At 44.5% G+C, this 117,500-nt stretch overlaps 8 protein-coding genes, 2 long non-coding RNA genes, 3 other non-coding genes and 1 pseudogene across 17 annotated transcripts in view; 6 read left to right on the plus strand and 8 right to left on the minus strand.

Annotated features, from left to right (window-relative positions):
• Window positions 1-2,196: 2,196 nt before the first annotated feature.
• Window positions 2,197-4,445, plus strand: LOC120681760. Its single transcript, XR_005678065.1, has 3 exons — window positions 2,197-2,515; window positions 3,866-4,022; window positions 4,116-4,445. It is a non-coding gene; the product is annotated as an uncharacterized LOC120681760 (long non-coding RNA).
• A 5,263-nt stretch (window positions 4,446-9,708) lies between these two features.
• Window positions 9,709-9,864, plus strand: LOC120684076. The gene has a single exon (XR_005679062.1). It is a non-coding gene; the product is annotated as a 5.8S ribosomal RNA (ribosomal RNA).
• Window positions 9,865-13,234: 3,370 nt separating this feature from the next.
• LOC120681702 (probable RNA-dependent RNA polymerase 3) lies at window positions 13,235-36,863 on the plus strand. Its single transcript, XM_039963323.1, has 11 exons — window positions 13,235-13,251; window positions 13,516-13,557; window positions 18,290-18,373; window positions 19,301-19,490; window positions 20,697-20,913; window positions 32,882-33,107; window positions 34,511-34,656; window positions 35,359-35,518; window positions 35,737-35,875; window positions 35,977-36,146; window positions 36,239-36,863. The coding sequence occupies exons 5-11, from the start codon at window positions 20,795-20,797 to the stop codon at window positions 36,413-36,415; spliced, it is 1,137 nt and encodes a 378-aa protein (XP_039819257.1). The 5' UTR covers window positions 13,235-13,251; window positions 13,516-13,557; window positions 18,290-18,373; window positions 19,301-19,490; window positions 20,697-20,794; the 3' UTR covers window positions 36,416-36,863.
• LOC120681720 lies at window positions 22,999-27,990 on the plus strand. 2 transcript variants are annotated; one of them, XM_039963342.1, is made up of 5 exons: window positions 22,999-23,192; window positions 24,955-25,017; window positions 27,000-27,040; window positions 27,142-27,196; window positions 27,433-27,990. In XM_039963342.1, exons 1-5 carry the CDS (start codon window positions 23,000-23,002, stop codon window positions 27,447-27,449), a joined length of 369 nt encoding a protein of 122 aa, XP_039819276.1. In that variant the 5' UTR covers window position 22,999; the 3' UTR covers window positions 27,450-27,990. The 2 variants fall into 2 exon arrangements, with proteins under 2 accessions (XP_039819276.1, XP_039819277.1); XM_039963343.1 differs by lacking the exons at window positions 27,000-27,040; window positions 27,142-27,196; window positions 27,433-27,990 and adding an exon at window positions 25,663-26,301.
• Window positions 36,864-42,511: 5,648 nt separating the features above from the next.
• On the minus strand, window positions 42,512-43,833 carry LOC120682916 (shikimate kinase 2, chloroplastic-like). The gene is made up of 6 exons (XM_039964932.1): window positions 43,678-43,833; window positions 43,446-43,528; window positions 43,282-43,343; window positions 42,794-42,858; window positions 42,639-42,703; window positions 42,512-42,533 (listed from the first exon to the last, which is right to left on the minus strand). The coding sequence occupies exons 1-6, from the start codon at window positions 43,831-43,833 to the stop codon at window positions 42,512-42,514; spliced, it is 453 nt and encodes a 150-aa protein (XP_039820866.1).
• On the minus strand, window positions 43,784-55,919 carry LOC120681731 (annotated as a pseudogene).
• A 7,259-nt stretch (window positions 55,920-63,178) lies between these two features.
• On the minus strand, window positions 63,179-64,244 carry LOC120681715 (RING-H2 finger protein ATL74-like). Its single transcript, XM_039963337.1, has one exon. It carries the CDS (start codon window positions 63,972-63,974, stop codon window positions 63,411-63,413), a length of 564 nt encoding a protein of 187 aa, XP_039819271.1. The 5' UTR covers window positions 63,975-64,244; the 3' UTR covers window positions 63,179-63,410.
• A 4,519-nt stretch (window positions 64,245-68,763) lies between these two features.
• On the plus strand, window positions 68,764-71,723 carry LOC120681696. The gene is made up of 6 exons (XM_039963308.1): window positions 68,764-69,058; window positions 69,261-69,535; window positions 69,610-69,876; window positions 70,067-70,144; window positions 71,119-71,337; window positions 71,426-71,723. Exons 1-6 carry the CDS (start codon window positions 68,908-68,910, stop codon window positions 71,543-71,545), a joined length of 1,110 nt encoding a protein of 369 aa, XP_039819242.1. The 5' UTR covers window positions 68,764-68,907; the 3' UTR covers window positions 71,546-71,723.
• A 13,117-nt stretch (window positions 71,724-84,840) lies between these two features.
• Window positions 84,841-101,143, minus strand: LOC120682917 (probable RNA-dependent RNA polymerase 3). Its single transcript, XM_039964933.1, has 15 exons — window positions 100,638-101,143; window positions 99,241-99,766; window positions 98,846-98,978; window positions 98,015-98,095; window positions 96,990-97,082; window positions 94,109-94,234; window positions 91,114-91,384; window positions 90,728-90,953; window positions 88,612-88,837; window positions 87,069-87,214; window positions 86,206-86,365; window positions 85,849-85,987; window positions 85,577-85,746; window positions 85,160-85,484; window positions 84,841-85,074 (listed from the first exon to the last, which is right to left on the minus strand). The coding sequence occupies exons 1-15, from the start codon at window positions 100,942-100,944 to the stop codon at window positions 84,860-84,862; spliced, it is 3,144 nt and encodes a 1,047-aa protein (XP_039820867.1). The 5' UTR covers window positions 100,945-101,143; the 3' UTR covers window positions 84,841-84,859.
• LOC120681724 (probable RNA-dependent RNA polymerase 3) lies at window positions 93,167-97,992 on the minus strand. 4 transcript variants are annotated; one of them, XR_005678014.1, is made up of 6 exons: window positions 97,435-97,992; window positions 96,929-97,082; window positions 94,300-94,401; window positions 93,968-94,234; window positions 93,801-93,871; window positions 93,167-93,422 (listed from the first exon to the last, which is right to left on the minus strand). XR_005678014.1 is itself a non-coding variant. In XM_039963346.1 (6 exons), the coding sequence occupies exons 2-6, from the start codon at window positions 96,932-96,934 to the stop codon at window positions 93,862-93,864; spliced, it is 288 nt and encodes a 95-aa protein (XP_039819280.1). In that variant the 5' UTR covers window positions 96,935-97,082; window positions 97,435-97,992; the 3' UTR covers window positions 93,696-93,861. The 4 variants fall into 4 exon arrangements, 1 of the variants encoding a protein (XP_039819280.1); XM_039963346.1 differs by lacking the exon at window positions 93,167-93,422 and having other exon boundaries at window positions 93,696-93,871; window positions 93,968-94,011; window positions 94,109-94,234; XR_005678015.1 differs by lacking the exons at window positions 93,167-93,422; window positions 94,300-94,401; window positions 96,929-97,082; window positions 97,435-97,992 and adding an exon at window positions 95,468-95,664 and having other exon boundaries at window positions 93,696-93,871.
• Window positions 101,144-103,100: 1,957 nt separating the features above from the next.
• On the minus strand, window positions 103,101-103,256 carry LOC120684080. Its single transcript, XR_005679066.1, has one exon. It is a non-coding gene; the product is annotated as a 5.8S ribosomal RNA (ribosomal RNA).
• Window positions 103,257-105,968: 2,712 nt separating this feature from the next.
• LOC120681750 lies at window positions 105,969-106,846 on the minus strand. Its single transcript, XR_005678055.1, has 2 exons — window positions 106,499-106,846; window positions 105,969-106,421 (listed from the first exon to the last, which is right to left on the minus strand). It is a non-coding gene; the product is annotated as an uncharacterized LOC120681750 (long non-coding RNA).
• Window positions 106,847-109,775: 2,929 nt separating this feature from the next.
• LOC120682919 (vacuolar protein sorting-associated protein 54, chloroplastic-like) lies at window positions 109,776-112,602 on the minus strand. Its single transcript, XM_039964934.1, has 4 exons — window positions 112,486-112,602; window positions 110,600-110,756; window positions 110,418-110,506; window positions 109,776-110,054 (listed from the first exon to the last, which is right to left on the minus strand). Exons 1-4 carry the CDS (start codon window positions 112,600-112,602, stop codon window positions 109,941-109,943), a joined length of 477 nt encoding a protein of 158 aa, XP_039820868.1. The 3' UTR covers window positions 109,776-109,940.
• A 3,984-nt stretch (window positions 112,603-116,586) lies between these two features.
• Window positions 116,587-117,500, plus strand: part of LOC120684231 — a 3,401-nt gene continuing 2,487 nt past the window's right edge. The window contains exon 1 of the ribosomal RNA XR_005679206.1: window positions 116,587-117,500. This exon is cut by the window's right edge and continues 2,487 nt beyond it. This is a non-coding gene — a ribosomal RNA (28S ribosomal RNA).

A 117,500-nucleotide genomic window follows, 5' to 3' on the forward strand; every position in this document is an offset into this window, starting at 1 on the left:
GGTCAGAAGACGGCTGCTCCGGGTACTGTTACTGGGGCTCCTCCGGTAGCTCAACATCTACTCACGAACACATGGCCAAAAACAATGCACAACATAAACATACAAGCAAACATTAACAAAAGCTAGGAAACAGTACATTAGTATATAAAAACAGCACACTAAACTAGTCTAAAACTATTATACACGTTACAACGATCGCGTGGACATAAAGAACGCCTAAAACGGAGCTAAAACGCAAAATCTAGGCAAAAAACAAGTTCCAGGGACCTATTTGTAAGAAAACTAGAGTTCTAGGGGGTTTCTGGGCAAAATCGAGGACTAAAACGTAATTAAACCTTAGTTCCAGGGTCTAATGTGCAAAAAAGGCAAGGGCTGGACGGCGGGTTTGATTTCTGGAAAGATCGGGGGGGTCTGTGCAAGATTTGGGGCCCATCTGTAAATAGTTTTGAACCAAGCTGGACCACGGGTTGATTTCCCTAAAACCTAAGGGCTCTTTAGCAAAACTACCAGGGCGAAGCGATACGGGTGGATCTCAGCCGTTGGATCACAATCTGGTGGCTCAGATCTGATCAGCTCACGTTCTAATCCTGAGCGTTACTTCCAGATCGGGCGGCCACAGGCAGTTGGGGGCGCGGGCGGCGGCGGGACTCGCCGGAGAGGCGCACCCGCGGCGGAGGATCACCGGAATTGGCCAAAATTGGCGTTCCCGGGCTTGATTTGGCACGAGATCTGGTCTAGGATGGACTACGCGCCATGCGTAGTCCACCTGGGGTCTTTTTGGACCTCGGGAAGGCCCGGAGTAGGGAGGGCAAGGGCGGCAGCGGCCCTGCGCGGCGGCGCAGCGCCGGCGTGCGGCGCCCGGATAGCTAGGGTGCATCCCGTGCTAGGGGAATGTGCGCAGAGGAAGGAGGGGGTTGGGGTGCAGCTCACCTAGGCTCGGATGCGAGCTGTGACGGCGTGCAGAGGCACCGGCGTCGGGGACCGGCGGCGTGTCGCGGGTGTCGCTCGGGGAGAAGATGCTGCAGTGGCGTTCCGGGCGTCTGGATCACACGAGGGGCTTCGACGTCGGACTGTGAGGCCAGTGCTCGGGTCAGTGAGGTCAACGCACCGGCGGTGGTGCGGAATTGCTGTGGCGGATCCACTTACCGGCGGCGGGCCTTGGCGAGAAATCCCACGCGTGCAGGGGTTGGGGTCGGCGACTGCGAGCTCGGAGGCACTCCTGGAGCCGATGTGAGGCTTCTGCGCGGCTCCGGTGTGCTGGGGAGCGGCGGAGCGTCGTGCCCGCGGCGGCGCAGAGTTCTAGCGCGGCGGAGCGGGGTGGTGGCGGTGTGCTAGGGTTAGTGGCGGCGCGCGGCTGGATGGGAGAGGCGCAGGGGATCGTGGGGGTTTAAAGGAGGCGCCGAGGATCTCGGGGAGGCGTGCCCGTCGTGATCCCGGCGGGGATTGCGGCGCGGCCGTTGCAGCGCGGTGAAGGCGGAGGTGGGGGATGACAGGCGGGCCATGGCTGTCAGCGACTGGGTGTGGGCGAGAGCGGCCCGAGCGGGGTGCCGCTGGCAGGCGGGGCCGGGTTGCAGCGGCTCGTGGGGGACGCGGGGTGCGGCTCGCGGTGAGCTGGCTGTTGGGAGAAGGCCGGCGCGGGGGGGGGGAAGATGGGCCGCGCGAGCTAGGCCGTGGTGAAAGAAGAGAGGGGAGAGGAGGCCGGGCCCGAGAGAAAGGAAAGAGTGGGCTGAGGGGAGAGGGGCTTGGGCTGGTTTGGGTCCGGGTGGGTTTTATTTTTTCCATCTCTTTTCTATTTCTAAACAATTCAAATCTATTTGAATTCAAATGAAATTTGAATTCAAACTCCTATGCAAACCAACAAATAAAACCATGCACCAGCATGAATGCAACAACAAGTTTTAAACTTAGACAAATTTTAATTTCTTGTGAAACAAAAATTAGATTAAATGCAAGACTAAGCAAATTAAATCCTTAGAAAATTAAATAAAACAATTAAATTTATTATAAAATGCTGAAATTTAAATTAGGGTGTTACAGGTAGCCTCACTACCCGAATTATAGTCTGGAGAGGCGTCCTCAGAGACGGACCGGGCCCAAGTTCCCTGGAAAGGGACGCCTGGGAGGGTGAGAGCCCCGTCCGGCCCGGACCCTGTCTCACCACGATTAACCAAAATTGAATGAAAGGCAGTAATGATGCTGCCAAATTAGAAACTGGGTGAACAAAAATTTATTTTTTTCTTGCAAGTACTTTTGATCTTCCAAATTTGCAGTGAACTCTAAATAATGTTTTTTAATTAAAAATAATGGTCTGGATTGCTTCATCACTTCACTATTATATGCTTTAAATTGGTAACGTTGCGTTTAATCTTTCGCACTATTTAAGTAATAGATTTTCAGCACCTTTTGTTCTCTTTTTTCAACGTTTACCATCTTACTGCAGGGTAACATAGATGAGGAAGGAAGTTTTACTCTCAGAGATCGTCTCCTCCCCCTCATTATTTGCCTGCTGAGAACAGTTATCTTTATCTTAAACTAAATAACCTTCTGTCATCAGCTGGTCTTGGCTGCACTTACAAATGAATTCTTGTCTAGTGTTTTTATAATACTTCAATGCTCCTTTTCTTGTTAAGTGGCATATTGCTATTTTTTTAGAATTTGCTCTGTTTACAGAATTTCCTTTCCTTATCTTTTTTTCCAAAAGCTAACAACATATTGTTTGACAAAAGAATATCTATTCTACGATTAGGAAAGTTATGCCAATACTTTTGTAAGTTACATTATAGAAGCAGTTGCAATCAGGTTTTAACTGCTCATTCCAGTTAAAAGTAAGGTGCTGATTGAGAAAAAAGTATGAATGTTGTGGAAATTATTTAGGAAGTAAATTATTGAAATCTGTTAATTTGGAGAAACTTTTGTATCGATTTAGAGATTCAGTTGGAGGTTTGGTGTGAACAAAGTGGGTGTTTATACACCTCCATTTGGTTCAATACTTCAAAACCTAACAAGGTGGGTTGTAGGCTCACAATACCAGCAGGGAAAAGACCGCCCTCACAGCATTACTGAGAAGGAACACCCTGTAGGGCTGCATTGTAACCTGGGCCGACCACGGCCCAATGGTCTGGCGACCAATGCAACTATTTTTGGATTGTCGGCGAGTTTTTTTTTGTGCCACCAGGATTTGAACCCTGGCCGATGTCTACCTAAATTGGGGAGCTTACCGCAACACTGCAAGAGTGGTGGTGTTACAGCACAACATGGAAATTTCACACTTTGCCAATCAATGTTGGAAATGATTCATTGACAGCTAGAGCCTAGTGAAGAACACGTTTAGCATGCAAGAAGTGTGGTCGCAAACCAAACACTTACCACAACTGTTGAGATTTTCTTGCCAGACTGCGGTGACAAACGGAACATGCCTCATTTTGTTATTTGTAACTTGTGAGAGACTAAAGTCCTTCCATGTAAAATGTAAATAGGAGTCGTCCCAATAATACACCCACTAAAAGAATACTTGGATAGAAAGTGGAACTTAATAGTTTATGTTTTGCATTATGTCAATATTGTAATTAGCAGAAAATAATTATTGGCTTATTGCATGGCTACCCCTCCTTTTAGTGTTACTGTAGTTTACATCACTTAATGTGATTTATCATGCAAGCCACATGAATTTTTTCCCCTGGCTAAGTGGCTAGCTTTAGAGCATTGCAATGCGTATTAAATTTGCTTGCTAAACCTTGAATCTAACTGCTACTAACGTATGTCAAGGTAGACCTACTGCTAAATCTGTGAGAGCTGTTATCAAGGCCACGAAGACTACTATAGTCAATATTTATGTAGAAAGGACATGATTTTTTTGTATTTTCAGGACAAACTTCCTGCGTTTCTCAGAATCTACCGGGATACACTTATTACTGTTATGAAAGCTTCAATCAAGGCCACAGTTGCAGAGTTGCTTCCAGTTTTAACTGCCAGACCAATAGATTTTGATTCAGTAACTGGAGACAGGGCTGCTGATGCTGACGGTATTATTTCCCACCCATTCACTATCTCTTTTCAGAGTTCTATTTCTTATGTCAAAACTTTCCTATCCTTTTGACATTAACATTTAACTGCAGCTGGAGGCCAGTCCTTAGCAAATAAGTTGCGAACTCTGTCATCTGAAGGGTTTGTTCAACTTTTGTCCGCCATTTTTAGGATAGTACAGGTAAAATAATCCATAACAAGAATTCCATTTTCATATTTTTGGGAAAGAAGATCCTGGGCAAAATTTAGTTTTATTGACTTTACCATCTTCTTGTGGCCGGTTGTAAAATCTACTTGTAGCCTTACACTGTTTTAGCATTTATCAATGCTTATTTGGTTCCTGAAAACAATCTATTTTGGCCTCTATGCCTGATGTACTGATTATTTAATTTGCTTTTATGAAATGTGAGCAATTTGTTCTAGACAGTTATTATATTCTTATATAATGAAGGGGGAAGGAAAGGAGTGGGGGCATATCCAGTGCAAACGTCCTGCTATGAGAAAATATATAAATAATCATGGGATAACATCTTTATAATTTCAAGTACATTTACAGCAAGCAGCTGATGTGAAAAGAATAGTTGAGTGGATCATGGGGAACCTTGATGGAACCTTAAGTGTTGATGCTAGCAATCCTACAGCACAACATGGTGGTTAAGTTGTTTCTGCTATTTCCCAAGAGAATGGCTACAATGTTTCTTCACGGATCTCTAGTACTCTTACACGGAGTACTTCCAAAGTCCTATTTGTCCAAGGAAAAGCAAATGATTTGTCCATCATAAATTCAATAAAGAATGTCCGATAAGTTTTTCTTATTTTGCAATGTGCCCTCTTATCTATTCCATACAAAGATGCAAACTAAGTTTATTTCTGGTGTCATGGTACGCATGTGGTCATTTCTCATAACATAATAGCACAGAGTCACTGTCAATTTTTTGCTCATTGTATATGCGAACTATTTATATCATACCATACAAAAGAAGGTGCATGACCATTTGATTAGTAAAACAAGTGGCTGATTAGTAAACAATAGTGGTTGAGTATATTGAATAATTCTGAATATACTTTTCTTACTTTATTACTGTTTTAGAGTGTCAAATAAAAGCACCATCAAACTCGTTTTAAGGTTGAGCAGCGGATGGTCTGCACAGCTTTGACAAAGAGGCACTTAAGTCACCACGATAACAGAAGACCAACCCACCACATAATTTTAATTTTACATTATCCTACAACCTCAATAACAGTTACACAATACAAACCAAATACAAACCAAATAACTAATACCAAATAGAGGTCCAAACAACACAACAACATAAAACAACATAGACATCAATTCAACTAATCATTACATAATACTAATACGATGTCCAAACACAAGTCAACATAAAACAACATAGACATCAATTCAACTAATCATTACAGTAATCCTTAAAATATTATTTTGATTGATGACATGATCTAGATCGAGGTTCAAAAGGCGAACAGCATCCCGACATATGGCTACTGCAGTAATCATTATTATTAATCCTCTATACGAATGTGTGTGTCAAATATAAATTATGCATTTTCAACTGTCATATACGCCGAATTAGACACAGACATGCCAAAAATTTTCATTTTCCACACATGAAATAACATTTTCTGGTCACAACGAACATTTACTGGTTTTTTCTTCGATTTCCCGCCAATAATCTTGCGGTTTTCGCTGAGAAAAACAGGATCCCGCCCGGCTCAAATTTGAATCCCCTTTCCGTTCGAAAAATTCGAAAAAGGGTAAACCGGCCATTTTCCCGTTCTCAGTCACTAGCGGGAAATTGATTCCCGGTGAGAAACTGACGTGTCCCGCATGGAGGTGGAGCGGGCAGTGAGGTTCTTGGTAAAACTCAGCACCACCACTTTAAATATAAAACCGGTTGTGATAGCACAAAAGTTTCGCAAACCAAACCGGTCGTATGCCTCTCTAATCATCGGCTGGGCTCCAGCTAGATTAGTCTTTCGACGAACCATGTATCCCTTCGAGGCTTTGCCCGCTTTCAGACTATGTCCAACGGCGTTCTCTAAATTGCATTCCCTAAAGAGGAATATTCTTCTCCCCAAAACCAATTTTATCCTCTAAACAAACATCTTCTCCAACAACATTTCCCATACCACACACCCCTCACATATTTTGGGGTGTTCCCCACATTTGGGGTATTCTGACGTGTTCCCTTAATATAGAGGCTCTTGTAGGAACACCGTTGGAGCAGATCGGTTCCCTAAAATGCTTTAGGGTCTCTTTTAGGATATGCCGTTGGACATAGTATCATGTTCCCATGCACTGTTAGCTCCCGAGGGACGCGCCCCGACAATGGCGTGTTCTGTCACGCCCGCCTCGTTGAGCGCGCCTCAACCAGTTAGGTCGAAGATTCTGCATGTGAAAAAGAAGTAAAGATTATGCATGTGACATGTGAAAAAGAAGTAAAGATTCTACGTGTGAAAAAGAAGTAAGAGCGTGTTTAGTTCCCAAACCAAAAATTTTTGATTGTCAAATCAACAGTTTGACCAGATGTCGAGAGGACTTTTCGGACACTAATTAAAAAACTAATTTCAGGACTCACCTGGAAACCGCGAGACGAATCTTTTGAGGCCTTTGACCGCATCATTAGCACAATTGGGTTACTGTAGCACTTATGGCTAATCATGCACTAATTAGGCTCAAAAGATTCATCTCGTCGTGTACATCCAAACTGTGCAATTAGTTTTATTGTTTAACTACATTTAGTACCCCATACACATGTCCAAAGAGAGTTGGCACAAATTTCGAGGTGAAAATTTTTGGGAAGCCCTAAAGATTCGGCATGTGACAGGACTCGTCGCAGCAGCAGCGTGTGCCTAGGACGCTGCGTTAGTCCACGACCAGGCGCGACGCCCCTCTTTTAAAATCTGAATGCTGAATGCTGCTTGTATAGATGTGCACCCTTCACTGTTATGCATGCCTCGATCTCCAGTCTCCAGTTGTGACTGATACCAACAAAGCAGGCCAGCGACCCGGACCAAATGTGAAGATCCTAGTATCCATCTGGGCTGTGCTGCAAGCAGCAACGCAGGAAGTAGCGCAACACATTAAAAGAGCAGACAAAAATGTAAACCTCAAGGGAGCGTAAACTGGTAGTCTTGCTTCTCCATATCTTTCCACGACTAGCATTAGGGGTGAATAACGAGCCATCTCAACTAAGTGGCATCTCCATTTGGGGACAATCACACAGCGGCAATGGAACTGTAGGAGAGGACCATTGAATTGTATATTTTATTGATCCCTGTATTTCTACCATTATGTTTTTCGGTACACTCAACAGATCTTTACATGTTTGCTTGTAGAAAGTCTGTCTGAATTTCATGATGTACCTTAGTAATTTTAACTGATGAGATATCCTGTTGCTAGAAATATTGATCATTAACTTAATAAACCTTAAATGTTCAAATGTTCGTCAATTTGTCATCTAATGTTCAATTGTCCAAATATTGATCATTAACTGAACAATTTGCATGCCATGTAATCAGATGCCTGCTTGTACAATTTGTCATCGCTATTTTTCTTGACCGGACCCACGCGCACAGCCTGGGCACCAGCGCGCAGCACGCCACGGCTAGAGGATGCATTTAGTGTGAGGTTGGCTCGCAATGGGACGTGCCGTCATTAACCCACCACGTTGAGACCACGATGTGATCTGTCACGCCCACCACAGGCCCAGTCAATTCAAGTCGAACAAGTGAAAAAGAACTAAAGAAGTCAAGTATGATCACCAAAACTGCATGCACCCTCTCATTTCTCGGTCTAGTGCCAATTAAGACAGAGCATGGACTTGCTGACTGTTCATGGTACTTCTTTATGCGAAGAAAGTATTGATGTGTCTCCGTGCCAGCTTGCGTGCCCTGCTGTGTTTGTCGATTGGAGGCTTGCTTTTACTGTCATGGTAGCAGGCAACTGAATGCAGCCTCCGACTGCTGTCGAGGACGGCAACACCTCTCCTCCATATGGCATGTCAACAGTCAACTCTCGCGCATGCATTTATTCATTTCCCGTCCTCCACTTTTTTATGATGTGAAGACGGAGACCCTACGAAATTAAAGTTTGCTGCTGCAGCTGCAGGCAGGGGGAAGCAGCGAAGTGCCGGTCTGGCCAGTCAAAGGCTGTGTTTGGTTATTTTGCAAATTTTTTGCGCACGTTTTTCGAGAAGAGAATTTCGTATGTATGAAGTACTAAATGAAGTGTATTTGCAAAACTTTTTCAAGGATGGGTGTAACTTTTCGAGACGAATCTAATGACGGTAATTAATTGATGATTTGCTACAGTGATGCTACAGTAACCATCATCTAATCGCGCGGTCAAAGGTCTCATTAGATTCGTCTCGCGATTTACACGGGGGGTTGTGGAGGTGATTTTGTAATTAGACTTCATTTGATACTCCAAATTAGTGGTCAAAGTTGCTACAGTAATTCTATGGAAAGCAACCAACCACGGTCAAAAGATGGATGCAGCTCCTTTCCTGCAGCAGCTGAGTGGCGCGCACCCTATTGAACAAGAGGAAGAGAGCAGGCAAGACCAAGGCCTCTGCCAGCGGACTTTTTACAAATTAGACAAACAATACCAAATTAGACAAATTTATGATTGTTCACAGGGGCACCTGTTTACCCCTCTCCCCCCGGCTAGATATTGGAATCTCTCAAGTTAAGCAAGGTTACAATACGATATAGTTGTGTTTTCATGTTACAAGCTAAGTACAACGGCCTCATAAGATTTATGATTGTTCACAGGGGGCGAACGCGCTAAGCCGTAAGGACATCATCGCTAGATTATGTCTGGGGTATCAGACATCATATAGGAGCACCATATGAGCTTGCTACTAGACACTATTGTGCCAACACGCTAAGCCACAAGGGTATCGTAGCTAGATCAGATCTATGGTCTCAGACATCCAGACTCCAGGGGTTTTGTGTAAGTTCTCTAAGACCCAGTGAATACTGCATAAGTACCGTGAATTTGATGATTTATATTGGATACTGGTTTTAGAAATGAATATTTTTCCCAGGTAGCTATGTATAAGAGAGAGTACAGAAACATCTACACTAATTGGGGATCTCAGGGATTTGCTACAATTTATCAGCTAATTTTCAACTTAAAGAAAAAGAATAATAAACCAGAATAGTCTTTCGGGCCTCAGGCTGAGCTTCCCTCTACAGGAACGAGTCGACCCCACTAAAAATGAGCGGCTGATTCCAGGAAAGAACGAGCAGACCGACCGACCCCTACGGAGCCGATCAGCTATAGGAAGAGAGAGGGCCCACCTTCACGCCCGCCCCCAACACACACCCGTTCGGAAGAGAGAGGGCCCACCTTCACGCCCGCCCCCCACACACACCCGTTCGTTCCCACTGACCAACACGTCACCGCGTCCTGCCCTCCTGTGTCACCTCCAGTCAAATCAAAAGCACAGTTCTCCACCGCCATGCGTGGTCAGCCACTGGCCATTGGCCACTGCCGCATGCCCTGACCCGTCCCGTCGCGCGTCGGATGCTCGACGCTGTACCGCCAAAGAACCCACGGCGGGCGTCGAAGACATCAAGGAACACTGATAATATCTTACTTTGGGTCATGTCCAGCTTGCCGGTTATGCCTCTCGCAATGTTGCTATCTTAATACAACACGACTTCCGGCAACGGATATCTCAGTTCTCGCATCGATGAAGAACATAGCAAAATGCGATACCTAGTATGAATTGCAGAATCCCGTGAACCATCAAGTTTTTGAACGCAAATTGCATCCGAGGCCTTTTGGCTGAGGGCACATCTGCCTGGGCGTTACGCCAAAGACACTCCTAACCCATACTTAGGTACGGACGTGGTGTTTCGCTCCCCGTGTCTCGTGGCGTGGTGGGTTGAAGTTGGGGCTGCTGGCATACCGACACTACGCTCAAATTCTACATCTAAACTGACACTCCAGCCGACTTTCACTTGTGTTTGTGGTAGATATAGATACCATTAATATATATATATTATTTGAAAATTAAAAAAATAATCGTGCCGTGTTGGGGCCAACAACATTGAGCGGGCAGATAGTTATTTGGTTGATGATGACTTTCACTTGTCTAATTGGAACGGTAAGTTTTAAAATATTTTCTTATTTGTTTTCTACAGCGTGTAAATCATGTAGAGGATCCTATTGGTATGAGTAGCCATCTCGTTTGCTCGTACACTTTGTCTCCATTTCATCTTTGATCATCGATATGTGATTATGTTAGAGCACTTCTATTTCATCTTTGATCAATAATTTATTTATTGCATGTAAAATTATGTTTGAGCAGATATAGTTATCTCGATCGTTGATGTGTACATTTATAAGAAAATAAAGTTTTTTCCATAGCAACGCATGGGCATACACCTAGTTAAATATAGGCGAAAAAAATCAATTTTCACATATTGCCGGTAAATTGCGAGTTGAATCTTTTGAGTCTGTCCATGATTAGACAATAAATTGCTACAGTAAACATGTACTAATAACGGATTAATTAGCTTTTATAAATTCATCTCGTAGTCTACAGACGAGTTCTGTAATTAGTTTTATGATTAGTCTATGTTTAATATTTTAAATGTGAAAAGATTCCATTTGAAAATTGAGCAATAATTGTTGGCATTTTTACCTTTTCCGAAAAGATTGGCTTTTTTTACTGGGTAGAGTAATCCAGTATGAGGGAGTAATATAGTACTGCAAACCAATATATAGTGTAAAATTATAAAAATACTTCTTATTTTTTGTGAGAAATCTGGATACTATCTTGTCTTTTTTGAAAAACTCCGGATACACTTATTTTTTATAGTAGTGAGATCAAAGTAGTAATTTTTTATGGGACAATTTTCAAATTTAAGATGTGCAATTATTCTGAGACGAGTAAAAAAAATAGCTGAGTCCCAGTGTACACTACTAGATGGAATCGACGGTACCGCAAAGCTGAGTGCAGTGCAGCGGCGAATCCTGGCCCAGTCTCCCTCCCTCCCTGGCCTACCCACTGGCAAGCTTCGAATCAGGCCATCTCCAAGGGGATCCCCGTATAGCTCCCCCCTCGATTCAGGGTGAACTTGCTCCCCCTCCCTTCTCCAACCGTTCTCCGTATGCGGCTTCCCCTCAGCCGGTGCGGCCTCTTCTCCCCCTCGATGTGCGGTGGCGCTGTTCACCCCCTCCCCTCGACGGCAGTTGAGCTCGCGGGCGAAGAAGGGAGTTGGAGAGGAGGAATGGTCGGAGATGGCCTACCTCCCGCCACGCGGCCTCCCTGCAGCTCGGCTCTGCTCTGCGCCTCTGCCGTGTCGCGCGCACTTGTACTTGTACCCCTCCTCGCGCGGTCGCGCCGCGCCCGTCGCGCTTGACCAAAGAAGCCACGCCGCGCCGCGCCCGCAGCCGCTCCCCGACAACAGGAGGCTTCCCTCGCGAGCTACCTCGCTCCTCCTCCGTCTCCCGCTCTGCCGCGACACGGCCAGCCCCCGCCGCGAAAGCCGGCCGCCCTACCCTAAACCCTAAACCCTCCCGGCGGCCGCGTCGGTGTCGGCGGAGCTCACGCGCCTCGAGGCGCAGCTGGACCAGTCCGCCGACCAGTGGGCGCGCGGCCAGCTCGCGGAGCTCGGCGACGCCGCGGCGGCCAGGGTGCTCCGGAAGGTCGCGGAGACCGGCGCCCGGGTGCGGAACCTGTCCGCCTTCATCAAGTGGCTCGCCAAGCAGGAGGCCATGCAGCGCAACGCCGAGGGGGTCCCCACCGCCGAGAGCGCCGCGTGCAGCTCCGGCCCCTTCCGCGCCTCCCCGCAGGGTGCTTTTCTAATTCCATTCTCCCTCCCTCGACACTGCCGGTGTTTTGTTTTCCCCACTGCGTTTGTTGGACGGTTTCGTTTTCCTTCTATTTTCGAATTTCTCTGGACATACACTTCTAATTTTAGACAAATCCCGTTGCTAGTTTTCTCTGCATTTTCCCCTGATAACTTCACAATGTTTTCGACATGTCTCCACTAGTTTGGGAAAGTCTCAATTTTTTCCTCTGTTCCCATTAGCTTCGAGTTCCCTTTCGGAATATCTGATAGCCTACATTATTCTGATGTTCGATCACTTGTAGAAATTGCATTTCTTCATATACCTAACCTTTCAGTATCTGAGTTCGTCGGATAGAATGGATTCGGAAAAAATCGTACTTTTCTTTTTTATAGGTTTAGTTCTTTCTTTTAGGTAAAGGAAATATAATGCTATAAGTAACAAATTACCTTAAGTTCACTTTCTTGAAAAAAAATCTTTTTTTTGTTATTCAAATCTGACGTGAAGGAGAGAATTTCATAACTACCCCCAAAACTACCAATCTTTTCATTGGCATAGCTTATTTGGTTAAAGGTTAATTATTTTTGTTAGAATAAAAGATAATTAGTTAAATTAATTCAACTGGAGGTTGGTAGTTTATTTTTTGGTCAGACTCAATCCTTCTCATTTCACGATTGATTATCTTGAGTTCTGTTGAGTATGGAAGTTCAGTAATAAAAAAAGTCTTAATCAAACTATTTTACTCATATTTTTCAAACTATGTTACATTCATATGATAGTATCTGATTTTGAGACATAATTTTGGTCGTGTTTGCTCTTGTTGCTTAACGGCACATTTTGCATCATATTGCTTATCTTCTTCCTAACCATGAAGCCATTTATCAAACGGAGGATTCCATATCAGGACCATTCTACCAAGATGACATCCAAATGGAGGTTCAGAGCCCTGATGGTGTGATGGCCTTTGGTCTTTCGAACCAGGCAAGGATCGTGCCTATGAGCTCTGTCCGCCAGAGCCCCGCCAGGACAAATGCTTGTACTGTTCCAGAAATAGTCGAAATGGAGGTTGAGAGCCCACCGGGTTCGAACTCTCCTTGCTTGCAGAATCAGTACCCTTTTTCAGCAGTGGCTTCTCCAATAGCAAATCCTGGAGGAATGGGGGCTGGGTGTATTGAGTATCAGATGCCTGATAGTCCTTCCCGGGTTCTCACCCCAAGCCCTGTTTGGGATATTACAACGCGTATTCAGCAAATGGATGGCCTATCAGGAAGGATAGGGATCAGGACACCACCTTCTGTTGCCTCTTGGAATTCTTTGAGGGCAATAGCAAGCCCTCAAATGTTTGCACTGGGGGAGTTAGAGTTTGATCGATTTTTCCTCATACGCGTGTACCTAGCAGAGTAAGTCTTATTGGATTTATGTTTTTCCTCACCTGCATATTAGAACAATTAGCTTACTGGTTTTAACTTCAGGAAAAAAGGGTCCTATGACTAATCCGTTATCTAATGGAGTAATGGACCCCCAAAAGACCAATTGAGCATAATTGCTACCATAACTTACTTTTTTTTTTACAGAGTATCCGTTTCTTAACGGTGTCACCTTTTACTCTATTATTTTACTATCTGTGTTTGTCTCTAATCAATGTTGCCTCCTTACTCTTATAGCAAGAAGATAGAAGAAGTACTAGAGGATGTAAATTATATAAGATATTTGAAGTCACTGCCCATGGATTGCTTCGAATCAGAAATCTGGAACAAATTTGGAAAGAACTATGTACTAGCTTCAGATAGATGAAAGGTCACATCACACTTGAACTTATTGTTGCATTAATCATTATTTTCGATCATGCTAGTTGATATTTTCAATCATGCTAGTTGATTGCTGCAACTGTACACATACATATCCATTTTTTCAATTTCTTAGAGATGCTCAAGTGCCGCGATCTTAATTATCTGTAAATGGATTGACATATGCAGCCATGCTGGACCTGTTTTCAACAAGAAACTGTTGCATGCACATTTTTTGCATAGTTATTATTAGGAAATGTATAGAACCTGACATATATAGCTTATTGTAGTTGCTATGTATAGCTGATTGATTTGTACGAGGATAGTTTCCTTGTAACACAAGCCACATTGGCTATATATATGAAGGCTCACCCCTCTGATTGGGTGTGGTGTTTCTCCCATTCTACCTTTCTACATGGTATCAAGAGTCCGGGCCCTTCCTGGCTCCTCTCCCTTCCGCTAAACCCCCGTCGCCGCCACCAGGCCGCGACCCAACCACCATCGCGCCGAGCCCTTACCTCGGCGCCTACCCACGCCGCCGCCTCCTCTGGCCGCCGCGTCTCCCTCTCTGCTGCCGCCTTCTCTTCCAGGCCGTAGCATTTTTTTTTCCTGGTCCAATCTGCTATTGACGGCCGCCGCCATGACGTCCGCCAATTCCGGATCAACCATCCTCTCGTCTGGTTCCTCCTCTCCAGGGACACAGGGCGACTCCGTCGGCCCTCTGTTCGTCCACCCCTTCTCTGTCAACGTGAAGCATCACGTGCCGATGACGCTGGAACTCCAGGGCGGCAATTTCGCCCGGTGGTCGGCGAGCTTCCTTGCCATGTGCGGCAAGTTCGGCGTCATCTCCCACATCGACGGCACTGCTCCACCCTCCCCCGCTGACTCCTCCTGGCAGCAGGCGGATTGCTGTGTCCGGAGTTGGATCTTCGGCTCCGTTGCCGAGGCCGTCCTCGACATGGCCACGACTGGCACCACCCAGACCGCTCGTCGGCTCTGGGTCGCCATCGACGGTCTCTTCCAGGCGAACAAGGCGCAGAGGGCCATCTTCCTGAGCCACGAGTTCCACTCGATGACTCAAGGGGATTCCTCCATCGACGACTACTGCCTCCGCATCAAGACCACCGCCAACAAGCTCCGCGACGTCGGCCATCCCGTCGACGAGCCGCAACTCGTCCTCAATCTCCTCCGCGGGTTGAACGAAGAGTTTGCCGGCACCGCCGACCACGTCGCCGCCACCAGCCTCACCCTCACCTACGCGCGCGACCAACTCTCTCTCAAGGAGCTGCGCCTCGCGAATGGGAAGAAGGTCGCCGCCGCCACGGCGCTCATCGCCGGCTCTGCTTCCTCCTGCGGCGGCGCTGGCTGCCGCGGTCAGCAGCAGGCGCCGCAGCAGCAGCCCCGCGGCGACGGCCAGAGGCGCAACTCCGGCAAGAAGGGCGGGCGCAAGAACGGCGGCGGATCTGGCGGAGGGTCCGGCGCGCACGGCGGCGGCTTCGGCGCTTCGCAGCGCCCATCGCCTGCTGGGCCCTGGTTCTGTATGAACCCGGGCGGCCAGTACTGGGCCGGCGCTGGTGGGCCGCCTGCTGGGCAGCTGTGGCGCCCTTCGCCAGGCTTGCTGGGTTCTGGGCCGCCACAGGCCCACGCGGCCTTCGCTCCACTTGGGCCGCAGCAGGCCCACGCGGCCTTCGCTCCTCTCCAGTACTCGCCAGGCCCGTTCGCTGCTCCTCCGGCCCAAGCTTCGACGTGGGATCAAGCTGGGCTGATTGCAGCCCTCCAGCAGATGTCTGTCCAGGGGTCCTCCCCCTGGGTGATGGATTCCGGCGCCTCCTCCCACATGACATCCTCGGATGGTATACTCCTCAAACGTCTGCCCACTTCCATCTCTTCAATTTTAGTAGGCAATGGTACTAGTATCCCAGTCACGTCTCACGGTCACTCCGTTCTCCCCACCACAGCGTCCACTTTTGCACTCAATAATGTTCTTGTCGTTCCCTCGATTGTTCAGAATTTACTTTCTGTTCGTCAGTTTACCCGCGACAACCACTGTTCCATTGAGTTTGACGCTTTCGGGTTTTCTGTTAAGGACATCCCGACGGGGCGCGTGATTCTTCGCTGCAATAGCGACGGGGATCTATACACCTTGCAGCCTTCCACCGCGTCTGCACTTGTCGCCGCCTCCAGCACTTTGTGGCACCAGCGCCTCGGCCACCCCGCTCCAGCAGCAGTAGCTAGATTGAATAAAAACAATTTATTATCTTGTAATAATTCAGGCCATTCACTTTGCCACTCTTGTCAGCTTGGCAAACACGCTCGCCTGCCATTTACTTCATCTACTTCGCATACTGCTGCACCCTTTGAGCTTGTTCATTGTGATGTTTGGACGTCACCAGTATCTAGCATTTCTGGCTATTCTTATTACTTGGTGATTTTGGACGATTTTTCTCATTTCTGCTGGACACTCCCCCTCAGACGCAAGTCTGATGTCCACCAGACCATAGTTGATTTCATTGCTTATGTTCGCACTCAGTTTGGTTTGCCCGTTAAGTGCTTTCAGGCCGACAATGGCACAGAGTTTGTCAACACTGCCACGTCCACTTTCCTGGCGGCCCATGGCACCCTGCTACGTCTCTCGTGTCCGTACACCTCCGCACAGAACGGCAAGGCTGAGCGTGTTCTTCGCACGCTCAATAACTCCGTGCGCACTCTCCTGCTTCATGCGTCCATGCCAGCATCCTACTGGGCTGAGGCACTTGCAGCCGCCTGCTATTTGCTTAATAGGCGCCCCTCGTCCTCCATTCACAGCGAGATCCCCTACACACGCCTCTACAGTGCGCCGCCTAGCTATGATCACCTGCGAGTATTTGGGTGCCTGTGCTATCCCAATCTCCAGGCGACCTCCGCACACAAGCTAGCCCCGCGCTCCGCAGCCTGTGTGTTCCTCGGGTATCCTACAGCTCATAAGGGGTACCGCTGTCTCGACTTGTCCACCAGGCGCATCATCTCGCGTCATGTTGTCTTCGACGAGTCACACTTCCCTTTTGCAGACGTCTCCCCTGTTGCACCCCCATCGTCCCTTGATTTTTTGGCCAACGATACTGTGGATACTATGCCTTGCTCTACTAACCGTGCAGCTCGTCCTCCGCCTTCGGCGCCCGCGGTCGCTCCGTTCTCCTCGAACGTTGAGCAGCCGCCTCCCTCCTCCGAGCTTGCAGGTCCCGGCGGGCGTGGTCCAGTGCCCCCGTCAGGACCTGCACTTCCGGGCGGGTCTGGCCCTGCGCTCCGACTACAGGAGTCTCGTGGGTGCTCTTCAGTACCTCACCTTGACTCGGCCTGACCTGGCGTACGCTGTCCAGCAAGTGTGCCTCTTCATGCACGACCCTCGCGAGCCTCATCTCGCTTTGGTCAAGCGCATCCTGCGCTACGTGAAGGGCACGCTCTCCTACGGCCTCCACATCGGCACCGGCCCCGTCGACAGTCTGATTGCCTACTCCGACGCCGATTGGGCTAGCTGTCCGGACTCCCGACGCTCGACTTCAGGCTTCTGCGTGTTCCTCGGCGACAACCTGATTTCGTGGTCTTCGAAGCGTCAGACCACGGTGTCCAGGTCCAGCGCCGAGGCCGAGTACCGTGCGGTCGCCCATGCCGTTGCTGAGTGCTGCTGGATCCGCCAGTTGCTTCAGGAGCTCCATGTTCCCCTCGCTTCCGCCACCGTTGTCTATTGTGACAACGTGAGTGCCGTCTACATGACGGCCAACCCTGTTCACCACCAGCGCACGAAGCACATCGAGATCGACATTCACTTCGTCCGCGAGAAGGTGGCGCTTGGACAGGTCCGGGTTCTTCATGTTCCCTCCGCTCATCAGTTCGCTGACATCATGACCAAGGGCCTCCCTGTACAGCTCTTCACAGAGTTTCGGTCCAGTCTTTGCGTCCGTACTCCTCCCGTTGCGACTGCAGGCGGGTATTAGGAAATGTATAGAACCTGACATATATAGCTTATTGTAGTTGCTATGTATAGCTGATTGATTTGTACCAGGATAGTTTCCTTGTAACACAAGCCACATTGGCTATATATATGAAGGCTCACCCCCCTGATTGGGTGTGGTGTTTCTCCCATTCTACCTTTCTACAGTTATCCAATATTTTTAAATGAAAACAAAAGTTCTTTTATTTTTTTGTATTTAATTAATTAAATTAAATTAAATTCCAGTATACAAGAAATTATTAATATGGCAGTTTGTACGATCATGCCACACTATTTCTGCCTATTAATCCTGCGGGTTCGAGAAAAAAAATTTCTGCCTATTAATTAAAAAAATGCTACCTTAGTATCTTCTAGAAAGTTTACATCACGTTTTTTGGCATTCATGGCTAACAAAAGAATTCAGTAATTGTTTATTTATTTTGAGTAGAATCAATAACGTTTTTGCAATATTAGTAGCGCCAAACTCGAAAGTAGTATGGCAGTTTGTAAGTCTCCAAGAATTCTTTAAAGACTCATGCAGTGTTAGCATTGATGCCTAGCAAAGAAAGCTAGTCTAGTCATCATTTGGATAAATTCAGTATATTTCTTATACTTGCTGTTAGTTTGTTATTCCCTTAACATACTAGCAGATAACTCAAGAAACTTTTTCAACTGGTACTGCAGAATCTTGATTGGGACCCGAACAAGACAAGACTGTACCACTGTAATGTCGAGAAACGGGATGATACCATAGCTTATATCTTTAAGGTTTGTGAGTTTCTTATTCTTTTCTACTAATGCTTCCCTGTGGAAGTCCTTTATCCTGAATGTATTTCAGTTTTTCCCTCCTATCCTCAGTTTGTAGATTTCTTTTGGCTTCTATGCATGCCTTCCCTAAGCAAGGTTAAGACTGCAAAAATTTCCCTTCCCCTGGCCGCATCTTGTATCATAGCTTTCAGCACTGCGCGTGCCCTTTTTAATGCATACCTGACCTGCAGCCCTGTTAGCAATCCTGTTTCTCTATCCAATACATGTTGTACTTCTAAAAAAATGCCTAAATATCATCGACTTCATACATCTAACTTTGCAGGCACACAGAAAATTTCATTGTAGCATCGTTGACACCAAAAAAGAGTAGTAGTTTATCATGGTCTATTCATGTGCTTGTCATGTATGCCTTTTCTTTTTGGCTTGTCATGCAGCTCATGAATTTGATAATGATTTTCTGCAGGTTATTTTTCTAATTTTTTTTCTTGAACAATACACCATACACCTTTCACAAAAGGGAAACCTGGCTTGAAACTGCATCCATATCTCCCTATGGAGCTGTACACAATATTGACGTATGTGTGATTTGAGTTAGTGAGATAAATTTCTACTGTCATAACATCTCTTTGCTCATCCCAATAGTGCACTGTAAGGAACATTGGAGGGGTTACATTTGTGTATCCTATCTTGTCTGATGTCTGAATATTGTGGTATACTCCTGATCTAACATTTCTGTTGAAAAATGTCATAATGTCAAGTGCACTTTCTCTGCGTACTGTTTGGAAAAGGCTTAATCCTTGGTTATTGCAATCAGATACAACTGGCAATATCATTTTTCTTCTTTAGGCTTTCTTTCATGTTTTCTACAATGCATTGAGGAGATGTATCCAAATCTGCTTATAATTTACATTATTTTATTGGATTCAGGGTCCATATGTGGAGAATACAAGGACTCATCTGCAGAAAATTGTTGGTGATGACAATGTTCTTCTTGTGAAGTTTGCAGATATACCTGATCTTGTAAATAAAATCGACAAGTTCGGTATCTACTGCACATTTTACAGCCAGCTCGCTAATGATGGTATCCTTTTGGGCTTGCGTCGATATCACTATTTCAGTTAGTTTTGTTTTTCTTGTACTGCAATACTGGTATAGAACTATAGATCAATTTACAAGGCAAAGATCAATTGCTACTGATAGTTTTAATCTCCACAATTGCGTGCACAGTGAAGTCAATTCACAGCTTTGCTAAATGAGCTATTCCAGAAACACACTATGCTTGAGGGAAAAATTAGCTAGAACTATTGCATTTAAAACTTGTCTAGACCACTGTTCACTGATTACATTTGTTGGGAATATCTAGATATCATGTTAGATGGTTTATGCTGGTGGGGAACTAGGGATTATGAATCCTGTCAGCATGTAGAAACTAGTCAACCTTGAGTCTGTTATAGCTCTTCCGTTTAGTCTATACTGGAGCCTTGCCAGGAGTTATATTTTGATCTGCTAATAAAGACCTAGGAACACAGAGGATTCAATATAGCTATATGCACTAAGCTACTAATGGTAAACAAAATCATATCATGTAACATCCATCTCATGGCGAGGTTCTTTTTCTATGACTTCGATCATGTCACCTAAATTGCAGCCTTCTGATATACTCCCTCTGATCCTGATTATAAGTCCATTTGGCTTTGTCCTCAGTCAAACTTTCTTAGCTTTGACTATTAGTTGCTAAAATGTATAGATTTATAACATGAGGATAATATTAGTAGATTCATTATGGAACATACTTTCATAACATGTACGCCGTATCTGTTTCTATTTAAAATAATATATTCTTATAGACATTTGTTGGTCAAAGTACAATATTGAAGACTGTGTCGTTGTCCTAATGGACTTAAATTTGGGATCAGAGGGAGTATACATTATCCTCATCTTCTTTGGAATTCTCACCTGACCTAGGTGTTTTGATGTGTTTCTCACCTGACCTTAACTGAAACAAGATTAAAGTGTGGCTTAGCCTGTGTAGCCTATCCATTTTCGTGTGCAGGATAGTAAGGAAATAGAATTACAAGTTTTATTTTAAAAAGATATTGTACTGTTTTCAAGGAATAAGTATTTCTCGGTGATGGTCCTTAGTTTTGGATAAACTCTTGGCTGTTAGATAACAAGATGACAATGCACTAGTTTGCTAGCATTGACTGCTTTGTGTACGTGAGCGCTAAGCATTTTCCCATCTTCTAAAAGGGGCGTCTCATGTTACGTACCCACATGTTGACTTATGGTTTGTCTTGACTGAGCTGATCTGCCATTTTACCAGTTCACAAAGATGGAGGGAAGGAGGAGAAGCTAAAAGAGGAAAAGAAGAAAGAGAAGAACAAAAAGTGCAGCTCTTCTGTTAGGTGCTATTTTGTTCGGATGGAGTCTGGGTGGGAAAGGGATCACCCATACCATCTCTCTGGCCACACAATTGAGCAGGCCCGCAGACTCTTTATGCACATACACAATGCTCCTACTGTGGCGAAATATGTATCAAGGTCAACCATCTTATGTACTTTTATTGCATGGTATTTAAGTAATCAATGAATACCTTTAGGCATCTATTCCAATTTATAGCCGATGCCTTGTTGGTACTTGATTTTTTTACATAAAGTTGGCGCATGATATTAAATCTGCTACTTTTGCTATATCCATAGGGAGAGATTTCAGAATTTGGGTCTCAATTCGTGAGCCTTTCAGAATTTGACACCCCTATCACAATGACATGTGGGTTCAATCTGAGAGGTGATATGTTATGAGAACACAAAGTTTGATTAGACTTGGTGATGCTTATAAAATTTGTGCACATTGATGACCTTTTCTGTTTCCATATTTCTCTAATGTGTAGTCTCATGTGCAAACCAAACCAAATCTTTTTCCCCCTGTTAGGAGGGTAGAGAATGTCGTAGGACCTTGACACCTGGCACCCTCATCATTTTTTTCGACACAAGGCAACCCCCATTTCCATTACTTAGAATGGAAATTCTGAGAGTTTGGCATACACCCAGAAAGAGAAAAAGGGGAGAGCCTAAGGTAGATCTAACCTGATACAAGCTAGACCACCTAAGTAGGAATACCCAGGTTCCTGAGCATAAAGCAGAACTGAGTTCAAAAGTCTCAAGCATCCACAACAAAAGGATTACAAAAGCAGATTTCCCTCAATGTTTGCCATGTGGGATCCAGCCTCCATCATGACGGCCACCTCCACCTCCTAGTCACTCTCTCAAGCTTGTCCGTGTCAGTCTGATCGTTGCCCGGTGCTAGCAGCGCCCTCGCCCTGGGGTCTGGTTGTTGGACCATCAGCTTACAAGAGATCCATCATCACCTTGATCCCTTCCAGCAGCTTTCTTGGAATCCTGACCAGTAAGACAAACCCAATCAGCTGGCACCTTCATCATGTAGCTTAGTCTTATTTTGCTTGTTTCACATCCATTACAATGCGGTACCTTCTCGTGAGTTGTGACCTTGTTACTATCATGTGCCTCCTTTTGTTCTAGTTTAAGGCTGCAACTACCACCGAACTGTCCCATTCTTTTGAGTAAAATTTTACTTATCGTTCTAGAGGGCATATTGCATGTTTGGTTTGGTATTATCCAAAACTATCAAATTGGACGTGAACTTATCAGAAGTTCATGTTCAAATAATCGACGACGAACCTTGCAGGGTAAATATTCTTTCTTCTCATGTTTTTGCCAGATACTGGATGCCATTTATATTTGGTTGAATGTTTCAGTATGAATCTGGAGAAATCGCTGTTCAAGATGGGGAAAGTTTGATTCAGACTGACGGGACTGGCTTAATATCAGTAGATTTAGCTAGAGAATGCCCCACCAGCATCTTCAAGGGAAACTTCCTTAAGGCATGTGACCTGTAGCTGACACTAGTCTTTTCAGTTAACCATTATAATTCCTTAAATACTCTTTGCTTAATGTTTTATCTTTTATGCCTTGCACAAGACGCTGTGGATTCAAAGGGATACCAATATCTCACCTCTGAACATGTATTCCCTGGACTATATGATACTATAGTCTGCTCTATTATTTCTCAGATGCTCTTTGGCTTATCTAATCAACCCGTACTTCTTTTTGTATTCTAGCCTCTTCTAATGCAGTTCCATATGTTCCATAATGATATGCTGTGAAGGGAACCCTTCTAGTTGATAAAAGGGTATGTGTTTGTCACTTTGCATGACTTGAACTCTAATTTAGTAGGCTTCTTGTTGTTTAGTGAATTCATCTTGATTAGTTGCTCTGAACTCTAATTTAGTAGGCTTGTTGTTGTTAAGTGAATTCATCATGATTAGTTGCTCTGGACATTACCTTTTATCTTAAATCTTGCTCGTACGTAAAGCCTATTTTTCATATCTGTTAGTAACTTGAAGAATGCAATGCTTCTGTCTCTATAATATATCATGGCAACGTGTTATTGACCATATTTGGAAATTAAATATCCCAACTAAAATAATTTTCAGTTTTCTAGCATACTTCTGTGTTACTGCCAATTTTCTCAATTTTCCTTTGCTCACCTATACAGCCTCCCCCTCAGACAATTCATATAAGACCATCAATGATAAAAATATATGTTATGAACGCTGATGGGATCGAGAGGAGAGAGTGCACAGGGAAGCGGCGGCGGTGCTACAGTACCCGCGACGCTACAGTACCGCGGGTACTGTTCACGAGATGGGAGGGCTGCGAGGGCGAGAGAGTGGCGGCTAGGGTTGGGGGCGCTGGGAACGCCGGCCGCGGGGCTTCGCCCACGGTCGGCAAGAGAGAAGGTATTTCCTTCTAATCTCTTGCTTGATTAGATTGATATATCTCCTCTCCTTATATAGAGAGGTTTACTTGACCCCTAAGCAAGCGACTAATTTCTATGTATTATTCCCCCACGCCTCCGTGAGCTCTGGGAGCATCCACGTCAGCGAAAATTCTACCGTTCCTCCGATTTCAAACCAACGGTGATAACCAATTCCCAGCATGCCAATCACAGCGTCCTCTTTCAGGTCGAAGCGTTCACACATGTCTAAACGCGTTCGCTGTATTTTTCGTGTGTTGTGCCTCAGCTTCTTCCCCGGGTAGTCTCCCAAGTCAACAAAAGCCGCTGCCATCGCTTCCTCCTAGAAATTTCCGTGAGCACTCGGCTTTCCTCTCCTGGTCGCTCCGATGCTGTGCCCCAACCGGCGCCGGCGCGCACGGGCTTCCCGAGCCCGCCGACGGCACTAGGCGAGGAGCAGCGCCCTCCTCCCACCCAACACCGCGCCCTCCTCCCACCGAACGCCTCGCCGCTTCCGCCGGTCGCCGCCGCCTGCGATCCTGGCCCTACGCACCTTGCCGCAGCCAACCCCTCCACGGGCTAGCCTCACCAGCCGCACCACCCCCGGCCAGCCCTCCATCTGAGGCGCCATGGGCTCGTCCCACCACCCCCGCCACCATCCAAGCGCAAGGCGCGGGAAACTACCCCCGCCAGGACGCGGCTCTTGGTGCGGGGCGGGGCAATGGGTCGCGGCACGGCGGCACGGCGCGAGCGGCGCCTGGAGATGCGTTGCACGACGGCCGTGGCGAGAGCGGCGCACAGGCAGCCCGCTACCGCCCACGAGTTGCAGCCGTCCACGGCGGTGCGGCGCTCAGGGGCGCGCGCGGCACAGGTGGCAGATGAGGCGTCGGCTACCGAGGAGCCGCGTGGGGTGAGACGGCGCGCTGCATCGCCGGGCGGACCGGCCGAGGCCCTCGCATGAGGCGGAGGCGATGTGTGCGGGACCCTCGCACGGCGGCGATGGTGGAGCGGCGATCATCGCGACCAGCGGCGCCGACGGAGCGCCGGCCCTCGGCCACAAGCAATGATGACGGTGGCACCACGCAGTGCCAGTGTCCCGTAGGCGGCGGCAGCTCCTCTCCGACCACGCGCGGTGGGTCCTCCTACCTCCTCTTCGGCGAGTGCGCCCCATCCTCGGCCAAGTAGGTGGTGCAGACTGTTGATGCCGTGGCCCTTTGCGCGGCAGCTTGCTTGGCGCGGCCTTTGGCCGAGCTTCCGGGCGCCGCCTGCAGAGCTCGCTTTCGACCTCCCCGCCGCTACAGGGTTGGCTGCGGAGCTCCTCCCCCCTCCCTCCTCTCTCGTCTGACCTGCATCTGCATTTTCTTCCCCCCTTGTCTAGATCTGTTCCTTTTAGCCTGCACAAAATTTGATTTTCCCCCCCTCCAGGAGGCGCAGTCTGTTGACGAGTGTTGGTGGGAGATAGGAGATGAGCACCACGAGCTTGGTCCCTTCCAGCAGTGAGTGCTGGTCCAGCTTCATACCCAACAAGCTTATGCTTCTGCCTTCATAGATTTCACTCGCTCTTTTCCTCTCTTTTTTTTTCCTTTCTTTTTTGCTAAATTTGGCAGCTGGAGTTGAGTGATTATAGCACTCACTGTATCTGGATCTTCCTCTTGGTGATCTTCCTTCTTTGTCACGTAGGATCAAGCTGACATTAGAATTATAAGTATTAATCAGTATTTATCATTTTGCATTAAGTTAAGAATATGGTCTTTGTATTTTTACAGGTCATGCAAAAGCACCTTTAGAAGTAATTGTGTGTCCTTCCATGCTGCTCAAGACATTGGCAGGTACTATGAGCTACTTTTCTTCAATCTTATTAATTATTATGTGAGTTCTAGGGCCATATTTGGTTGATGCGGGTATTTTGTACTTGAAAAATAAAATAAAGTACCATATAAGATACATCTATTCTTTTTCATATATGTCCATGGTTATTGTTTAGTTTAGAAAATGCCCCGTCAGCTCAGCATTTCTATTGACATAGTCTGATCTGACGGATATTCCTATTCATATATGTGAATTATTGTCTATAGTACAAACACAAGTCCAGTTGTATTAATATTTCCCAATATGTTTGGGCATTTATTTAGTGTTAAGAACACTGCATAGGCCTCCAAGCATACTCTGCATTTTTAAAGGAAACACAAACTTCAATTATTCTGTGCCATTTGCATTTCCAGATTTAGAGCTGAGAGAATGGGCAATCACATAAATGTTTGTAGTTTGCTTTGTCAGACATACAATTCTAGTGTTGTTGACGTTTAGTTGTTCCACTAAATACATTCTGGCATGCAATTTAAAGTGAACTTAGGAAAAAGAACAATGTGCCAGACCTCATTGTATTTCCTCAGGTCATCAGTAGTTTAGGAAAAAGAACCCTGGATGTATTTTCTCAAGTCATTAGAAGTTTTTTCACGCTTTCATATGTGCAGCATGGACTGCCAAAAGTATGGAGCGGCCTGGGTTGTAGGTGGGCAGAGGAAAGGATAGATTTTCCACGCTTTCATACTTGGAAAGAGGCTGCTGAAGGTCAGCGGTCTTCCATTTTGTAGACTATCATGCACTGTTTTGTCAGTGGTCCAAATTGTGTGAAGTATAGGAAAAAGGTCAGCCTTGAGCAATACCGTTCACATGGGATAGTTTTGCGCAATATGTTAAGCGATATGGCAATCCCACTTGAACCCAGGAAATCTTGATCTCCTAAGCAAAACTCTAATGTGGTTTCAATTCGATTGGTGGACAACACAAAGGTGTCATTATATTTGGTTTCAGCTGCAATTTGAGCAGCTTCTTCCCTAATGGTATTCCTTTTTGTTAATTGGACTTTCATTTCTGTTTAAGGCACATGGATTGAGGGTTATTTTCCAATTGAAATTGAAAAGAGATAAAACAGAATACATTGTGTATTTAAACAACTGTGATTTCAAGGACATTTCTTGCTCAAATTTGAAGCTGTTGTATTAAATACAAAATAAAAATTGACTAATGCTCCGAACCAATACTTTTTTATATTAATTGTTTAGTGGTATGATGAAAATGAAATATTATGGACTTATGGTTCAAATACCCTTTGATAGGTATGATCAAACAGCAGTGAACAGGATAACTGTGGGAACAATTTCATCTTTGTCGCAAACAACATTGATGCTGAGTTGTGTTGCCTTATGGCCCCGTAGAGAAACTTTCATTTCCATATTACTGTTAAATAACAATAAATGTTAGCAAATTATATAATCAAACATTTATAGTATAGTTTCTAGAGAATTAGGAAGAAAAATATGTAATTAAACCTGACATCTTGTTTTCATATACTTCTCATTTTTTTAAGATTATATTTTCTGCAAATATTTGATTTGTTTTGATTAGAAAAATGCACCCATCCAGGTTCAGCAACCCCCCATAATAGTGCCAATAACATCTGTTCATAATTTAAAAAAATTATGAATATAGGTAGCTTGACATGGAAGTTTTTCTTATCACCTACGTAATCCAAAAGATCTTCAAAAGGTTCTGCGGATATAATCTGGAAATGTAGCACAAATTCTTCCAATATTGTTCCTGTGGGGACTTTCTTGTTCTCTTTGTGCCTTTACCCACGATTGGATTCATTATGCCATGTATTTTAAAAAGATGTTGCGACTGATTTACTATTTAATTTGGGCAATGATTTCTCCCAGTACAGAAATGGATTTGATTCAACTCAATTTACTGTTCCGCAAGGTGCGAGCCCAAAATTGATGGACCTTTTCCTTTTTCTTTTCGTACATAGTTGGAAAAAAAAGGATTCTACTGCTACTTTACGGCTTTAAGGTTTTAAGTTCAACTTCAACTATTCTTCCATTTTGTATTGAATTTACTTATACACCACTGACTTGGCTGGTCTTCCCTTATTTAATTTTGATTACCTGTAGGTGGGAACAGCATGCTGCGTGGCCATTTACCCCCCCCCCCCCCCCCCCGAACCTGGTATGAACGCGATTACTCCTGCTCCTTTTGCCCAAAGTCCTATGCGGCCACATGTAAATAGGTGCTTCTGTACCGTTTTTGCTTAATTAATGCTCTTCTTCATCCCCAAAATTCAAACGTGATCTCCTTTAGTATGTTCTTTCACTAACCTAATTCAACATGCTTGCCACGGTAGTTAAACGGTGTACTTATCCAACTTCCTTGTTGCTTACCTACATGCATGTGAACATATGCAGAAGCAAAGCAAAGGTAAAAAAACTGCCATTCTACTGTATTTGGGGGGACTTCACGGTGACCTGCGCATCCTGCACCTACAACTCTGAAACTGTACCTGGCAGCCTCCGATTTTGACTGCCTTGCCTTCTTTTCCCATCAAGGCTGGTATGAACACAAGAAACTCGATCAGGAAGCTATCAACCTTAACGGACAGGGCTATATCCTACATCCTCCAGATTCCTACACCCACCGGCATTTTTCCTTCCATTGACAATGTTTTGAGCATCATGCACACAGAAATCTGCCATTGAATACAAGTCTCCATATTTTCCTTCTCCCATCTCCGTACCAGAACAGGATAGCCAACATTGGTTAAGGTATTTTAGAGTGTGAGGCCAAAAATATTGATTTATTGTTTAAATCCTTTTTTGGAATAAAATAGGGGAATTTATTGATCGCTGTATTTCCTGCTTTAAATCCATTAGAGATCCAAAGGGATAGCACAGTTTCTTTGATCTTTGTCCATTCAAACATAAACACATTGAGTAAAAATGCATTTCTTCTAATTTGCATCTCTAGATTATATTTGTTGACTCAATCCTATAAGGACTTGCTCTAAGTTATGATTTACAGTCTTTCAGGATGGAAAAAAAATTGCAGAGCCTCTTTCTTCTCTGCCTGCAGCTTCATCTTTCAATGATGTGCCATCCCAACATTTAAGCAGCCTAACCCTATCTGCACAACATTCTCCGACTGGCAGTGCGGAGGAAAAAAGGAGCTGTTAAAAAGATGACACAACAAATTTTTCCCAGGCCAAGGCCAATAGCAAAAAGAATTAGCCGATAAATCAAACTTCCTTCTTCAAAAACAGCACGTCCCCTGGGAATAAAAACACCTTTTCTTACCATGAAAATTACCACCAAGAATACAAAGAGGTTGTGGGCACGCAATGTGTTTAAATTAGGTTACACTGGGGAAAAAAATAGAATTTTCTAAACTTTAACTCCGATCTTCCTATTTCCCTTTTCCCTTTCAGATCTTATAAAATGTACATACTATTTTTACATTTCTTGTAAACATCTTCTACTACCATGATAATTAACTCTAGGATTACAAAGGAATTATGTGCGCGCAATGCGCGCGCAATCCACTAGTAAACCCTAATGGGCTAAGGCCCAATAAACCCTTGACTCCTCTAACACTACACCCCACCTGGACATGCAGCTCGTCCTCGAGCTGTAACCTAACAATGACGCTAACGATGACTCCACTAGACGCAAACCGAAAACCTAAGAACAAGCCTTTTACATCTCGGCTTATTTTAAATAAACTGCAATTCTTTATTTTTGACTCTTGAAGATACGGCGGACACCCTCCTTGTGCTGGACCTGCACGTAAGTAGCCGCCTGGATCCCATGGAGACCATCGGAACGAGATGGGAGGACAGGTATCGCCACCAGAAATTAGTCGCAATAGCGACCCGCGGAGACGTCCTCGTGGCGGCCGGTGACGGAACGTGATGGCGCTAGGCGATGTGCCTCCGCCGATGACAAAGAGGAAAGCGCATCCCCTATCACTGATGTAGAATTGGAGTTCGCTACCCAGCGCGCGCTTGAAGACAGCGGAACATCGGCGTGATTGCTGGTGGCCGTATGACGGGGCGAGGATGTGCTCCCCTTTGCCAAGGTCGACCGCCATCAAGGCTGCCTCGTACATCTTCCGGCGCAGCTCCTGTAGCCGTCTCCGCGCCAGGAGACGGCGTGCTGCAGCCTGCAGCCGCACTGCCGCCTGGATGAATGAAGCCGCTTGGTCCTGTTGCTCCTTGCGCATCACGCGGACGAGCCGTCGCGCCAATAACTTGCGCGTTGCCGCTTGTAGGTGCACGACCGCCTCTCTCTTTCGCTCAAGTTGTATCATCTCCTGGAGAGCAGCTTGTATCTAGACTATTGTAACCCTTATGTCGGTGCACAGATCCTTGGTGATCGGCAGGGTCGGCGAAGACGTTGGGGGTGCCGTGGACAGCGTGGCGGCGGCCGTCGATGAACTCGCCAGGGTTGTAGATCCGTACCCTGTCATCCCATAGGGCATGGACGCCGCAGGGTTCGACGTCGGCGGCGGTTGAAGGCGCGACTCCATAGAGGTGATGCGTGCCTCCATGCGCGTCTCCATGTCGCCCATGCTGCTCAGCAGCTTCGCCTCCATGCGCATCTCCATGTCGCTCATGCTGCTCAGCAGCTTGGTCATCTGGGCGGCCAGACCCTCCATGGTTGGCGGCGGCGGTGGTGGCTCAGGCTTGTCGTCGCCTGGCATAGCTGATACTAGATTGTTATGAATGTTGATGGGATCGAGAGGAGAGAGTGCTGAGGGAAGCGGCGGCGGCGCTACAATACCCGTGGGTACTGTTCACGAGATGGGAGGGCTGCGAGGACGAGAGAGCGGCTGCTAGGGTTGGGGGCGCTGGGAACGCCGGCCGCGGGGCTTTGCCCACGGCCGGCAAGAGAGAAGATATTTCTTTCTAATCTCTTGCTTGATTAGATTGATATATCTCCTCTCCTTATATAGAGAGGTTTACTTGACCCCTAAGCAAGCGACTAATAAACCCTAATGGGCTAAGGCCCAATAAGCCATTGACTCCTCTAACAATATACGGTGATGAAAATTCATTTGGCGATAAGTCATTTAACTCTTTGGAAATAATTACTACAAGGTAACCCGCGTAACTTATACATCCATTTTCTTGCGATTCATTTTCCTTATCTTGTTACTTGTTTTGTATTATGATATACTTATATCTGAGTCCAAAATTGAACTAAAATGCAAAATGCCCTCTTGCAAACTCACCTTTATAGTTTTTTTTCCTTTATTGTTATTTGTTTGTACATTTGGTATTGTTTGGTATTATGATATACTTATATCGAGTCCAAATTTGAAATAAATTCAATATGCCCTGCAAACTCACCTTTATTGTTTTCTATAGCTGTTGGAGTCCTTTCCTTTTGGTTAACATTTCACTGTCAGTTTGTTTTGTTGCATCGTTTCAGCAATCGGCCTAAAAGGGCCTTGACATCAAGGTTCTTAATTTCACTACTTAACTATTGCCGGGTTCCAACAGAGTATTTTGTGGAGCTTCTAAGGAAGGCACTGGAAGATGTCAATAAAGCTCGTCATAAACCTAGAGATTCGCTGGAAGGTAGATTCATAACCACGTGCTTATACTACAAAGATAGAAGTTATACTGTTTGAGTGTCTGGTCAAATGGGCACGTTCCAACTATTCTGCCATTGAATAATTTAACTAGTAATACTTGGGCCTTGGTTATTGCTTTCTACTTACATGGTCCCTTTTTACAGTTGCATTTAACCATGCGGACCTGGATGATTCAATGTCAGCACGAATGATTCTTTCTGGAATTCAATCAGAAGATGAAGCGCATTTGCAATACCAGCTAGCTCTAATGACCAAGGAGGAAAGAAAAGGACTCAAACAAGGAAGGATCCCTATAGATGAATGCTATTATCTGATGGGCACAACAGACCCAACGGGGACTTTGAAACGGGACCAAGTTTGCGTTATACTGTATGCCAGCAATATCCACCACATGCTTTGAATTGAGTGGTCCTCCATTCATATCTTTCTAATGCCCCCTTGATTTTGTTTAGGCATTCGAATTCTAGAGATAAAATCTTTATGTGACAATCCTTTCTTACTTTATTTGGAGCTGCTTGCACGTTTCACAATTTGTTTTAGTAGGAACATGACAATGTGAAAAATCCTTAACTTTTTTTACCCAAAATTGAACTATGATACTAACTTTGGAATATATTTTCTAGTTTGGAGATTTTAAGGCTTAAGGAATAGGGAATCAGGGTGAGTTGTATGTACTGTGCATACACGCTCTCTGTATTAGCAAGTTCCCTAGTAGGTCCATGCAACACATGCACAAACAATAAGCAATGCACTATTTTGCTTTAGATATTTTTCTTACATTCCTGATTTTTAGCAGTGTGATATTCCTCTGCCTTGAAACTTGAAAGAGGATAGCATCTGTTCAAGAGAAAAAAAAGGAAATGGCCAAGATCCAGTAACCCCATAAACTATTTTGTGGGTTCAATTTACTCCCACAACTATATCAATTGGTCCAATTTACCGCTTAATAATATTTGCCATTTTTGTTTCTCCATGCACAAGTTGAGTTTAAAGCTAAAATTTTGTATGGTGATAGTGGACACAATAACTTATGCTAAAAAAATATATTATGTATTTTTCGTCAAAATGTTTCATACAATTATATCCCCAAGGGTTAATATATTATTAGATGTCCTAACTCTACTTGTGCGTGGAGAAATAAAAAGGACAGCTATGTGAGTAACTTAAACTGAAAAATTGTTAGGAGGTTATACGGAGTTTTTTCAATACTTGAGGGAAGTAATTTGGACTTTTCCCAGAAAAAAAAAGAGAGGATGACATCTGACAAGAGAAGCAGATGCTTTGTAAATATAATATGTTTTTATTAGATTGATCTGAAGTTATTTAATATGGGCTCATGATGATTTGCTATACCAGGCTAACATCTGCAACTAACTTGGTTAACAAAATATGATTTCGTGTGTGGTTTCATCCTGTTTTTGTAATAGTTTTTTTTTTCTCGAACACGCAGGAGAGCTGCGTATCTTTGTATTAAGAAGAAGAAATAGTCCAATTACAGGAAACCAAAACTACCTTGGACCAGAATGGGATTGGTAAAACTAAGTTAACATCACGAACTATTACAAAAAGAGAAACCGAAGGGCCTGACCAACAAACATAAAGGGCTGCACATTACTGAAGCCCTCGGCCAACACCGAGTTCAGTAAGGCCCTTCGCACCTGCAGCCTGCCATAGATGTAATTCATCGTTAAAGGCTTGTAGTGCAGACTGTAGGTTGGGAGCAGAATCATCAAATACGCAAGCATTTCTGTGCTTCCAGAGAATCCATGTTTTTGTAATAGTGGCATAGTGCTACTAGGTTTTCTGCAGCCCTCACTCTGGTCCAAGGTGAGGTGCTGCTCTTTGTAATTGGATCAACCCCTTTCTTCTCTTAATACAAAGATACGCAGCTCTCCTGCGTGTTCGAGAGAAAAAAAAATATGATTTCGTGTGACTTATGTTGTGATAGGATAATGGTAACATAAAAACATATGGTTCTTCTAGGCGTCTACTATTGCTATATGCCTATATCTAATACCTTCTTTACATTTTATCCTTTATTTTTGTCTCATTATGGGTTTACAGCCTACCCAAACTTGCTTGGGACTAAACAGCTTTGTTGTTAGTCTTTCATAAATATTTGGAGCTTCTTGATCCCTAGTGTTTCATAGAATATGTGGGTAACTTTTATGAACTTTAGTTGAGTTTCCTTCCAACATTTTGACCCAGTCTTGAAGGCTAATTGTGACCTCTTTTTATTAATCATTTTGTCTCATTAAACAGTGACAACGGCCAGCTTTCTGGAAAGGTTCTTGTCTATAAACATCCTGGATTACTTTTTGGCGATATACACGAATTGACTGCAACATATATTGATGGTTTAGAGAATATCGTGGGAAATTCCAAATATGCCATATTTTTCCCCACTTGTGGACCACGATCTTTGGCTGATGAAATGGCAAATAGCGATTTTGATGGCGACATGTACTGGGTCTCAAGAAACCCACTGGTTGGTTATTTTTTCTCTAACATTTGAATTGTTCATGCATAGTTACCTTGCTTGTCATTAGAAACCACAGAGCACATTGCTTTCTACTATATTATATTTTATTCTGATCCTTGGTCATGAAAGATTCTCCTTATTCGTTATTGAAGTCACAGTACTATTTACCACTGATTGTTTATTTTGCAGCAGAGTTTACTTTAGGCTTGATTTTTTTTACTGTGCTTTTGGAAACCGCATGCCTGATGAGTAGCCTAATATGATACCAATTAAAGAAAATCATATAACTGATGGTTGTGATTAGTCTCTCACATAGGACCTTGCAAAATCTAATGAAACCTTGACTTGGACACTATGCTTCAGTGTAACAATCAAAGCCCACGTCACTTTCCTTAATTTTCCTTTCACCAAACAATTCACAATTTCATGATGGATTTCCAAATCACAATGATGTTCACTAGATTTTTGTCTAAATGTTGCACGGGTATATAATATAAAGTCAACTTTAAATGCTACCGAGTTTTAGAGGGTTGTTGCGTCCTTTATTCTGATATTGTATTTATATAAGATTCAGGAAAACATCTCTTAGACACAAGGGGCCCACCAACGCAAAGAGAGTTTTCTCCGGTTTATTGTTAGGAGCCTTGCGATCCTGATATTTTGTTTGTGATGGATTTATATTTTTTTCTCTGCTGAAATTATTTTATTTATTATTTTTCTCTAGTTTTGTTACAATAGTGCTGGTTCATAAAAACTCATTGTTGTTTTGAATTTTTGTAATGCTATCTGGATGAACTCAATATGGAAAAATTGAGGGGCTCGATATTGCCGAAACTAATTTGGTCACTGACGTGGCAAAACCAATAGCCACAGCCCACAGATTCAACTCTTAGGAGCGTGGTTTTCTTCAACAAGTTTTTCTTAAACTTAAGGTTATGGGGAAATTTCATTTTTTGAAACTCAGGTTTGAAGGAACATGTTATATTTGTGTGCTTGGCACTACATCGGTGTTTCCTTTTGGAAAGAATCACATCATTTTGGAGTTAGCTTGTATAACCTTTAATTCTTTTCTAACCGTTTGTATAATGATTATTTTAAGAAAGGAATTTTCTATAATGATTTAACTTTGTAACCAAATATGCATCTGCTGCATATGTTGTGTCACTTTAACACACTACAAATAGTGAGTGGGGTTAGCCTTGTTGGGGAGTACTCATGTTTCATTTTCTTCTACTTTTTGGTTGGGTTTGCCATTGTTTTAATTGGACTAAAACTGTAGAGTATTTTCTTGGATTATTTGATAGTGCTCATTTAGCACCGATGTAGAAGAACAGCACAAAATATTCTGCTCTTCCTTTTTGTTTCCTCTGAGAAGAACTGTCACTTCAATTGCAAATTGACCTTTTCAGTTATTGGAGTGCTTCAAACCACGTAAACCATGGGTTCGAAGAATATCACCGAGAAAGACTGATCAGAAGAAGCCTCAGGATTATCTTGGATCCAAGTTGGAATGCATGTTATTCCGCGAATATTTGAGAGCTAGATTTACACCCAGGTACTAACTAGCGAGGCTGGATTTCTCTTTATCCCTATAGTTCCATTGATGTGCTTATTTGCTGCTAAGAAGGCTGGAGAATGTATTGACCTTAAAAATAGTACCATGCATCATAATATGCAAGAAATAAGAAGTCATGATTTAAAAAAAAACTTGGCCTGCTGGGGGAAGAAACCACCGATCATTGAATAAGAGAAGACCTCTCACGCAGGCCAAGAAAACCCCTGAACCCCTGCCCCATCTTTACACAGGGCACCATTACCCGTGTGAATGCGGGCCAGGACCTTCCTTTTGTGCTTTGGCGTGGCGGCAGGCGAGGGGATTTTTTTAACCCCAGCCATCCACTGGACAGGAATAATCTCTGTATTAGTCAAAAAATGTTGATGACCGTGAGGTTTGGTAGGATTAACACATTGGGTGCGAATTTTATTCTCATCTTGGTGAGGAAATCATGCACAAATTGCTGTGAAGTGCTCTAAGCTTATGTTGGGTTTATATTTGAGTGTACCATGTTTTTTCTTACTTTTTTTTGTGGTAATTCCCTTCACTAAAAATTTGAGGACATTTGGGAAATTTAACTCAATGTCCTGCTGACATGTGGATCCTTACCTCCTTGGACCACATGCTAATGAGAATGAAGTGGTAATCATTAGTTAGCATCACTGTAGAAGTCATGCAATTAAATTAATGTATTCCCTTCAGTTATGTCCTGGGTGCAGCTGTAAATTGTTGGCTGGCATATATGGATCGGCTCTTGACAGGCGGCATTCCTAAGAGCGAGCGGAAAGAAATAAAGAAGAAGATGCTTGACTTGGTTGACATTTACTATTTGGCTTTGGATGCAGCGAAGTCAGGGAACAAGGTTATTTCCAATCCTCGGCTCATATGTTTTGTTTTGATGTGAGAATTATTTGACTGAAGAATGAGAGAGATGTATGAGTCTGGCGGAGATGAAATAATACAGGAACACATAGAAGAAACAGATGAACATTAAGTCTGAATATGTTTAAATATTTCCTATGTCACACTTTTAACCTTAAGATTTTTTTAATCTTCTTTTGCCCATCTGGCTTAAAATAGATCACTGTTCCTGAAGAGCTGATGGTCAAGCAGTACCCACACTTCATGGAACGATATCCTGACTACCATTCGGCATCTGTGCTGGGCAAAATCTATGATGAAGTAAAATCACAAGAGTCTGAAGCTGATCCTTCAATCAGTAAGTGGCTGATAAGTCTCATATCCCTCTTTCCCTTGACAACAGAGATGGTAACTAATTTTCTCCTTTTTTCTACGTTGTTCTTTTTTTATTATTATCAGAGATAGTGCCCCTGCAATGCTTCACCGAGGTAGCAGTATCTGAAGATTACAAGCGCTGTTGGACATCTCTTTATCAGGAGTACTTGAGGGAGAGCTCTAAACTTTGTAAGCTGGAGGACAAAGCGGAGAGGAACATCAATTTCCACGAACTCTACCAAGAGTACAAGTGGGTAAGTATCCTTTTGCCGAATGGAAGACATTTAAAGTTCAAAGGCTGCCCTAAGAGCAGGCATGTTTTTTTTTTTCTTGCGGGATTCTGCAGATGCTGTACAAGGCCGAGGAGTTTGAGTACAGCCCGAGGGAGCGCTTCGATCTCTTCAACGAGGCCTGCGCGGTGTACCAGTGGTGTACGAGCACGCGACGTCCTGCAACCAGGTCAGCAAGTGCGGCTTCGCTTGGGAGGTGGCCAGCCGCGCGCTGTGCCAGCTGTACACGCTGAAGCACAGCGGTGACACCGTGCTCTGCTCCTTCTCCGTTCTTGAGGGTGCTTTCAAGAAGAACCACCGCACATAGCGCCTAGCGCTTTGCGTAGTTGGAATGCCTTTTGTGTGTCAATCTGATGGTGGAGCAGCACTTTGTAGTGATGCTATTAGGCGATGCACAAGGTTGCGAAGAAGCAAACCTTTTGGCTACAATTCACCTGCATCTGATACAGAGGACTGTGTGCATTGTATGTATCGCTCCTGGAAGATCTTAATGGTGTACGTATGTGCTAGTATACGGTATGTGCATCGACTGGGTTCATTCAGAACTAGAATCTGGAACATGTCCAAGTCCTCTGTTCTTGGTCGTCCCGGAATTAACCGAGTAAAGTTGTAGCCTCACCTTCTGTAATCTGAATGAAATGGAGCCCTTTGACACTTAATAACGGCATGCATCTTTAAACTTTTATATGTGCCACTTGGACATCTCACTGGTGTGATAGCCCAGGTTTTTAAAACACTAATTAAGACTAAATCCTTCAAATTAGCAAATTGAATTGGGTTTACTTTGGTCACCTACACGTGAATACGCGGGGCAACAAAATTTATACCTTAATTCGTAACTTTCAAACCAATAAGAGAACACGCACAAATTTTAATGACAACTCACCCATGATATGATGAATAAAAACCTAGTTAAAACTAAGGGAGAAAATAATGTTTCACACATGAAATGACAAGTCGCTCGAATTTCAAATTCGAACTCCTCTTTTATTCACTAAAAGAAAAAGCCTCAAAAAGGAAATTTCAAACCGTAGTTCAAATGAACTTTTGCCCAAAACAAAAGTTGTAGAATTTAATATGACAAACAATGTTCGTGTTAAAATTTTTTCAAGTTGCCACACAAAATTTTGAGAAAAATTTGGATTTTGAAACGTATAGGGTGAATTCAAACTATACGCGAATTTGAATTTTTAACTTTCAAACGGAGCCTCAAATGAAAAAGTGCCTGAAATAAAAGTTGTAGAGTTTTGAATTTTAAACAACTTTTGTATTCAAAATTTTTCGAGTTTGAATACAAAATTTGGAGAAAAATTGAGTCAAACGTCGGTTGACCACTTTACCCTTCTCTCTTCTCTCCTCCCCCATACAAAGCATGCTTCCTCATTACCCACGTGTATTACACAAATCATCACCGTCATTAGATAACCATCATTAGATTTCTGGTTTCAATTTTGATGCACAATGGTTTTTCTTGCCCGGATGCACGTCGGTGTATGGATTGAAACCATTCGTTCTCGCATTCTGTGATCCTTCGGCTGCCGCCCTCACAGGGAGCTAGACTCGCCGTGCATAGCGCAGTGGGATGCTTTGGATGGCTTGATCGTTGCGCTTCGTTGGTGCATGAGATGTGATGGACATGTGACTATCAGAAGGCCCCCGCTCTAGTGCGGCCAACTCTTGGCGCCAGTATCCCTTCAGTTCGTGCGGGCCTCGAGCTCGCGCTTTTGACGAGTGCTTGCATGGTTCTACCTGTGCATTGGGAAGCTGCTTTCGTTACATGTTGGCTACGTTGTGTACACCTCACGGGTGTGACACATCGGCTCTAGAGCACATGCGGCATCGCCTCGTGGTAAGACCAATACGGCTTCCACCATCGAGGCCACCTCGCTTCTGCTCTTGGTCTCGGATGGAGCTCACGCTATATAGGATGAGGCTGCCTCGGCACCCCATTCCTCTCAAAGACGGAACCTTCGGAACAAAGACAGACTGACAAATTTATGGACTATTATAATCTCTGGGCTTGTCTTCATACGAATATGTTCGCCTCGATCCTGAATACGTGGTCGTATCGGGAGAAACCCGACACACTGACAATTGACCCGATTTAGGTGTGTGATCGCTTCAGAGGTGAGGGATTGTCGTGCCGAAATCGGATTAATTGGACAGTTCTACCACATGATAGTGGGATTATTGCATAATATTTAATCACCTAAAGATTTTGTCCACCCTAGCACTTACTGTCTGAACATGGATCTGCCCCTAACATTGATTTTATTTATTTTTCTTTGAGTGAAAAATGATACAATATAAAAATTGCTCAGAAAAATCTATAAAAACAATGGTGGCATGGTTATGGAAAGAACACCTTAGATAGATAATTTCATGCACAGTAATTACTTTTTCTTGGTGTTTTGAAAATGACAATTGTAAAAAATATATAAAATAGATAATAGAAAAGTGGTATGAATCTTGCTCCAAAAATTCCATCAATTTGCTTGTGGTAATATTACTGTCTAAATGGACTTGTAGAATTTTTCCATGATTTTTTGTCGCTGTTTCAATGGAGAGCCAAAAATGGAATAAATGGTTAAATAATAATGAGGCAAAATAAGGGATGGATGAAATGTGTTTTATATTGCTCAATAAGATCTGTCAAAATTCCAGGGAGCAAATAATGCTCTAAGCAGGCTCCAGTAAAACTTTTAACCGCAGAAGTGCCATATATTTCTTGTAGTGAAAATGACAAGTATGCCACTTTAAATATTGTTATTTTCATAACTACCATAAATTAGTTCCTCTGCATGTATGCTGAGAAGTATTTGGCTTACCAAATACTTCTCAGCATCATGATTCCATTTGGGTCATCGTCGACAGGCTCACAAAGACCGCTCATTTTATTCCAGTGCATACTGAATATCGAGCCAAGAAATATGCTGAAATCTATATTGATCGGATTGTCTGTCTACACGGTATACCCAAAACGATTATCTCGGATCGTGGTCCTCAGTTTGTGGCAAGGTTTTGGGAGCAGCTCCAAGAGGCTCTCGGAACTAAATTAATTTGCAGCTCAGCTTACCATCCACAGACAGACCGAAATGTTGAATCAAATTCTCGAGGATATGCTTCGAGTATGTGTCATCCATTATGACAAGAACTGGGACAAATGTTTATCCTTGGCTGAGTTTTCTTATAACAACAGCTATCAGGCCAGTCTGAAAATGGCACCATTCGAGGCCTTATATGGTCGACGGTGTCGAACTCCTTTGAGTTGGTCCCAGACTGGAGAACGTCAAATATTTGGACCCGAGTTAGTGGTCGAGGCTGAGGAAAAAGTAAAAATAGTACAAGCAAATCTCCGAGCAGCCCAATCTCGACAAAAGAGTTATTTTGATAAAAGAAGAGATCCTTTGAAGTTCATGGTTGGTGACCACGTTTATTTACGAGTATCACCAACTCGAGGCGTTCAACGTTTCAGAGTCAAGGGTAAGCTAGCACCTCGCTATGTCGGGCCATATGAAATCACTGAAGAATGTGGACCTGTGGCTTATCGTTTGCGACTTCCTTCACGACTCACAGCCATCCATAATGTTTTCCACATATCCCAACTCAAGAAATGTGTTCGAGTTCCTACTGAAATCATCGATCAACAAGAAATTTTAGTGGAGCCCGATCTCTCATATACAGAATATCCACTTAGAATTTTGGATCAAAAAGAGAGAGGTACTCGTCAAAAGGTGGTAAAAATGTATAAAATTCAGTGGTCTCATCACACTGAAGAAGAAGCCACCTGGGAGACGGAAGATTATCTTAATCGACATTATCCGGGTTTTCTTAGCTCCACCTCAGGTATATCACTTTCCCTACTTAAATTCAATCATCCAATCTCGGGGCGAGATTCTTTTTAAGGGGGGTAGGTTGTGACACCTCAGGTGTCAGTACACTTAAATACAGATCACTGTACCTCATTTAAACTTAAAAGAAAAATGTGGGCAATTAATTCAAAGAGAAGGGTCCAATAAAAGTCAAAATATACAAAAGAAATTAAAGGAGAAAGAAAAAGGAGTGAAAAGCTACTCAAATTTCAATTCAAAAATGTGCACAAATTTTTAGTTGGCTCATGAGAGGTACTTCAATTGACATGTGCTCAATTGAACTTCAGCCAAAAATCAATCAAAAACAGAATAAAACCAAATCTCTTTTGTGAAAGTTTGAAAATTTACAAATAGTTCAAAATTTGAGCTTCAAATGAAAATTTGCATAACACAAAAGTTGTATATCTTGAAAAGTTATGCAAAATTGATATTCAACACTTTTTCATTTGAGCCCTCTAAGTAGGAGATATTTTTAGTTTACCGATAGGTCCCTGAACTTTTAGAAATCGCAGTTATGCCCTCATCTCCATCTCTCTCCTCCCGGTGCTCTGTTTCGCCCGCCGCCCGCCGTACGCCGCCAGTGAACCTCGTCCACGGCGCGTCCGCGGCCAAATGGACCCGGGGAACCCCTCCAGCACCACCCGGCCTGCCCCTTGGCACCTCCCCACGCTAACACGCGTCCCAGACGCCCTCCCGAGCTGCCACGCCGCCCCGCCATGCGCAGCTCCGCCTGCTCGCTCCGCCCGCTCGCCGTCGAATCACCGCGGACCAAACCAGCCTCCCCCAGACGCCACTCCCCTCGCCCAGGTGCTCTCTGGCCTATAAGTACCCCCAGAGCCCCGCCGTCGCGCGGCTTCCCCTCCTTCTTCCTCCTCCCGCCGTCCGCCATGGCCGGCGAGATCTAGCTCGCGCGGACCGGCCACCACAGCCCTGCATTGCTCCATTCAACCACCCCAGAAGCTTCTCCACCTTCCAGTTGAGCTCCACGCGCGCGGAATCGAACCCAAACCCTTTCCCGACGCCGTTCCCCTTCTACGCCGCCGCCGGCGAGCTCGGGCTCACCGCGGACCGGCCAGCCCAGAGGGAGACCGAGCACGACAGCTACCCCAGGAGCATCCTCACGCTCTCGCGGTGCTCGTGCGCACCACGTTCCCCTACCCCGAGCCCTCCTTCGCCTACAACGCCGGCGAACGGAACATCTCTTCCGCCATGCCACCGAACTGGCGCGGTATACTTGCTGTGCCACTCGGGCTTCTCACACACCACCTCCGCCGCGTGCTGACTTCCCCTCCGAGCCTAGCAACGCCTTCCGCATCGGCGCCAGGAGCTTCCTTGATGTGGGTGAGGCCAGTCTTCTTTGCTCTTCTTTTCCAACGAAGCATCACAGCACATACGAGTCGCCATCATTGTGACTGTCCATCATTGTGATAGTACTCAAGGCCCACAAGCGTCGCCACTTTCGCGACGGAGGGCGCGGCCTCGATGCTTCCGTATCCGTTGGAGGTATGAAGTAAAACATCAATTCAAGCTTCTGCCTCCCTACTTGCCTCACGTGACCCTCCCTAAAGAAAGCAATCAAGCAACGACCAATCGATTAGCACAAAAATTAAAATCAATCCTCCAACCATGACACGGAGCCGGGAGGAGGCTGCCCTCAAGCACGTGCATGTGCTACAGTATGCCTCCCTGCAGAGCGAGAAGTTGGCATCTTCTACACGCACTTCGTCGGCCTGGCTTCATGGCTTGCCCGCTCTCATCACGGCGGGGGGAGTCACCGAGGCGCCTTGGCAGCTGTAGTGGACGGGCGCTTATCGACAGGGGACCTGAGGCTTCCCTGAGCCATCGGGAGGGGGAGGAGAGAGGTGGGGACGGTAGCAGCGGCGCACAGCTGTGCAGGAGGTAGGGGCGGTGGCCGAGGTCGCAGGGGGGCGCGCATGCGCGATTGAACAATGACGTGATGGGTATAGCATGCGGGTAGGTGGGTAGCCAGAACATCACGGCGATAAAAACTTTTGTGAATTGGCAGAAACTATCTCCTAACTCATAATTTCTATAGGTGTATCTTTCCTCCCACCTTGCTCGATCCCGACAAATAGGTGCAGCGTGAGAGGTACGTCGAACCCGATTCAGATCAGAATTGTTTTTAAAAGTTTTTGATCAATATAGTATATTATTGTGCTTGTAAATATAGCTGGTTGACATAAGAGAGATTTTAATGATCTCCTTACAGATTGCTTTCTTACTCGGATTTAAAGGAAAAAAACAACCCATTTACCATGAATTTTGTGGGAACTTTGTACAAATTCATCATGTCTCTAAAACAAGCTCCTCGGAGCAAAGAAAGCTTGTCGAACCAACTTGTAAAAACCTCTTTCATCCGTGGAGCTTCTCTCGTTAGCTCCATCCATCAGTTGCTCTATGGTCTACCCTTTTGCAGGTAGGGTATCTTTCATTCTATCATCCCTTTTCAGATTTCAAACTGAAGAAGAACAAACAAACACTTTAGAGTGGTTGTACTCTACTGCTACACATGGGGTCGAAATTCTACAAGGTCTGGATCCTACGGCTCTGAGAATCAACTTACAAGTCACTAACTTGGCCATGCATTGTGGGATGTTCATTGACAAAGTTTCCAATCTGAAGTAGCGCCTGAAATGCATAATGGTTGCAGATTAGGGCCAAAATACTTGAACTGTGACCACACTGTAATGTGTCAATTGAAAAATGATGGTACAATACCTCGATGGCGATATCAGTCGGTGTCAGCTTAGAAACATCTTGGTGGCCCTGCTTAGCTGCGATCTCTGCACAGATAAATGCAGTGAGATAGTATATGTCATAGAACGGGATCATGAAGGGGGCAGAAATTGATAGAACGAGATTAGTACCTTCAAGAGACTCTTGCATCGGCGTTCGCACAAGCCTCAACTCTTTGCTCCGCAAGCATGCTCAGTTTCGTGAAAGCCTGAAGCAAACTTAGTTTAGCTCTTCGTGCATTTTAACCATAGCAGACAATAGGACAAGATACGAGTAGTGGAAAGCTAAGGGTATTTTCATTGCAAGTCTTTGCTGGAAGCCTGAGTGCCTGACTAACTGACGAATGTTATAGTTGGGATGGAAAAATTAAAACATAACAGTTTTAAGGATGAAAATAAATACCGCTGTGTACGGATCGTCAGATGGCTGGTCTAGGAGAGGACGAGAAGCAGTCCCCACTTGAGCAATACGTTTCGCAAGTGCATCCAAAGGCACATCCAACCAAACAGATAGACCTTTCTTCATGTAATTCCTGTTTTTTATTTAAAAAAGGAAAGCAATCATAATTACTATTTTTCTGAGAACAAACAGCAAGTTCAAATCACAAGACGGGAAACCAAAGTTATTCTAGTACCAGTTGATTGGCCTAATAACAGCACCACCTCCGGTTGCAACAACTAATCGCCGCATTGAGGACAAATCCCTCAAGACATTACTCTGCAACACAGGAAAGCAGAGGAACATGAAAGTGTCATTCCATAAGGCTTTCTATTTTCATTACTAAAATGACAATAACAATTCAACGAATTACATAAGAAGATATATAAAAGTTGTCAAAGAGCAAATAAAATTCAGCAAGCATTTACCTCATTCTCTCTGAAAAACGCTTCACTATGAATCTTAAATATTTGAGCAACGGAAGACATGCCAACTGCTTGTTCTACCAAATTATCACTGTCGAAGAATGAATAGCCCAAAACTTCAGCCAATATCTTTCCCACCGTGCTCTTTCCAGAGCCCATCATTCCTGCAGTAAGAACTCACGCATTAATTTCTGATGAGGCGATACGACAGATCAATATATAACTTGGTCAACAGAGAAGTATCGGAAGTTCAGAACTAACCAACTAGGTAAATGCACCGCCCATTCAAGTGGAACATAACTTCTTCTGATTTCCTCTGCAGTTACGATGGAAATATATCACAAACAATGGCCTAAACGCAAGGAAATTATGATGGCACATGCGATTTAATTCATATTAGAACTTTAGCGTACTATTTGTTTACCTTTAACAAGAGGGCCTCGTCAACTGAGTTATGCAAGCTCCCACTGCCTATTATTCAAGGTAGGAGAGCATGCGGTGAGCAAGTTATTGGACACCAACAGATATTGATGTAACAACAAATAGGAGACATCATCAACAGATGTCAGCAGGTGAGTGAAGTCAACATGTTTCACATATCAACACTTCGGAAATAAAGAACTGATAGGATGTCAGCTTACCTTTGGAAGAGGAATAAATGATCTATTTTTGAAAAGCTTCGTTATGTCACTGGACCTTGAAGGCTTCCGTCCTTTCAGGTCCCCTACCAGCCACTTCAAGGATGATGACTGAATACATTTCATAGTAATAGGGAGTTTAGGCACTGCTGTTGCAATCCACCATGCCAATGAACTATGATATGGTGCTAAGAAAGAGAAAAGCTACTCAGAACAGTTTAAAATTTAAAAGAAGCAGGCTTTAAAGTTGCACAACAATGCAGGGAAGTGACACAAAGTTGGTGTATCCTTCTTTTCTTCCTTTACACCTAGTTTGTTTTACTGGCTAAACTACAGTTCAGCAATTGCCAAGGAGGCCATCTAGAAGCCCTCGTTGCTCTCTATCGCTACACTTGGCATTGCAGTGGCTTTTGGTAGCACGTCTGCTTTGCTCCTGACAAAATACTCTCCAGTCACAAAAAGGTCACTTTGGAAACCGATAGTCACCAACATGCTACTTTGACTACTAAGTACGAGTATAAAGTATATGCAAAATGTAGCAAAGACTACTAATTATGAGTATTAAGTATATGCAAAATGTAGCAAAGCTATAATATTAATAAATTATATGTCAACCAATCTAGGATATCGATGGTCAGAGTAAACATGCTGATTGAAAACAACCCAAAATGGCACAAACACTCTTCTTTTACTGGAGAGAGCATAAATCAATTAGTAGCCCCTTTCAATAGCTGTAGTGGTAATTTTTACTAGAATAAGTAAATTTCTTTGTACTAATCACACCTCAAAGCAATGCAGTACAACACTGAAAAAGGGTGGATGAAGGAATCTTGTCAGGCCTGACTGTGCAGCCTTATGCACCTATAGAACTAGAAAGGCCAGAAAGTAGTGTCAACTTGCACAATTCATTTTCAAACCAGGCAGAATAAGGCCATGCTTTGCAGGAATATAATGATAAAAGCCCAGCTTGTACTCACGAAGGATAAACATAAATAGGCATTGCTTTTGCAACTTTTTTCTCTCTAAAACAAGCATGCCATTAGGCCAAGCATAATGATATCTAGTTTAGATACAATCCTGAACTAGTAAATTATCCAACGGGCAACGGCAACCAACTATAAAAAAAATATGGCTTCGTGCCAATGATATGGCCGCCACATCAACCACAATAAAGAGCGCTTACAGGAATATTCGGCAGAATGGGCTAAGCAACATCAGCATGATAAATTGTTACTAATTTGGTTCTCATCACGAGTCACTATCATTGCAACTATTACGACCAGAAGCATTAGATGGAAAAACTAAAAGTTAGTTAGGCACCTTGCGTGGTAAAAAAAAAATGTGCAGAAACAAATACATGAATAACTGGGAGAATAAATGTTTTCTGGACCAGTTGCAACAGGGGAGGATCAGAAAACAAGCATATCTTCTTTAGCAGGTTGGCAAGAAAATTACCAGTGGAGACAGACGAGCCAGATTACGGAACAGCAGAGTCCTCTATATTTAAGCAGAACCCACATAAGAACCAACAACAAAATATATAATTGAGTGCAAGCAGGTAGGGCTAATGGAGCTTATACGGCTTACAGGTTCTTTATCCTTAGGTGCTGCTGTTGATGCCTCTGTTATGTTCTGCCCACATATCAAAACTAGAGGTCCAGTAAGTTGATCAAACATTTCCTCTAACTTTTCAACAAATTCTCTGCCATTTGATCTTGGAACTGCCCTAGACAGCCACTGGGAACTGTCTGGAAAGTAAACAATGGCTGGTTGTAGAGATGACAGTACCTATTTTGTAAGCATAACATTATAGATAAGTTTATTAAGCAAATCATAAGGACTCAAACACTCGTGAATATTGTCACTTGTACAGCAGACTGAGTGGTGAACCTATGCAAGCAGATGCATGTACACGAGAAAGGAATATATCAAGATAATACAAGTTATATACAAACAGTTATATTCAGATAAAATACCTCGCAAAGTGCTTCCAGTGCAATATGCCAATCTTCCGCCTGAGTATCATGGTCATGCTCAATATCCTGAGCTAGAAGTACAAAAAGAAAAGAACGCTAAATTGCAGGCATGTCCAAACTGAATATAGCAATATGGACGCTTGGGACTAGAAGCATACTGTCAACCCAGTAAACTGCTGGTTTAGCATTTTGCACTTTGTCTACTTCATCTTTGTTACCATCAGCCACCCTCTCCTCAGGAGGGTCAAATATAACAGCCACTTGATCACCATTGATCTCATACACCTCTCCACGCTGTCCATTTGATAAAGTTCTGCAATTATAATAGATAGAAGAATGTTCAATTATAAAGGATTTGTACTTACAAATGTTGAGAGATAATAATGCATCCCCCATTGGCAAAGGCTCGAGCATGCAATATAAGGAAATACAACCATGAAACCAAGTCATCCATCAAAACCAATGTTGGGAATAAGGCTAAGCAAGTGTATGTAACTATATAAGATTCTGCATCTATGTCTCATTTATAAAACTAAGCAGTATAAGAATACAAGCGTTTCCAAAGAAGTGGTGACATGTACAATTTACATGTACCAAGCAATGTTAAAATAAACTCCGCCAGGCCCGTATCCGGGCACGTGCGGACCGTGCGACCGCACAGGGCCCCCGAATTCGAAGGGCCCCCAAAATATTAGGTATACATCAGATATAGTCATGTAAAGACTTTAATTTAGTTGATTGTTTGACCCAATTTGTGGTAAAACATGGCCCAAATTGCTCCTAAAAGATAAATCGTCGTAAACATATCACTTGTCACTTCTTTTTACATGGGTGCTGCTCGGGGTCACGTGTGTGATCTCGAGTGGACCTGTCACAGCATCCCAACCTCTCCAAGATTCCGTCTTTTGGACTTAAAATCGGCCTAATAAACCAGACCCTTCAATGCTTTGTTGCTAGAACAAACTTTTTTTCGGAAATTTTTTTTGTTGCTCAAACAATAAATATTGTTCTAGCAACAAAAAAAATTGTTTCGGAACAAAAAAACAGTTATTGGGCCTTTTGTGATGATTTAACTGGCAGTCACACGTGTGACTTGTAACATTTGTGCTTTCACACAGCACATCGTGCTTGCCGGCTGCTATTGCTTAGTATTCATGATCCTGTACTAGGCCACTAGGGCCCCGGTCCATTGTTTCGCACAGGGCCCCCGAATTTGCTGGTACGGCCCTGACTCCGCTTATGTTGTCTCAACATAGTAGGTCCCAAGCCCTGGTAAAGGAGGAGGGTGCGATAGGCTTGGCGAGCCAGCAGTGAACCTAGCCATTCTAATGGAGATGAAACCCAAGAGAAATCCGTTGGGACGTAATCCTCTTAGCAACGCGTCATATCGGAATCCGGGTATGGTGTTAAATGGGCAAGGGCCGGGTCGTCTCCCTCTTGGTGACGCGTCGTGTCGTGATCTGGGCACGTTGTTAAGTAAGCAAGGATCGGGTCGTCATTTTCTGAGTGGTGCGCTACATCGGCACCTGAGTGTAGTGAAAAATGAGCAAGGGTCTTCACATCTCTCTCGACAGGTGCGAAGGGCAAGGAAGTTAGTCGAACCAACTAGGATTCGTGTAGGTAGTTGGAATGTAGGGTCCCTTACAGGTAAATTAAGAGAGTTAGTTGACGTAGCAACTAGGAGGCGTGTAAACATCTTATGTGTTCAAGAGACTAAATGGAAGGGCCAGAAGGCGAAGAAGGTGGATAATACTAGTTTCAAGCTATGGTACACAGGGACAGCTGCAAATAAAAATGGAGTAGGAGTTTTAATTGACAAGAGCCTAAAGGATGGAGTGGTGGACGTGAGAAGGCTAGGGGATAGGATTATCTTAGTTAGGCTTGTCGTTAGTGATACGGTCATGAACGTAATTAGTGCGTATGCTCCCCAAATAGGTCACGATGAGAGTGCTAAGAGGCAATTCTGGAAAGATTTAGATAGCGTGGTTAGAACTGTACTTTCTAGCGAAAAGCAAAGTTCAGCTAGGCGCTAGGCGGAATCTAGGCGCTGACCCATTGCCTAGCGCCTAGTCGGGAGTACTCGGTCCTAGGCGCTCCTAGGCGTTTTATATATATATACTAATATACATATATTATCTTCTAAAAGAAAAAAAATAAACAGCTGAATAGTGGGCTCAGATAGGTAAAAAGGCTGATTTAGGGAGATAGAAAGGCCCAAGAGACAACCTGTCCAGTCCATAGAAAGGCCCAAGAGAGAGGCAACCTGTCCAAACCCTATCCATCTCCCAACTCCCGCATCCTTCGTGAGGCTCGTCTCCAGCCTCAGCCGCCGCCACCGCCGATTCCTCTCCTCTCCCTCTCCGACATCTCTCTCTCCTCTGCTGGGCGCCCGCGCCCGCGCCAGCAGCTGCCCGTGCAAGCCCCTGCCACCGCCCGCAGCTCCCCCCCCCCCCGGCGACCTCCGCCAGGCGCTCCTCCACCCCCACTGGCTCTGCCGACGAGCCGCCGCCGCCTAGAAGAGCGACTATGGCCAAATCGACGCGGCAGGGCTTCGACTAGCGCCTAATCGCGCCTAGGCGCCGCGGAATCGCCGCCTAGCCGAACCATGGCGAAAAGCTTTTCATAGGAGGAGATCTTAATGGCCATGTAGGTACAACAAGGGCAGGTTTCGAGGGGATTCATGGAGGCTTTGGGTATGGTAGTAGAAATCAAGAGGGAGAGGAAGTCTTGGAATTTGCAGTAGCTTTTGACTTGATGATAGCGAACAATTTCTTTAGGAAAAGGCAATCCCATTTAGTGACTTTTAGTAGTGGTAACACTGTAGTCAGATTGACTTTATCCTCACAAGAAGAGAGGATAGACGAGCAATGCTTGAATTGCAAGGTGATACGAGGGGAATGTGTTGTTTCTCAACATAAACTTGTGGTGGCGGATTTTCGTTTACAGATGCACGCACGTAGGGATAAACAAACTAAGATTGCAAGAATAAAGTGGTGGAAAATGAAAGAGAAGACGTCAGAGACCTTCAAGAAAAGGGTAATCAAAGAGGGCTCTTGGACGGAAGGAGATGATACAAACAACATGTGGGAGAAGATGGCAAACTGCATTCGGAAGGTGGTCTCAGAAGTGCTTGGAGTGACCAAAGGAGGTAGATGCGTAGATAAAGATACTTGGTGGTGGAATGAGGAAGTCCAAAGAAATATTAAGGAAAAGAAAAAACGTTATAGGCGCTTATTCCATGATAGAAGTGTAGACAACATAGAGAAGTACAAGAGGCAAAAAAGATCGCAAAGCGAGCAGTAAGTGTGGCAAAGGGTAGGGCGTATGAGGATCTTTACCAACAATTAGGTATGAAGGAAGGAGAGAAGGACATATATAAGATGGCTAAGGTTCGTGAGAGAAAGACGAGGGACTTCAACCAAGTTAAGTGCATTAAAGATGAAATGGAGAACATCTTGATAAAAGAGGATGACATCAAACATAGATGGCAAGAGTATTTTAACAAATTATTCAATGGTGACAATGAGAACACAACCTTTCACTTGGATGACTCTTTTGATGACACCAAAAAGCACTTTGTACGGAAAATCCAAGAATCTGAGGTCAGAGAGGCATTGAAAATAATGAAGAGGGGTAAAGCGATCGTCCCGGATGGTATCCCAATTGAGGTGTGGAGATGCCTCAGGGATACAGCCGTAATATGGCTAACCAAGTTGTTCAACCATATTTTTCAGTCAAACAAGATGTCTGAAGAGTGGAGAAGAAGTATATTGGTACCAATATACAAGAATAAGGGAGATATTCAAAGTTGCACCAATTACCGAGAAATTAAATTGATGAGCCATACTATGAAGCTATGTGAGAGAGTTATCGAGCACCGTTTGAGAGGGATAACACGAGTCTCTATGAACCAATTTAGCTTCATGCCTGGAAGGTCAACAATGGAAGCCATTTTCTGAATAAGACAAGTTATGGAGCGGTATAGAGAGAAGAAGAAGGACCTACACATGGTTTTCATTGACTTGGAGAAGACTTATGACAAAATACCAAGGAATGTTATGTGGTGGGCTTTGGACAAACATAAAGTCCCAACAAAGTACGTTGGACTTATTAAGGACATGTACAACAATAAGTCCAACAATATTGTTACTAGTGTTCAGACACGCGATGGCGACACAAATGCTTTTCCTATTAAGATAGGACTACATCAAGAGTCAGCTTTGAGGCCTTATCTATTCGTATTGGTGATGGATGAGGTCACAAGGGACATACAAAGGGATATTTCTTAGTGTATGCTCTTCGCGGATGATGTAGTGTTAGTTGATGAAAGTCGAGCAGGAGTAAATAGGAAACTAGAGGTGTGGCGGGAGACCCTAGAGTCAAAAGGTTTTAGACTTAGTAGAACTAAAACTGAGTATATAAGATGTGACTTTGGTACTACTACACATGAGGAGGGAGATGTCAATTTAGAAGGCCAAATAGTGCCAAAAAAGGATATTTTTCGGTATTTGAGATCAGTGCTACAGAGAGATGGGGATATTGATGAGGATGTTAGTCATAGAATCAAAGCGGGGTGGATGAAGTAGCGCCAAGCATCTGGTATTTTATATGACAAGAGAGTACCATTGAAAATAAAAGGCAAGTTTTATAGGACGGCAATTAGACCTGCAATGTTGTATGGTGCAGAATGTTGGCCTATAAAAAGATGACATGTTCAGCAGATAAGTGTTGCAGAAATGCGTATGCTGCGTTGGATTTGTGGTAATACAAGAAGGGATCGAGTCCGGAATGAGGATATACGTGATAGGTTAGGGGTAGCACCAATTGAAGAAAAGCTTATCTAACACCGGCTGAGATGGTTTGGACATGTCCAACGGAGGCCTCTGGAGGCACCATTGTGTAGTAAAATTCTAAGGTATAACAGTAATGTGAAGAGAGGCAGAGGAAGGCCGAAATTAACATGGGAAGAGGCAATAAAAGGAGATTTGAAAGGATGAAATATACCCAAAGATTTAGCTCTAAATAGGAGCACTTGAAAAACAGCTATTTATGTGCTTGAATCCTGATTTTAAAACTTGTTGGGTTTCAACTCTAGTCTACTCCAACTTGCTTGGGACTGAAAGACTATGTTGTTGTTGTTGTGTAAGCAATGTTAAAATGCAAAGTCCCTCAGCCCTCGCAACCACCCCAAAGGACAGCAATATTGCCAACTAATGCCATGACAATGTGCAAAAATACGCTGCATAGTTCTAATCTTAACTACTTCGTCCTTATTTCCATTTTTGTTGAGAAAGCTAGAAAAGTAAAAAAACGAATTGACTTGTGATGGTTATGTAAAAAGATGATGCATCAAGGCACATTCAGCTGAAATGCGGTGGCAATAACATGCAACAAAGAATGCCCGCAAAAGAAAGTCAAAATCTTCTTGCACTATTTTCTATACAAATACAAGAAAGACTTATCCACCCACCTGCCACTAATAAAGGTATAGGCATTCTTTGAGCCATCTTGAGTAGGTATTTTCCCCAAAATGATCCTGTGATTTGACATATATGATATGCATTATGATCAGTGTAAAAATACTAGATCAGTATGACAGCCCATAAGACCATAACCATGCTAAGAAAAAGGGTCGAGGGAAAAAGGTTGGGTAGCTAATATGCAGTACAAACATGTGGAAACATGCCCTCCTGACACTCATCACAAGCCAAGTTATAGGTTTGGAAGTTAGAACTAGGAAAGGTTGTCTTGTGACTACCTTTAAAGTCTTTGGGTAGGATCAATTTAACCACAACCACTGAACATTCATACACAAATAACAGAGAATGTAGACAGCCATGGGCACATGTAGACACATAAGGTCACAAATGTGTGTGTGCCTCACCCTACAAAACCAATAAGGGTGCACCCATGTTTCTACTTGAGCCTTCTGCTTATTGTGTATCCAAATGCATAAACAGACATCTCAAATAAACAAAGCCCACACATTGAAATTCCTATCAGATGGAAATTTTTTATATCATACAAGCTCACATTATTATAGCATACAAAATTTATTTCAAGTGCCGTAGATCAGATACTTGAATCATTGTGATCAGCTTTACAACAACAACAACAACAAGATAGCCTTTTTTCCCAAGCAAGTTAAGGTAGGCTAGAGATGAAACCCAAAAGAAATAAGTTCAAGGTTCAGGCACATTGATAGCTAGTTTCCAAGCGCTCCTATCCAAAGCTATCTCTTTAGAGATATTCCAATCCTTAAGGTCTCTCTTAACCAACTCATCCCACGTCAGTTTAGGTCTACCTCTATCCCTCTTTACATTATCGACCCGCTCAAAGAACACCATTACGCACCGGCGCCTCAGGAGGCCTTTGTTGGACATGTCCAAACCATCTCAGCCGATGCTGGGTAAGTTTCTCCTCAATTGGTGCCACCCCGACCCTATCCCGAATAACTTCGTTCCGGACTCTATCCCTCCTTGTGTGCCCGCAAAACCACCGCAACATCCGCATCTCTGCTACACTCAATTGCTGGACATGTCGCCTTTTTGTAAGCCAACATTCAGCACCGTATAACATCGCCGGACGAATTGTTGTCCTATAGAATTTGACTTTTAGCTTTTGTGGCACCCTCTTGTCACAAAGGATGACAAAAGCTTGCCGCCATTTCAACCAGCCAGCTGAAATTCTATGCCTAATATATTCATCAATGTCGCCATCCTTTTGTAGCACCGATCCTAAATACCGAAAAGTATCCTTCTGGACCACCACTTGCCCATCTAGACTAACGTCTCCCCCCTCATGCCTAGTCGCGCTGAAATCGCACATCATGTACTCGGTCTTGGTCCTACTAAGTCTGAACCCTTTCGACTCTAACGTGCGTCTCCACAGCTCTAACTTCCTATTAACCCCTGCCCTACTCTCTTCAACTAGCACCACATCATCAGCAAAGAGCATACACCAAGGGATCTCACCTTGTAAATGGGGTAGCTAGTAAAATGAAATGCCAATAATATGCGGTATAGACAGATCCAAAGAGTAGCAATGAAAAGGATTTCAAAACAAATGTGGCCCACAAACCAAAATGAGGATAGCATAGCTTTTAACAAGTACCTATTATCTGCTTCAACAACCAGTGATGCTCCAACGTATTTGACCCTATCTCCTGAAAACAATAATGAGAACGATTTAATTTGGCTATGCCTTCATTTAGTGTTCTACAACTTTTGTATAAGTGATAAAAGAGTCTAGCCTGAATTCCATGTTGTACAAGAGCGATGTATGTACAGTTAACAGTACAGCTGTACTTTGTAGCTAGCTCATAAAATAAGCTTCAACTTAAAGAGTGGCTACATGGTATAACTGCACTACTGCAATATAGTGAAGTGTTGTTATGGTAAGGTGGTGCTTGGGTTCACCCTAACAGTGTAACTGTAGAGTGTGATTGGGTGCGTGCCTGATTTAGGCCAACAGGTGTTATCCAAAGCACACAACAATGGTAACACATAAAACAAAGGCCAACTTATTCTTGTGAAATGACATATTAGCTCAAAGCACAACAGAAAAACTTAGACTACCAAATGCACTGAGAAGGCTCAACAAGGGAATAGCTATTTGCCAAATATGATCAAAGGAATCAAAGTTTATCCCATAACAAAGGACACTGTGCCAATCTAGAAGGCTCAACGAGGGAATAGCTACTCGCCAAATATGATCAAAGGAATCAAAGTTTATCCCATAACAAAGCACAGATTGGGCGTAAACAGATAATTGTTATATAGTTTAGAGCCAGCTTGGAAAAAACACTCAGTGCTGAGAACGAAAAAGATGAAGTCATTTTACCCTTTTGAAGAGATCTCTTCTCTTCTTCGGATGACTCAGCAGTGCTAGAGGATTCTGCTGCTGAAGAACTTTCCTGTATACCAACAACTCTCTGCAAGCACAAGCAGTGAAGGTATAAATTGTAAGGCAGAAAGAAAACAAACCAAAAGATTTAAATAATCAAGAAACAGCAGCTCAGCAAGGATTAGCGTTTGTAGTAGAAAGAAAGAAAACAGCATCACATGTGGCAGGTTTAAATAGGATTCAATGTTATGCAGTACTACTGGTGTTAGTTTTAACAAGTATATTGTTGGTAGTCTAGAGGTCTACCAATCAGACACAAACTAGTTGTGTAGATACATGGTTTAGGTAAAGGTAAAAGAAAACACATTATTTTCTAAATCTAAATAGAATAGAAGGAACCAGATATATTGAAACAAGACATAGGTAAGAATCTGATAATAAAAAGTCATAGGTAAGAATTGTCAGGTGTCATTATATTTTTATAGTTTTTGCAGCTTAATAGAAATAGAAACCTTGGCAAACTCCTCAAGAGTGCATGGAACTAGCTTCTTTAGGTCTGCCACGGATTTAATAGAATCGTCATCATCGCTTTGACCAGATTCCTCATCACCCTCGCCATCCTCCTCTGATTCGGAACCTTCATCCTCTGACTCTGCATGATTATCCTCTTCCTCACTCTCTGAACAGTCTTCACCACAATCCTACAAGGTCGGACATTAGATACCAACAGACCAACACAAACTGAGATATTAAGATATTTAACAGATGGGGCAGATTATCTTACATATGGAGCTAGAACACTGCTGTCCAGAACTAATAATGACGCGCGCAACTCACTGGCAAGTGCCCTCGCAAATCTCTCTCGGTAAAGTTCAGTCCCTGCATTTTAGCAACAAAAAAAGTTCTCAACATCCATATAGGCACATGGAAGCATATATTGACGAAAACATTAGCTCCATTACTGATCAGTACCTGGCAAGCTCTGGAGCAGTATCCCCCCCACTGGAGGACTGCAGCCCGGAACCGTACTCCAGAGCTACATCCTTGTGCCGTAGGTGCGACGCCACGCACTCGCTCAGCAGCTGCCTCACATTCTGGCTGGCAATCGAAAAGACACGATGCGACTGTGAGCCTCGTCGTACACAAAACAGCAAACAGGTGGCGTGCATGCCCGGTGTTCGCCATTCTTACTCGACGTAGTACGGGAAGCTGTTCCACGAGACGCCGGTCTTGTCCCACGGCACGACGCGGCTAAGGAACTCGTTGCGGAAGCGATCCCGCCTGGTGAGGAACGGCGACTCCCGCCGCTTACAGCCGATGAGGAACCGCTCACCGTTGAGCCACTCCTGCTGGTCCCTCTCCCCGAGCAGCGCGTGCTCCTGCTCGCTGCTGCTGCTGCTTCCGCTGCCGCTGCCGCCTCCACTCCCCGCCGCCGCTGCCTCCGCGCTGCCGACGCCCTCCTTCGAGCTGTAGAACCGGCAAAGCCGACGATTCACGCCGCACGGCCGCGGCGGCGCGCCGAGCCTCCGCACCAGAGCGCCACAGCCTCCGCTGGAGGCCGCCGCGGGGTTGGCGGCGGGCTCGCGCCAGGGCGGCGGGCGCAAGAGGCAGCGCAGCCGCATCGCACGATGCATCGCGGGGCGAGGCGAGAGATCCGCGGCCGTGAGCGAGCTAGGCCTCGGATACGCGCATGCGGCGGCTGGTGGATTGAGAACTCCGGGCTGAGGCGTCACCGGCGGCGCAATCGCAATGGCGGGGAGGAAAGCGTCAGGGCCTCAGGGGTGGTCGTGTTGCGCTACTGGCTGCTGCGAGCGCCTGCGACGAAGAGGACGCCCGAATGCCCGGCTCACCGCCGGTTTGGTAGGGGGGTGCGTCCTTGCGTTGGAAGGTTGTGGGCTGGTGCGTTGGGCCGTAATTGCGGGGAGAATGGAAGATGGACCCGTGCACATGTGCACATTGGATTGAGTTGGGCCGTGGCTGTGGCTGAGGAGGAGAATGAAAGATGGGCCGTGCATGCCTTCCCCTAGAAATCAACTTGGGCTCTCCGCGAGTCCATGCTTTTGATGAGTCTATGCAGGAACAGCTACGGGGCATTGACGTGGACCTCGTTGATGAACGAAGGTGGCGAGCAGCAATCCGAAACACACATTACAACCAGGAGCTCCGGCGCTATCATCAACGGTTTGTGCATAGTAGGGAGCTCCGGGCTGAGGACCTTGTCCTGAGACGAATCCTAAATCGAGAAGGGCTCCACAAACTCTCCCTGTTGCCTATATACCACTGCGCACCGCAGTATACCGATGCAACCAAGCTGCACGGAGACACGTCATGATAGTGGCCCCACCTGCGGGTTCGTACCTCCCCCGAGGTGGGCTCGGGGGCCACTGTCGATACCCCGCGACCGGGGTACCCCCTCCTACTGTGTCTAGGAAGAAGACATGGGAGGTTAACCATAACCACACCTAAAAGGCTGAGCAGTGGGGCCCAATGGTCCAGATCCAACTAGCGGGACAATGGCCACGGACCCGCTCGGGGAAGGGTCCGGCGTCGCCACGTGTCCCTGGAAGGAGCACTTAGCGCTAGCAGCCGGAGGCCCAGACCCCGCGGGCGGGTCCGGGACCTCCACATGCCCATCCAGACCCCTGGATGCGCGGAGCCAGCTCCCCGCCAGGGGAGGTCCGGGGCCGCCACGTGTCCCGCATCGCGGGCGTGGGCGCGAGTCATCCACTAGAAGCTCGCCCACCTACTGCGTTAAATGCAAGTGGTTGAAGCGTGCCCTAGCGCCGCTGCGCGCGGGGCAGCCTTTGTCAGACAACACTGTCGCTCGCCTGTTGCCGAGGTAAGCTCGAATGACCGCACAGCGGGTCACGAGTTACCGAGGCACACAGTGAAGCCGCAGGTGCCGCGCGCGCGGCTGTCCACCGCATTAAATGGAGGCGACGGCATGGCATGCCCCATCATGTCGTCTACGCTGCAAGCTTCGCGGCCGGTTTGGTATGCGCGCCGCAGCCTGCTCCGCTAGCAACAGGCGCCACGCCGACAAGACGGGACGAGCACGCCGGTCTGAAGATCTGCCCGGTCAGAGAATCCACGACAGCAGCACGAGGAATCCCGGATGAGATCTTCGTCGACCATAGCATCATAATGCTCTTTGTGTTATGTTATTTAATACATCCACACTGGGCCCACCTGTCGGGGTCCCAACGGCTATGTACATGCCTCTTTTGGACTATAAAAGGGAGAGCACACGCTAAGATTAGGACATCTACTCCCTTCGGACACTCTCTCGCTCGCTCCCCGGACAACGCTCATACACAGACTTCTTTCCAACTCAAGCAATACAACACACAAGTGGACGTAGGGTATTATGCTCCGGCAGTGTGGCGGAACCGCTCAAAAAGAAGCGATTAAATGCGCTAATCTTAGTTGCATGGCAACTTCGATCCAACTCGCATAAAAATATCACGGTCCCTCGAGTGATATATTTGGAATTTTAAATTTATAACTAAACAAGGGGTAGGATGGAAAGCTTATTGCAGCAGCACAAATACAACAGGACTTCCTGTACTTGTTCAGTTCAGAGTTCAGAATTCAGACTGGATGGAAAGCTTATGCACTTTGGGCAGGGAAAAAATTCCAGCTAGAAAGAAAAATTAGGCCTCGTTCGGTTACCGTTCCAGCCCAGGAACTGTTCAGGGCCAGGATTGGGTGGTTCCGGCTGTTCAACTCAATCCTGGTCTGGTTTGGCTCTTGGCCCAGGAACCATTCCTTGCATCAAAAAATATGTTCGGTTGTTTAGGCAAGGATTCAAACCAACACATGAAACAAACTCAGTCATATACTAGTGTCTTTAACCTTTTAGCCTGTGCATGATTCCATTTTTTTTAAAAAAAAAGAACAAAAGCACCCAATTAAACTCTTTGATACTCCACTGAACAGAAAGCAAACGCAAGATTCTGTCAATGATGACCATCCACACATTAATCCACCATATGAAGAACAGCATGACACAGTGGCTGTTAGGCAGAAATTACAAGAGCTGTTTGTTTTAGGACAGCAGGAGGTCCAATCCTCCACGGACACTGTTGATTCTGCTTCAAATAAATCAATGCCTCAAGAAGCACAGTTTGGTGCTGCTCTCCCAACAGACCCACCTGATTCCACCTCAAAGGATGATGCACCTATTTAAGACCTGACATCATTGGGAAAATGTCACGGAAATACTGAGGGTGCTTTAATACTCTTTGACTGCAGATCAAAATGCTAACCCATAACAAAGCAGCAGGCTCTGATCATCATCAAGTAAGTTCACAATAAGTAGCATCCAAACTTGAGCGCAATTGCCCTAGCTTTCATATATTGGTTTCTTTACCAATAACTGCTGCATCTGTATCCTAACCCCTAGCAGTTGCAGGTGATTCATAAGCCATGCTGAAACCAAATTGCATTTGTAACGAAACTAACAGTTGTGGATAAGTCCATGAAACAAAACTAAAAGTTGCACAAACATTCCTGCAAAACAGAAAAAAAAAGAGAGTAGGAAATGGAAACATCCAACATTGAAAAGAGAGACCCGGAAGTCTAATCTGAAAGGCCCATGCAACAAAATAGTCAAAAATAATACTCCTTACGTCCTATGAAAAGTGCAATTCTAAGATTCAAAAAAAAAATACTACAGAGTGCAATCCTAGCAATAACTACCTGCCTTTTTTCTTTCAAATATATATTTTAGGAATTAATTTAACCAACTCTGGAAATTGAATACCTTCTATGCCTAAATCAATGGGATTAAAAGAACTACTTGGTACTATGGTCATTTGCCAATAACACTAATCTATCTGGAAAATTTTAGCATTGCACCCTTCATGGGACAAAGGGAGTAACTCCTATTGCGTATCAAATAGTCTCAGCACCTGTCTACCTTGGGATCAATCATCAGAGACCGAAAATCATCTGTATGCATTGTATTTGATAAATAGAAATAATCTAACTAACAAACACATATTCAAACTGCACACAGCGTATCTAGAGCTGCCTCCTCTGATTTCAGTTAACAAATTATAGCACACAATATATCAGAGTTTACCTAACAATCCTCCAGCGCTCTTTTAATCTGAATTATGTTCAAAAGGATAAACCTGGGATCAGCAGTTCTGCACTAATACTTCAAGTTGGTCTGATTGAAAAATAAAAATAAAAAACTAATGTCAGCATGCATCCACTAACAAAAAAGAGCATGTAATTTACAGGATAAATTATCCAATGAGTAATGATAACTGAAACCTGGAGGTCTGATTCAAAAATAAAATAAAAAACTAATGTAAGTATGCATCCTCTAACAAAAAAGAGCATGTAATTTACAGGATAAATTATCCAAAGAGTAATGATAACTGAAACTCGGAAACGATAGCTTCATAGATATGCAGAAGTGAAAAAGATATTGAGATCACAGTTTCTCTGGGAATCTATGAAGTTATTGTTTTGGGTTTTAGTTATCATTACTCATTACCAACAACTGAGGCTTCAATAGCACAAAACATAATGAACTTTGTTTTCAGATATTGACAGTAAACTTAGATAACATGGTCTACACTGCATTGAAAGTTCCATGTTGTTATCCTATAGGCGTATTTATGTATTGCCAGAGCCCAAAAGGTCATCATTCGACTAAATAAACACAAAAAAGGGTCCGTGTTCACGAATTTACAAGTCTCGCCTACATCCTTCTAAGATTATGCAATAAACTAACCACAGAAGAAAAAGGAACTGCCAGTGTAGCTACAGAAATGGCCCTGTATTTTTCATTACTGAAATTATATGGTCAATCACCTGGTCCACATCTCTATATGAACAGGACTGAAGTTCTGTATCTATAATCAGGAAGAGTCCTAAGCATAAGCATCATGTATAGAACAGCAAAGAATCACAAATGTACATACTACTTCTAAGGATCCAAAATGGTGAATACAACTGGTCCAAATGAGCCATATTACCAATGGCAGGCATTTTGTGGACATAATGTGACTGTAGTGGGACAGAATAATACTTGCTAGAAAGCTTCATCAAATCAACCATTATTTGCAACAAGACTGTGCGAAAGTTAACAAGATGTCTGACAAGGTGTCTCATTTTCATCAGGTGCACCAGATTTGTCATGTGCCAGTTAGTTCAATTAACTGGTGGGACCTAAGACATTGACGAGTAGAATAGTCACTAACTCACAATGGATCAAGTTCAGGAATCTAACTAGGCACACTCTTCCATTTTTTTAGAACTAAGGGTAAAATGTACACAAAAGGCAATATGAGAAAAATATATATGTACCAACATCGCATAAATTTGTAAACAGAAAGAGATATGACATGGAACATTATCAGGGTGAATCAGTTAAGAAGCCAGAGGTCTTGCTGAATGAAAACTGAAGAAGCTAGTGAGGTTGCTTACATTAAAATTTTAAAATACAGATATCTTCTGAAACTAATTCTTTAAGATGCCACATATAATGGTAAATACATCATAAAGTTCCATATGATTAAACAAAATATCAGTATAGGCATGGTATAAGGAATTTCAACCCGCTACTCCATCCTAACCATGAATAGCAACAATATTACTGGAAAATCGTAAGGACTTACAATAGCTCTACTGGAATATTTATACAGTAGGTAAAGTATAGTCAAACCATGTAGAAGTGTGATGTATCAATTATCAAAACATTTAATTATTGCTCTCAAGAAAAACTGAGCACCTCATGATGCTACCTTCTAAAGTTGTGACTGCTATGTTGATTAGCCCTCCTTCATCAATGCAATTGATGGACCGGCTATCATCATAGCCAATTCCTTTACGTTATCATCAATAGATAGCTAAAATGAAATACAGAAAAGCAATATTCAGCAACCATCAAGAAAATTCAAATTGGGCCGAATTTTTTGGCCAGATTTCTTTTATCTCTAGCCCTTTTGAATTGGACGAATTTTGGTCCGAATCCCAGATCTCTGCTTGTCATTGAGTCTGTTATGAAAGATTTAGAGGGATGATCTCATCCATTCATGAATCAAAGGAACCGCTGCACAAGATCAATGGTGAACATCATGCATAAAGAATCAACTGTATGGAATGGACACCTACTCAAGACAGACGCCTGTTCAAAGATCTCTCTCTAATCTCTCTCTAACCATTGTAATCCAGGAACGGGTGCGTTGCCACCCGTTCACCATGTATACATTTGTACAATCTTATCAATGGAAATACAAAGAGATTCATTCTACAGATTCACAATCATTTTTAGTTTACAACATGTTATCAAGCATGCCTGAACCACTGAGTTTTCAAAGAAGAAAGAGGAAGAACGCCGGCGACATAGAACTAGGTAAGAGAGATGCCGGTGTATACCTTGGACGCCGTCGTCTCCTCCCTCTTCACCACCGTCGACCGCGATGTCTGGGATGCCACCCACCACGGTGTGGTCAACGTCTTGCGCGTCCGGGCCATGCTCCGCCGCGCTCTGGCTCACCTCCGTGACGACCACATTGTGGCCCCTCCCCTTCCGTCCTGCATCCGTCATCGCCTTCTGTGCCCGCTCCCGTGCCGTGCAAGGGCTTGCCCGCTCTCGTGCCGTGCAAGGGCTAGCCCGCGCCCACGCCGGCCCCTACTCCTGCGCCTGCACCGGCTCCGACCACGGCCCCAGTGGTTGCATCCACCAAGCCCGCATACCCACCGGCGTATTGCCCGAACCATGGGTGGATCTGCCCACCATTGGAGGTCGGGTCTTCCCACGTGGCGGAGATGCTCTCCACCAGGGCCACGCCTCGTCTTCCTTCACCAACTCCGGTGAAGGCAATGGACCCGCCGTGCTGGGGTCTGGGCTTCGGATCTGCACCTTTCGCCACCATGGCGGCTCGCCATAACATGCCTCCCTTCTACAATGACGGTGGGGAGACTAGCCTCCCACCCTCCGCCGTACCGCTACTGGGCCGCGGCCTCCTTACCTGACGCCGCGACGCCAGTGAGGCCGCGGCTTGCCGCCCCGGTCTTCACCTCCTCAACGGCATAGGCTCAGGTTTCGGTGCAAGTGGCTCCTCCTCCAACCTCCCGAACGGCATCGGCCCCGGCATGGCGCCTGGCTCCACGGCCGGCCTCGCCAACGGTCATGGGTGCCCCGGGGATTCTTCCTCCACCGAGGAGGATGATCTCCTTGACTGAACACCGATGGATGAGGAGGAGGGGGAGATCCGGCCGGACTTGTCCGGATCCAGAGATTTGATTCATCTTATTACTATGCCATGCCACACTCTAAATTGGCCAGCCCATTAGGAGGTATACGAAGCCGGGATACATGTGTGAGCTTCCCTTTGTTTTGTCAATGCTAGGAACTAGACCTGCAGCTATGAATTGCAACAATTGAGCGACATCTGTTTCAACACCTTTATCACATGATACTATATAAGTAGCATGGGAAAAAAATTCTTTTTCATGGACAACATCACGTTCCTCTCTATTTATGCACATGATGGTTCCCATGGCTAGTACATAATAGCATATGGACGCAGGCATGATCCCATAGTCAGTATAAGCTTTAGAACTATCAACATATGCATGCGACATTAGAACAGTAGCAAATTGGCCATATCAACTATCACTACCAGTGTATCCTTCGTACATCAAATTAGTCAAATTCAAACTTATATGCAGCAAATTCATTCAAAGGCAACCAAATTCAACACAGACCTTTGGATTATGAATCAATCATTGGAGAGATGAAAGGGCAATAAAAAAATTCAGAACGCAACTTAAACCACAGAAAACCATCTCTAGTACATACAACATGTTAGTAATATAAACTTTATATTTGTATGTCAGCCTTGCATGTGTTAAACTGCATATTAATAGAGTCGGTGCTTCTTGATTGGTGATCAAAGCTTCTGATATATGACGATTAATACCCCATAATTTAGTCCATTGATTGCAAAGCGGGGATAATAATAATATAACTAAGTAAATTAGAACAAAAGGTAAGGGAAAAGCTAATCACACGATTAGGCAGGTAAAAGAGATCTGTAATTAGTTTGGATCTCATGCAGATTATAAAAAGACAAGGTGGATCGGGAAATGCAGATTATGAACTCATGGCCGATTACTTGGTCCCCAAAAGCCGGGTCTTTTTACCCCTACTATATACTATTGCAAACTATGCATATGGCACGCCACTGTGTACTAGAACACGACTCCTCTACAGCAGCTCGCTCAATCTCCGCAACCCGCCTGCCTGCGTCGACTACCGCCCTTCTTGCGGTGCAGAGAAGGCGCCGTGAAGGCTGGCGGCTGCTATCGCGAGCGACAGGTTCAGAGTTCTGACCTCGTCATGGGAACCGAAGAAGAGGAGGTCGGTGGGGAAGTTCGGTGGCTCTGGGGCGACCTCGGGGATGGGCACGGCTGGCGGCACGTGCGGGTCGTCGTCGTCGCCTGCGGCGCCCCGGCAGAGCGGGCAGGTGGAGTGGGTGTTGAGCCACATGTCGATGCAGTCGACATGGAACTCGTGTCCGCACCGAGGCAGCACGCGCGCCGTCTCCCCGGCCGCGAGCTCCGTGATGCATATGACGCACTCCAGCACCTCGCCCTCGCCCACCTCCCGGCGCGGCAGCTTCGCCATAGACTTGTTGCCCGGACTGCCTTGGTAGCACCACGCCGCGTCCGCTCCTCCGCCAGCGCCGCCGAACAGTAGCCACATCCCCACGCCGCGCGCACCGCCGCGGTACCACATGGCACAGAGAAAGATGCAGAAGCAGAGCATGACGATGAGGAAGGGCGCCACCACGGCCGCCGTCACCATCCCTGCCATAGATCGGTGTGTGAGGGCGAGAGTTGTGTGCTAGCTAGCCTTTCCGAGGAAGGAACCGCGACAATAAAATTAAATAACCTCTCGCTGGCCTCACAGCCGACCTGGGGAATCGGAAGCGAAGCGAACGGGCCTGGCATTTGAGTGGAGAGAGACCGACGGTGTGTTTGGATCCTGGCAACATTTTTGCCCCTCACTATTCTAATGTTTTGACATTAATTAGAAGTATTAAATATAGTTTAATTAAAAAACTAATTACACAGATGGAGACAAATTCACGAGATGAATTTATTAAGTCTAATTGGGCTATAATTTGACAATGGTTACTGTAGCACAATATTGCCAAATTATGGAGTAATTAGGCTTAATAGATTTTGTCTCGCAAATTTGTCTCCATCTATGCAATTAGTTTTTTAATTAGACGATATTTAATACTTCTAATTAGTATCAAAACATTCGATGTGATAGGGGAAAATCCCCCCCGGATCCAAACACACCCCGAGAGAGACGGGATGCACTGTCGCAAGAGTTTCTAGAGTGGACAAAATATATGCTTACCTTCCTTCCCGCATCCACTCCTCTTAGTCTCACCGGTCTCGCTCCCTGTCCCACCTTCTATTTCAAAAGCTACTTTATAAACAGTGTAGTCTACAAAGCAAAACAGTGTTATGTATGTCCACGTCAGTAGAATGTGGTGATAACAGCCTTAATAACAAAAGATACGATTGTCCAATATTTTTTTATGAAATGGGAGCGGCAAGCCCCTACTGATTATATTTATATATATGTGGTAAATTTCTTTCTAGCTACACCTACTTATGCACTTATGTATCTCAAGATTTATGAGGTATCTAGCCAAACAAAAGTATCAGTACCCCGTGACCGGGATACCCCATCCTCCTGTGTCAAGGAAGCAGACTTGGGAGGGTGAGCACAGGCCACACTTAAAAGGCTGGGCAGCAGGGCATAAAGGTCCGAATTCCTCTGGCAGGACAACGGTCGCGAATCCGCTTCCCACTCGGGAACGGGTCCAGTGTCGCCACGTGTCCCTGAAGAGGGACGCTCAGTACCGGCAACAGGAGCCCCGGACCCCCAGCCGGGTCCGGGACCTCCACGTGCCACCCGGACCCCTAAACGCGCGGGGCGCAGCTCTCCGCCAGGGGGGGTCCGGGGCCGCCACGTGTCCCGCACTATGGGCGCGGGCGCGAGTCTTTTACTGGAAGACTCGCCCACCTACCGCATTAAATATGGGTGGTTGAGACGTGCTCTGCCGCTGCTGCGCGCGGGCAGCTTTTGACAGAACAACACTGTTACACGCCTGTTACCAAGGTAAGCTCGAATGACACGGTGGGTCGTGAGTTACCGAGGTGTACAGTTCCGCAGTAGACACCGCGGGCGAGTGCACGTCTGCCCGCTACATTAAATGGAGGCGACGGTACAGCTCCCTCCATCATGGCCCCTACGCCGCAAGCTACGCGGCCGGTTGGGTAAACGTGTCACCGCCTGTTCCGACAGCGACAGGTGGCGCACCGACAAGACAAGACGAGCGCGCCGGTCTTCGTGAGACATTCTTACCTCCCACCTCGGGCTCACACTGTCGGCCTCTGAAGGGGGGACGCATGGACCGGAGGACATGATGGCACAGTTGGGCTGTCTTCGTGAAGACCTTCACTAGCAAGACAATTGTTTTTTCCTTCAAAAACTACATTGTTCTCTTTCCTCACAAGTGAAGGTGGTCTTTCCAGTGAAGGTCTTCATGAAGACAACCCAACTATTGTGAGTAGTAGAGGGTGTGACCTCCAACATCGGGCCCACACTGTCGGCCACTGAAGGGGAGATGCCTCGACCGGAGGACACGATGGCACAGTTGGGTTGTCTTCATGAGATGTTGTGACCTCCCACCTCGGGCTCACACCATCGGCCTCCGAAGGGGAGACGCCTGGACCATAGGACACGATGGCACAGTTGGGCTGTCTTCGTGAAGACCTTCACTGGCAAGACAATTGTTTTTTCCTTCAAAAACTACATTGTTCTGTTTCATCACAAGTGAAGGTCTTCATGAAGACAGTCCAACCGTTATGAGTAGTAGAGGGTGTGACCTCCCACATCGGGCCCATGTCGTCCATTGGAATGGATTGGCAACAAACCCAAGGGTCTGTCATGGCCAGCAGCCCCCAGATATTGAGTCTGGTGCATGTGCTTGTCGTGGCGAGCAGCGACCCGATATTGAGTTTGGTGCATGTGTCGTCCAATTGAACGACATGAGAACAGAACCGAGCATGTGCCATGGCCAGCAGCACCCGATATAGTGTTTGTAGACTATGCCATCCATTGGAAAGGCTTGCCAACACACCCAAGGGTGTGTCGGGGCCAGCAGCCCCCAGATATTGAGTTTGGTTCATGTGTCATCCATTTGAATGGATTAGGAACCCAACCCTAGTGCGTCTCGTGGCGAGTAACCACGTGATATTGAGTTTGGTGCATGTGTCGTCCAATTAAATGGCTTGGGGACAAAACCGAGCACGTGTCATGTCCTGCAGTGACCCGATATTGAGTGTGGTACTTGTGTCTTTTAACTGAATGGCTTAGGAACAGAACCCTAGGGCGTGTCGTGGCGAGCAGTGACCCGATATTGAGTTTGATGCATGTGTCATCCAATTGAACGGGTTAGGAACAGAACCGAGCACATGTCGTGGCTAGCAGCACCCGATATAGTGTCTGCACACTATGTCATCCATTGGAATGGATTGGCAACAAACCCAAGGGTCTATCGTGGCCAGCAGCCCCAGATATTGAGTCTGGTGCATGTGTCGTCCAATTGAATGGCTTGGGAACAGAACCCTAGAACGTGTCGTGGCGAGCAGCGACCCGATATTGAGTTCGGTGCAGGTGTCATTCAACTGAACGACTTAAGAACAGAAAGCACGTGTCGTGGCTAGCAGCACCTGGTATAGTGTTTGCAGACTATGTCGTCTGTTGGAATGGATGGGCAACAAACCCAAGGGTCTGTCGTGGCCAGGAGCCCCCGGATATTGAGTCTGGTGCATGTGTCTTCCAATTGAATGGCTTGGGAACAGAACCCTAGAGCGTGTCGTGGCGAGCAGCGACCCGATATTGAGTTTGGTGCATGTGTCATCCAATTGAACGACTTGAGAACAGAACCGAGCACGTGTCATGGCCAGCAGCATCCGATATAGTGTGTGTGTAGACTATGCCATCCATTGGAATGGCTTGCCAACACACCCAAGGGTGTGTCGTCGCCAGCAGCCCCCATATATTGAGTCTCGTGCATGTGTCATCCATTTGAATGGATTAGGAACCCAACCCTAGTGCGTCTCGTGGTGAGTAGCCACGTGATATTGAGTTTGGTGCATGTGTCGTCCAATTAAACGGCTTAAGAATAGAACCGAGCACGTGTCATGTCCTGCAACGACCCGATATTGAGTGTGGTGCATGTGTCATCCAATTGAATGGCTTGGGAACAGAACCCTAGGGCGTGTCATGGCGAGTAGTGACCCGATATTGAGTTTGGTGCATGTGTCGTCCAATGGAACGGGTTAGGAACAAAACCGAGCACTGTCGTGGCTAGCAGCACCCGATATAGTGTCTACAGACTATGTCGTCCATTGGAATGGATTGGCAACAAACCCAAGGGTCTGTCGTGGCCAGCAGCCCCCAGATATTGAGTCTGGTGCATGTGTCGTCCAAGTGAATGGCTTGGGAATAGAACCCTAGGGCGTGTCGTGGCAAGCAGCGACCCGATATTGAGTTTGGTGCGAGTGTCGTCTAACTGAACAACTGTGTCGTCCAATTGAATGGATTAGGAACCGAACCCTAGTGCGTGTCGTGCCAAGTTGCCACGTGATATTTAGTTTTGTTCATGTGTCGTCCAATTAAACGGCTTGGGAACAGAACCGAGCACATGTTATGTCCAGCAGCGACCCAATATTGAGTATGGTGCATGTGTCATCCAACTGAATGGCTTAAGAACAGAACCCTAGGGCGTGTCGTGGCGAGCAGCGACCCGATATTGAGTTTGGTGCATGTGTCATCCAACTGAACGGGTTGGGAACAGAATCGAGCACATGTCGAGGCTATTAGCACCCGATATAGTGTCTACAGACTATGTCGTCCGTTGGAATTGATTGGCAACAAACCTGAGGGTTTGTCGTGGCCAACAGCCCAAGATATTGAGTCTGCTGCATGTGTCGTCCAATTGAATGGCTTGGGAACAGAACCCTAGAGCGTGTTGTGGCGAGCAGCGACCGATATTGAGTTTGGTGCATGTGTTAGTGCGTGTCGTGGACACAGCTCCACGATATAGTCTGGTTATGGTGTCATCCATTTAAAACAACACCAAAATTGTGAGAAAGGACAGCTTCCACAACTTACTAGCCACCATGGACACTGAGCACTAGGAGGAGGGTGGACTCCTTCTGAATGTTGTACTTCGCCATTGTGCCACCATCCTCCAACTTCTTGATGGCAAAGATCAGAGACTGATGCCCTCCTTGTCCTGGATCTTTGCCTTCACATTGTCAATGTATTCAAACCCCCACAAATTTCAGAATTGAACCATGTATGTTATGAACTCATTGAGGCTGCAATTATCAAGTTGTAGTATAATAAATTTCTGGGTTTTTCGTCACCTTCATTGACAACTGAGCCCCACGGTCCGGTCACGCTGTCCACTGCTTGGGCCTAAGCCCCTGTCCCTGTCCAGCGGGCCCCGCCTCCACCGCTTGGGCCAACCAATTGCCACTAGTGGTGGTAATTCGTCTTCACCAGCTGCCCCTACGAGTCGCTGGCTCGCTGCCCCCAGGCTGTCCATTCCCCTCACTGAGCACAGCCGCCAGCGGGCTGACCTCCATTGCTCGCCCCCCTACCTTCACTGCTCACATTGAAGGCTCCCTTTATCTCTCCCCCAACAAAACAAATGGATTCGGGCGAGTCTTCTGGTTCGTGCGCCGCCACCGGTAGCGCCTCTTCGCGGAGATCCACCGGACGCATCGCCGGCGCATCTTTGCGGAGGTCCAGCCGCGGTGGCCCATCTCGCCGGGCTTGCTCTGCACCCGGTCGATTGCCAGGTGCGCATGTGACTTTTTTTTTCTCTCCAAATCAGGCTAAGCAGGGCTTGCTGTGAGTGGTAAGCACGTTTGAATTAAGTTTAGATAGCATCACACAGAGGTACATACTTAGCTAGCCTTGCATTTTTTAGAATTAGATTCGCTTACAGAAACCCATACAATACTTTCAGAACTGATCCTTGCATCTTGTTTTTCCTTTTAGATTGGGGGCATCCGTTGGTCATGGGATGGCCTGAATCATTGGACAAGCATTTGGTGGAGGGGTGTTTGAAAGTGGTTCAGGATGGAATATATGTAACAGAATACACGGGCTTGTTTTATGTGGAAGTTGCAAAATACATCTGGGCACAAACCAGTATGTCTATCTCAAGGACTGATCTGAAAGCAAGGTTTGAATACTTCAAAGGATTGTGGGGACGGTACCACAAGTTAACGCGGGAGTTGGCAAGATCGCCGGCGGGTACCTCAAATGAACATGTACCTCACCTGAACATTTCGCTGTCCTTCTCCGTTTATAGAACTGAACCACTAACTGATGCTTTCCATTGCAGATAAAAAAAGAACTTGAATCGGATAAATACAAACGTATGTTGCAATTTGAGGATCAGCTCGCTGTGATATTTATAGCATGTGATGAGTATAAGTCAAAACCAATAGCTGCGTACCGCACCAATATTAAATGTGGGAACTTCAGTAGTACAAGTAGTGGGAAGCGCAGAACTGATGAGGAGTCCTCCCGCCAAGTTCGGCAGAAGAGCTCAGAAGTTCATATGCCTCAGTCATCACAAGATGGCATGACCCGTTTGGATAACCACAAGGTTTGTTCCTTTTTTTTCAACTCAACAATTTGTTGTTGGATAGGTCGATTAAGGCCCCGTTTGGTTGCGGGCGGATTTAAGAGTAGTGACTGGATTTGTTTGGATTCAAATTCTGCCATACTGTTTTTTTCTTCTCCTGATTCCGTAGGTATGCATTGCGTCTAATAAGCCCCTTTCTTCATGGCTGCAGCTGAAGCAACAGATTCAGCCAAAGGGTGTGAACTCATCCTGGTCCACTGACACCGATCAGCAGTCGGAGAACCACAGGGTTTGTTCTTTTTTTTTCAACTTAACAGTTTGGAAAAATGAGTTTTCCAAGAAGTTACTGTTTTTTCTGCTTTACTGCTTTTTCTGCTAAATATAAAAGAAAACGAATTGTATGCATTGCCTCTAATAATGGCCAGACTAATGTTGCTATGGTGCACTTTTGTAGTATCATGCATGCATGTTTTTGGATCGTCCAAGTTTTAATTTAATCCAACGAGCTAGATCTCTAAGTATTTAAGAAAAACCTCCCTGGTTGCCCATAATGTAGCAATTCATCCACAGGGCACAATAGCAAGTGATTGAATAACATGTTGTGTATGATGTCCCTTCCCCATCTGCTACTATACAATCCCATGCATGTGGATTTTCCTGGATAAAAACTGCACAATCACGCGCTCTGTACAATGTTGCAACAGTTCTCACTTCCCAATACTTGCTTGCATCAAGTACTGTACGGATTATTATACTTTTGCATGGATTCTGAATAGCGATTGGGCTGGCAGCATGACGCCGGATCATATGGGCATCCAGCACTTAGTTGCACTGCCTTTGCGACTGATTTTATTAACTATGAAGTACTTGTACTCCACATGAATTTAGTAAAGTAAATGTGATTTATGAACTGTATGTTTGGATTTATAATAAGGGGTTCTATCCTCTTTTTTCTGTCCAAGTTCACGTGGATGCTGATGAATCGAGACATACGTACAAACCACATGCATAGAATTGTATGAAGTACTTGTACTCCACATGAATTTTGTAAAGTAAATGTGATTTATGAACTGTATGTTTGGATTTATAATAAGGGGTTCTATCCTCTTTTTTCTGTCCAAGTTCACGTGGATGCTGATGAATCGAGACATATGTACAAACCACATGCATAGAATTGTATGGGCTGCCTCTAATATAGACTCTGGTTTTGATATATAGAGTATATGCGCTGCCTCTAATATTGACTGTGGTTTTGATTTGTAGAGTATGTCAAGGGGGTCAGCTTCAGCGGCGGTGATGAGAGAGCAAAAGTATGAACAGCCCACTGACTATATTTCTGCACTGACGAATTTGGATGAACATCGGTGTTCAGCAAGTTATTTCTTTTTTTATTCACTTGCGCTGAGGGACCCTGTTGCTCTGAGCGGTTTTATAGCTAAGAAGACCTATTCCAGTAGGAGAAAATACCTCAATCACTTGCTAGTAAGTAGTAAAGGGCTGTTTGGATAATACAGTATTTATGGATCCTATAATTTTCCTTGATATTAAAACTATGTTTCTCATCTTGTAGGACCACCATTTTGTGACGCTGGAACCAGATAAAATGAATCGCTGGCATGAGCTACGTGTTCGTGAGCTAGATGCTCCTGTTGCTCCTGTTGACCATGCATGCCCTAGAGACTCAGCCTGATGGCGCTGCCGGTTCTGTCTGTAGTTTGGAGTCGCAGTCGCTTGTCTACTTTCTACTAATTCTAGATCTTGTGAACTTAAGACATTGTGCTAGTCATGCTGGATGCTTGGTGTTGTAAACTTTAGACATTGTGTTGCTGTTTTAATTACTAATGGATCAATGTTGTGAACTTAAGACATTGTGCTAGTCGTGCCGGATGCTTGGTAACTTAAGGAGTGGTTTAAGCCCCTCCACTTTGACAAGTGTGCAGCCAACATCGAGTGCTATAAATTAGCGAAGAGGGCTGCAAAGCGAGCTGTGAGTGTAGCGAAGGGTAAGGCGAATGATGACCTGTATCAGCGGCTAGGCACGAAGGAAGGGGGAGAAGGACATTTATAGGATGGATAGGATCCGCGAGAGGAAGATAAGGGACATCAATCAAATCAAATGCATCAAGGATGGGACAGATCAACTTCTAGTGAAGGGTGAGGAGATCAAGAACAGATGGCGAGAGTACTTTGATAGGTTGTTTAATGGGGAGAATGAGGGCCATGCCATTGAGTTAGATGACTCCTTTGATGATACCAACAGACGCTTCGTGAGGAGAATTCAGGAGGTAGAGGTCGGGGAGGCTTTGAAGACGATGAAGGGCGGTAAAGCGATGGGTCCTGATGGTATCTCCATTGAGGTGTGGAGATGCCTAGGTGCTAGAGCGACGGTATGGCTAACTAAGCTTTTTAACCTCATTTTTCGGTCTAACAAGATGCCTAAAGAATGGAGAAGAAGTATATTAGTACCGATCTTTAAGAACAAGGGAGATGTACAAAGTTGTACTAACTACCGTGGGATTAAGCTGATGAGCCACACGATGAAGCTCTGGGAGAGGGTTATTGAGCATCGCCTAAGAGGAGTGACAAGGGTGACCCAAAATCAGTTTGGGTTCATGCTTGGAAGATCGACCTTCGGGGCGTGCTGTATTGTCTGCATTTTCACCTAGTATCGGTTCAGTAGCGGCATCAACATGCACACGTTGATTCACTCGTGTACTAGTACCAACCGTGCCGATTTCTATCATTTTATCATTCCACTTTGGTTCATGGCGTAGTATGTTCCAGCAGTGTTCAAATGTCCATGACTCTGTGTCCTCATTATGTGGCATTGCCTTTGTCTTGGAGACGTCATAAGGTCTACAATCTTGCCATAATGAAGCACTTTTGCATAAATCAATAATCATCCAGGCCTTTTGTAGCACATAGTACTAAACTGCTTGAGACCCACTTTCCCTTGTTTTAGCAAAGAATAATTTCTCCTCAGGTTTACATTTAAAGCAATAGAAACAGTTCAGCTAATATTTAATTAGAACAACTTCTTGTTGGCCACATTTTAATAGAGTAATTAACAACACGATGAAAAAGCAAGCCAATGTTTTAGTTCTTAAGTAGGGTAGGAAATAGATCAATCATAGCAAAAAATCCATACAATACAGGTTCAAAACAAAATCATACTAGTAACTCAGCACACATACAAAGCTTAACCGTAGACAGCTATGTAAAAATAAAAGTACATAATAGTTAAGTGGCCTAATCAACATGGACCTTTTGTAGTTCCCGGTGGAAGATCCTAGACCAATTCTTGGTATATTCCTCACCAACTATTTAAGTGGCATCTTGAGAATGTTATATTGGACCATCATCTAATTCATCAATCAGTCTTTTTTACATATTTTAAGTTATTCTGATCTTTAAGCATGACATATTTTAATCCAAGTTATCTGTACTAATATAGTACTAATATAGTACTAATATAGAAGGCATTAGTTCATTAGTTGGTTTCTTTTCCAGATCTGATGATAAGCTGACGTTAATGTATACTGGTTGAGCCTAGTGAATTAGTGTATACAGGTCAATTCAATCCATCCGATTCACAGCATGTCTATATCTAATCATACATTTTGAATTCTGCCTTCCCCAATAATCTGTGATATTAATGTGTCACAAGTAAAGATATAGAAAGACAACTGATTTACATCAACTTTTCTCTAATCATTTCATAGAAGTGGCTATCATTGACAGCAACAAACAAAATCCAGACTTCATTCATCAACATGCCTTCACTTATTAGTGTGGCCAGACAGAGATCATCAAATTATACAACTCACATTCAGCGCCGTGCAACTTTTTCTTCCTCTTATGTAGACTATCACATTTTCTCTTCAATGCTTCATCATCAAAATCATAATTTGCTCGCAGTCTTCCCTTCATGAACTTGAACCTTTCTTCTTCTTCCTTCGACAAGATATAAACCCATGTTCTGAATTCTTGGGCTTGTATGGCGGTGGTGCGGATGACCTTGTCGAACGCCGTGGAGGAGGTGGCATCCCTTCGGTGAATCTCATGGAGGAGCTTATCGGGTCTCTCATCCCACCAAGGAGCAACATGTCGCTCCTCGATGCGGGGTTGTCTTCCTCCATGCTCCGCGGAGACTCGGAGACCGAGTGCCTCCGCGAAGAACTTGGCGATGCGTCAGATATTGATGAACGCGTCCTTCTCCTCCCGGCGATGAACTTCATGAGGCCACTCATGGTGACTCCTTGCTGCACACACTCAAAAACAAACACACCGGGGGTTTCTTGCTGGCGGGAGAACAATATATCGAAGAGTGGAACAAACTAGGAATTGTGGTGAATTTTCTGAGATTTTTGGAGTAGATTTTGGTGGACGAATTTTTCAGGGCTCTAACTGATGTTTCTGGGCGAAGAACTTGAAGAACATAAGCGAGGAACTGAATGAGGAGTGTACCTGTCAAAGGGCATCACCAGAGGGCTTAAAAAGAGGCCAGGCCGGCTGGACTAGGGCCTTGGGGCCGGACGGCCTACGGGTTTCCTGGCTCTCCTCCACTTCAATTTTCTCTAGTGGCTTCCTGGTGCAATTATTTGCTTCTGTCCAGTACATCTTTGGTGCTTTGCACCGTCCAAATCCCGTGAACCACTCCTTCTTTGCCTTTGATGTCCACTTGCAACATTATTTCTTCACTTTGTGTCATTCACCTTGTCCCATGCTTCATCATTCATCACATGGTGCCATCTTTGCTGAAAATCACATGTCCTTCCCATGCATGGCTGCTTCCTCCTTTGAATTATTTGCATGTGGTGGTAGGTAGAGAGCACAACTCTTTCCCGTGAACTCACTTTGATCAATGGATGTTAATCAAGCACATAAACCCTTTCCAAATCATGCTTAGATGTATAATCCTCCTCTAACTTCGAAATTTCAGAATTGACTCAAAGCATGCAATGAGTTTAAATGAATAATCAGAGGGGAATTGAAACATCTTTACATTTGTAAGTCGAAAAATATTTCCCGACTACATTAATTTTGGTTGCACCGGAACCGTTCACTTTCATGAATTGATAGTGAACAATCTCGAATTCAACCGTGGGTCTTGGGTTTAGGTTCTAATTTTTGCCAAAATGAGAGAGAGATTTTTGTTGAAAAAAGGAATAAATAAAGTTAGAAAAATTCTAATCCTATGGTGATGAAACTGAAAATTCTCTCTATGTTTGCGCGAACCTACTCATTAAGAATTCAAATGATATAAACATAGAGCGGCTCTATTCGTGTGTTTTATCTCAACTTGGTCCGGCCGTCATGGAGAGGACGGTCGCCAAAAATAGGTATGGAATTTTGGATGTGGCTTTCTCAAGAAGAGGCAAATAAATCATAGGATGACTCATGTCATTGGTTTAAAATAAGAAATAGCATCGGAATGACCGAGCGAATAAATCCAAATCGAATTGTTCGACCGAACGACCAATTGTTCAAAAGTATATCATGTTCTTGCGTAGCAAAATTCTCGATTTACTTACCTAAACCTTTCTCGGGTTGTCCTCCCGGCAGCTTATTCTTGACTCGACGAACGGGTTGCCTCCCGCAAAGCGATTCGTTTATAGTCTATAGCTTGACTTTCTTCTTATTCACTTCGGACCAACGCTCGGTGATGGCACTGCAGTCTTGGGTACTGTTATCGCCATAAATTAACAGGATTAATTTATGGGCCGAAAGCAAGATGGGCTTAAAGCAGAAGATCAAGAAGACTTGTAAATCGGCTCCTGCGTGAGCATCTGGGCCACATGGGCCGTGTATTCCTAGATTTAGTTTAAGATTAGAGATAGAGTCCAATCGGGACAAGATTAGTTTAGATTGTTTCCCAAGCCTCCGGACTATAAATATGTATCCTTTGTTATTCATGAAGGAGAGCGTCATCACGTTTCGCACACAACAACTCTCGGCGCATCGCCACCCCTAATCCTAGGGTTTCATCCAAGTAAGTGCCATGTTGCCCTGGTCGCTTCTCGCGATCAGGGCAGCATTGTTCTTGCTTTTACCTTGGTATTACTCGTACTGAAGCATTTTTGATGGCGAGTAGTACTAATTATCCTGATGTTCGTAGCATGACTTTCAGTAGATCTATTGTGCCTCGTTGCTTATCATCTACGAATATCATGTTGCCTCTGTGCAGTCACGTTTCAATCTTATGCTAGTTCTTGTCGCATAGAATTAGTTGCATAGAGACAACACCCTGCTTCTTTTATGTTTAGTAGATCTGATCTGTTATGGTTTGCTCTTTTCTTAAGAGTTTGCGTAATATCTGCTAGGTTAGGCCTTGCAAATGGATTGGATGATCCGGTGGTGTAGTAGATGCTTTATCTTAGCCTTAATAGGGATTGTTCCGGGAATCGGCTCTTGCTAGTTCTTAGCCTCTGTTTTGGGTTACGGTTCAGTGGTCTGTTATGTTCATTAGGCCTAGTCACGTGTAGGATGTTCCGATCTAGCAGTGAAGATGTTACCATTGTGGATTAGATTAATTAGATTTAATTGAAGCAGTTTCATGGTTATTTGCTTTATTTATCATATCTGGATACAATCAGATCCCATCTGACACCGGGACTCGATCGGCTCTTTAAAGCCGATGCAAGAGTCGTCCCGGGGAGCCAACCATGGCTCGGACTTACATTTACACGTGTCTTTGTATGCAGGAAACTGTTCGGAGCACGTCTACACCCTCCTGATCGGGTATAGGTCAGGTGGCACGCCCGGCTTTAACACATTCTCCGGGCGCGTGACGGAATTGCGGGCCATCGACGAGGGAGCAGTGCCTGCTAGCGCCCCAGCAACCTCCCGGCTCTTCGTGTTGCCCGTCGCTGCTCGCCGGTGGGTTTCGACTGACAACACATTCTGGCACGCCCGGTGGGACACTCGTCAGCAGCAACGCCCACCGTAGAGAGGACTGGAGCTCAAGATCAAGAACCCGTTCCCAAGCCCGTCACGTATGAAGAGCTCTCTCCTGAACACAAGAAGAAGTATGATGAGATCAAAGCTCTGCTGGAAGCCGATCTCATCGGCTCTTTTGAGAGGACCTGCAACCATGGCATCAGGTGGAAGGGGTTCTCGCCTGAAGGCGCTCTCGACAACGTGGACTTGTCTGTACCATCAGAGGAGCGCACCAGGGCCCTGCGTCAGGAGATGAACTACATGGTGGCCCATACGCTTCATCGGCACTCTCAGAGCCTGATGAACGAGCTTGAGCGCATGGCGCATCGCGTCATCCAGGAGATAATCAAGAACCAGTACTCTCCATCGGGGCCAACCCTGGGGAGTCACACAGAGGAAGCTACACTGCATTCTAGACCGGTATTGCCGTTCTCGTGTGCGGCTCCAAGACCACAAAATTCGCCGATCTACGTCGACCACAAGATCGGCGGCGATCCTGGAGAAGGCCTATTCCTCACCGAGCCACCCAAGGAGATCCCGCATGGCTACACGTGCGCATACATCCCTGACAGCGTCAGTCCAACATGCTCGGTGCAGATGGCAAACCCAGGAGCTTCTGGAGCAGACGCGGAGAAACAAGCATGGCTGGCAAAGTACGCTACTGGGCCGAGTGCTGAGCCATCGGCCCCAGAAGTTCTTAGTGTGGAGCAGGTCAGTGCAATACTGTGAGACCAGTTCGGCATCCTGCCCAAGAGGAAAGTGATCGGCTATTCAAAGCCGTATCCAAGTGATTATGACTTGATCCCACTGCCGCCCAAGTATCGGCTTCCCGAGTTCACCAAGTTCAACGGGTCAGAGGGAGCCAGCTCCATCGAGCATGTGAGCCGATACTTAACGTAGCTTGGGATGATCTCAGTGTCGGACCCGTTGAGGGTTCGGTTTTTTGGCCAATCTCTTACAGGCCCAGCTTTTGGATGGTATGCATCACTGGCTCTGGATTCGATTCGATCTTGGAGGCAGCTCGAAGATCAATTCCATACCCAATACCATTCGGAGGCTGCTGAAGCTGGAATTGCCGACCTCGCCCAGGTCAGGCAGAAGTGAGGAGAGACTGTGTCGGAGTATATACAGCGCTTCAGGGAAGTCAAGAACCGATGCTACTCGTCGCGCATCACAGAGAAGGAGGCAGTCGATCTGGCTGTCCTCGGACTTGCTAAGCCGATCAAGGATGCGGCTTTCCAGTTGGAGTTCACATCTCTGGCGCACCTGGTGCAGAAGCTTACAGCATACGAGCATTACCATCCTGAGCTGTACCAGGACAAGTTCAAGCGCCATGTAAACATGGCCCAGGCAGAAGAATCTAATGACTCTGGTGAAGAGCAATAAGTGGCCGTGGCAGAGTGGACTCGGGGGGGGGGGGGGGCAAACCCTGTCCCATGCAAGTGGATCAAGCAGCAGGGGCTTGTGAAGGGCTTCGACTTCGACGTGACCAAAGCAGAGCAGATATTCGATCTGCTCCTCAAAGAAAAACAACTGAAGCTCCCAGAAAATCACAAGCTACCGACGGCACAAGAGTTGCAGGGGAGGTTGTACTGCAAGTGGCACCACTCGTTCACTCATGCCACGGGTGAATGCAAGGAGCTGCGTCGTCAGATCCAATCGGCTATCGAGCAAGGCCGATTAATCCTGGCTCAACACACGATGAAGGTTGACACAAAGCCCTTCCCACAAGCTAACATGGTGGAGCTGTCAGATTTCGGATCCAAGGGCCAGGATTTGGCGTTCCATATCAACATGGTGGGACCCATGCGCCGCCATGATAAGCAGAGGAGAGAGGTCGCTTCTGGCAAACGGCCGCAGGATGAACGCGAGCTAGAACAGCAACACGTAACCGAAGAGCAGGTGTGTCACATCCGCAATCAACTCCCAGCTTCTAATCGGCTTTTGGAAAAGTACCAGTACCAGTACAAGTTGCGCCACCGATACGAATCGGAGGAGGACGAGTACGAGCACCGCACAGGGAGGACACTGGGGAGACGCCAGGCTATACGCGACCACTGGCACTACCCGTTCTTCAGGTATTGCTGGAATTCCGGCATGAGCCGATTGCCTACTATAGATGATTGCTTGGAGTGCAGGCCTCGAGGACGCCAGCAGGACGAGGCATCGGTGTTCTGGCGCTTAGGGCCCAGAACGTGTCAGGATGACCGTGTGAGGCGCACATCCAGGGGTGATTCCAAGACAGAAGAAGACAGGTACCATCGCCCACGGTGGTGTCCTGACGGGCTCAATCGCTCGCAGGTGCAGCGCTTGCGCAATCTGGAAGAGGCAGAAGCAAAGTATCTTGACGTGCTGAGGAAGGCACGTCCGGATCTCGCGGAGCATGTCAGATGACCGCGAAGGGAGGAAAGGCGCCCTCCGAGAAAAGAGTGTCGCCCCAGGCAGACAAAAGCCAATGAGAAGCCATCGGCTGATGTGAACATGGTGTTCGTACTCCCGTCGGAGTTTCGGGCACCCCAACAGGAGGAATTGGCCATCGCGCAGCTGGATCTCGGCCCACGGCCAATCATTTTCGAGAAGCCCAAGGAGAAGAGCTACAAGCACCTGAAGGGGTTATATCTCAAGGGCTTCATCAATGGCAAGCCTGTGAACAGGATGTTGGTCGAAACTGGTGCCGCGGTCAACCTGATGCCATACTCTGTGCTGCGCTGATTGGGTCGTTCTTCTGCCGATCTAATCAAGACCAATGTGATGCTTAATGACTTTAATGGACAGCCATCAGAGGCGATGGGGGTTCTTAATGTGGAACTGACAGTGGGCCGCAAGACTATACCAACGTCGTTCTTCATCGTCAACAGCAAGAGTACATACACAGTGCTACTTGGGAGGGACTGCATTCATGCCAACTGTTGTATCCCTTCCACAATGCATCAGTACCTCGTCCAATGGGATGGCGATGAAGTAGAAGTGGTCCCTGCAGACGATTCCAGCGAGGTCTCTCTCGCAGATATGAACGCCTGGGATGCAGATGGGCAAGAGCCGATCTCAGGGATCGCCCTGGAAGACTGTGATTGGATCGAGGCGACAAAAAACAGACTGAGGCTGGTCTTATCCACTGGCTTCACAGAATAGATGCATCCTGGCATGCCACGGGGTGTAATAAAAATAGAGAGGCCGCTCCCAGCGATCGGCCCCAAAAAATAGAAAAATTCTGGCATGACAGATGTCTTCCGGGTACAGGGAAGCAGCCGATGGAGTCGACGTGGAGGTTCAGTTTCTAGAACCCGGAGACTGGAGAGCCGATATCTTCAATTACTTGAAGGATTCGGCTCGTGGGGCACCCAGAAGGATAAGACTCAAGGCCATGAAGTATGTTCTGATAGGGGATGACATGTTCTACAGGACCTTGGAAGGACTACTACTTAAATGTCTGGGACCTTCAGAGTCAAATCGGCTTTTGCATGAGGTTCATGAAGGAGCCTGCGGTACTCACCAATCGGCTCATAAGATGAAGTGGCTGATTAGGCAATCGGGTTATTACTGGCCCACTATGCTTGAAGATTGTTTCAAATATTATAAAGGGTGTCAGGCATGTCAGAGGTTTGGCAAAATTCAGATAGTGCCAGCATCAGTGATGAATCCTATCATCAAACCCTGGCCATTCAGAGGTTGGGGCATGGACATGATTGGACATATCAACCCGTCGTCTAGCAAGGGTCACCAATGGGTCTTAGCTGCCACAGATTATTTCACAAAGTGGGTAGAGGCAGTGCCCATGAGGTCAGTAGCATCGAGAGATGTGATCAGCTTTGTCAAAGAACACATCATCCACAGATTTGGGATCCCTCAGACCATTACGACCGATGGAGGATCGGTCTTTATATCAGAGGAATTCAGAAAGTTTGCCGATGACATGGGGATTAAGCTGATCAGATCATCTCCATATTATGCCCAAGCTAATGGACAGGATGAAGCATCCAACCAGAGCCTCATCAAGCTCATAAAGAGAAAGATCGATGAATATCCTAGGCGCTGGCATGAGGTGTTATCAGAAGCTTTGTGGGCATATCGTATTTCGTGTCATGGGTCCACCAAGACGTCGCCGTACCATGCAGAATTTCCACTCAGGTAAGGTTGGCCTTTATTAATTAAAACACGAAATAATTAGTCAACATGCGTATTTCATCTTGCTAAATGCAATTTAAATTAAAATCAAATTGCATTCCCAGTTGTGGGGAAAAAGTTTATATTACCTTGGTATAACTTGACTAAACATCCAGTTAGAAGCAGAATAATGGGATTATTGTTAGATTCTATTGCCATATCAGTGGGCAAGAAATCTCTAACACGACGACCCCATATAGATACTTTTAGTTCCACATGCCTATTAAAGCAAATAGCAATTAAAAGAGCATTACGAGCAAAAATGTTGTGTGAGCATGAGAATTTCGGAAATTAAAAATATATCCAAAATGATTGTGAAATATGGAATGCTGTTGTACTGTACTTGTCATCTCTAATGACAATGTCCCTTCGCAATGCAGGCGTTGCTTGGTTAGCAAAATGAACCCATTCTGGTTCATTGATTTGAACAAGGAAGCCAAGTACATCAACATAAAACAAATAGAATTATTCCTAGACAACTGTTCTAGCTGATTCTTATGATTTAGATAGTAAAGGTGATTACCATGAAATTTTTTTCTTGTCTCCAATATATCCTGGAATCTCATCAAAAGGTGTTAAGAAGTAAACATACTCCGGAAATGTTGCTATTTCACATGCTAAATTAATCCGAGTGTGACATGTAATCTCCAACATGTAAGGGCCTGGTAAAGACTTGCAATAATTCTTGGCATTGCAAACTCTGAATCTGCTCATAATATATATATTTTCCCTTCTTCAAGAGTTGAGCTGTGTCTTTCTGCCTCAGATGCTGGGATCTCAGCATAAATAGAATTACCCTGAGCGAAAAATGGAAATTTTAAATAGTTAGAATCCATTAATATATGTGCTATAAAATCACTATGTTTAAAAAGTCAAATGATGGCATAGTACAAAATTAATAATCAGAAGTGTACAGCTGCGCAACCTGGTCATCCACAAGCACTAGATCAACATGCTGCAGAGGTCCATCATTGTTAAGCCCTCCGAACTCCCATTTTCTTGACACTTTCACACAAATTGTTTTCAGCTTATCTTTAGGAGTTAAAGTAGAGAGCTGGCTGAAAGACATAGTGGTCCTGCATTTTAAACAGTTTGTGTTTAGTAAACAATTTATTGAAAAAATACATCTGCAGGGAAAGCACAAAAGGAGTAATCACCTTTTCACATAATATTTTAGTTATTTATAGGAATACATTCAATTACAGTAGTAGCTATATATTAGAAAAAAATTCGGAGTAAACAATATTTCTTGTGGTGTCTGTACAATTTCCATCATCATCCTCTATTAGCATCTTCAGCCCCTTTTTGGAATTGACACGAGACAACAACATAGAGTTGACCATGAGTGAAGACAGGTTTTTTAAGATAAACACCAACAGAGGATAAAGTCTGACCCTGGCTCTTGTTGATAGTCATAGCATAGCATATTTTAACAGGGAATTGCCTCCTTTCCATTGTAAAAGGTAATTTTGTATTCTTAAGAGTTTGGCTAATACGAGGTATCAAAATTGTACGTCCTATATGCGTTCCAGTCATAATTTCGGCCTCAATAACCATATTCCCAAGAGCTGTCACAATGAGTCTTGTACCATTACACAGACCAATAGACTGATTTATATTTCGCAGCAACATAATAGGTACTCCTTTTTTGAGGATCAACTCATGTGTTGGGAAATTGCTGCCATTTAAAGAATTCAAAAATTCAACAGGGTAAAGTATATCCAAGGATTCATGACTACCAGGTGCTTTAGATATTCTATCACAGCTTAAGTACTGTTTTGCTTCACCAGGAATCAAAGATACAACGTGATTGTTGACTAAATCAACAATATCATTAGTTGGTGTCAATATTGCTCGTTCTCGTAAATAAGATGCGTCCATATATTTTTCAATCAAATCATTATAAATGCTATTCACAATACATGCAATTTTATCACCATCAGTCCTAAGTATCAGGTCTTCTGGTATTTTTATCCACGTGGCTTCTAATTCTCCTTGCTTTGAAAAAGCAGGAACCTTCCCCTCTCCAATATCAAGGATCCATTTACTAAACGTTTCTAATTCTTTCGCTGCTTCCTTGTTTAGTCCGGGTGATTTTAATCTCATATTTGTTGTTAGAGTTAGGATTTGAACATTGGACCAGAGAGATGAATTAATTATAGCTGCATTAACTATCTGTTGCCGAGAACCATTTTCAATCACTGGTAATATTTGCCGTGGATCACCTCCTAGGACAACTACCTTACCCCCCAAAAGGAATATTAACTGGTTCTTCAGTTTGAACTGAAAGAATGTCACGGAAAGTTCTGTCTAGAGTCTCAAAAGCAATGCGATGGGTCATTAGAGCTTCATCCCAGATAACCAAAGATGTTTTCTTTATTAATTCAGCAAGCATACTACCCCGTTTAATATCGCAGACAGCTCCCTCTTCTAAATTACATGGTATTTTAAATCTTGAATGAGCAGTTCTACCACCAGGCAAGAGCAAAGAAGCAACACCGGAAGAAGCAACTATAAGAACTATGTGCTGGTGCGCACGAATATAAGAAATCACTGCATTCCATAGATATGTTTTCCCAGTTCCGCCGTAACCAGATACAAAGAAGAAACCGGGTTTATTATTTAAAACTCTCTGTAATGCTGTAAAAAGCTTCAAGCTGCTCGTTATTTAGACTTGCCATTAAAGTTTCAGATTCTAATAGTAGCTCAGATGTATTGTAGGAAAGCTCTTCATCAACAAGGCGATTACCAAAGCTACGATGAGATGATCCAATCTTCTTAGGTAAATTAAAGTCTTATATTCTGCTCCCTTTTTTCAAGAAGAGTTCAGATAAATCGTCAAGCAAAAAATCATTTAAGTCTTTTTCAGGCAAATAAAATGCTGGGTTTCCAATTGTTTCACGGAATTGATATTGTATATCGTCTGAAAGAAGACGCCACACTTTTTCAAAAAAAAAGTGTATTCATCTGTAACCTCACAAAATAAAAGCATAGTAACAAATAGTTGTCGTAACTGAGATGAAGTAGCCCAGCTAGCAGCCTCATCAAAAGCATTGTACCATTCTTGATCATTTCTCAATAAACCACGTGCATTGCAAGCTTGTTTAAAAGTTTCATACATTGTACCTTCATATGTTCTTACATCCTCAAAGCACTAAGCTCCCTTGACAGTCATAAGCAACATTCTAAGATAATACTTCTCACCAACACTCGGGTGGACATAGTATATGCGGCCAATTTTACCACCGAGACATCTAGGTTCCCAAGCACGTCTATCTTCCATCCATCGCCATTTTGAAGGGAATTCTAAATATGTTAGTGTTCTAACTTCTGGATATTGTTTATTCGCCTCAAACCATTGAGTCAACATTGTTCTTCTTAGGAATTCATTTGAAACAACTTCAACCATGTTCGTCTCTTCATTGTACACTATGTTATTTTCACCAGGCAAATGAACGGGGAGCCGTTCGACAGATGGGAAATGCCTATGTATGTCATAACCAAATACTCGCCAGCATGCATCTTGCTCACATATATATCGACAATCAAGATATTCTTGCACCTCATTCCTAGTTTGGGTCGTCTCATCAATTGCAACTTCTTCTCCCTTTTTTATGCGTTCAATATATGATTTACTACAATCTAGGCCCTTAGTAACATATTTGAAAAAATATTTAATAAAAATTCCTTTGTTGCACCACTCAACATTTATATGAGCTTGAAATTTCTTTAATAGGTATGGATTGTAAGGGACAACCCACCTATTATCCAAACGACATTGACCTTTTTGAACAAAGCGGCCGTTGTCAGGCCTTTTATAAACAGCAAAACCATTTTTATCAATAGTCATTTCCGACTGAAAAGATTTAGGAAACCCTTTTGAGCATTTTCCATTCTTCATTCAAGGAGATTTTGGGTTATCAGGCCCACAAGGACCATGAATCATATGTTCAGCAACAAGAGTATATAGCAGAGGATCTTCATTTGGGTCAGGAATTTCAGCACTAACAAAATTATCGATAAAAGCTGCTGTTGGAGTAGAAGTATCCTCAGAAACCCAGAAAATAATATGTGCATGAGGTAATCCACGTTTTTGGAACTCAACAGTGTGGAGGACTGCAAACACAGCACATAAATCTACGTAAATATTCTAGCTTATAGCAAAATGTAACAGGCTGAAATTTCTGCGTGTTTTATATACCTGCAACAACAGTCCCAAAAATATTCCCATTTCTAATGTCTTCCAACATTTCCTCTAGTTTCATGTTATATACCCGAACAATTATATCTGCCCTATCACTTGGTTTTTGCCCTGGTTCAAGAATTCCAAGAAACATTTCTGGCCAATTGGAGTTACATGTGAATGTGACAAAGAAGTCAGGTGGTCCGAATACTCTGCATATTGCTATGCAATAGTGGTAATTTTGAACCATGTATCTATGGCCACCGGTATGTGAAGCTGGAAGCACAGTGAGATCGAAGCGCTCCCTCGGGCTGTACTCAAACTCCTCGGCCTTGTACAGCATCTGCAGAATCCCGCAAGAAAAAAAAAAACCTGCCTGCTCTTAGGGCAGCCTTTGAACTTTAAATGTCTTCCATTCGGCAAAAGGATACTTACCCACTTGTACTCTTGGTAGAGTTCGTGGAAATTGATGTTCCTCTCCGCTTTGTCCTCCAGCTTACAAAGTTTAGAGCTCTCCCTCAAGTACTCCTGATAAAGAGATGTCCAACGGCGCTTGTAATCTTCAGATACTGCTACCTCGGTGAAGCATTGCAGGGGCACTATCTCTGATAATAATAAAAAAAAGAACAACGTAGAAAAAAGGAGAAAATTAGTTACCATCTCTGTTGTCAAGGGAAAGAGGGATATAAGACTTATCAGCCACTTACTGATTGAAGGATCAGCTTCAGACTCTTGTGATTTTACTTCATCATAGATTTTGCCCAGCACAGATGCCGAATGGTAGTCAGGATATCGTTCCATGAAGTGTGGGTACTGCTTGACCATCAGCTCTTCAGGAACAGTGATCTATTTTAAGCCAGATGGGCAAAAGAAGATTAAAAAAATCTTAAGGTTAAAAGTGTGACATAGGAAATATTTAAACATATTCAGACTTAATGTTCATCTGTTTCTTCTATGTGTTCCTGTATTATTTCATCTCCGCCAGACTCATACATCTCTCTCATTCTTCAGTCAAATAATTCTCACATCAAAACAAAACATATGAGCCGAGGATTGGAAATAACCTTGTTCCCTGACTTCGCTGCATCCAAAGCCAAATAGTAAATGTCAACCAAGTCAAGCATCTTCTTCTTTATTTCTTTCCGCTCACTCTTAGGAATGCCGCCTGTCAAGAGCCGATCCATATATGCCAGCCAACAATTTACAGCTGCACCCAGGACATAACTGAAGGGAATACATTAATTTAATTGCATGACTTCTACAGTGATGCTAACTAATGATTACCACTTCATTCTCATTAGCATGTGGTCCAAGGAGGTAAGGATCCACATGTCAGCAGGACATTGAGTTAAATTTCCCAAATGTCCTCAAATTTTTAGTGAAGGGAATTACCACAAAAAAAAGTAAGAAAAAACATGGTACACTCAAATATAAACCCAACATAAGCTTAGAGCACTTCACAGCAATTTGTGCATGATTTCCTCACCAAGATGAGAATAAAATTCGCACCCAATGTGTTAATCCTACCAAACCTCGCGGTCATCAACATTTTTTGACTAATACAGATATTATTCCTGTCCAGTGGATGGCTGGGGTTAAAAAAATCCCCTCGCCTGCCGCCACGCCAAAGCACAAAAGGAAGGTCCTGGCCCGCATTCACACGGGTAATGGTGCCCTGTGTAAGGATGGGGCAGGGGTTCAGGGGTTTTCTTGGCCTGCGTGAGAGGTCTTCTCTTATTCAATGATCGGTGGTTTCTTCCCCCAGCAGGCCAAGTTTTTTTTTTAAATCATGACTTCTTATTTCTTGCATATTATGATGCATGGTACTATTTTTAAGGTCAATACATTCTCCAGCCTTCTTAGCAGCAAATAAGCACATCAATGGAACTATAGGGATAAAGAGAAATCCAGCCTCGCTAGTTAGTACCTGGGTGTAAATCTAGCTCTCAAATATTCGCGGAATAACATGCATTCCAACTTGGATCCAAGATAATCCTGAGGCTTCTTCTGATCAGTCTTTCTCGGTGATATTCTTCGAACCCATGGTTTACGTGGTTTGAAGCACTCCAATAACTGAAAAGGTCAATTTGCAATTGAAGTGACAGTTCTTCTCAGAGGAAACAAAAAGGAAGAGCAGAATATTTTGTGCTGTTCTTCTACATCGGTGCTAAATGAGCACTATCAAATAATCCAAGAAAATACTCTACAGTTTTAGTCCAATTAAAACAATGGCAAACCCAACCAAAAAGTAGAAGAAAATGAAACATGAGTACTCCCCAACAAGGCTAACCCCAATCACTATTTGTAGTGTGTTAAAGTGACACAACATAAGATGCATATTTGGTTACAAAGTTAAATCATTATAGAAAATTCCTTTCTTAAAATAATCATTATACAAACGGTTAGAAAAGAATTAAAGGTTATACAAGCTAACTCCAAAATGATGTGATTCTTTCCAAAAGGAAACACCGATGTAGTGCCAAGCACACAAATATAACATGTTCCTTCAAACCTGAGTTTCAAAAAATGAAATTTCCCCATAACCTTAAGTTTAAGAAAAACTTGTTGAAGAAAACCACGCTCCTAAGAGTTGAATCTGTGGGCTGTGGCTATTGGTTTTGCCACGTCAGTGACCAAATTAGTTTCGGCAATATCGAGCCCCTCAATTTTTCCATATTGAGTTCATCCAGATAGCATTACAAAAATTCAAAACAACAATGAGTTTTTATGAACCAGCACTATTGTAACAAAACTAGAGAAAAATAATAAATAAAATAATTTCAGCAGAGAAAAAAATATAAATCCATCACAAACAAAATATCAGGATCGCAAGGCTCCTAACAATAAACCGGAGAAAACTCTCTTTGCGTTGGTGGGCCCCTTGTGTCTAAGAGATGTTTTCCTGAATCTTATATAAATACAATATCAGAATAAAGGGCGCAACAACCCTCTAAAACTCGGTAGCATTTAAAGTTGACTTTATATTTATATACCCGTGCAACATTTAGACAAAAATCTAGTGAACATCATTGTGATTTGGAAATCCATCATGAAATTGTGAATTGTTTGGTGAAAGGAAAATTAAGGAAAGTGACGTTGGCTTTGATTGTTACACTGAAGCATAGTGTCCAAGTCAAGGTTTCATTAGATTTTGCAAGGTCCTATGTGAGAGACTAATCACAACCATCAGTTATATGATTTTCTTTAATTGGTATCATATTAGGCTACTCATCAGGCATGCGGTTTCCAAAAGCACAGTAAAAAAATCAAGCCTAAAGTAAACTCTGCTGCAAAATAAACAATCAGTGGTAAATAGTACTGTGACTTCAATAACGAATAAGGAGAATCTTTCATGACCAAGGATCAGAATAAAATATAATATAGTAGAAAGCAATGTGCTCTGTGGTTTCTAATGACAAGCAAGGTAACTATGCATGAACAATTCAAATGTTAGAGAAAAAATAACCAACCAGTGGGTTTCTTGAGACCCAGTACATGTCGCCATCAAAATCGCTATTTGCCATTTCATCAGCCAAAGATCGTGGTCCACAAGTGGGGAAAAATATGGCATATTTGGAATTTCCCACGATATTCTCTAAACCATCAATATATGTTGCAGTCAATTCGTGTATATCGCCAAAAAGTAATCCAGGATGTTTATAGACAAGAACCTTTCCAGAAAGCTGGCCGTTGTCACTGTTTAATGAGACAATGATTAATAAAAAGAGGTCACAATTAGCCTTCAAGACTGAGTCAAAATGTTGGAAGGAAACTCAACTAAAGTTCATAAAAGTTACCCACATATTCTATGAAACACTTGGGATCAAGAAGCTCCAAATATTTATGAAAGACTAACAACAAAGCTGTTTAGTCCCAAGCAAGTTTGGGTAGGCTGTAAACCCATAATGAGACAAAAATAAAGGATAAAATGTAAAGAAGGTATTAGATATAGGCATATAGCAATAGTAGACGCCTAGAAGAACCATATGTTTTTATGTTACCATCATCCTATCACAACATAAGTCACACGAAATCATATTTTTTTTCTCTCGAACACACAGGAGAGCTGCGTATCTTTGTATTAAGAGAAGAAAGGGGTTGATCCAATTACAAAGAGCAGCACCTCACCTTGGACCAGAGTGAGGGCTGCAGAAAACCTAGTAGCACTATGCCACTATTACAAAAACATGGATTCTCTGGAAGCACAGAAATGCTTGCGTATTTGATGATTCTGCTCCCAACCTACAGTCTGCACTACAAGCCTTTAACGATGAATTACATCTATGGCAGGCTGCAGGTGCGAAGGGCCTTGCTGAACTCGGTGTTGGCCGAGGGCTTCAGTAATGTGCAGCCCTTTATGTTTGTTGGTCAGGCCCTTCGGTTTCTCTTTTTGTAATAGTTCGTGATGTTAACTTAGTTTTACCAATCCCATTCTGGTCCAAGGTGGTTTTGGTTTCCTGTAATTGGACTATTTCTTCTTCTTAATACAAAGATACGCAGCTCTCCTGCGTGTTCGAGAAAAAAAAACTATTACAAAAACAGGATGAAACCACACACGAAATCATATTTTGTTAACCAAGTTAGTTGCAGATGTTAGCCTGGTATAGCAAATCATCATGAGCCCATATTAAATAACTTCAGATCAATCTAATAAAAACATATTATATTTACAAAGCATCTGCTTCTCTTGTCAGATGTCATCCTCTCTTTTTTTTTTCTGGGAAAAGTCCAAATTACTTCCCTCAAGTATTGAAAAAACTCCGTATAACCTCCTAACAATTTTTTCAGTTTAAGTTACTCACATAGCTGTCCTTTTTATTTCTCCACGCACAAGTAGAGTTAGGACATCTAATAATATATTAACCCTTGGGGATATAATTGTATGAAACATTTTGACGAAAAATACATAATATATTTTTTAGCATAAGTTATCGTGTCCACTATCACCATACAAAATTTTAGCTTTAAACTCAACTTGTGCATGGAGAAACAAAAATGGCAAATATTATTAAGCGGTAAATTGGACCAATTGATATAGTTGTGGGAGTAAATTGAACCCACAAAATAGTTTATGGGGTTACTGGATCTTGGCCATTTCCTTTTTTTTCTCTTGAACAGATGCTATCCTCTTTCAAGTTTCAAGGCAGAGGAATATCACACCGCTAAAAATCAGGAATGTAAGAAAAATATCTAAAGCAAAATAGTGCATTGCTTATTGTTTGTGCATGTGTTGCATGGACCTACTAGGGAACTTGCTAATACAGAGAGCGTGTATGCACAGTACATACAACTCACCCTGATTCCCTATTCCTTAAGCCTTAAAATCTCCAAACTAGAAAATATATTCCAAAGTTAGTATCATAGTTCAATTTTGGGTCAAAAAAGTTAAGGATTTTTCACATTGTCATGTTCCTACTAAAACAAATTGTGAAACGTGCAAGCAGCTCCAAATAAAGTAAGAAAGGATTGTCACATAAAGATTTTATCTCTAGAATTCGAATGCCTAAACAAAATCAAGGGGGCATTAGAAAGATATGAATGGAGGACCACTCAATTCAAAGCATGTGGTGGATATTGCTGGCATACAGTATAACGCAAACTTGGTCCCGTTTCAAAGTCCCCGTCGGGTCTGTTGTGCCCATCAGATAATAGCATTCATCTATAGGGATCCTTCCTTGTTTGAGTCCTTTTCTTTCCTCCTTGGTCATTAGAGCTAGCTGGTATTGCAAATGCGCTTCATCTTCTGATTGAATTCCAGAAAGAATCATTCGTGCTGACATTGAATCATCCAGGTCCGCATGGTTAAATGCAACTGTAAAAAGGGACCATGTAAGTAGAAAGCAATAACCAAGGCCCAAGTATTACTAGTTAAATTATTCAGTGGCAGAATAGTTGGAACGTGACCATTTGACCAGACACTCAAACAGTATAACTTCTATCTTTGTAGTATAAGCACGTGGTTATGAATCTACCTTCCAGCGAATCTCTAGGTTTATGACGAGCTTTATTGACATCTTCCAGTGCCTTCCTTAGAAGCTCCACAAAATACTCTGTTGGAACCCGGCAATAGTTAAGTAGTGAAATTAAGAACCTTGATGTCAAGGCCCTTCTAGGCCGATTGCTGAAACGATGCAACAAAACAAACTGACGGTGAAATGTTAACCAAAAGGAAAGGACTCCAACAGCTATAGAAAACAATAAAGGTGAGTTTGCAGGGCATTTTGAATTTATTTCAAATTTGGACTCGATATAAGTATATCATAATACCAAACAATACCAAATGTACAAACAAATAACAATAAAGGAAAAAAAACTATAAAGGTGAGTTTGCAAGAGGGCATTTTGCATTTTAGTTCAATTTTGGACTCAGATATAAGTATATCATAATACAAAACAAGTAACAAGATAAGGAAAATGAATCGCAAGAAAATGGATGTATAAGTTACGCGGGTTACCTTGTAGTAATTATTTTCAAATAGTTAAATGACTTATCGCCAAATGAATTTTCATCACCGTATATTGTTAGAGGAGTCAAGGGCTTATTGGGCCTTAGCCCATTAGGGTTTATTAGTCGCTTGCTTAGGGGTAAGTAAACCTCTCTATATAAGGAGAGGAGATATATCAATCTAATCAAGCAAGAGATTAGAAGGAAATACCTTCTCTCTTGCCGGCCGTGGGCGAAGCCCCACGGCCGGCGTTCCCAGCGCCCCCAACCCTAGCAGCCGCTCTCTCGCCCTCGCAGCCCTCCCATCTCGTGAACAGTACCCGCGGGTACTGTAGCGCCGCCGCTTCCCTCAACACTCCTCTCGATCCCATCAACGTTCATAACAATCTGGTATCAGCTATGCCAGGCGACGACAAGTCTGAGCCACCGCCGCCGCCGCCAACCATGGAGGGTCTGGCCGCCCAGATGACCAAGCTGCTGAGCAGCATGAGCGACATGGAGACGCGCATGGAGGCACGCATCACCTCTATGGAGTCGCGCCTTCAACCGCCGCCGACGTCGAACCCTGCGACGTCCATGCCCTATGGGATGCCAGGGTACGGATCTACAACCCTGGCGAGTTCTTCATCGACGGCCGCCGCCACACTGTCCACGGCACCCCCAACGTCTTCGCCGACCCTGCCGATCACCAAGGATCTGTGCGCCGACATAAGGGTTACAATAGTCTAGATACAAGCCGCTCTCCAGGAGATGATACAACTTGAGCAAAAGAGAGATGCGGTCGTGCACCTACAAGCGGCAACGCGCAAGTTCTTGGCGCAACGGCTCGTCCGCGTGATGCGCAAGGAGCAACAGGACCAAGCGGCTTCATTCATCCAGGCGGCAGTGCGGCTGCAGGCTGCAGCACGCCGTCTCCTGGCGCGGAGACGGCTACAGGAGCTGCGCCGGAAGATGTACGAGGCAGCCTTGATGGCGGTCGACCTTGGCAAAGGGGAGCGCATCCTCGCCCCGTCAGACGGCCACCAGCAATCACGCCGATGTTCCGCTGTCTTCAAGCGTGCGCTGGGTAGCGAACTCCAATTCTACATCAGTGATAGGGGATGCGCTTTCCTCCTTGTCATCGGCGGAGGCACATCGCCTAGCGCCATCACGTTCTGTCACCGGCCGCCACGAGGACGTCTCCGCGGGTCGCTATTGCGACTAATTTCCGGTGGTGATACCTGTCCTCCCATCTCGTTCCGATTGTCTCCATGGGATCCAGGCGGCTACTTACGTGCAGGTCCAACACAAGGAGGGTGTCCGCCGTATCTTCAAGAGTCAAAAATAAAGAATTGCAGTTTATTTAAAATAAGCCGAGATGTAAAAGGCTTGTTCTTAGGTTTTCGGTTTGCATCTAGTGGAGTCATCGTTAGCGTCATTGTTAGGTTACAGCTCGAGGACGAGCTGCATGTCTAAGTGGGGTGTAGTGTTAGAGGAGTCAAGGGCTTATTGGGCCTTAGCCCATTAGGGTTTATTAGTCGCTTGCTTACGGGTCAAGTAAACCTCTCTATATAAGGAGAGGAGATATATCAATCTAATCAAGCAAGAGATTAGAAGGAAATACCTTCTCTCTTGCCGGCCGTGGGAGAAGCCCCGCGGCCGGCGTTCCCAGCGCCCCCAACCCTAGCCGCCGCTCTCTCGCCCTCGCAGCCCTCCCATCTCGCGAACAGTACCCGCGGGTACTGTAGCACCGCGGGTACTGTAGCGCCGCCGCCACTTCCCTCAGCACTCTCTCCTCTCGATCCCATCAGGGTTCATAACATATATTTTTATCATTGATGGTCTTATATGAATTGTCTAAGGGGGAGGCTGTATAGGTGAGCAAAGGAAAATTGAGAAAATTGGCAGTAACACAGAAGTATGCTAGAAAACTGAAAATTATTTTAGTTGGGATATTTAATTTCCAAATATGGTCAATAACAAGTTGCCATGATATATTATAGAGACAGAAGCATTGCATTCTTCAAGTTACTAACAGATATGAAAAATAGGCTTTACGTACAAGCAAGATTTAAGATAAAAGGTAATGTCCAGAGCAACTAATCATGATGAATTCACTTAACAACAACAAGCCTACTAAATTAGAGTTCAGAGCAACTAATCAAGATGAATTCACTAAACAACAAGAAGCCTACTAAATTAGAGTTCAAGTCATGCAAAGTGACAAACACATACCCTTTTATCAACTAGAAGGGTTCCCTTCACAGCATATCATTATGGAACATATGGAACTGCATTAGAAGAGGCTAGAATACAAAAAGAAGTACGGGTTGATTAGATAAGCCAAAGAGCATTTGAGAAATAATAGAGCAGACTATAGTATCATATAGTCCAGGGAATACATGTTCAGAGGTGAGATATTGGTATCCCTTTGAATCCACAGCGTCTTGTGCAAGGCATAAAAGATAAAACATTAAGCAAAGAGTATTTAAGGAATTATAATGGTTAACTGAAAAGACTAGTGTCAGCTACAGGTCACATGCCTTAAGGAAGTTTCCCTTGAAGATGCTGGTGGGGCATTCTCTAGCTAAATCTACTGATATTAAGCCAGTCCCGTCAGTATGAATCAAACTTTCCCCATCTTGAACAGCGATTTCTCCAGATTCATACTGAAACATTCAACCAAATATAAATGGCATCCAGTATCTGGCAAAAACATGAGAAGAATATTTACCCTGCAAGGTTCGTCGTCGATTATTTGAACATGAACTTCTGATAAGTTCACGTCCAATTTGATAGTTTTGGATAATACCAAACCAAACATGCAATATGCCCTCTAGAACGATAAGTAAAATTTTACTCAAAAGAATGGGACAGTTCGGTGGTAGTTGCAGCCTTAAACTAGAACAAAAGGAGGCACATGATAGTAACAAGGTCACAACTCACGAGAAGGTACCGCATTGTAATGGATGTGAAACAAGCAAAATAAGACTAAGCTACATGATGAAGGTGCCAGCTGATTGGGTTTGTGTCTTACTGGTCAGGATTCCAAGAAAGCTGCTGGAAGGGATCAAGGTGATGATGGATCTCTTGTAAGCTGATGGTCCAACAACCAGACCCCAGGGTGAGGGCGCTGCTAGCACAGGGCAACGATCAGACTGACACGGACAAGCTTGAGAGAGTGACTAGGAGGTGGAGGTGGCCGTCATGATGGAGGCTGGATCCCACATGGCAAACATTGAGGGAAATCTGCTTTTGTAATCCTTTTGTTGTGGATGCTTGAGACTTTTGAACTCAGTTCTGCTTTATGCTCAGGAACCTGGGTATTCCTACTTAGGTGGTCTAGCTTGTATCAGGTTAGATCTACCTTAGGCTCTCCCCTTTTTCTCTTTCTGGGTGTATGCCAAACTCTCAGAATTTCCATTCTAAGTAATGGAAATGGGGGTTGCCTTGTGTCGAAAAAAATGATGAGGGTGCCAGGTGTCAAGGTCCTACGACATTCTCTACCCTCCTAACAGGGGGAAAAAGATTTGGTTTGGTTTGCACATGAGACTACACATTAGAGAAATATGGAAACAGAAAAGGTCATCAATGTGCACAAATTTTATAAGAATCACCAAGTCTAATCAAACTTTGTGTTCTCATAACATATCACCTCTCAGATTGAACCCACATGTCATTGTGATAGGGGTGTCAAATTCTGAAAGGCTCACGAATTGAGACCCAAATTCTGAAATCTCTCCCTATGGATATAGCAAAAGTAGCAGATTTAATATCATGCTTCAACTTTATGTAAAAAAATCAAGTACCAACAAGGCATCGGCTATAAATTGGAATAGATGCCTAAAGGTATTCATTGATTACTTAAATACCATGCAATAAAAGTACATAAGATGGTTGACCTTGATACATATTTCGCCACAGTAGGAGCATTGTGTATGTGCATAAAGAGTCTGCGGGGCTGCTCAATTGTGTGGCCAGAGAGATGGTATGGGTGATCCCTTTCCCACCCAGACTCCATCCGAACAAAATAGCACCTAACAGAAGAGCTGCACTTTTTGTTCTTCTCTTTCTTCTTTTCCTCTTTTAGCTTCTCCTCCTTCCCTCCATCTTTGTGAACTGGTAAAATGGCAGATCAGCTCAGTCAAGACAAACCATAAGTCAACATGTGGGTACGTAACATGAGACGCCCCTTTTAGAAGATGGGAAAATGCTTAGCGCTCACGTACACAAAGCAGTCAATGCTAGCAAACTAGTGCATTGTCATCTTGTTATCTAACAGCCAAGAGTTTATCCAAAACTAAGGACCATCACCGAGAAATACTTATTCCTTGAAAACAGTACAATATCTTTTTAAAATAAAACTTGTAATTCTATTTCCTTACTATCCTGCACACGAAAATGGATAGGCTACACAGGCTAAGCCACACTTTAATCTTGTTTCAGTTAAGGTCAGGTGAGAAACACATCAAAACACCTAGGTCAGGTGAGAATTCCAAAGAAGATGAGGATAATGTATACTCCCTCTGATCCCAAATTTAAGTCCATTAGGACAACGACACAGTCTTCAATATTGTACTTTGACCAACAAATGTCTATAAGAATATATTATTTTAAATAGAAACAGATACGGCGTACATGTTATGAAAGTATGTTCCATAATGAATCTACTAATATTATCCTCATGTTATAAATCTATACATTTTAGCAACTAATAGTCAAAGCTAAGAAAGTTTGACTGAGGACAAAGCCAAATGGACTTATAATCAGGATCAGAGGGAGTATATCAGAAGGCTGCAATTTAGGTGACATGATCGAAGTCATAGAAAAAGAACCTCGCCATGAGAAGAATGGATGTTACATGATATGATTTTGTTTACCATTAGTAGCTTAGTGCATATAGCTATATTGAATCCTCTGTGTTCCTAGGTCTTTATTAGCAGATCAAAATATAACTCCTGGCAAGGCTCCAGTATAGACTAAACGGAAGAGCTATAACAGACTCAAGGTTGACTAGTTTCTACATGCTGACAGGATTTATAATCCCTAGTTCCCCACCAGCATAAACCATCTAACATGATATCTAGATATTCCCAACAAATGTAATCAGTGAACAGTGGTCTAGACAAGTTTTAAATGCAATAGTTCTAGCTAATTTTTCCCTCAAGCAGTGTGTTTCTGGAATAGCTCATTTAGCAAAGCTGTGAATTGACTTCACTGTGCACGCAATTGTGGAGATTAAAACTATCAGTAGCAATTGATCTTTGCCTTGTAAATTGATCTATAGTTCTATACCAGTATTGCAGTACAAGAAAAACAAAACTAACTGAAATAGTGATATCGACGCAAGCCCAAAAGGATACCATCATTAGCGAGCTGGCTGTAAAATGTGCAGTAGATACCGAACTTGTCGATTTTATTTACAAGATCAGGTATATCTGCAAACTTCACAAGAAGAACATTGTCGTCACCAACAATTTTCTGCAGATGAGTCCTTGTATTCTCCACATATGGACCCTGAATCCAATAAAATAATGTAAATTATAAGCAGATTTGGATACATCTCCTCAATGCATTGTAGAAAACATGAAAGAAAACCTAAAGAAGAAAAATGATATTGCCAGTTGTATCTGATTGCAATAACCAAGGATTAAGCCTTTTCCAAACAGTACGCAGAGAAAGTGCACTTGACATTATGACATTTTTCAACAGAAATGTTAGATCAGGAGTATACCACAATATTCAGACATCAGACAAGATAGGATACACAAATGTAACCCCTCCAATGTTCCTTACAGTGCACTATTGGGATGAGCAAAGAGATGTTATGACAGTAGAAATTTATCTCACTAACTCAAATCACACATACGTCAATATTGTGTACAGCTCCATAGGGAGATATGGATGCAGTTTCAAGCCAGGTTTCCCTTTTGTGAAAGGTGTATGGTGTATTGTTCAAGAAAAAAAATTAGAAAAATAACCTGCAGAAAATCATTATCAAATTCATGAGCTGCATGACAAGCCAAAAAGAAAAGGCATACATGACAAGCACATGAATAGACCATGATAAACTACTACTCTTTTTTGGTGTCAACGATGCTACAATGAAATTTTCTGTGTGCCTGCAAAGTTAGATGTATGAAGTCGATGATATTTAGGCATTTTTTTTAGAAGTACAACATGTATTGGATAGAGAAACAGGATTGCTAACAGGGCTGCAGGTCAGGTATGCATTAAAAAGGGCACGCGCAGTGCTGAAAGCTATGATACAAGATGCGGCCAGGGGAAGGGAAATTTTTGCAGTCTTAACCTTGCTTAGGGAAGGCATGCATAGAAGCCAAAAGAAATCTACAAACTGAGGATAGGAGGGAAAAACTGAAATACATTCAGGATAAAGGACTTCCACAGGGAAGCATTAGTAGAAAAGAATAAGAAACTCACAAACCTTAAAAGATATAAGCTATGGTATCATCCCGTTTCTCGACATTACAGTGGTACAGTCTTGTCTTGTTCGGGTCCCAATCAAGATTCTGCAGTACCAGTTGAAAAAGTTTCTTGAGTTATCTGCTAGTATGTTAAGGGAATAACAAACTAACAGCAAGTATAAGAAATATACTGAATTTATCCAAATGATGACTAGACTAGCTTTCTTTGCTAGGCATCAATGCTAACACTGCATGAGTCTTTAAAGAATTCTTGGAGACTTACAAACTGCCATACTACCTTCGAGTTTGGCGCTACTAATATTGCAAAAACGTTATTGATTCTACTCAAAATAAATAAACAATTACTGAATTCTTTTGTTAGCCATGAATGCCAAAAAACGTGATGTAAACTTTCTAGAAGATACTAAGGTAGCATTTTTTTTAATTAATAGGCAGAAATTTTTTTTCTCAAACCCGCAGGATTAATAGGCAGAAATAGTGTGGCATGATCGTACAAACTGCCATATTAATGTTTTCTTGTATACTGGAATTTAATTTAATTTAATTAATTAATTACAAAAAAATAAAAGAACTTTTGTTTTCATTTAAAAATATTGGATAACTATGCAAAAAATGTGCATGCAACAGTTTCTTGTTGAAAACAGGTCCAGCATGGCTGCATATGTCAATCCATTTACAGATAATTAAGATCGCGGCACTTGAGCATCTCTAAGAAATTGAAAAAATGGATATGTATGTGTACAGTTGCAGCAATCAACTAGCATGATTGAAAATATCAACTAGCATGATCGAAAATAATGATTAATGCAACAATAAGTTCAAGTGTGATGTGACCTTTCTTCTATCTGAAGCTAGTACATAGTTCTTTCCAAATTTGTTCCAGATTTCTGATTCGAAGCAATCCATGGGCAGTGACTTCAAATATCTTATATAATTTACATCCTCTAGTACTTCTTCTATCTTCTTGCTATAAGAGTAAGGAGGCAACATTGATTAGAGACAAACACAGATAGTAAAATAATAGAGTAAAAGGTGACACCGTTAAGAAACGGATACTCTGTAAAAAAAAGTAAGTTATGGTAGCAATTATGCTCAATTGGTCTTTTGGGGGTCCATTACTCCATTAGATAACGGATTAGTCATAGGACCCTTTTTTCCTGAAGTTAAAACCAGTAAGCTATTTGTTCTAATATGCAGGTGAGGAAAAACATAAATCCAATAAGACTTACTCTGCTAGGTACACGCGTATGAGGAAAAATCGATCAAACTCTAACTCCCCCAGTGCAAACATTTGAGGGCTTGCTATTGCCCTCAAAGAATTCCAAGAGGCAACAGAAGGTGGTGTCCTGATCCCTATCCTTCCTGATAGGCCATCCATTTGCTGAATACGCGTTGTAATATCCCAAACAGGGCTTGGGGTGAGAACCCGGGAAGGACTATCAGGCATCTGATACTCAATACACCCAGCCCCCATTCCTCCAGGATTTGCTATTGGAGAAGCCACTGCTGAAAAAGGGTACTGATTCTGCAAGCAAGGAGAGTTCGAACCCGGTGGGCTCTCAACCTCCATTTCGACTATTTCTGGAACAGTACAAGCATTTGTCCTGGCGGGGCTCTGGCGGACAGAGCTCATAGGCACGATCCTTGCCTGGTTCGAAAGACCAAAGGCCATCACACCATCAGGGCTCTGAACCTCCATTTGGATGTCATCTTGGTAGAATGGTCCTGATATGGAATCCTCCGTTTGATAAATGGCTTCATGGTTAGGAAGAAGATAAGCAATATGATGCAAAATGTGCCGTTAAGCAACAAGAGCAAACGCGACCAAAATTATGTCTCAAAATCAGATACTATCATATGAATGTAACATAGTTTGAAAAATATGAGTAAAATAGTTTGATTAAGACTTTTTTTATTACTGAACTTCCATACTCAACAGAACTCAAGATAATCAATCGTGAAATGAGAAGGATTGAGCCTGACCAAAAAATAAACTATCAACCTCCAGTTGAATTAATTTAACTAATTATCTTTTATTCTAACAAAAATAATTAACCTTTAACCAAATAAGCTATGCCAATGAAAAGATTGGTAGTTTTGGGGGTAGTTATGAAATTCTCTCCTTCACGTCAGATTTGAATAACAAAAAAAAAGATTTTTTTTCAAGAAAGTGAACTTAAGGTAATTTGTTACTTATAGCATTATATTTCCTTTACCTAAAAGAAAGAACTAAACCTATAAAAAAGAAAAGTACGATTTTTTCCGAATCCATTCTATCCAACGAACTCAGATACTGAAAGGTTAGGTATATGAAGAAATGCAATTTCTACAAGTGATCGAACATCAGAATAATGTAGGCTATCAGATATTCCGAAAGGGAACTCGAAGATTATGGGAACATAGAAAAAAATTGAGACTTTCCCAAACTAGTGGAGACATGTCGAAAACATTGTGAAGTTATCTGGGGAAAATGCAGAGAAAACTAGCAACGGGATTTGTCTAAAATTAGAAGTGTATGTCCAGAGAAATTCGAAAATAGAAGGAAAACGAAACCGTCCAACAAACGCAGTGGGGAAAACAAAACACCGGCAGTGTCGAGGGAGGGAGAATGGAATTAGAAAAGCACCCTGCGGGGAGGCGCGGAAGGGGCCGGAGCTGCACGCGGCGCTCTCGGCGGTGGGGACCCCCTCGGCGTTGCGCTGCATGGCCTCCTGCTTGGCGAGCCACTTGATGAAGGCGGACAGGTTCCGCACCCGGGCGCCGGTCTCCGCGACCTTCCGGAGCACCCTGGCCGCCGCGGCGTCGCCGAGCTCCGCGAGCTGGCCGCGCGCCCACTGGTCGGCGGACTGGTCCAGCTGCGCCTCGAAGCGCGTGAGCTCCGCCGACACCGACGCGGCCGCCGGGAGCGGCGGGGGACCCGGCGAGGGCTGCATTCCGAGCCGGGGCGGGCCGGGAGGGTTTAGGGTTTAGGGTAGGGCGGCCGGCTTTCGCGGCGGGGGCTGGCCGTGTCGCGGCAGAGCGGGAGACGGAGGAGGAGCGAGGTGGCTCGCGAGGGAAGCCTCCTGTTGTCGGGGAGCGGCTGCGGGCGCGGCGCGGCGTGGCTTCTTTGGTCAAGCGCGGCGGGCGCGGCGCGGCGTGGCTTCTTTGGTCAAGCGCGACGGGCGCGGCGCGACCGCGCGAGGAGGCGTACAAGTACAAGTGCGCGCGACACGGCAGAGGCGCAGAGCAGAGCCGAGCTGCAGGGAGGCCGCGTGGCGGGAGGTAGGCCATCTCCGACCATTCCTCCTCTCCAACTCCCTTCTTCGCCCGCGAGCTCAACTGCCGTCGAGGGGAGGGGGTGAACAGCGCCACCGCACATCGAGGGGGAGAAGAGGCCGCACCGGCAGGCTAGCTCCAACGGTGCCCCCCATCCCTCCCCCCACCCCATATCCGGGGAGCCATAGGGGGAAATCCGATCCAACGGTTCCTCTATAGCTCCTTATATATGGGGGGAGTTGAAACTCACCTCACATATAGAGTGAGTTCCAACTCCCCCTAATATTTTTAATCACACCGTTTTTTCGCGATATTAATCTCGTTTGAGCTTCATAACATGATGATAATACGTATTATGATAGTACAAATACTGTATGATTTTTTTAAATTCAAAAATATTAAATAAATAGTTAGTTAATGAGTGATAGTATATAGGGGGAATAGATATTGGGGAATGGTTGGAGAGAAGGAGTTATAGGGGGAGAAATCTTTTGGAGGGAGGTAGTAAAATATAGTAAATAATACGTTTGGGGGGAGTTGGATGGGGGGAATGGTTGGAGAAAAACTGAGGGGAAGCCGCATACGGAGAACGGTTGGAGAAGGGAGGGGGAGCAAGTTCACCCTGAATCGAGGGGGGAGCTATACGGGGATCCCCTTGGAGATGGCCATTCGAAGCTTGCCCCTGGGTAGGCCAGGGAGGGAGGGAGACCTAGTAGTGTACACTGGGACTTGCTATTTTTTTTACTCGTCTCAGAATAATTGCACATCTTAAATTTGAAAATTGTCCCATAAAAAATTACTACTTTGATCTCACTACTATAAAAGATAAGTGTATCCGGAGTTTTTCAAAAAAGACAAGATAGTATCCAGATTTCTCACAAAAAATAAGAAGTATTTTTATAATTTTACACTATATATTGGTTTGCAGTACTATATTACTCCCTGATACTGGATTACTCTACCCAGTAAAAAAAGCCAATCTTTTCGGAAAAGGTAAAAATGCCAACAATTATTGCTCAATTTTCAAATGGAATCTTTTCACATTTAAAATATTAAACATAGACTAATCATAAAACTAATTACAGAACTCGTCTGTAGACTACGAGATGAATTTATAAAAGCTAATTAATCCGTTATTAGTACATGTTACTGTAGCAATTTATTGTCTAATCGCGGACAGACTCAAAAGATTCAACTCGCAATTTACCGGCAATATGTGAAAATTGATTTTTTTCGCCTATATTTAACTAGGTGTATGCCAATGCGTTGCTATGGAAAAAACTTTATTTTCTTATAAATGTACACATCAACGATCGAGATAACTATATCTGCTCAAACATAATTTTACATGCAATAAATAAATTATTGATCAAAGATGAAATAGAAGTGCTCTAACATAATCACATATCGATGATCAAAGATGAAATGGAGACAAAGTGTACGAGCAAACAAGATGGCTACTCATACCAATAGGATCCTCTACATGATTTACACGCTGTAGAAAACAAATAAGAAAATATTTTAAAACTTACCGTTCCAATTAGACAAGTGAAAGTCATCATCAACCAAATAACTATCTGCCCGCTCAATGTTGTTGGCCCCGACACGGCACGATTATTTTTTTAATTTTCAAATAATATATATATATATATATTAGTGGTATCTATATCTACCACAAACACAAGTGAAAGTCGGCTGGAGTGTCAGTTTAGATGTAGAATTTGAGCGTAGTGTTAGTATGCCAGCAGCCCCAACTTCAACCCACCACGCCACGAGACACGGGGAGTGAAACACCACGTCCGTACTTAAGTATGGGTTAGGAGTGTCTTTGGCGTAACGCCCAGACAGGTGTGCCCTCAGCCAAAAGGCCTCAGACACAATTTGTGTTCAAAAACTTGATGGTTCACGGGATTCTGCAATTCATACTAGGTATCGCATTTTATTATGTTCTTCATCGATGCGAGAGCCGATATATCTATCGCCGGAAATCGTGTGCTATTAAGATATCAACATTGCGAGAGGCATAATCGGCAAGCTGGACATGACCCAAAGTAAAACATTATCAGTGTTCCCCTTGATGTCTTCGACGCCCGCCGTGCGTTCTTTGGCGGTACAACGGCGAGCATCCGATGCGCGACGGGACGGGTCAGGGCATGCGGCAGTGGCCAATGGCCAGTGGTTGACCACGCATGGCGGTGGAGAACTGTGCTTTTGATTTGACTGGAGGTGACACCAGGAGGGCAGGACGCGGTGACGTGTTGGTCAGTGGGAACGAACGGGTGTGTGTGGGGGGCGGGCGTGAAGGTGGGCCCTCTCTCTTCCTATAGCTGATCGGCTATTTCCGTAGGGGTCGGTCGGTCTGCTCGTTCTTTCCTGGAATCAGCCGCTCATTTTTCGTGGGGTCGACTCGTTCCTGTAGAGGGAAGCTCAGCCTGAGGCCCGAAAGACTATTCTGGTTTATTATTCTTTTTCTTTAAGTTGAAAATTAGCTGATAAATTGTAGCAAATCCCTGAGATCCCCAATTAGTGTAGATGTTTCTGTACGCTCTCTTATACATAGCTACCTGGGAAAAATATTCATTTCTAAAACCAGGATCCAATATAAATCATCAAATTCACGGTACTTATGCAGTATTCACTGGGTCTTAGAGAACTTACACAAAACCCCTGGAGTCTGGATGTCTGAGACCATAGATCTGATCTAGCTACCATACCCTTGTGGCTTAGCGTGTTGGCACAATAGTGTCTAGTAGCAAGCTCATATGGTGCTCCTATATGATGTCTGATACCCCAGACATAATCTAGCGATGATGTCCTTACGGCTTAGCGCGTTCGCCCCCTGTGAACAATCATAAATCTTATGAGGCCGTTGTACTTAGCTTGTAACATGAAAACACAACTATATCATGTTGTAAGCTTGCTTAACTTGAGAGATTCCAATATCTAGCCGGGGGGAGAGGGGTAAACAGGTGCCCCTGTGAACAATCATAAATTTTATGAGGCCGTTGTGCTTAGCTTGTAACATGAAAAAACAACTATATCGTGTTGTAAGCTTGCTTAACTTGAGAGATGTTCTTAGCGATGATTTAACTTGAGAGATGTTCTTAGCGTTGATTTAGCTTGAGAGATGTTCTTAGCGTTGATTTATCATTCCAACTGTATCGTGTTGTAAGCTTGCTTAACTTGAGAGATGTTTTTAGCGTTGATTTATCATTCTAATATGGTATTGTTTGTCTAATTTGTAAAAAGTCCGCTGGCAGAGGCCCTGGTCTTGCCTGCTCTCTTCCTCTTGTTCAATAGGGTGCGCGCCACTCAGCTGCTGCAGGAAAGGAGCTGCATCCATCTTTTGACCATGTTTGGTTACTTTCCATAGAATTACTGTAGTAATTTTGACCACTAATTTGGAGTATCAAATGAAGTCTAATTACAAAACCATCTCCACAACCCCCCGTGTAAATCGCGAGACGAATCTAATGAGACCTTTGACCGCGCGATTAGATGATGGTTACTGTAGCATCACTGTAGTAAATCATCAATTAATTACCGTCATTAGATTCGTCTCGAAAAGTTACACTCATCCCTGAAAAAGTTTTGCAAATAGACTTCATTTAGTACTCCATGCATACGAGATTCTCTTCTCGAAAAACGTGCGCAAAAAATTTGCAAAGTAACCAAGGGCGCGTTTAGTTGCAAAACCAAAAATTTTTGGTTGTCACATCATCCCTTTGACCAGATGTCGGGAGGATTTTTCGGACACTAATTAAAAAACTAATTTCAGAACTCACTTGGAAACCGCGAGACGAATCTTTTGAGGCCTTTGACCGCATCATTAGCACATGTTGGTTACTGTAGCACTTATGGCTAATCATACACTAATTAGGCTTAAAAGATTCGTCTCGTCATGTACATCCAAACTGTGTAATTAGTTTTGTTATTTAATTATATTTAGTGCTTCATACATGTGTTTAAAGGGAAGTTGAAAATTTTTAGAACTAAACGGGCCCAAACACAGCCTTTGACTGGCCAGACCGGCACTTCGCTGCTTCCCCCTGCCTGCAGCTGCAGCAGCAAACTTTAATTTCGTAGGGTCTCCGTCTTCACATCATAAAAAAGTGGAGGACGGGGAATGAATAAATGCATGCGCGAGAGTTGACTGTTGACATGCCATATGGAGGAGAGGTGTTGCCGTCCTCGACAGCAGTCGGAGGCTGCATTCAGTTGCCTGCTACCAGGACAGTAAAAGCAAGCCACCAATCGACAAACACAGCAAGCTGGCACGGAGACACATCAATACTTTCTTCGCATAAAGAAGTACCATGAACAGTCAGCAAGTCCATGCTCTGTCTTAATTGGCACTAGACCGAGAAATGAGAGGGTGCATGCAGTTTTGGTGATCACACTTGACTTCTTTAGTTCTTTTTCACTTGTTCGACTTGAATTGACTGGGCCTGTGGTGGGCGTGACAGATCACATCGTGGTCTCAACGTGGTGGGTTAATGACGGCACGTCCCATTGCGTGCCGACCTCACACTAAATGCATCCTCTAGCCGTGGCGTGCTGCGCGCTGGTGCCCAGGCTGTGCGCGTGGGTCCGGTCAAGAAAAATAGCGATGACAAATTGTACAAGCAGGCATCTGATTACATGGCATGCAAATTGTTCAGTTAATGATCAATATTTGGACAATTGAACATTAGATGACAAATTGACGAACATTTGAACATTTAAGGTTTATTAAGTTAATGATCAATATTTCTAGCAACAGGATATCTCATCAGTTAAAATTACTAAGGTACATCATGAAATTCAGACAGACTTTCTACAAGCAAACATGTAAAGATCTGTTGAGTGTACCGAAAAACATAATGGTAGAAATACAGGGATCAATAAAATATACAATTCAATGGTCCTCTCCTACAGTTCCATTGCCGCTGTGTGATTGTCCCCAAATGGAGATGCCACTTAGTTGAGATGGCTCGTTATTCACCCCTAATGCTACTCGTGGAAAGATATGGAGAAGCAAGACTACCAGTTTACGCTCCCTTGAGGTTCACATTTTTGTCTGCTCTTTTAATGTGTTGCGCTACTTCCTGCGTTGCTGCTTGCAGCACAGCCCAGATGGATACTAGGATCTTCACATTTGGTCCGGGTCGCTGGCCTGCTTTGTAGGTATCAGTCACAATAGAGTCCCTTCTATCACCTTGAAATTTTAAAAGCAAATTTAAAACAAGTTACCCCTGGCCTGTTGTAGGCTGCTTGGAAGAGACGGGTGCCTGGGCGACGAGGTGGCTTCGAGGGAGCTGTGATGGGTAGGTGTCGAGACGACGATGCGCCAGTCTGGGCTGCAGTAGGTGCTCCTGCTTGAGAGAAGAGAGGTAAGAGTAGAGTCTGATGGCAATTGCTTGCTGTTTAAGTATAGATAATACCTTACAATCTTAGCTAAAGAAATAATTCTCAAACTGTAGAAATTATGGAAACTGAAAGTTTGCAAACTAATTCTAGGACAGCTAAGTCCTAGTGACCATCTAAGTCCTTTATTTTTGCTAGTGTTGCACACCTATGTGAGTAATAGATATTGCCGAAGGCCTGCAATAACTCCCCGCTCCAAACACAAGCTGAATAGGATCCTTATGCCATGATAACAATGGGCCGCATTACACCCAGTAAGACCAACAACATGACATTAAAAAACCCAAACCAGCTTCGTCGTAATAAATCTGGTTGTGGAGTTCAAGATAATCTATATCATATTCCATGCTAACGAAGCAGCTATAATGTAATGCTACATGCTTATTCTTGAGTAATTCTACTCAAAATTTTTACCCTAATCCAAACACCCCCTAGTCACGCACCGTCGCCGCCGCCGATGGCCGGCCGCCGTCCCCCGAGTTTTTTTTTTGCATCCAAGCACGCAGAGGTCGCTAGGAGGTGGGCCACGGGTGGCGTCTGCCTCCGCGCATCCGCGCATGTATCTTTGAACGCGTTGAAGGAGCGCTTGCATTGGACGACCGTCTGCACCTGCAGGGACTCGTATTCGACGGACAAATTTTTCAAAAGCTTGCAGTACGATTATTCAACCACCTTATGGGACGAATCTGTTTGGAGGAACCAGTAGCGGCGGGTAGTGACCAGTTCTCGAGCTCGGGTGCGCCGATAACTACTCGACGGCCGCTCTGACCTGACCCACGGATCTTGAGACGGCTCGCGTACCTGCTGTGTCCGTTGATTGCCGTGACTACTCGTAGCAGGCCACGCTATATGGGCAACGGCATGCGAGACATGTGCGGGCGTCCACTGCAGGCGTGACCCGTGAGGCCCTCTGCGCTGGACAGGGAGCACAACTGGAGACTGGAGATCGAGGCATGCATAACAGTGAAGGGTGCACATCTATACAAGCAGCATTCAGCATTCAGATTTTAAAAGAGGGGCGTCGCGCCTGGTCGTGGACTAACGCAGCGTCCTAGGCACACGCTGCTGCTGCGACGAGTCCTGTCACATGCCGAATCTTTAGGGCTTCCCAAAAATTTTCACCTCGAAATTTGTGCCAACTCTCTTTGGACATGTGTATGGGGTACTAAATGTAGTTAAACAATAAAACTAATTGCACAGTTTGGATGTACACGACGAGATGAATCTTTTGAGCCTAATTAGTGCATGATTAGCCATAAGTGCTACAGTAACCCAATTGTGCTAATGATGCGGTCAAAGGCCTCAAAAGATTCGTCTCGCGGTTTCCAGGTGAGTCCTGAAATTAGTTTTTTAATTAGTGTCCGAAAAGTCCTCCCGACATCTGGTCAAACTGTTGATTTGACAATCAAAAATTTTTGGTTTGGGAACTAAACACGCTCTTACTTCTTTTTCACACGTAGAATCTTTACTTCTTTTTCACATGTCACATGCATAATCTTTACTTCTTTTTCACATGCAGAATCTTCGACCTAACTGGTTGAGGCGCGCTCAACGAGGCGGGCGTGACAGAACACGCCATTGTCGGGGCGCGTCCCTCGGGAGCTAACAGTGCATGGGAACATGATACTATGTCCAACGGCATATCCTAAAAGAGACCCTAAAGCATTTTAGGGAACCGATCTGCTCCAACGGTGTTCCTACAAGAGCCTCTATATTAAGGGAACACGTCAGAATACCCCAAATGTGGGGAACACCCCAAAATATGTGAGGGGTGTGTGGTATGGGAAATGTTGTTGGAGAAGATGTTTGTTTAGAGGATAAAATTGGTTTTGGGGAGAAGAATATTCCTCTTTAGGGAATGCAATTTAGAGAACGCCGTTGGACATAGTCTGAAAGCGGGCAAAGCCTCGAAGGGATACATGGTTCGTCGAAAGACTAATCTAGCTGGAGCCCAGCCGATGATTAGAGAGGCATACGACCGGTTTGGTTTGCGAAACTTTTGTGCTATCACAACCGGTTTTATATTTAAAGTGGTGGTGCTGAGTTTTACCAAGAACCTCACTGCCCGCTCCACCTCCATGCGGGACACGTCAGTTTCTCACCGGGAATCAATTTCCCGCTAGTGACTGAGAACGGGAAAATGGCCGGTTTACCCTTTTTCGAATTTTTCGAACGGAAAGGGGATTCAAATTTGAGCCGGGCGGGATCCTGTTTTTCTCAGCGAAAACCGCAAGATTATTGGCGGGAAATCGAAGAAAAAACCAGCAAATGTTCGTTGTGACCAGAAAATGTTATTTCATGTGTGGAAAATGAAAATTTTTGGCATGTCTGTGTCTAATTCGGCGTATATGACAGTTGAAAATGCATAATTTATATTTGACACACACATTCGTATAGAGGATTAATAATAATGATTACTGCAGTAGCCAGATGTCGGGATGCTGTTCGACTTTTGAACCTCGATCTAAATCATGTCATCAATCAAAATAATATTTTAAGGATTAATGTAATGATTAGTTGAATTGATGTCTATGTTGTTTTATGTTGACTTGTGTTTGGACATCGTATTAGTATTATGTAATGATTAGTTGAATTGATGTCTATGTTGTTTTATGTTGTTGTGTTGTTTGGACCTCTATTTGGTATTAGTTATTTGGTTTGTATTTGGTTTGTATTGTGTAACTGTTATTGAGGTTGTAGGATAATGTAAAATTAAAATTATGTGGTGGGTTGGTCTCCTGTTATCGTGGTGACTTAAGTGCCTCTTTGTCAAAGCTGTGCAGACCGTCCGCTGCTCAACCTTAAAACGAGTTTGATGGTGCTTTTATTTGACACTCTAAAACAGTAATAAAGTAAGAAGAGTATATTCAGAATTATTCAATGTACTCAACCACTATTGTTTACTAATCAGCCACTTGTTTTACTAATCAAATGGTCATGCACCTTCTTTTGTATGGTATGATATAAATAGTTCGCATATACAATGAGCAAAAGATTGACAGTGACTCTGTGCTATTATATTATGAGAAATGACCACATGCGTACCATGACACCAGAAATAAACTTAGTTTGCATCTTTGTATGGAATAGATAAGAGGGCACATTGCAAAATAAGAAAAACTTACCGGACATTCTTTATTGAATTTATGATGGACAAATCATTTGCTTTTCCTTGGACAAATAGGACTTTGGAAGTACTCCGTGTAAGAGTACTAGAGATCCGTGAAGAAACATTGTAGCCATTCTCTTGGGAAATAGTAGAAACAACTTAACCACCATGTTGTGCTGTAGGATTGCTAGCATCAACACTTAAGGTTCCATCAAGGTTCCCCATGATCCACTCAACTATTCTTTTCACTTCAGCTGCTTGCTGTAAATGTACTTGAAATTATAAAGATGTTATCCCATGATTATTTATATATTTTCTCATAGCAGGACGTTTGCACTGGATATGCCCCCACTCCTTTCCTTCCCCCTTCATTATATAAGAATATAATAACTGTCTAGAACAAATTGCTCACATTTCATAAAAGCAAATTAAATAATCAGTACATCAGGCATAGAGGCCAAAATAGATTGTTTTCAGGAACCAAATAAGCATTGATAAATGCTAAAACAGTGTAAGGCTACAAGTAGATTTTACAACCGGCCACAAGAAGATGGTAAAGTCAATAAAACTAAATTTTGCCCAGGATCTTCTTTCCCAAAAATATGAAAATGGAATTCTTGTTATGGATTATTTTACCTGTACTATCCTAAAAATGGCGGACAAAAGTTGAACAAACCCTTCAGATGACAGAGTTCGCAACTTATTTGCTAAGGACTGGCCTCCAGCTGCAGTTAAATGTTAATGTCAAAAGGATAGGAAAGTTTTGACATAAGAAATAGAACTCTGAAAAGAGATAGTGAATGGGTGGGAAATAATACCGTCAGCATCAGCAGCCCTGTCTCCAGTTACTGAATCAAAATCTATTGGTCTGGCAGTTAAAACTGGAAGCAACTCTGCAACTGTGGCCTTGATTGAAGCTTTCATAACAGTAATAAGTGTATCCCGGTAGATTCTGAGAAACGCAGGAAGTTTGTCCTGAAAATACAAAAAAATCATGTCCTGTCTACATAAATATTGACTATAGTAGTCTTCGTGGCCTTGATAACAGCTCTCACAGATTTAGCAGTAGGTCTACCTTGACATACGTTAGTAGCAGTTAGATTCAAGGTTTAGCAAGCAAATTTAATACGCATTGCAATGCTCTAAAGCTAGCCACTTAGCCAGGGAAAAAAATTCATGTGGCTTGCATGATAAATCACATTAAGTGATGTAAACTACAGTAACACTAAAAGGAGGGGTAGCCATGCAGCCAATAATTATTTTTTGCTAATTACAATATTGACATAATGCAAAACATAAACTATTAAGTTCCACTTTCTATCCAAGTATTCTTTTAGTGGGTGTATTATTGGGACGGCTCCTATTTACATTTTACATGGAAGGACTTTAGTCTCTCACAAGTTACAAATAACAAAATGAGGCATGTTCCGTTTGTCACCGCAGTCTGGCAAGAAAATCTCAACAGTTGTGGTAAGTGTTTGGTTTGCGACCACACTTCTTGCATGCTAAACGTGTTCTTCACTAGGCTCTAGCTGTCAATGAATCATTTCCAACATTGATTGGCAAAGTGTGAAATTTCCATGTTGTGCTGTAACACCACCACTCTTGCAGTGTTGCGGTAAGCTCCCCAATTTAGGTAGACATCGGCCAGGGTTCAAATCCTGGTGGCACAAAAAAAAAAAACTCGCCGACAATCCAAAAATAGTTGCATTGGTCGCCAGACCATTGGGCCGTGGTCGGCCCAGGTTACAATGCAGCCCTACAGGGTGTTCCTTCTCAGTAATGCTGTGAGGGCGGTCTTTTCCCTGCTGGTATTGTGAGCCTACAACCCACCTTGTTAGGTTTTGAAGTATTGAACCAAATGGAGGTGTATAAACACCCACTTTGTTCACACCAAACCTCCAACTGAATCTTTAAATCGATACAAAAGTTTCTCCAAATTAACAGATTTCAATAATTTACTTCCTAAATAATTTCCACAACATTCATACTTTTTTCTCAATCAGCACCTTACTTTTAACTGGAATGAGCAGTTAAAACCTGATTGCAACTGCTTCTATAATGTAACTTACAAAAGTATTGTCATAACTTTCCTAATCGTAGAATAGATATTCTTTTGTCAAACAATATGTTGTTAGCTTTTGGAAAAAAGGATAAGGAAAGGAAATTCTGTAAACAGAGCAAATTCTAAAAAAATAGCAATATGCCACTTAACAAGAAAAGGAGCATTGAAGTATTATAAAAACACTAGACAAGAATTCATTTGTAAGTGCAGCCAAGACCAGCTGATGACAGAAGGTTATTTAGTTTAAGATAAAGATAATGCAGAACTAACTGTTCTCAGCAGGCAAAGAGTAAAGTCCATTTTTGGCCATCCAACTCTTGCCTCGGTTTGGTTTTAGCCATCGAACTCCAAAACCGGGTATCTTTGACCACTGAACTATTAAAACCGTTCACATTTGGCCATAAGGCTGTTTTGGTGGCCGGTTTCGCTGACGTGGACGCCGCGTGGCAGTGGGGCCCACTTGTCAGCATTACAACCCCTCTCTCTTCTCTCTATCTCCCTCTTTCTCTCTCCTATCTCATCTCCTTCCTCCTCTCTCTCTCCTTCCTGCTCGCCGGCGGAGGCCATGGCGCGGCGTCCTCGGAGCTCCGCCGGTCTCTCTCTCTCCCTCCTCCTCGTGCCCGGCGACCCAATTCCGACCTCAGCCGGCGGCGCCTCCCTCTCCCCCCTCTCCCTCTGTTGCAGCGCGCGGCGGGCGAGCTCGGATGGAGCTAGCGAGCGCCGTTGCTGGTCCAGTCGGCGGCGGGCGGCGGCCATGGCGCGTGAGGGGCGCAGCCACTCGGGCCTCGCCGACGTGCTGCAGCAAGGGGATGGCACCACCTGCGGACGGAGTCGCTACAGGAAGCTCGCCGACGTCGTCGCGGAGAAGGCGGCAGCTCCCGAGATCGGTTCATGCCGAGGCGGCCGAGAAGAGGGAGGCGATGGTCGCCTAGGCATGCGAGGCGGCCGGGCGAGCTCGAGCTCCGCCTCGGGCCTGCACCGCCGGCTTGGCGAGCTCGAGCGCCGCCGCGGGCCAGCGCCGCCAGGCAAGCGAGCTGCAGCCCCACCACGGGCCAGCGCCACCGGAGGCCCGCCGAGGCTCCCCGCCGTTCCTCGCGAGGCCGGCCGCCGCTCCCGCATCGGCCTTCACGCCCGCACCGCGCAGGCCACCAGCCGTGGGAGCAAGGGAGGGGGCCGGAGAGGAGGGAGGGGGTGGAGGGCCGCACACGCCGGAGAGGAGGGAGGGCCCTGCACGCGGCGGAGAGAGAAATAGGAGAGAGAGGAGGAAGAAAGAGAGAAATATGAGAGAGATAAAAAAAATGACAAGTGGGTCCCACCAACATGTGGCAGCCACGTCAGCAAAACCACATCCAAAACCACCGGGATGGCTAAATATGAACGGTTTTGAGAGTTCGATGGCCAAGGATACCCGGTTTTGGAGTTCGATGGCTAAAACCAAACCGAGGCAAGAGTTGGATGGCCAAAAATGGACTTTACTCGCAGGCAAATAATGAGGGGGAGGAGACGATCTCTGAGAGTAAAACTTCCTTCCTCATCTCTGAGAGTAAAATCTATTACTTAAATAGTGCGAAAGATTAAACGCAACGTTACCAATTTAAAGCATATAATAGTGAAGTGATGAAGCAATCCAGACCATTATTTTTAATTAAAAAACATTATTTAGAGTTCACTGCAAATTTGGAAGATCAAAAGTACTTGCAAGAAAAAAATAAATTTTTGTTCACCCAGTTTCTAATTTGGCAGCATCATTACTGCCTTTCATTCAATTTTGGTTAATTGTGGTGAGACAGGGTCCGGGCCGGACGAGGCTCTCACCCTCCCAGGCGTCCCTTTCCAGGGAACTTGGGCCCGGTCCGTCTCTGAGGACGCCTCTCCAGACTACAATTCGGGTAGTGAGCCTACCTGTAACACCCTAATTTAAATTTCAGCATTTTATAATAAATTTAATTGTTTTATTTAATTTTCTAAGGATTTAATTTGCTTAGTCTTGCATTTAATCTAATTTTTGTTTCACAAGAAATTAAAATTTGTCTAAGTTTAAAACTTGTTGTTGCATTCATGCTGGTGCATGGTTTTATTTGTTGGTTTGCATAGGAGTTTGAATTCAAATTTCATTTGAATTCAAATAGATTTGAATTGTTTAGAAATAGAAAAGAGATGGAAAAAATAAAACCCACCCGGACCCAAACCAGCCCAAGCCCCTCTCCCCTCAGCCCACTCTTTCCTTTCTCTCGGGCCCGGCCTCCTCTCCCCTCTCTTCTTTCACCACGGCCCAGCTCGCGCGGCCCATCTCCCCCCCCCCCCGCGCCGGCCTTCTCCCAACAGCCAGCTCACCGCGAGCCGCACCCCGCGCCCCCCGCGAGCCGCTGCAACCCGGCCCCGCCTGCCAGCGGCACCCCGCTCGGGCCGCTCTCGCCCACACCCAGTCGCTGACAGCCATGGCCCGCCTGTCATCCCCCACCTCCGCCTTCACCGCGCTGCAACGGCCGCGCCGCAATCCCCGCCGGGATCACGACGGGCATGCCTCCCCGAGATCCTCGGCGCCTCCTTTAAACCCCCACGATCCCCTGCGCCTCTCCCATCCAGCCGCGCGCCGCCACTAACCCTAGCACACCGCCACCACCCCGCTCCGCCGCGCTAAAACTCTGCGCCGCCGCGGGCACGACGCTCCGCCGCTCCCCAGCACACCGGAGCCGCGCAGAAGCCTCACATCGGCTCCAGGAGTGCCTCCGAGCTCGCAGTCGCCGACCCGAACCCCTGCACGCGTGGGATTTCTCGCCAAGGCCCGCCGCCGGTAAGTGGATACGCCACAGCAATTCCGCACCACCGCCGGCGCGTTGACCTCACTGACCCGAGCACTGGCCTCACAGTCCGACGTCGAAGCCCCTCGTGTGATCCAGACGCCCGGAACGCCACTGCAGCATCTTCTCCCCGAGCGACACCCGCGACACGCCGCCGGTCCCCGACGCCGGTGCCTCTGCACGCCGTCACAGCTCGCATCCGAGCCTAGGTGAGCTGCACCCCAACCCCCTCCTTCCTCTGCGCACATTCCCCTAGCACGGGATGCACCCTAGCTATCCGGGCGCCGCACGCCGGCGCTGCGCCGCCGCGCAGGGCCGCTGCCGCCCTTGCCCTCCCTACTCCGGGCCTTCCCGAGGTCCAAAAAGACCCCAGGTGGACTACGCATGGCGCGTAGTCCATCCTAGACCAGATCTTGTGCCAAATCAAGCCCGGGAATGCCAATTTTGGCCAATTCCGGTGATCCTCCGCCGCGGGTGCGCCGCTCCGGCGAGTCCCGCCGCCGCCCGCGCCCCCAACTGCCTGTGGCCGCCCGATCTGGAAGTAACGCTCAGGATTAGAACGTGAGCTGATCAGATCTGAGCCACCAGATTGTGATCCAACGGCTGAGATCCACCCGTATCGCTTCGCCCTGGTAGTTTTGCTAAAGAGCCCTTAGGTTTTAGGGAAATCAACCCGCGGTCCAGCTTGGTTCAAAACTATTTACAGATGGGCCCCAAATCTTGCACAGACCCCCCGATCTTTCCAGAAATCAAACCCGCCGTCCAGCCCTTGCCTTTTTGCACGTTAGACCCTGGAACTAAGGTTTAATTACATTTTAGTCCTCGGTTTTGCCCAGAAACCCCCTAGAACTCTAGTTTTCTTACAAATAGGTCCCTGAAACTTGTTTTTGGCCTAGATTTTGCGTTTTAGCTCCGTTTTAGGCGTTCTTTATGTCCACGCGATCGTTGTAACGCGTATAATAGTTTGACTAGTTTAGTGTGCTGTTTTTATGTACTGATGTCCTGTTTCCTAGCTTTTGTTAGTGTTTGCTTGTATGTTTATGTTGTGCATTGTTTTTGGCCATGTGTTCGTGAGTAGACGTTGAGCTACCAGAGGAGCCCCAGTACCAGTACCAGTACCCGGAGCAGCCGTCTTCTGACCAGTTTGAGCAGCTGCAGGAGCAGTACGACGAAGGCAAGTATAACATGAACAACCTATCACTTTTAAATACATTTTCATACTGCATTTTAATACTGTATGCCTATAAGGATTTCCTAGCCACTTTATATCCTTTATATATATCCTTGGGTTGCATTTTGGTTAGTTGTGCTAGGTGCCGCGCTATAACACACTTGGTCCTTTTTAATTAATTTGATTAATGGTTTATGCAACTTAATTATGGGAGTGGCCCTCTGTGCTTCGTGCTTGGGTGGCTCACGTCTCGTTAAAATATGTTTTGTTAGAAACTTGGTTTAGGGGGCCAGCACGGTGCTTAGTGCTTGGTTGGCCACTCTCCATAAGGACCGGTTCATAGAGCGACAACCTGGGACAACAGCGCTATCACAAGACAGGAATGGGACGGTCTTGGCGTAATAATTAGGTCTTTTTGGTTTGGAGTAACTTACCTGCGGGGCAGGGGTGGTAAGCTTCTATGGCCCTCGTGCTGAGTGGCCTCGTCTGTGCGTCGTGTCTTGACGCCCACTAGACCTGCTCCATAGTCGCCGATCCACCCTCGCGGTTACTCCCTACCAACGAGATTCTTTGTTGGGCACGGACGTGGTGTTTGGCTCCCCATGCCTTGTGGTACGGTGGGCTAAAGTTGGGGCTGCCGGCGTATCGTGTCGAGCACCTGCATGTGGTGGGCGACATAAGTTGTTCTCGGTGCAGTGTCTCGGCACACTGCCAGCTTCTTGGCCTAGAGGACCCATTTAAGACCGTAGCGCCTCGGTGCTCGGACCGCGACCCCAGGTCAGACGGGATCACCCGCTGAGTTTAAGCATATAAATAAGCGGAGGAGAAGAAACTTACAAGGATTCCCCAACTTGAGAATCGGGTAGCCTCACTACCCGAATTGTAGTCTGGAGAGACGTCCTCAGAGACGGACCGGGCCCAAGTTCCTTGGAAAGGGACGCCTGGGAGGGTGAGAGCCCCGTCCGGCCCGGACCCTGTCTCACCACGAGGCGCTGTCAACGAGTCGTGTTGTTTGGGAATGCAGCCCAAATCGGGCGGTAAACTCCGTCCAAGGCTAAATACAGGCGAGAGACCGATAGCGAACAAGTACCGCGAGGGAAAGATGAAAATGACTTTGAAAAGAGAGTCAAAGAGTGCTTGAAATTGCCGGGAGGGAAGCGGATGGGGGCCGGCGATGCGCCCCGGTCGTATGCGGAACGGTTTTGCTGGTCCGCCTATCGGCTCGGGGCGTGGACTGTTGTCGGCCGCGCCGGCGGCCTAAGCCTAGGGGCCTTAGGTGCCTCTGGAAGCCGTCGTCGGCACGGCCGTTTCTTGCACGCCGCAAGGCGCGTCCCTCGGGACGCTGCGCTGCAACGGCCTGCGGGCTCCCCATCCGACCTGCCTTGAAACACGGACCAAGGAGTCTGACATGCATGCGAGTTGACGGGTTCTTAAACCTGGGAAGCACAAGGAAGCTGACGAGCGGGAGGCCCTCACGGGCCGCACCGCTGGCCGACCCTGATCTTCTGTGAAGGGTTCGAGTTGGAGGACGCATGTCGGGACCCGAAAGATGGTGAACTATGCCTGAGCGGGGCGAAGCCAGAGGAAACTCTGGTGGAGGCTCGAAGCGATACTGACATGCAAATCGTTCGTCTGACTTGGGTATAGGGGCGAAAGACTAATCGAACCATCTAGTAGCTGGT

This window comes from Panicum virgatum, chromosome 7N (assembly GCF_016808335.1).
Source record: "Panicum virgatum strain AP13 chromosome 7N, P.virgatum_v5, whole genome shotgun sequence".
Taxonomy (NCBI): Eukaryota; Viridiplantae; Streptophyta; class Magnoliopsida; order Poales; family Poaceae; genus Panicum; species Panicum virgatum.

Excerpts from the sequence above, each read along its gene's own strand:
- LOC120681702 (XM_039963323.1), top strand. The coding sequence starts at position 20,795 with ATGGAGTCTGGGTGGGAAAGGGATCACCCATACCATCTCTCTGGCCAC. Across the intron at positions 35,519-35,736 it reads CAGCGAAGTCAGGGAACAAG|ATCACTGTTCCTGAAGAGCT; the intron begins GTTATTTCCAAT and ends GGCTTAAAATAG. Across the intron at positions 36,147-36,238 it reads TCTACCAAGAGTACAAGTGG|ATGCTGTACAAGGCCGAGGA; the intron begins GTAAGTATCCTT and ends GGGATTCTGCAG.
- LOC120681720 (XM_039963342.1), top strand. The coding sequence starts at position 23,000 with ATGAACGCTGATGGGATCGAGAGGAGAGAGTGCACAGGGAAGCGGCGG. Across the intron at positions 25,018-26,999 it reads GCTGCTCAAGACATTGGCAG|TTGGAAAAAAAAGGATTCTA; the intron begins GTACTATGAGCT and ends TTTCGTACATAG. Across the intron at positions 27,041-27,141 it reads TGCTACTTTACGGCTTTAAG|GTGGGAACAGCATGCTGCGT; the intron begins GTTTTAAGTTCA and ends GATTACCTGTAG.
- LOC120682916 (XM_039964932.1), bottom strand. The coding sequence starts at position 43,833 with ATGGGCTCTGGAAAGAGCACGGTGGGAAAGATATTGGCTGAAGTTTTG. Across the intron at positions 42,859-43,281 it reads TTTGGATGCACTTGCGAAAC|AGATCGCAGCTAAGCAGGGC; the intron begins GTATTGCTCAAG and ends TTATCTGTGCAG. Across the intron at positions 42,534-42,638 it reads CATGGCCAAGTTAGTGACTT|TTTGAAATCTGAAAAGGGAT; the intron begins GTAAGTTGATTC and ends GTTCTTCTTCAG.
- LOC120681715 (XM_039963337.1), bottom strand. The coding sequence starts at position 63,974 with ATGGCAGGGATGGTGACGGCGGCCGTGGTGGCGCCCTTCCTCATCGTC.
- LOC120681696 (XM_039963308.1), top strand. The coding sequence starts at position 68,908 with ATGGATTCGGGCGAGTCTTCTGGTTCGTGCGCCGCCACCGGTAGCGCC. Across the intron at positions 69,536-69,609 it reads CGGGTACCTCAAATGAACAT|ATAAAAAAAGAACTTGAATC; the intron begins GTACCTCACCTG and ends TTTCCATTGCAG. Across the intron at positions 70,145-71,118 it reads AGCAGTCGGAGAACCACAGG|AGTATGTCAAGGGGGTCAGC; the intron begins GTTTGTTCTTTT and ends TTTGATTTGTAG.
- LOC120681724 (XM_039963346.1), bottom strand. Across the intron at positions 94,235-94,299 it reads TCGACGACGAACCTTGCAGG|TATGAATCTGGAGAAATCGC; the intron begins GTAAATATTCTT and ends TGAATGTTTCAG. Across the intron at positions 94,012-94,108 it reads TCAAGGGAAACTTCCTTAAG|ACGCTGTGGATTCAAAGGGA; the intron begins GCATGTGACCTG and ends GCCTTGCACAAG.
- LOC120682917 (XM_039964933.1), bottom strand. The coding sequence starts at position 100,944 with ATGCAGCCCTCGCCGGGTCCCCCGCCGCTCCCGGCGGCCGCGTCGGTG. Across the intron at positions 91,385-94,108 it reads TCAAGGGAAACTTCCTTAAG|TCCAAATTTGAAATAAATTC; the intron begins GCATGTGACCTG and ends ACTTATATCGAG. Across the intron at positions 85,747-85,848 it reads TGAAGCTGATCCTTCAATCA|AGATAGTGCCCCTGCAATGC; the intron begins GTAAGTGGCTGA and ends TATTATTATCAG.
- LOC120682919 (XM_039964934.1), bottom strand. The coding sequence starts at position 112,602 with ATGGCCGCCGCCCGCCGCCGACTGGACCAGCAACGGCGCTCGCTAGCT. Across the intron at positions 110,757-112,485 it reads GGGAGGCGCCGCCGGCTGAG|GACAAACTTCCTGCGTTTCT; the intron begins GTCGGAATTGGG and ends TTGTATTTTCAG. Across the intron at positions 110,507-110,599 it reads CAGGGCTGCTGATGCTGACG|CTGGAGGCCAGTCCTTAGCA; the intron begins GTATTATTTCCC and ends ATTTAACTGCAG.